Here is a 144,179-nt window from a genome sequence, read left to right as displayed (position 1 = left end):
CTCTTTATCAGGGAAGTTACTTATCTCCATTCCATTAAGGTTTTTTCCTGAGGTTTTATTTTGTTCTTTTGTTTGAAATATATTCCTTTGTTTCTTCATTTTTCTTGACTCTCTGTGTTGGTTTCTATGCATTAGATAAAACAGCCACATCTCCCAATCTTGAGAGGTTGGCCTTGTGTAGGAGACGAAACTTATCTTTCAACTCTGCCCTAGCTCTTGGCTGCCTTTCAAACCTTTGTGATTGTCCAAGCAGCGATTTTATTTTTAATAATGCCCAGTAGTTAAGGGTGTGCCAAGACCAATCAGTATCCCAAAGGGGAGAATCTCAGTCAGCACCTAGATTCAGGCAGATTGGTAGCCAAAGTCTCAGGCATCAGCTTTTAAAGAATGCAAATATATACAGTCCTGTGGAACCACACCCATAAGCTCTGTTGGCTACCAGAGCCAGGTGACCTGGAGGTGTTCCCTGAGCAGCAGTCACAAAAATCGGGGCTCCAGACAAATGTATAGGACCCTCTCTGGGAGATACTGGTGAGCTGTAGCAAGGCAGAGGGAGAATGCAAAGATGGCATCTTCCAGCCTCCATTCTCTGAGAGCACGTTTGTAACCTAGATGCGTGCCTAACCTGATGCCTACCTCTAAGGCCAAAGCTCCAAGACAAGCAAGTAGATCTGTTTCACAGAAAGATTGGAGGAGGTTTCAGTCTACTGTCTGTGCAATGACCTCGGTGTGGTAGCCTCCAAGAACTGTCTCTTTGATTGTTACAGTTCTGTGGGACCCAGGAATGCAAGCGCCCTGGTCACCAGAGCCAGGTGATCAAAGGATATTCCCTAGAGTAGCAGCCACAAAAACTGGGGCACCAGATGTAAAAACTAGAGCATCAGACATGTATAAGAGTTCCCCTCTGAGAGATACTGGTGCTCTGGAGCATGGCAAAGGGAGAGCACAAGGGCAGTGCCTGAGCTCTGAGGTCTCAGGAAAGTTTCACCATCAGCTCTTTTTGTTGTTAGTGCCATCAAGTCGATTCTGACTCCTAGCGACCCTGTGGTCAGCAGAGCAGAACCCTGCCTGCTGCCACCTTCTGGAACTCCATCAGACAATGCTCCACTGCTATTCATAGAGTTTTCATGACAAATTTTTTGAGAAGTGAATGGCCAGGTCCTTCTTCCTAGTCTATCATATTCTGGAAACTCCACTGAAATTTATTCACCATAGGTGACCCTCCTGGTATTTGAAATACTAGTGGCATAGCTTTCACATCACAGCAACATGCAGCTACCACAGAATGACAATCACTAGATAAGTGGTGTGGTTCCCTAACTTGGAAACAAACCCAGGCTGTGGGAATGAGAGCCCTGAATCCTAACCACTAGACCACCAGGGCTGGCTGTCAGTCCTTACATGTGTGTTTAATTAGAAGCTTGCCCCTCAGGCTGCAGTTATGATGATAAGCTGATAGGCCTCTTTCACAGAAAGACTGAGCTTCTGGTTCTGTTACCTCTTGCTGTGCCTTGAGGAGGGTAACTATTCAAGAACTCTTTCTCCGTTAGTTATAGTCCTGAGGGACCTGTGAGATTAAGCCCCACTAGCCAACAGAGCCAGGTGATGTAGATGTGTCTCCTGGCAGCAGCTGCTAAAATCAGAGCACCAGACAAAGGTGTAAGCTCCTTTCTGGAAGATACCAGCAAGATGGAATGAGGCAGAGAGAAGGAGTGCAAGAGGATTTCATCCACCAGCCTCCGTTCCCTGAGAGCACATCCGTAGGCCCCTGTGAGTGTGCCAAACCAGAAGTTTGCCCTTCAGGCCAAAGCTACCGGATGAACAAGTAGGTTTCTTCCTCAGAAAGATTGAGGATGTGTTTCAGTCTGCTGTCTGTGCAGTGTCCTGGGGGTGGTTGTCTGCTAAGGACTGTCTCTCCAATTGTTATAGAACCATGGGACCCAGAAACACAAGCTCCCCTCGCTTCCAGAGCCAGGAGATCAAGGGGTGCCCTCTGTGTGGCAGCCACAAAAACTGGTTTTTACCCCATAAAAACAAGGGTACCAGATGCGGGTAGAAGCTCCTCTCTAGGAGATACTGACAGTCCAGACTGTGGCAGAGGGAGAGTGAGAAGATGGCACCCACTGGCTAGAGCAAGGCGTATAGGGAGTGCAAACATGGCACCCACAGAAAAAAAAAGAAAAGAAAAAGGAAAAAGAAAAGAAATACAAAGAAGAAGAAGAAAATAATACGGTACCTGTCAGCTTTAACAAGGCAAAGAAAGAGCAGGAAGATGGCGCCCACCAGCCGCCATCCCAGGAGAGTGTCCAAAAAGGCCGCTGCCCTTCAGACCAGCGCTTGAAAATTAGCAAATAAGTCTCTTTCACATAAAGTCTGGGCCTTTTCAAAGGGATGCTTCTGTGCTGGGCCCTGGGGCAGGTGAGTCTGAGAGTGCGAGCCCTTTGAGAGCCGTTTCTCAGTTCCATGCATCTCTGCAGGCCTTGTGGGAATGAGCCGCTTTGGTCTTCAAAGCCAGATGTTCTGGGGGCTCATCTCTCAGATACTAGTCTTAAAAAGTTAGGGTGCCTGATGTGCCATAGAAACCCTTTTCTCTTCAGGGAGAAGCTCTGGGTTTTGAGTTCCCTCCCAATTGTGTGTCTCTGTGCCAGGGGTGGGGTTTATGATCAGATTATGTCTCAGCCTTTCCTCCCCACTTTGATGTGTTTTTGCTCTTGTTCGCCCTATGTGAAGGGGTTGCTTTGCCTATTTTTAGGTTTTTTCCCAGAGAAAATTGTTCTATATGTAGCTGTAGGTTCAGTGTGCCTGTGGGAGGAGGTGAGTTCAGGATCCTCCTACTTCACCATCCTGAACTGGAACCTCTTTCTTTCTCCTTTACTTTCTCTCTCTTTCTCTTTCTATCTTTCTTCCTTCCTTCCTTCCTTCCTTCTTTCCTTCTGTCCTTCCTTCCTTCCTTCCTTTCTTTTTCCTTCCTCCCTTCCTTCCTCCCTCTCTCTCTTTCTTTCTTTCTTTCTTTCTTTCTTTCTTTCTTTCTTTCTTTCTTTCTTTCTTTCTTTCTTTCTTTCTTTCTTTCTTTCTTTCTTTCTTTCTTTCTTTCTTTCTTTTCTTAACACAGTTAGAAATACCTTTCCTAGTGAAGTTCCCCACTTCATTTTGTTTCTCTGAATTGGGTCCATTATATAAATGGAGAGGATGCACAGGGAAGGAGGCAAGGAGGGAAACATAGGGGAGAGTAGGAGCATATTTGAATAGGCATTAGATGGAACCCGTATGACTTCTGAAAGTTGAGCCCTTTCATATGCTTTTAACCACAGAAATTTTCTTTACACAAATCTCAAAGCAAAGTGTTAAAAATTTAAAATAAAGTGGAAAGAATGCCTTCCTTGCTGGCTGGTGAACATTATCTGGTTCCTGTGTGTGACCTGGTTGGAAGGGAGTAATTTGGGGAACGTCTCCTTGCTGAGATGAGAGAGTGTGGGATGCATCTATTCTATCTGCAGAGAGGTCTAGAATAAACTGGGTGTTCCTAATGAAAGCCCAGGCTCAGAGCAGGCACTGAAAGACAGGTATCAGACAAAGCAGCCAGATGAGGCTAATGGGACACGGAGCAGCAAATTCTTGAAAGAACTACAAATGGATGCAGCCCTAGAATGTCACCCAGGAGCGCCCCAGTTAACTTGTTCTGTCTCCCAGTCAGTGTACTTTCTATCATGCCACGTTGCATATATGGAAGAGTAAAGGTATAGAGTGAGAAACTCAGTCTCAGGGAGGTGTGTGAATAAACAACGACTATGCAGATGAGAACAAACAGAGGCCCCTTATTCAGAGCTTGCCATAGCAAGGGAGTCAGCCAACATCTTGAGTTTGGAAGAGACTCAAAGGGAGACAGGAGAATGGGAGGCTTTACAGTGAAAAAAGGGCAGGGGAGGCTTCAGGAATGTGCTGATTGCAGGTTGTTGGCAGGGGGAAGCTGGAGGGGGGCTCACTGAAAGTGAAGCACCTTATGTCATTGAGTTGGGGAGCGTATTGGGTTTCTCTGGTTTCTCAGGCTGCCCTGAGTTTGAAGCAAGGGCAAAGAATAGGGAATTTGGGAGTCATTGGTGAAGTCCTGACTGTTCCAGGCAACTGCTGCAGAGGCTGTGGTTTGGCTTCCTGGACTGGTTGCTGCAGAGGTTATGGATTAGAGATCTATTGTCATATATGGCCTGGCTGTTGTCTATTTGTATATTCAGTCTCTCAGAGAAAAAGGGAAATATTTTCATAGAAGTTATTTGAATAAATACATAGGAGAAAAATGAAGAGGTTCAAGAGGGGGGTGAAGAAAAAAGGATGATAAAGGATAAAGAAATGATTCTTACATCTGTGGTTAGATAATTGATATTATTTAGACAGAGAAGAGAGTAGAATAAAAATATAAAATATCTAAATCACCAGTTTATGTCCTTCATGTTCCTGTAATAAAGAACTGAAGGTTTGTGTTTGGTTAGTTTGTTTGTTTTTTACTTCCACAAACTGAAATGAGACTTTTACTAAGTTATTCCTGCTTCTTCAGGCTGGCATTTTGATTAAAACACCAAGTGTCTTCCCACACACTGTAAAATATTCAGGAGGCTGAGGGACCCCGTAAGTGAATACAAAAGCACAATGAGATAGATTGATAAGAACTATCTCCTAGCAATGTGTTATATCACCTCCTGGAGCACTCCACTTCTTGAAGGTTTGTTGACATTTCATTATCCGCCCTGCAAGGTAAGGTTATAACTCAGCTATTCTAATTCCCGCTAACTGAAACTTTAGTACACAAAATATTTTAACTTAAGTGCACCACCCCTCCACTTTAGAAGAGGGAATATAAATTGCTTTCTATGTCTGATTTTTAGATAGAATAGATATTGCTTGGTCTGTACCATTTTTCCTTGCAGCTCAACTGTCAATAATAAATAATGTAAGATATAATGATAGAAATTTACACAAAGTCAGGGTTTAAAGTGGACTAATTTTTATGGTTTCCTACTCATAAAATGGTCTAATTTTTAGCCATTTTCTGCTCATGAAAAACCCTTTTTAAAAATCAACCTGTCTTTGAAGAAGAACATGCACAATGGCTTTTTTTCACCTACAGCAGCACTGAGCTTCTAAATGTTGATTGGTATTTCATGAGAAATCTGGCCTTTTTTTTCCCCTCACCTGCTGAATAAAAGCAAATCTATTGCAAATCACACAAATGAAATTCCTTATTATCCTTTGTTATCAAAGTGCTAGGAATAAAGACAAAGCCCTTTATAGCACATGTGAAAATCATGGCTGTTTGTTGAGTGGTTATAGCCTATAAGGGTTTGAATATTTATAAATATCCGTCAGGATTCAGCCCTTCATTTGCTTATGATTTTTGAACTACTATTGTTCTAGGTGTCTAACTGGCATCGGCTCTTCCTTAACTTATCTCCATAGGCAATAAATCACAATAATATCATTTCCTTATTTGCTGGCACAGGGCAAATGTAGCCCTGGCCTCAGAGTCAGGAGGCCAGTGTTTTGGATTTGTCCCTGCCACTAATAGACATAAGGTTGTAGGTGATCCCTGACCTTTCTGGGCTATAATTTGTTCACCTGCTAAATGAGGGATCTGCATTAGATAACCTCAGAGGAACTTTTAAGGTCAACCCTCCACAACTGTAAAAAATATGATTAATTGGCTAGCAACTGACCTTCCCCAAATGTTATGTTGTTTAAGGAGCTGAGGTACCAAGCTAGTGGTCTCTGTGGCCTCTGAAGAAAGCAGTTAAGTATTGTTTTAATTGTATAGTTTTATCAAGATGTCTTCACACAATTGTTAAAAAAGCATCCATATTCTCTGCAAAATAAATAAATGGACCAGTAAAATAAGTAAATGCTTGCAAGACAACATGCAAAAGGAAGAGAAAACGAATAGAAAAAGGAGTGATGGTTAACATTTATGTGTAGGATATTCCCATCTATGCAACTGATAGAAAATGTCATAATCACATGTCAGGATGAGAATCAGATCAAAGGAATTATCAGCTTCTTTCCCAAGAAATCATTCATTTCTTCATCCACTCATTCACTTATCTATTCAACAATTATTTTGCATGCTATATCACAGGAACTCGTCTTGACATTAGGAACCAATAATGCAGTCAAGGCCTCTGCATGCACAGAACTTACATTCTAGTGGGGGACTGATAATGAACAGGTGAACAAAAGACTAAATAATAGATAATAAAATTTTCAGGGAGTGATATGTTATGAAGAAAATAAAACATGGAATATGATGAAGAAGAGTGAGGGGCAGGGAGCAAGAGGCACGAAGGGCTGCAGATCAGATGGTTAGGGAAGGTAACAACCATGTAAAGGCCAGGAGGGAGAGAGTTCCAGGCAAAGATACCTACAAGAAACTCTAAGAAAAGAGAGTGCTTGGGGTTTCCAAGGAGAAGCAAAGAGGCCACAGTCGCCAGAGTCTAGTGGGGAGAAAGAATTCTTTGAGGTGAGATAAGGGAAAGAGCCAGGCCGGATTACATGGGGCCTTGTAGGCAAGGGCAAAACATTCAGATTTTTTGAAGTTTCTAAAGTTTATTCTATTCTTTAAGACTCAAATATACTGCTTATACATTTGTGGCATCCAAGAGAGTAAAGAAGATCACAGATATAATTACAAATTGTCTCAGCAGATATCTGTAATAATAACAATAATAACTAACTTTTATTGAGTACTTACAATATGCCAGGCCTTGTGCAGAGAGCTTTCATGAATTAATTGGGCTACTTCTTACAGAAACCAGGAGCAATTATCACCAGACCCCTTTACAGGTAAGGATACTGAAGCTTAGAATTTTTTCTATATGACATGTCAAAACCCACATAACTAGAAAGTGGAAGATCAAGATTCCCCCAAGTATCTGATTCCAAAGCCCAATTTAGATTAATTTTTTTTTTTGTGAGGAAGATCAGCCCTGAGCTAACATCTATGCTAATCCTCCTCTTTTTGCTGAGGAAGACCGGCTCTGAGCTAACATCTATTGCCAATCCTCCTCCTTTTTTCCCCCAAAGCCCCAGTAGATAGTTGTATGTCATAGTTGCACATCCCCCTAGTTGCTGTATGTGGGACGCGGCCTCAGCATGGCCGGAGAAGCCGTGCGTTGGTGCCCGCCCGGGGTTCCAAACCCAGGCCGCCAGTTGCAGAGCGCGCGCACTTAGCCGCTAAGCCACCAGGCCGGCCCCAATATAGATTAATTTTAAATGTGGTGGGAGCAATTGAGGTCAGGAAGGAAGCATTTGGCTAGAATGAAAGCTCTATGAAGGAAGAGGTCGGGGCGGCCCTGTGGCATAGCGGTTAAGTGCATATGCTCTGCTGCTGGCTGCCTGGTTTCGGATCCCAGGTGCACACCAATGCACCACTTGTCAGGCCACGCTGTGGCGGCGTCCCATATAAAGTGGAGGAAGATGGGCACAGATGTTAGCCCAAGGCCAGTCTTCCTCAGCAAAATGAGGGGGATTGGTATGGATATTAGCTCAAGGCTGATCTTCCTCACAAAAAAAAAAAAAATAGGAAGAGATCTTTGTTGTGATAAAACCAGCAGGACGTAGAGAAGTACCTTTCATATAGCTGGCTCTTAGAAAGATATTGATTCCATAAATCTAAAGTTCACCATTTTGCATGTTTCAGTGCACCTGGAAAGGAGAGCAGAAGAATGGATATCGTTTTGCATTCTTTTTCTAAATGTTCACATTTATTTTTCTCTCTAGAAATTGCTCCACTTTCCTCTAAACATCTGTTTCCTACCACTCCCATAATGAACATCTCTACCCCAGTTCCTCCATTTTCCTGTCCTACTGCCAACTTTGTCTGGTCCCTTCTCAATGCCTCCTTCCTCTAGGCACCTGTTAATTTACTCTCTTCCTGATTAAGGTAACTGCATGTATACTTTCAATGGAGTCCAGGTCCTGCTTCATTGCATCAGGGTCCAATTTTGAGAAGTGTACCCACTTTGCCTGGCGTTAACCATGTCCCCCCACCGTGATGGGCCTTGTCACAAGCATCTACAGTGCTCGTGTTCTTGCCCGTTATGCCAGAGGGATGAGCAAAAGCAGGATCAGGTTACTGAGAGAGGAATAGGAAGCATAGAAGTTAAGAAGACACTGAGGATGTAAAGGGTAAAGGTTTAAGGGGATTATCAGAGGCCGGGTAACCAATAGACATACAGACTATTACAACAAGAATAGACTTAGAGAAAAGCACAATCAAGACAAAATTCCAAGAACAGGAGTGTACCCACTCCTGTTGAAAGTTGGGTACTCATCCTCCTAGAAGCCATGGAGCAGGGTACAGGGTAGGTGGTCAAAGGGGTAGCTGACCCAAGGAAACAGGAATGTACCAGAAACTGAGAGTGTGAGTAGACAATCCTGACGTCAAGGGAACTACACCTGTAAAAACAAGGTCAGCAGATAATTGACCGGCATGTTGTGTCAACATTAGTTGCCAACATTTGCTTCTTGCTTGCTGAGAGCCAGTCTTGAGGAAGTGTGGCAGGTAGAGGTGATACCTGGTAAGATCAGGGCATCAGGAAAGAATGGACATAGTTCCTCTGTCAGAAGAAGTTCCCTGATTATTCTGGGCATCACATGATCCTATCTGCAAGGACTTTGGCAGAATAGCTGGAGCGGGACCTGGGGAAAAGGCAAAATGGCTTCATAGAAATCTTTATTCGTATCTTTTTCTATACTCACTACCTCATTAATTTCATCCTGTCTAGAATGTTAATTTGAGAGATCAGGTCAAGCAGATATATCTGTTAATACCAAAATTTTTCTTCATCTAGGGCTGATCGATTGATGACAGATTTGCAGTGCTATTAATAGCAAACCTAAATTTAATTTCCTTTTCATTTACTGTTAATGCAATGTTCAAGACTCTCCTTGACTAGGTCCCAAACAACCCCTCCAGCTTCATTAGGCACTATCCTCAGTCATCTGTGTTTTCTGGGCTTTGTGTTTGGTTTCCTCATACTCTTCTAAGGGTCCTTGGCCTGGGGTCCGTGGATATAGGTATCCAAGAATAGGTTTCATGGAGCCCATGAATTCTTGGTACCTTTAATGTAAATTATATGTAAGTTTCCATGTGCATTTAGTTAACTTCTTAAAGGGGCCAGTGACTCCCAAAAAAGTAAAAATCATTATGCCACTATGCTATTCCTTTAGCCTCAAATTGTTATTTTCCTATCACCATCTTTAGGTGACTCATGGTTTGGCTGAACCTCTAATGAGAATATATTTCAATTTGCCTGTGGTAAAGTCAATAGTTAAATGCCTGTCTAGACTGATGGATTGATAGCTCCTTGGAAGAGGAAGACCCATACTACATTTATCTTTGTGTACACTAGGTTGTAGTAGCACTTTACAAATTGTAAATACACAAAATAAAAGTTTCTATGTTGAACTGAACAGGACACTGTCCATTTTTATTAAATTTAACAGATTCTGGAAGGTGTCTCCCTGGGTCTATGGTACTCACTGTACTTTTCATTCCTTTTTCATCTTGATCTCTTTTTAACTTAAATTCCATTGGCTTACTGTGTAATAGCTTCTGCCATGCCTGAGCAGCCCTATTCCATACTCACACTCACAACCCTCATTCTGGCAGGCACCAGCCCTTCTTCTAGCCCTAAGCACAGTTCTCTGCCCGCCAGTTCCCTGTAGTTCTATGTGAACTTCAGTTTCAAGCCAGCCTCTCGACATTCATTCCACAAAGAGCTTTGGAAGGGGCCGTTATGTACCAGAGCCTGGACTCAGTGTTGGGGTCAAATGGTCAGTAAGAATAGACACTGACCTTGCAACCACCACCTATAGTTGGCAGAACTTTTGAGTGTTGATTTTGGTCCCTGACGTGATATCAGGCTCATGTCACATTTTAATTCCTCAATGATTTTGTTCACCTGACTGTTTGCTGGACACAAGAAGACAGCTGTGAACGCTGACTCTTATTGGCCTCTAAAAGGCCCTGGGATGCTGTGTTGCTGCTTTAAGAATTTGATATTACATACATAACCAAAGTTTGATAGACATACCTTTGTTTTTTTTTCTTTTTTGCTAGTTTGGCTATTTTTGTTTTGCTGCCATCCATAAACTATCTTGTCTTACAGCAGAAGGTTTGCATGTTAGGGTGAGATGTTTCCTCTAAATATGGAATAGTTGCAAAGCAATCACTATAATGAAATGGATTGTGGGCATAATGTGCCTGTGTTTTCTCATTATGACATATTTTGCTATGGCGTTCCTGTAATGAATGTACCACTTGTATGTATTAAAAATGATGTAAGTGACCATTATAGAAATATTATCTTTCTCCCATAACAATATCAGGGACTGCTTTTTTATTGAAAAGGGTACTATCACTTTTATGTTAAATTCTTAAGTGAATTCTTTTATTTCAATGTATAAGTAATAGAGGGAAATTTAACAGAGTACTTCTTTTCTTTTCTTTTTCTGTTTTTTTCTCATTTGCTCTGATGTCTTTGAGACTCTCAATTATACAAAGATAATTTCCACATTTAGATGGATCTGATTAGCCAATGCTATAAAGAGCCTCTAAAAAGCTCAGATCCACTAGAGGAAAAGAAAACTAGATTTTGTCTTACATAAAGAATAAAAGAAAAATAGGTAGCAACTCCCTCAATGTGAAATGGATCAGTATCAGAGTATAGTCAGGTCCCCTTTATCTCTATCCTTCCTTCTTAATCTCTGCCCACTGAGCTGTATAGGAAATCAGTTACCATTTGTATATTTGTTATGACCATTGAGGTTTCTAGCTCTTTAATTACCTGGGGGGTCTATACCTCCAAGTGGTTTTGGGTATCCTCTTATCTGGAATGGTTCTGAATGTTATTTGTATTGATGACACGATATTCATCCCATCCATTCATGCTGGACTTACTCTGCTTATAGCGTAAGCTGGACTTATACTGTTTATACCATCTTTTTTTCCACCTAGGCTTCAATGCCAGCTTAACTTTTCTTTCCTTCTCAATGCATCCCACATTAGTTTTTCTTCTCTGAATTCTCTACTTCTAGTCAATTTCAAGCAGTTTGGATTTTAGGTGCTTTATAATTGTCTCATGTGTATCTCATAGATTATAAGATAAGTTCCTGTGGGCAAGTCACATAATTGGTCTCAGCTTCTGTTTCCTGCTGTGGAAACTGGGAGGAATACTATTGACTTTGAAGGGTTCTGTAAGGAGACATCTCTGTGCGTCACATTTTTACCTTGGTCTCCAGAGAAATAAAATTCAGGCTTTTTTCCTCTCTCTCAAAGTGTTCAGGAAGTGTCTTCTATTTAGCTCTCCATCTACTTGCTGTCGTCACCAAGACAGGATCTGCTTCTACAGCTGAAAAATTCACCTTCACTGAGTTGCACTTCACACTTGGGTAGAGTTACTGTGTTAGAAGTGGCTGCTCCCTCATGTTGTCTTCTTCCGGACCAGGATTGCTCAGGTGAAGTGGGTACTTCACCTTCACTTCCTACTGCCCAGCCACAAGCACATCTGGGCAAGGTTATTGCATGAAGAAGGCTGCTATTTGGGCTGTGCACTTCCATGAAAGTTTGCAGGACATGCCTGCCCCACTTGCAACTGGGTGGGAAAGTCAGAGTCTACTCTGTAATCCCAGCACTAGCTGCAGGTGGCCCCCAACATTAGGTTAAAGAGCAACAGGAAGAGATCTTCACTTTGTCCTCAGTTCCCGATCTTGCCCTCCCAGCCAGCCGTAGCAGAGTTCTTGTTCTTTATGGATAGTTTGGCTCAACAATAAACTAATCCTTGGGTTTCACTTGATCTCCTAGTGTCTATTTTCCGATTGTTTAAAACCCCAAAGAGTGGAAATTGGTGTGTTAATGCAGTGTACACTCATGCTGCCCCATACCCAGCCTAATTTCAACAAATTGGTGTGACAATTAAGTGAGATATATGTAAAAGCATTTAGCATTCCTTATACTTTTGTGTATTCTTTCATTTTGGACAGGATTTCCACTTGTTTTCCTTTTATGGTATATTTTCTGCATGTAAAGTATGTAGCGACATATTGGGCATGTAGAGTGCTCAATGAAATGTGTTTGTTTTTACTGAATGATTTAAAAATGGCTTTTAGGTGTGCATAAGACTCAAGATTCTTGTCTTCCATGGCAATATAAGGAGATGCTCTTTGTCCTACTCATCATTTTTTTTGGCTTTGACTTTTACTTCATCTAATGGCATAATTTTACATTTATAAATCCTCTAATTAAAACCATTTATAAACATGTTCCTTAAATTAATTTACTTCTGCCATCCAATATGATAGGTTTCAATCCTGATCAATATTTCCTGTGATATTAAATACAAATTTTTATACATAGTATATGAATAAATGTATATCATTCCTTTTCCTTTATCTAGCATTAAAAAAAAATTATCAACATGTGAGTAGATAAGGTCCCTTTACACTAACTCTGCTTTTAAAATCGTGAACACATTTCATCAGTCACTCATATCTTTTTCAACTTTCCTAAGTCTTCTTCGAGTGTACTTTTTATTTATATTTCAGTTTTGTTTGTTCCTGTTGCTTCCTTGGGAACATCTGAATTTTCAGATTGTATTTTCATTCTCTGCTATCATCCATTGCTATCATATTTTTGGTCTTATTGTATCCATCTCTTCATTCTTTCCTCTAAATAACTTTGGCCTCAAAATAAACAAAACAGATTTCACAGATAAAAGAAACTGAAGCTCAGAGTCTCACTGGTAGTCAGTGGCAGGACAGCATTTGCACTCAAATTTTTGTTTTAGATTTGAACTTCAGTATTCTTTCTACCAGACTAAGTCATTTTATTAATACAATTACTTGATTTTCATGAGGCCCACCTAGATTTATGATGTTTGGGATACGTTATAATAGACAAGCCCAGCACTATTATTTTTTAAAAAAAAATATGTTAAATTTAGTTTGCTGGCTAGTTTATACAGCTAGTGAATCCCAGTTATATATTTTGGATGAAAGATATCTTTCTCCATGGAGATATTTAGATACAGAGATAGATATGCCTTTATTGTTCAGAAAATGTCTGAAAACATTTGAATTTAACCTTGCCCTGTGTGCTTCTTTATGACAAATTTACATTGCAAAGATAGTGTCTTTTGTTCCCTGCATCCAACCTTCTACTGGTATTAATTACTAGTATTTAGATAGAACATTAAGTTTAATAAGTGTTTCTTCATATATCTCATGGAATTCTCCCCACCTGTTTCTCCAGATGATGAAATCAAGGCTCAGAAAAATTGATACTTGTCCGTAATCAGAAAGTTAGTGGCTTAGCAGAAGCTTGAATCCAGATATTCTGTCTCCAAATTTTCTTTACCTTTTTTTTTAAACTTAATTTTGGTTTTGGCCTAATCAGAATAAATTTTAAATTTATACATAAGAGGCTTACTTTTTTTCTTTCCGAAGAGTTTTAGTTTTCTTTTTAAATCACAGTAAATATTAGTTTCTAATCTTAGACACACACACATGTATGTTATATATATGTATACATATGTATGTGTTTGTTATATACATATATATTTTTCTGCATCTCAATAATATCTGTCTCTTCAAAGAGGTTATTTGTGTGTGTGTCTCTCTCTCTTTCAAAATTCAATCTCTAAATGCCCAATCAACTAACAAGAACATCATGCACAGTGCGTTGCTTCGTGATTCTGACCACCATGCAGAACACTAAGAACTTAAGAATGAGACTGCAGGAACACCACAGGGCCAGAGAGCCTATTCTAATTAGCTTCTCCCCTAGTCCAGATATTTAGAACTGATCCTAGCATGGATGGTTGTATACACATGTGCTACGGGTATCACTACATTTCTTTAGCCCTCCTAGGAAGATTAAAGTGAACTTTCAGGCGGGTGAATGAAATAGCCCAAGGCTTATTTTGTCCAGTATGTTGTAGAAGCTGAGTTCATATTTTTAAGTGAACCACAGATTTTATGTACTTAGTTTTGTCCAGTAGAGGGACTAGGGAGGTAATTAAGGTTTTGTGGTCTAGACACCTGTAATTATATGGATGACTTACTAGAAAACCTTCAAGTCTTGTTAAATGAAAATGGACTTAAGAGCTGGATCCATTTGAAATGATTGTCTATACAAACACCTTAATGAAAGTGTTGCTAAAAGTACAGAATGCTGTGAATTACTTTTCCTGGTCTCTCTGTTTTTAGGTCAAACTCATTGATGTCCAGTGGAGGCCAAATGCTAATTAGTAAAGAGAAACATAATCTTGATTTTTCCGTAGATTCCTACTGAATAATATGTTCACTTTCATGAGGGCACTGTTGAAGAGTTGTGTTTTAGTATCACATCTTTAGCAGTCAATTTACATTTAGTTTTTCAGTCTGCATATTTGTTTAGAAATTTACAGTTCCGTAAGGTGTCTATTGATTTATTACTTCTCCCCAAATCAAGAATTCCATAGGGTGGTTATAAGAATTCATTGGTCTTGACCTCAATTCCTCATTTTCCTCCTCTCTTATCTCCTGGGACTCATTAGGAGAATATATCTTGAAAAGCAAAATGTGTGTTGCCAAATTCATATAGACTTTTCTCACTGGGGTCATTCATTTATTTATTCAATGAAGAGTATTTGAGCCCTTCCTATGTGCCAGGTATTGTGAAAAGTCTTGGTGATTCAGTGGTGAAAGACCAAGATATGGTCAATTCACCACATAGGGAGCTTCCAGTTTAGCAAAATAGACCAACCAAAAATAGTAAAGGTCAGCAAAATGAGAAGGAAAAATGTAAATTATAGAGTACCATGGGGTTATGTAATATATTAATAAGCTGAGGACCGCAGGCTGCAGGTGACACAATTTCCACACTCTTTGAGAGGGGAAGAGGTGGAGGAGAAGTATAGATGATGGAAAGTTATGAGCTGAGAGGCAGAGAGAGAGATAATCAGAGAAGCAGGAGAAAAAATAAAATGATATAGACAAAGAAAAAATAATAGGTAGATTGAAAGCAAAAAATAGGTAGACTGAAAAAGAAGCTGAGTGACATAGAACTAATTGAGGCATAAGAAAGATAAGGATGAAGTGACAGGGAGTAGGAGATGATGGCTGGGAGAGGGCATAGTTGAATCCTTGTTTTTGTCCTTCTCTGTGTGTGTAGTACTCTGATTTGTCTTCAGGAAGCCAGTGTTCTCCTCGTCTTAGTCCAGATGGTTTCAGGAGAGTTGATCTCACACTTTGGCACTGGAAGGCTGGGGTTGAAGACATGTTCCCAGACTGTCAGACTTATGGCTCAGATGTGAGCATGCAATCCCAAACTTGGCCAGTGAGAGTCATCCCAGGGATTTTTGTTGGAACTACTAGATAACAGTTAAACCTTTCACTGGGGTGTTAGGCTGATAGAATGTATGCTTAGAGTTGTTGCTGGCTACTCTTGATCTTACTTGTGGGAGCTGACTGAAGAATAAATCCAGCCTAGAGGAAAATAAACTTAATTTCAAAAAGGGATTACTGGAGATATTGTTTGAGCACCTGGATCCAGCCATACTTGATCTCTTCTAGGATATCTCCTTTTGGCTAGCTGTGAGTTGGTATTTTCTGACATCTACCACCAAGGATCCTACCTATATATGGTTAGGGCAGTTGCAGATTGAGGGTATTAGGGAAGGGTGTTGAGGAAGAAAGGCCTGTGCAATTAGCATTGTTTTGTCTGTCAAACTAGCAATATTTTGGAGGTAAATGCACTCACTGGGCACTTTCCAAGGCTGGGTCAGGTCTGGCTCATCTTCAGGCTTGTAGTCTGGGTAAGAGGACCTGTGGAAGGGAGTGCCTTGACCCTAGGTCCAAAATTAGAAGATCTGGCCTAAAACTAAGGCCTTTTAGCAACAATTGACTTAGTGAAGCAGGATTCTGCCTCAGTTTATGACCATTCTCTCTGTGGGTATGAGAAGTAGAAACGAGAAGCAGTGAATATTGAATGACACCAGGTGTTGGCAAATAAGGCAGGGTATGGGACTGAGGGTTTCAAAGGGCTTTACCAATGATTCATTTGGTGTCTACTGTGTCCCAATTTCTATGTCAGGCTTTGTCAATGGTTTTATTATTGTTATTATTATTAAATTAAAAAACAATCTGGGGCAGGCCCCATGACCTAGTGGTTAAGTTTGGCACACTTCACTTCAGCGGCCTGGGTTTGGATCCTGGGTGCGGACCTACATCACTCATCAGCGGCCATGCTATAGTGGCAACCCACATACAAAATAGAGGAAGACTGGCACAGATGTTGGCACAGGGCGAATCTTTCTCAGCAAAAAAAGAAATCTGAAAACTTAAATATAGCAACTAACTTGTATAACATAAGACTTAACAAATAAGCAGGCTGTGTTTTTTTATCTTTTCCTACTCTTTTGAGAATACTGCTACTCAATCCTTTAAAAAAAGGAAAAGCCACTTGTATAGGCACATTATTTCATATACAAAATAAGAGTTATTCTATTTGTCATTCACAAATAAAAAACAACCATAAGATGAAAGATAGAGACCTAGAATTATTCTCACATGTCCATTTTATCCAGGTATTTCTTGATAACTCTGTAAAACTACGTTGTTTACTTGACGTTAGGATTTCCATTTAATGTTGACTTCAATAACACTGCAATTCCCCCCAACTTCTTAAGGGTTTTGAAGGAATTAGAAACACAGAGTCTGCCACTGAAGCTTTTGCAGAGAAACTCTGTCTACAAATGCAAGCATAACAGTTAGAGACCAGTGCAGGGCAATGTGTCTTCAAATCTCTTTTGGTTGCAAGGAAAAGAAATCTACAAGTTACCACAAGTAAAAGAGAAATTCATTGAAGAGATGTGGATAAAAATCACAACAAAAATATCAGTATTTGCAGCTACTATTTTTGAATGCTTAATATGAGTCATGCATATTACTGTATTACATGCAAAACACTTTATTTATATTCTCATTTAATCCTAATAGGCAAATTGTAAGGTATGTTCTATTAATATCCCCATTCTGTAAATGAGAAAACTAAGCTCTATAATTACTAATTAGCTTGTCTAAGTTTGCAGAGACAGGGAAAGGTGGAGCTGGGATGCAAACCCAGTTTTTCTGATGTCAAAGCTTCATCAAAGGGCAGGGTCTGTAGCCAGAGCCTACAGAGATTGCACTGGGCACTGGACAACCAGGAACTGAGTGTTTTTCCATCTCTCTCACATCAACTTCTCTTCTCAGGTTCCTTCTCTCTTATGGAGTATCTTTGATTGTCTGCTCAAAATGTTACCTCTCTCTCTTTCATCCCCCAATTTCTTTATCTTGCTCTTAGCCAAGTATGGCTGAGCCAATATTGAGTCTATAAGCATTTCATCTGAAACCCCTACCACTGACTGGCCTCGATGCTAGCCTCCTGGTCCCTTCCTAGGAAAGAAATCTGATTGGCACCCTGTGACTACTTAGACCTGCCCCTTCACCATGGACCGTGGGCAGGGACGGTTCTCCAAGTGGTGATTGCACAGGTGTCCCAAACAAGCTACAATAATTTCCAAACTGTGTGATCCAAATCATACACTCAATAGGAAATCAGAGAAGGGAAAGAGCAGTGGAAGTTTCCTGAAGGATATTTAACCTGGATAGTCCTTGGAAGCTGGGCAATCTGGCCTGGCAGAATCACCGTTGGAAGATTCCAGGCAGGGACATAACATGAAGGATGCCAGGGTGGAAGGCATATGTAGAGCAGGCTCTGAAGTGAGAGAGGAAGATGTTTTGCCTGTATCCAAAGGTTTGTGGGGTGGAGCACCAGAAAGTAAAATAGCATAAGATTTTCTTCCGTCCTCCAAAGTCTTCTCTCTAATATACACCTTCTTTTTAACTGGCAAGAATGTGCTGTTTGATACTCTGGGCTTCACAGAATTTCTTCCCTTCGAGGCATCATGATGTGGCAGAAAGGGCAAGCAGCAGGGGAACTGATTTCTGGTCACGGACTCTCGGAGCAGTGAAACGACCTTAAGCCAGTCACTTCACACCCTATGGATCATTTTTGCATCTCTCAAATCCTTGCCAAACTCACTGGGTCATTATAAGCTTTAGGTTGAGTTTCTCGATCACTGAAGCAAAGCCATCTTATTAAACTATTCAAAGCTTGAATCTCACAAATATCTTTTCCTTGCAGTCTCATCTTCAAAGATTTCATGAAGGCAAACAAGCCTAATCACAAGTCTGGCTTTGAATCAAAAACAAGACTTTCAGATTATTCCATGTTCCACATTTTCTTTTCTTTTTTTTTTTTTTTTGTGAGGAAGATCAGCCCTGAGCTAACATCTGCCAATCCTCCTCTTTTTACTGAGGAAGACTGGCCCTGGGCTAACATCCGTGCCCATCTTCCTGTACTTTATATGGGGCACCGCCACAGCGTGGCTTGACAAGCAGTGCATCGGTGTGCGCCCGGGATCCGAACCGGTGAACCCTGGGCCGCTGCAGCGTAGCACGCGCACTTAACAGCTTGTGCCACAGGGCCAGCCCCCACATTTTCTTTTCAATAGGATGGAATGTGGATATAAAATCTCAGTTTAACCACACTCAGATGTTGATGATCGGATCATATCATTTTGGTGCAGTTAATTTTGTTAATTAAATGATATATTTTGAAATGTAGAATGGCAATTTTTCTGAGGGAATTAATTTTATACCCCCATCTTCCATCTGATAATGTATTTCTCAAATTTATATTTACAGTTGCTGAAAGACTTAATGATACTAATTAGAATTTTAAAAGACATTCCTACTTATCCTTTCAGACTTAGAAGTTTGAAGTGTTCTCTACATACATAGTTTTTCAGGTCTAGCATTGGCTATACGTATGTGCATATGGTATATATTATGTACGTATACTAAGAAGTTACAAAGAGTAAAAAAAGTACACTAAAATCTGGAATGACTAATAGCTAGAATACACAAATACTTGAAAATTTTTTATATATTTCATTCTCAGTTAATAAAAAAAGGCAAATAATAAATTAAAAAATATATATATTAGAAAGCTTCTGAAGAAGAACTAAAAACATTCCAACTTTGTGTCCTCTGGTCAGTACAAATTCCACTCCATTTCCTTCATTTTTTCTTTTCTTCTAGGATACTACAGCCAGCCCAAGGTTAAGAATGATGACCTTGGGCTGGTCAAGATTATTTCATCAGTTTCCTATTGCCAACGTAACATATCAACACAAATTATTGGCTTAAAACAACACAAATTTATTTATTAAATTGCTCTTCTAGAGGTCAGATGCCAGAAACAAACTAAAATAAAGAGCAGAGCTATATTCATTCTGGAAGCTCTAGAGGGAAATTCATTTCCTTGCCTTTTCTAGCTTCTAGAGGCTGCTTGCATTCCTTGATTGTGACCCCCTTCCATCTTGAAACTCAGCATCTTCAAATCTCTCCTCTCTGACCTCTATATCCATCATGGCATCATCTCTCTGACCCTGACCTTCCTGTCTTCCTCTTATTGGGATCCTTGTGATTAAATTGATCCTAATCAGATAATTGAGGTTGATCTCCCAATCTTGATGTCCTTAACTTAATCACACCAGTATAGCCCCTTTTGCCATGTAAGGTAATATATTCACAGGTTCTGAGGATTAGGATGTGTACATCATTGGGGACCACTCTTCTGCCTACCACAATTATCAATGAGGAATAATTCAAATATTATTATTTGACTTGGCTAAGAGACTTGGCATGTGACTCAAGTTAATAAACACATATTAAGGCTGGATATGCCCAAACAAATGAGGTTGAGAGGTATTGCTGAGTTACTAACGGTGGGGTACTTCCCAACATCAATGAGCTTACAAGATAGGCTAATAACAGACCAGGTGAAACACAAAGCAGAATGAGTGAGAGTGCACTGACTGTTCAGATAGGAGTGAGGTAGGCCCTTGGCAACAATGTGTCAAGGGAATTCAAGGTTCTAATGGGGGTTAGATTAGGTGACCTCTCAAGCCCATTCCAATCCTTATATTTCCACAATTTCTGCTGTTGAATAGATTCTTAGCAACAAACTGAAATTAAGATTTCTACTCTGTTTATTTCTTAAAGGACTTGTGACTGTGTATAGGTTAGAACACAGTGCAAGATATAAGACATTTAGGAATGAAATAGAACAGAGTCCATTTGGCAGAAGTGGATGTTTTAAGCTTCAGAACTGGGTGTATTGAAACCTGGACTGTAATTGTACCTGTAATCTTTTGTTTATTATGTCCAAAAAAACATATAGTTAAGCAATCCTTTTAGGGGTGAGGAAGAAAGGAGAGGGCAAATTTAAGCAGGAACTTATTATGTAAATCCTTGAATAAGGGCTATCCAATGGCGTAATGGCTAATAACTTCAGCTGTATTTTTATGAAGGACACAGAAATTTTCAACAACGATTGAAATCCAAACAGTGCTTTGGTGAAAACTCACCAACTCAATTTATCCTTCAGATTCCTCTTTCTCAAAGAACTTCCTTTCATAGAGTTTTTACTACACTTTAAAATGTTCCAGGAATTATTCCTTTTTAAAAGATTTCTTTGGGCTATGATTCATCCCTTTTGCACCAATGCTTTAGGATCTTTCAGGGCAAATTCAAATTATTAAGACCTTGGGGGAGAAATCCAAGTTTTCAGTCATTTTCAAGACTCTGATTTAATACTATGATTTCCAAGTAACTGGAAGCATTGGCATATGTGGATATGATTAGTCACATCTGCTCAGGAGGAAACTTGGATAGCCGTTAGGAAATGGGATGCCAAGAAAGCGGTCCTCGGCGCCCTTTGCTTCCACTCCTGAGAGACATCAATAAGCAAACAGCTCCACCAGAATTGACTGGCTTCCTTTGCTGTGAGTGTCGTCAGCACTAGGGAGAAGCTGCAAGGCCTGACTGGAAGGGAGAACAGTTTGCCCTCCTAGAAGAGTCAAGAGATGCGATGACTTTTGTGCTGTGTACCTTTTAGTGTTATCGTATATTACACTCTTTGACGTTAAGATGATCATTGCAGAGAAAGTCTCCTATCAGGCCATAAATTAGGGGGCAGGCTTCCTCTGTCTGGGCTTTTCGTGCTTTATTCACATCAAAAGGCAATTACTTTTTGTACACACTTAATCCCACCAGTTTAATGGGGCATGTAAAATATGCCTTGCAATTTGCCCTTTATTAATCTTAAGCTTGCTGAAAACGAGAGCTGGCTAACCACTTGGATTCTTCAAAACAATAGCCTGCCCTTCAACAACTTAACCTTTGTTTAACTTGGCTAAACTCAAGAGGTTCTGAGAATTATATTCTTAGCAGTACCAGGTTATTCTTGGAGGAAATTTCTCTAAGCCCCAGTAGGAGCCCAGGAAGAGCTGAATGGCACAGTACTGCTCGAACCATCTTCACTGGTCAGTGGGGTGAGTTTGTCTCATCTGCTGGCTGGGAGCATAGACAGGAGGTAAAGTGAAACATAGGCTCAAGAGTCAGCCCAGCCCTGGTTTGGACACCCTGCCCTTACTGAACGACTGAAGGTGTGACCTTGGCTAAGTTAACCTCTCACTCTCAGTGTTGTCATCTATAAAGCAGAACAATGCATACCCCAGGCAGCAATGAGGCTGGTAACTAAAATAGGTAAACTGGCCACCACGTGATGTGTTCTTATATGGAAAGAGTGGCTGTGTCAGGTAGTGGTTGTAGGAATAGTATTCTTATTATAATTTAATGTTAATATAACTATCCTAGGATCTGCATAGCACCACTCTGAGTCAGAAAGACTTATGGGGCGTGAGCTAAAGTTTTCTGAGAGGGATGAGGATCGAAAGCAGAAAAATAAAGTCTGAACATCTCAGGTAAAGGGGAGTAGCAAGTTCCAAAAAAGAAAACAGAAGCACCAGTCAGAAAGGAGTGGTGAAGGGCTCGTGTAGAGTGGCGTAACACAGAGAACAAAGCAAAGAAGGTCCCGGGTGAATAAGGAAAGTGCAGAGGAAATATTCGAAGCTTGTTTGTGTAGTTGTCTCAGTTAGACAGTCTTAGTCTACTTGAGCTTCCATAACAAGGTACCACAGACTGGGCGGCTTAAACAACAAAAATTTATTTTCTCACAGTTCTGGACGCTGGAAGTCCAAGAGGAAAGCGCCATCAGGGTGGGTTTCTCCCGAGGCCTTTCTTCCTGCCTTGTAGACAGCTGCCTTCTTGCTGTGTCCTCACATGATTTCTTCTGTGCGCAGGGGCAGAGGGAGAATGAGAGAGAGAGTGAGAGAGACATCTGGTATCTCTTCCTCTTCCTATAAGGACATCAGTCCTGTTGGATTTGGCCCCACCCTAATGACCTCATTCAACCTTGATTACCTTCCTAAAGGCCTGTCTCCAAATACAGGAACATTGGAGATTGGGGCTTCAACATATGAATTTGGGGGGGAACATAAATCAGTCCGTAACAGACAGATTAATTCCTAAAGTGGTCTCGTGTATTCCAGGACCGTCTCCACTTCTAAGGACCTCTAAAAAACAGAAAAGATCTGGAAACCCAAATAAATGATTCACAAGTGGTGGAATTTTATGCATTATGGCAGGATTATTAGGAAAATATTTGGGGTATGGCTGCTTTTCTGCTTCTCCCTCAGTCACACAGTGTAGGTGTCTCTGGAAAAGACTACAAGGAAAGCCCTTCTTTCCATGGCTTCCCGTCTTTTTGGTTGGCTCCTGGGTCCTGCTTGATTTTTTGTTTATTTAACAGATTATATATTATTTCCCTGGCCCTGTGGGTTGGCTTAACATATTACAGCTCTGTATTGACAAAACTGAAGTTACAGATGTCCTCAGGCCTTGATGTTAAGGACACTTAGATTTTCTCTGTTCTCCAGCTTCCAGCTGAAATCCCAACGGTGCCTTTGATTTTAAAAAGGGATGTCACATAAGAATTTCGTCACCACTTCAAAGGAGGGACTGCTGATTTAGGATCAGAAATGTCATCTTGTGTTCAAAGGAATCAGCAGGGTAGTGAGAACACTTACCCAGGTATCCAGTGACCTGGATTCCAATCGAGCTGTACTAGGAAATTGCTCTCAGACATCGATCAATTACTTCTTACTCTCTACACCTCAGTTCACACACATATAATAAGAGGAATACAGTATAAGTTGACTATTTTAGAATTTATGACAGTAGGCCCTCATTATTTGAGGTTTTAAGCTACTTGCAAATTGCATGGAAGACAGATACCCAGATACTTTCTCAGGATGCTCTGCCTCCATCTAATACCCCATCTTCATGCATATAGAAAGACAATTTGGAAGAGCTGATATGGTATTTGAGAGAATGGGGTGAATAGAGGGGTTGAAGAGGGACCAGATGGTGGCGTGAGCAATTGCCTGTTTGAGTTTCAGGTGATTTTGTGCCAAAGACATGACTACTAAATGGTGATTTCATCTGACATAGGATGATTTGGTCATCAGAGGTGGGATTAGACTTGGAACAAAATTTTGAAAGAGAGCACTGTTTATGTTTGCAAATAACAATATTGTTTATCTGCCTTCCCAACAGCCCTTAGGATCTCTAACTCCCTTTCTCAAGACATCTCAGTTGATCTGAATAGGAGAAGGGTTTTTATAGCAATCTTATCCTTGCTCCAAGCAAGTAGGAAGGAAAATTAGGAAGAACAGAATGAAAAGGAAGCCTCAAGAAGGATAGAGGCATTAGATACCAAAGGTAAAACCAGGAGTTTAGACATTGTAGAGCTTAAGTTGAAGAGAGTAAGCAGGAGATGTCTTTGTCAATGGGAAGGAATGTGTTAGGGTGGGGACTCCCTACAGACATGGTGTGTAACATAATAGGTCAGATTTCTTCAAGTAGCAAGCAAAAGTAAACTAGACTCAAGCTTATTTAAGCCAAAAGGCAATGTATCAGCTCAAGGAAATGAAGACTCCGAGAGACTATCTTCAGTCATTGTATGTAGCATGAAGCTCCAAGAAGTTAACAATGCACAGTTTCTATTTGAGCTTTTAACTTCCTCCACCCAAGAACACTTAGTAACATCTCATAGACCACTGTCAGGAGTTCAGAAATGGGGCTCTGTTATAGGCTGAGTTGGGTCCCCTCAAAATTTGTATGTTGAAGCTCTAATCCTCAGTACCTCGGAATGTGACTGCATTTGGAAATAGGATCTTTAAAGAGGGAATTAAATCAAAATGAGATCATCAGGATGGGCCCTGATACAATATGACTGGTGTCCTTATGAGAAGAGCAAATGCAGATATAGACAGGTACAGAAGGAAGACCATGTGAAGACATGGGGAGGAGACAGCCATCTACAAGCCAAGAGAGAGAGGCCTCAGAAGAAACTAACCCTGCCAACGCCCTGATCTCAAACTCAAACTTGTAAGAAAATAAATTTCCACTGTTAAAGCCACACAAGCTATAGTACTTGTTTTGGCAGCCCTAGCAGAATAAGACAGGTTCTAATATGCAAGAATTCTCAGCTTTTGGATGGTGACTACTATTGGAAGACTTTCTACCTGGGCATCTAAAATCAAAGTTATGGGGAGAAATGTTCACAGTGAGCCAGATGTCCTGACATAGAGGTGAATCACAGTAATTCAGCTTCCTGTTCCTGAAGAGAAACTGAATTATACTTTACCTCTGTAGGAAGTAATTCAATTTAGAGAGTCTGGAGCCTTGGGACTTAAACTGAATATTTGCAAAAATGATATTCTTGTACAAGGCTACTTAGTAGTTTTATTCCTAATTAAAGATGACTGTCTGTCTGATGTTTTCCCTCTGGTTATGGCTATTGTATTTGCACATAGGGCATTTTATTTCCCTCGTTTATTAACTAATTTTTCTTTATCAGCCTCAGAAGAAATAGCAGTGCTTGTCTCGAAAAATTGGTGGGGAAAAATTTCTGTAATTATAAAACAAGCCCCTAGTCCTCCCAGGGTATTACAGAGTACAATGTCTTTAGAAGGCAAGAATGCCAGGTAGGGACACATTGATCCATTCTTTGAAAATGGTCAACTTTTCCCACACCCCACTCCCTACAACAGGCTAAGACAGAATCAGAGAGAGCCTCAGATTTGTTGGCTTTCTGGGTTCTGGAACATTTCCACTGAGAGTCAACCTCCGGAAGATCACATAGCAGTCTTGGGCCCACCATGCTTGAGAATGTCCTTTTGGAAGCCAGTTGACAGAAGCTTTCTATATCCTCATTCTCTGCCTCTGGCATTTCACCTGCTGCTGAGTGTGGTTTACAGTAATAATTCTGTTCCCAGCAACAGAACTTGATCCTCATAATTCACCATTGAGAACTAAGCTTCCAACAGGGAAAATCATGTTTGCAGACTAATACTGCTTTATTTTTTCCTTTTTTTTTCTTTTTTATTCATAAAGATAGTATTATGTGTTTACCAATCCATTTATTTTTATTCCTGGGAAAATAGGAAAGTTACATGCCTCACCCTCTTTGCGTCTAGATGTGGACCACGTGTCCATTTCTGGCCACTGGAATGTGGGAAAAGTGATACACTCCTTTCCCAGGCTGATGGTCCTCTCCCAGGTGTGACCCTCCCTCTTTACTGGCCACATGTGAGGATGATAGTGTCCCGGGGTAGAAGTCTGGATTCCTGAGATCCTGAAGGAATTCCTCCCAGGACAGTCACCCAACCAGGGATCGCTGCATTGGAGTTAGTGTAAATGAGAAAGTTTTATTGTACACTTGACATTTTTAGCATTGTTGGATATAAGAGCTAACTTTTTTTTTATTTACCCTAAGTAATATAAATTATTTTGATTTGTATGGGAATGGTGGCAGCCCTTAAAGGTCGAGTACCTGTGAAGGAGAGAATACGTTACAAGGATGATTTCAATTACACAGAGGCTTAAGAAATACTAAGTTGAATCAATCTGTAATCCCTCTAACTGTAATCCTTTTCTTACCCTGCCTATTTCTGGTTAGTCTTATGTACTTGCCAGAACTGTGACTGAGAATGGTGGAGCGCTGCAGGAGGACCATTGGTCTGAGAGCTGGGAGACTGGGTTGAAGTCCTACTTGTGCCACTGACCAGCTGTGAGACCATAAATAAGTTATTTCCCTCTTTATGTTATATTGTAAGCACAAAGAGATGCTTGCCATATCAAGGATTTTAACTGAACTTTATCTGAGCCCCCCTACTCCAGGTAATATTTTGAGATTTAAATTCTCAATTCAGAGCTCAAAACCTGGCAGCCTATGAGCGTGCAGATGTGTTTTGTTTGGACTGCATCATTTCTTAAAAATAAGGAAATTGCATATATAAACCCAAGTTTCAGCTTCATTGACAACACTTGCTTTCTTATACAGCAACAAAAAAGTGGAGCTGAGTAGCAGCTGCCTCGTTTAGTTGGTATATGTGCTTTCCGTTTGCCACAGTCCCCATCACTCCCTAATGTTATACACTGCCCTAATTCCATCCACATAGTCACTGTAGATATTGGAAATTGCATCAAAGTTAGAATGAATTTAACCTTGCTGAAACCTGCCCATATCAGGGATGTAGGAGGAACATGGATACTGAGACAGAGCTGAGGTACAAACTTGGCAGAGCCAAGAGATGCTAGAAGCTGAGGGTGGAAGCCAAGCTGGAGAGCAAGCATCAGGATCTGCAGCCAGGTCAGCCTAAAGCAAGAAGATAAATTGAAATAAGATCATCATGGTAATTGCTAGGCAGTTCTGCAGAGTGCCTTTGCTACTTCCTTGATAGGTCAATTATCCCAAACGCTTTCTTTCTCAAATTCTTCATCTCTAAAAAATGGAGGATTGTATACCTCTCTTAGTGCCCTTTTGAAAATTAATGAAATGGTTTGTGTAAAGCACAGGCCTAGCACATAATAAATGCTTGGTAAACGGTGGCACCACTATCCTTACTACAATTGGTGAAACTGATTTTTAGATGTGTAGCAATGGGATTTCATTTGGGGGAGTTATGAGATAAAAATGGGAATCTGGCCTCCACTACTGGTAGCTGGAGAGGATTCAGGGAAACTTCTAGTAAGGGAAAAGAAGGTACTTTTGTCAGCTTATACTTAAGCTTGTTCATAATACTCATGTACAGCAATCACCTGTATCCCTCCCTCTCTCAACAACAAGTCAAGTGGGTACAATCACTCTTTCCTTTGCTCAATGTCTTTCAGACTATACACTATTCATCTGAGACCTTCTCTCTTAAATTTTCTTTCAGATTACTTTCACCCATCTTATAAAATAGGGAGAAGAAGGAAAACTATAGCAGTGAGAATGTGTAAAGGAACTACCAATACTGATTAAGTGCCCACTGTGTGCCAAGCACTGTGGTTGCTACTCTCCTCACAAGAATCCTGCAGATTTGATATTGTAAATTCCATTTGACTGATAGTGAAACTGAGATTGAAAGAAGTTAAGTGACATTTTTCTGCTTTATTTTCATCAGAGCACTTATTAAAATATGAAATACATTTTTTTATCTCTTTATTAGTTTGCTTTGCTGCCTATTTGCCGTATTCTAAGGTAAGTTTCACATGAGACAAGATCCTGCTGTTTTCTTCAAAGTTTCATACCCAGTGCCGGAAACAGTACCTAGCACATAACCTGGCGACATAAATATTTGTGGACTGCCTGAATAAATTGATTAATTAATAAGTGAGTGAAGGAAAATTGCACAGAGCTAACTTTGATCCTGGCATTTCTGTGCCTAAGTCCACACTCCTCTGCTTTGCGCATGAAGGTGACTGTTCAGAGGCTGCCTGGGCAGCATAACTACACTGGAGTGGCACACACATGATGAGCCTTCTGGTCTCCCCATCTCCTTCCACTGGATATAAAAAAAGATGCCCTATCTTTCCCATTCTTACAAAAATGTTCCCTTTTGCAGGTTTTAAACACTAATGATGTTGGGTGTGTCTATATTTTTTGCTGAAATTCTTGTCTGTGTGCCATTTATGAAGTGTCAGGAAGAAGAAGCCTCTAAAGCGTTGGCCAAGATGCCTCTTGTGCACTTCGTCTTGGAGCAGGACACACTCGCAGGCCTGGTTGGCCTGTCCTGGGCATAGTCAGATTTGGAATATTGACAACCCAGGTTCTATCAACATCTAGTCGTGCCTGGTGACCTTTTTCCAGTAGTCTTCACTGCCTTCATTGGACTAGAGACGTTATAAAAGTTGCTTTCACACCCATGCTCCCATTTTATCCTCAAAGAACTCCACACACTAGAGCAGGTGGTGGTAGTTCCAAAAAAGGGCTCAAGAGTCAAAGTGACTTGTCTGAGGCCACAAAAAATTGTCAGCATAGATGGAGATCGGGGACTCGAATTAGGCTGGTATCTTTGTAATAGGCCACACAACACCCTGGCCTCTGTTTATTCCACACAGACGTAATGAAGGCTTAGTATGTTCTGAGTTCTCAAGTAAGTATAAGCGTGCAGAGACACACAGCTTCATGTGCTGGAGACAGCACAGATGTTAGTTTCATGGAGACCTCACACTTAAATCCTAGGCTGAAATTAAACTCAAGCAGCCCAACCCAACCTCTTACTACTACCCTGTAGGCCTCCTGCCTGAAGGACTGGCAGATATGAACCATGTTATCATGTCTCCTTTGGTTTCTTGAACACAGTTACTTTTGGCAGCTGTAGTTTCTGTCTGAATTCAATGTACTTATTCAGAATTAGGCCCAACTTCATAATGGGTGACAACGACTCATTGGAAGAAAAATGACTTCCACAGTCTAGCAGGTCTCCCATTTAGTATCCCCAGGACTCAGTGTCAGCGTTTCCTGAGTTAAATTGCACCACGGACTTTTCCCCATTCCTTGGCAGCAGGACAGATAGCCCCAATGTGAGCTTAATTACTTCAGCAGTTATGCGAACGCAATTTTGCTGAAAGTCATCTTGGGCCGATAAACCAAGGTCTGTCTTCACATCAAAGGATAATAAAATCTTCCGGAAGAGGAGTAGATTCCTCCTTATAAATAGAATCAGTCTTTCATTGGTTGCAACAAGCCATTTACTTTAGAAGGAAAAAGGTACAGTGAAGAATTATCAACAATTTTTGGAACAGGTACGGTTTAGGCAGCACGTTTATCTTAAAAAGACATTGGAAGCAAACGTTTTCATCTGGAGTGTGAAGTGACAGATAGCAGAAACGTATGAGGAGCCAGTTGAAAACTTATGGCTCTATCCTGGGTTAGTAAGAAAATGGTGAATGAAGAGAAAAGTTTGTAGAGGAGTCATACCTCAAAAAACAATTCTGTGAGTTGTACCTTTAGAGAGGGAAAAGGGCTTTTAAGGAGAGCCATATTTTGACATTCCAGAAGCACTTGATGGCTCATAATCGCCTCTCTTCAGTAGCTCACCTCTGTGAAGATGAAAGACAGAAAATCACAGAGAAGGAATTACAGTGCAATCCCTATTTCAGGACCAGGGGCAGAGTATTTATGGAATCAGATGAGGGACGGCGTGAGCACTGAACTCTCTTTTCTTCATGGACTTGAAGAAAAAGGAGTGGTTATCAGGGACGTTTTCCTGGATATTATACCTTTTTAGGTCATTATTTTACTTTTCTATCATCTAAAATTGATTTATCTTAGCATATTTGTCATCTGGGAATGTGGTAAAGTATTGGAGAGTGAAAAGAGATTTTATGGTGTAGACGGAATGTCATAAATCACATAATCTTACTTTTTTAATTTAAAAATAATTCTTCAATCCTCATTTGTTAATAGTGAGCCACAGGACGCAGAATTGAAAGAGACTTCGGAAGTCGTCTAACCCAGCCGGGGCATGGTCTGTCTCACAGCTTCTTTCACTAGAGATTCTCTAGCTTGACATGGGCCCTTGTGGGGTCAGAGAGTGCTCTCTAGTCTTACTCAAAGATTTTCTTTAAATTGGACCTTGTCACATCTGTCTCTTGATCCTAGCTGTCCTTTCCAGGCTAACAGCTGAAAATAAGTTAAAGATGTTCATATACTCTTCATGTTTACTTCCCTGAGGGACATCTTAGCTTCTTACCATCCTGATTATTTCCTCTGGATACTTTCTGGTTTCTCAGCCTTCATTTTAAGTTATCACATCAAGAACCTGACATAGACTTAAATCTGTCAACACATGTACAGTGGTCAAAACAATGCCTGGCACGTAGCAAGTGCTGTAAAGGTGAGGTCCTGCTTCCTCTCCAGGTGTGTTCTAACCACATCTGGAGAACACAGAGGGAGTAGCTCCTTCCTTTGTCTGGAGAATGTTTTCCTATTAGTGTCTCAAATACATGAGCTATCCTTACCTAATATTAGACTTTAGGTCCCTGGAAAGCAAGAATTGGTGCCGAGCCATACCTCTCACATCTTTCAATCTAAATGTAGCATTTTACATTTAACCCCTAAAACCATCTTGGTATTGCCCTAACATTGCAGATAATGAAAATCTTTGAGCTGTTTTCATTTATCTGTTTCATTTATCTGTTATCATTTATCTGACAACTTTCACCTTTGGGTGAAAGATAAAGACAATTACCTTTGTCTTTTATATTTTTCACACAGGTTATAGGCAAGGATTTTGAACAAGATGAGACTAAGAACAGAATTCTGTATCTTACATGTAAAGATTCTCCTGCAGCTTGATGGCAATTTATTAATCAACAAGCTTTGGGGAAAGCTATTCCATCTCCACATCTCTTTGTAATGGGCTTTCATACTTTCCTCTTATTCCCCCGACATGTCTATACAATCATCGTGAACAGTGTCAATTCACGCCTGGCTGAATGTAGACAGACACTCACTGTAGAATTCCACTGATCTGCCATCTTGTGTATATCAAATAGGTAATGAGTTTAGTCCTGCTTGACTAAGAACGTGGCTTCTCAGGAATCCATGTGGCTGCCTAGTAATCAAGGTGTTCTTTTGTAAACACTCAAGTGCAGCCTATTTATTAGTCTACTCAAGAATATTGAAGAAGAACCATGTCAAAAAAAATATTTGTCAACATTTCTTGAGCGTTCACCCTCTGGTGGGTGCTAGTCCACATGTTTGGCAATGTTCATTAACTTAGCGCACACATCAACCAACAAAAGGTAACTATTATTGTGTCCATGTTATAGCTCAGGGAAGGAGGAGGCACAGAGGTAAGTCACTTGCCTAAGGCCACACGGCTAGAAAATGGTAGAATCAGGATGCACATCTGGACAAACCAGTGGCAAAGTGTATCATCCTAGTCACTACCCACTACCTTTCCCAGCTCTTGGTGTGCTGCTACCTCTAATAGCCACTTCACATTTCTGCTCTCTGCCAGCCCCTCCCTTCTTCTCCTATCTCTCTCATAGTTCGTGATTTCTCAGCAGAAACTTAAAATACATGTGCAATCCTTTGTCCTCTCCACCCTGTGATTTCACTGATATTAATCTGGAATCTTCATTATTTAATGTAGTGGGGTGCCCTCTTACCTTCTATCCGAAGGGTATATTGGGTGGCTGCTCTCTCTTTAGCAGTTTAAAGTCCAGGCTCTTAAATACAGAAGATAGGAAGAAAATAAGAATTGGACATATCTGCTTTTTGTCATTCTTAACATGACATCGTACTACCTAAGCAAGAGGCCAGTTCTTTCCTGGACCATATTCTTTCTCTGAACAAAGCTTAAGCAAAGCCCTTTTGGCCAACTTGATCATTTTGCCTGAGCTTTGGTGTTCTGGTTCTTATTATCAGGAGATAATTTAGTTACACTCTGCAGAAGTTACGAATGTATTAGAAGACACAGATCTGATGAAAATTTGAGATTCTGTTTATAGGATAATCTAAAAGAAGTCTGTAAAGAATACTAGAAAATTAAAGGTTCTATCAAATAGACTATGCAAGGGAAAGAAAGAACTGGAATCCTTGTGGTGCACTTACTTATGCTTTGAAGGAGCAAATTTTGAGTCATGATGAGCAAGAGAAGTGAAAACCAGCTAGTGGAAAACAAACAATCAAGATGCCTTTCCTGATGAAGGCAATACCTGGCCAGGGGGAGTAATGAATGGAATGATAAATGTGAGAGAGGAGAGTGGTACAAGGAAGGCTTAGAAAGGTGTGCTATCATCACCCTGGCCATTTATGATCATCCAATGTCACCCTTCGTTTTAGAGATGCAGAGAGAATATGTGACTTGCAGAAGATCACAGAGCTACATAGGGACACATTGCTAGGACTAGAATTCTGGTCTCCTACTTCCCAATCTAGTGAAAAATGGTCTGAAATTGAAATCAAAGATAACTTGTTTAGACCTGCCTCAGAGCTAGATTTAGAAACCTAAAAGCCTCAAACACAGAAAATATATTGTAAAAAAAAGAAGCAAAAATAACACAAAACCATAAAATAAGGGCAAAGAAGTCCAAGAAAATCCTGGAGGGTTTTGTTTGCCCATGTTGACTACACTGATGTTTCTTTTGCAATATCAAAACCAATTTTTCACAAGTTGTTTTTCATGACCTCTGTTTCTTTTCACACATTCATAACAATACTAGATTGTGTTTCTGGAGTCTGGTCTTGCCCAGCTTGACAGACCTGGGAGCACCACAGAGCAGAGCCGGTGCTGCAGCAGAAGCTACCAAAGCAAATTTTCTGGTTGGAAAATACCACATTCAAGAAGAACACAAGATGGAATTTTCTCAGGAAATAACTCATGTGGTGCAGCTGATAATATAACAGATTTCTGAGGGTTGTGTAATAAATGGATGCTGATGAAGCCAAGGAAAGTTTATTGGAGAAAATGGGATTTAAGTAGAGTTAGGAGGAAGTAGAAAGCAGGTATTCCAGGCAGAATTGTAAGGGAGGAACTGAACTGTAAATTTTATGGAATTGAGAGGTTGAATTAGGGAGCTATGGGGAATGTAGCAAACTGGGGAGGGTGGGCCATATTGTGCAAAAATTTGAATACTATTTCTTCAAAAATGTTTATTGAATATCTAATACATGCGAGGCACTGTGGTGGGTGCTGAGGAATCATTGGAGAGCAAAATCCATGGACTTTACAGTTCAGAAAAGGAGATGTTCTGTTACAAAGGAATAACAAAGTAGAATAAAGGTGATGATAAAGCAAGCATTAGGGACTGTGTGAGTATATCTTAGGAGCATCTAGCCCAGTCTGAGATGGTGGCCAGGCAAGTCCTTTTGGAAGATGTGATGTTTACAGTGAACCTAAAGGAAAATTAAGAGTTAGATGAGGAGGAAACGTGTTCAGGATGGAAGACGTAATAGCAAGTGTAAATATACAGAGGCAAAAGTGAGCTACCTGGGAGAGATTTAGTGTAACCTGTCATAGAGGGAGAGGTGAGAAGTGATGCAAAATGATGCTGGAGAGTGGCAGCAGGTCAGGATAAAAATGTGCACACATGCCGAGTCCTTACAAAGGAGAGGCACCCGGGGCACGAATACCTTACAGTTCCTGCCCTGAAGGCCTTTACAGCATAGCAGGGTGATAGGTATGTCATTAAATATTTACAAAGCCATATGCTAAGTGCCATGATAGAGATAGGCACAGACAGAAGACCAACTAAGCAAATAAATTCCTGGAATTTTGCCCACAATTTATCCTCATTCATTCAAAAATATTTATTGAGCGCCTTCTATTATGTCAGATACTGAGGACATAAAAGCACATGAAAATCATTTCCTATTCTTAAGTAATACATGATCTCCTGTGTGTGACATACAAGAAAGTTGACATTTATACCCAAGCATGATAAGAGTCCTGGCAAAGATACAGGGCACAATGGGAGGACAGAGAAACATAATATATCCAGCCTGGGGACCAGAAAAGCTGTAGGAAGACAAGAGGTTGTTTATTAAAGCTTGGGTAGGAGAGAGCTCTATGGGCAGGAACAACCTCTGTAGGTGGATGGGTTGGTACATGCAAATCTGCCACCATGATCCCTCTTGCATACAGTGTTGCAATGCATATGGAAATGCTCTGTGTCACGGCTTATGGCACAACTGCCCTACGTTACGGCCTGGCATGATTTCATTTTAATAGATCCCAAATCAATCCTCTCTTGAGAGTAGACCATATATTCAGATGGTCTCCCTGGCCATGATTTCACTACTTACCTTCATGTTTAAATCACACACTCTAATAAAACAGAGTCTTTTAAAGGCAGCCAGTCATTCAAGAATCCAAGTTACCTGGGAGGATTTGGTCCCCTGTCAAATTAAAGCTTGGCCCTGTATTGCTAGGAAAAGAAAGATTGCCCATAAGATAAATATTTGGAGTTCAGGAGACATGGCCAGACTGCAATATTTTTAAGTTATGGAAGATCACATTTGGAGCTTCAACTCTCAGATTTATCTATCCTCTTAATTTATTTAGTTAAATTAAAAAATACATGGGAAAACAACAAGGCTTAAAACCACAATATTAATAGGAAAATCTCAGGATAAACTTGTGCTGAACAAATATTAAGTCAGTAAAAAGAAAAATGGAAATTTACAGTCAGAAGTTTTGTTCTAACTTTCAGTGTCCTAGTAAAGACATTCGGCTTACAGAGGGAAAAAAGAAAGTGGTTTTGGCATATTTTTTCCTTGCTTTTAATCTTGGATCAAGAGAAAAGGTAAACTCCACCTTTGTCAGAAATTTCCTATGAGAGTAGAAAGACCACTGGCTTAGGATTCAGGAATCCTGGAATTTCAGCCAAGTGTCTCAAGTCTATCTGATCTTGAATTCCTCATCTTTTAAAAGGAGACTCATAACACAAGAACTAACAGGAAGATCAACGTTCTGAGCTTCAGTTTCCCCATCTACAATGTGAGATAGTTGTAGTAATCCAGGGTTGGCTGGTAGGAAGGCCAAAACAGAAATAATCGCTAGTGGCTCCTAACAGTGTGGCCTGAGAAGGATGCTGTAGTGATTTCCAAGCACAGACGGAGAGTGCAATGATTAATTGACGAAGGCAGGCCCTGGGCCAGGCTAGATCTCTTCTCACTGTCGTAGTCATGACTTCAAAGAGGTACAAACTATCAAGGGAGAGAGAAAGATAAGCACGGGAGTAGAACATTTAGGATGTTACATCTGAAGTCTATTCAGATCCAAAGAGCATATCCATACAAAATACACTGCTCGAATGTCCTGGAGCTCGAAGGATTTTTGTGAGTCAGGTGGAGCCATCAGAGAAGAGTTGATACACCTTTTAGTTTTACATACTGACCTCTCAGAGATGGTCAATATTTTACACAAAGGAACAAAGACTCTATAAAATATGATGGTACGTGTCAAAGTATCTTACAAGCTCTGAAATAAAGAATTAAAGGTAAGATAATATTCCTGCTCCCACATCTCAATAGACAAATTGTTCCTATTGCTACAAGCAATTGTTAAAAGAGCCATTTGATCCAATTTCTCAAATATGTTGGAATTCATCATTGACACATGACAATACCTGGTATGGTGCTCAACACAGTGAGTAGTACAATATTTATTGTTACTGAATATATCTTAGTTTAATTTTATATCTGGGAAATTTTAACTGGAGATGGGTGAACTTAAGCATTGCTCAAATGTTGCGTATTCTCATACTTTTGGCCTAATCAATAGTTATTTAAAACTGCATTACTCAAAAGTCACCTAAACTATTGCTTCACACGCATTAAGATGGTTATTATTTAAAAAATAAGGATGTGGAGAAATTGGAACTTTTTGCATTACTGGTGGGAATGTAAACTAGCGCAATAGCTGTGGAAAACAGTTGGTAGTTCCTCAAAAATTAAACATAGAATCACCATATACTCCAGAAATTCTACTTCTGGGTATATACCCAAAAGATTTGAAAGCAGGAACTCAAACAGATATTTGTATACCAATGTTAATAGCAGAGTTATTCAAAATAGCCAAAAGGTGGAAACAACCCAGATGTTCACTGACAGATGAATGGATAAACAAAATGTGGTATATACATATAATTTAGTATTATTCAGTCTTAAAAAGGAATGGAATTCTGATACATGCTATAATATGGATGAAACTTGAAAACATTATGCTAAGTGAAATAAAAATTTTTTCCTCGCTTATATGAGGTACCTAGAGTAGTCAAACTCATAGACACAGAAAATAGAATAGCGATTACCAGGAATTAGGAGGAGGGAGTAGTGGTGAGTTACTGTTTAATCGATACAAATTTTCAGTTTGGGATGATTGAAAACTTATGGAGAAGGGTAGAGATGATGGTTACACAACAGTGTGAATGTACTCGAAGCCACTGAATTGTACAATCAAAAATGATTAAAATGGTAAGTTTTATGTTGTGTATATTTTATCACATTAAAAAAAAAGACAAAAGCTCACCAATCTCTACAAGAAAAACAACACCAGAAAGTCATTCTAAGCTCATACTACTGTATTATTAATATCACACTTCTGGCTTCTTCAACAATCTGGTAAATAAGTAGTGAGTTGGAATTTTTAAAAAAAATCTTTTTGGCACTTTCTTACTTAATTCTCCACTTTCTTTCTCCATAGTAAACATACTAATTTTTAACTATGACCAAAATATGGATCAACTGACAACATATGGATAGAATTGCTGACAGTAGAGTAAGGAACAACAAATCTAGTAAAGGAAATACAAATGCTCAACAATTTGGGATGACTTGGCATAAGGGCAAGCAGATCTGCACATATCTCATTAGTTCCTACTATACCTCAATAGTCACTGCATTGTACTGCTGTGGAGTACCAAGGTGAGCATTCCTCAAGGTTGACCTTGAGTTAGCCTCAAGTATTTCAATGTTTATGTATTTTCAGTACTTCGAGAGTGCTAAAGTGCTATGTAGTTACAAAGTGTCCCATCCTAGAAAAAGAATGGTCATTAAAAATAAAGGTTTAGGATATAAAGATGCGAGCTGACTTTATTTAGGAACACAGCTTATTGGGGACGAAGCCCCACTATCTGATGATATTGAATAAATGAGATTGTATTGCCCTAAGTAATGAACAAATAGAGGTTGGCAAGTTTTCAGAGAAATTTGAGGCAAAGAACAAAAGTAATTTTAATTGACATCATTCTGTACACTGTCCAATATTTTATTCATAGATCTAAGGATATGTGGCAGCTGACTTTGATTTAAATCGAGTTGATTTAAACCACTAGTCAGGAAAAACCACAGTAAACAAATTTCTTCCTCAGAAAAGTACATTTTTGTTGTTTGACGTAACCTTAATACATATGCTTCACAACTCAGATGGGATATAGAAGCCGTTACTGGATGTTCAGAGTACACATTTAAAAGTGGTGATTTATTTGATATTGTTTTGAAACATCCTGAAAAAAACTGAATGAATGACTTTGTTGTTTCATTTATTAAATATACCTGAAGCAGATATTGGCAAAGCCGTTAGAAATAGAACCTCCAATTCAACTAATTAATAATTGTTGCTAATATTACCAAAAAAAACAGATTTTTACTTGTATTGACCAAGTAAAGGAGGAAGCACATGCAGACTGGCTCTCATTCTTAAGTAACAAAAACATAATATAATGACAATGTTTACATTTATATAGCATTTTCCCATAAATACATTCATGTTTGTTAGTATATACATTCTTATATGCAAAAATATCATAATATGCTATTCTGTAAAATAATATCTATTGGTTATCATTATAATGACAAATGGGAAAAACTTTTTAATTGCATTGGCTACTTCAATGAGGGCAATATAGGATATTTGAAATGTTTATTATGCTTCTAACTCAGCCTTCTCCTTGTTAATTCATAGACTGGAAAAGAAGGTAGGGCTTCCTTTGCATTTTTATTCTTCAGTTTTTCAACTTAAAGTATATTGTGCCAAGGAGGAAAAGTTCCAGTCCATACCCAGAGAAAAAAAGCAATGCTGTGAAAGATAGATCACCTTCATAAATCCGGTAAGCAATGAAATTTGGCTGGTTGTCATGCACCAGAAACGTCCTGTCCACGGCTCAGTTAACCCCAAGGCAGGGCAATGAGATGGGTACTACCATCTCAGCTGTATAGATAAGTAAACTGAGAGTCCAAAGGGCTGAATAGATATTCTTGACCTCACAGCTAGCAAATTGCAGAGCCTCTTCCTCTCCTGCACTTTTGGTTCACATCCTGAAAGCATTAAGGAGGTAAGACAGGGCTATGCTAGATTTATGAATGATTTTTGATAAGATCAATATGTACTTGGTAGCAAATAATATCTATGTTAGAAGTTATGTCTATATTATAATGCTATTTTGGAGTTTTAATTTGAATAAAGTTTAAACGTGCTAATTTAATTTAAATATGCTAAATCCAACCTATTAATTGAGCACCTTTTACGAACAAGTATCTGGATACATGCAAAAATATATGTACACATAATCCCTCAAAGGGTTGACAATTTAGTGTGGAAGATAGACAGAAAATGAACTGTAATGTAGGCACATTGTGCTAAGTACTATGATAGAGATACACTAAACAGAGTTATTAGTATATAAGAAAAAAAAGCCTGTCGTGTAGATTTGTTATTTGGCAAAGCACTTAGTTAAAAATAATTGAAAAAACTTTAAATGAAAATTATGATTTTATATATTGAATGGCTTTGATGGGTGTGGATTGAGCATATAAGTTGGCCTGCAAAAAAATTCTGAGGAGTAATTAGTCTACAGATAAATGGAAATCAGTAGGAAGTTTATCTTCACTGAAGATGGGGTAAGTACAAACTTATTTCAAGTGCAGTGAGGAGTTAATAGGAGTTTAATAGGGAGGAGAAAGGGCTTTCTGATATATACATATAACTTTGGAACATGAGAAGTAATTATTACTGGAATAATAATAACCCAATGTTTTTCATTTGGTAAAGTACTTTCATGTATCTTATTTCCTTACTAGTTTTACTGTCAGGTAGCTATGACAGGTATTTTATCTTTTTTTTAATAGACAAATTAATCAAGAATAAGAGAAGATAAGCTACTCATCAAGGTACATGCAGATGGTAAATGATGAACTCAAGGCTCAAATCTAGGATTCCTTAGTCTAAAGTTTGTAGAATTTTTATTACAGAGTCCAAATTCAATTTAAATGTAGTTCTGCTCAGAGGGAGGGACACAAGTGAGAAACACAGAATTTTAGTGCTGAAAACTTTAGAAATTGTCTTCAGGAGTTGCAAACTTAATGCCTTGGAGGGCCAGGCAGGTAGTGTAAATAGTGAAGGAGCTGCTTGCAGACCACAGTTCATGAGGGGGTGCATGTTCTAGGAAGCACAATTCTCACTCTTGCGTTGTTGATTTACTTGTGTGCACCTCAAGTACAGCAGACTTCAACAAGCCATTCTTGTTGTTTCTTCTCTGAGTCGTTTTGTCCAATTGAGGGATTTACTGTGTATCGTTACATTATTCTGAGACATTTTAGTTTGTTCATACCCTTGATTTGATCCTTGTAATAAGGCTGAGTTCTAATTAATCTTTGTTTTTCAAAAGCTTTTTTAGGTTTTATGTTTTAGTTGTTGGGGAACAAGAGGCGGCTGCCACTTCCAAACCTAAGACTCCCTGAATTGCATAATTCTTTCTATACCCTTCTATTTCCTTTTGCAAACTGATCTATTGTCTTCAGCACTCATTTCTTTCATCTGGTAGCTCAATACTAACATTTGTTTTCTGACTTCTTTCTCCAGTTACTGTAGATAACATTTTTACCAAATGTTTGCCACTGAATAAGATGGAAAACCATCCCTCCAGTTTTTGATATCAGTTTTCTTACCACCTGCCAAATGACCACTAGGGAAATGCAACATACATTCAGTTATGGTTGTTATTGTTGTTTTCGGTAGTGGTGTTATGTAGAACTCACTACTAGAGACTAATTTCTATAGCAGTCAGAATAGGCTAGGATATGCTGTTGTAATAAACAACCTCCACAATTTAGAAACTTGTAATAATGTAAGACTATTTTACGCTAATGCTACATGCTTGATGTGGGTTGGCTGTGGGATCTGTTCCACATTCCTCACTCCTGGACCCAGACTGATAAAGCAGCCACTATCTCAAATATTGTCACTTACCATGACAGAGGGAAAACAGAATGTGTCAAATTATGCACTGGCTCTGAAACCTTTGTTGTGTGTTTAATTGGCCAAAGCAACTCACACAAACGCAAATAAATCCAAGGGAGTGAAGATGTGCAATCTAATTATGTGCCAGAAGAGAATAAGTAGAATATTTGGTCAATACTAGTTTTGACTACCACATCATCCCTAAGTACATACATAACCTGGGTATTCCAAATAAAATTAGTCTTTTGTTCGGATGCGCTCTGAGAGTTTTCAATTTCTAATCCTTTGTCTAGACACATATTTGCATTTTTACAGATAGGATAACTGAAACTCCTTGAAGATTTATGCAAAGAAATTTAACAAGCAAGCTTTAAGACCTAATCCTGACTAAATGGCACAGAGCAGTATGTTGTAGTAGAAGGAGTCCAGGCTTTGGTTTCATTATGAACTGGGTTCAAGTCTCAACCATACGACGTTTCTGGGCCTATGTGGTTAAATAAGTTTATGCTTCTGAACTTCATGTTCTTCATTTGCCAAATAGAAATGCATTAAAGCAGCTTTCCTACATGAGCTGTTGTAAAGATAAAGTTTAAAAACTTATTGAAATGCTTCAACAATTCTATTGTTAGATTGTCATTTATTGCTGGAGTGTATAAGAAATTATTCAAGAATTCTATTGTTAGATTGAAGTTTATTGCTAGAGTGTCTCATTTTGGTGAAGACAAGTCATGTCTTGCTGGTTGAATTTACACTTCCAAGGACTGTTAAGGAAAGGATGATTGCTCTTTGTGTGTGTGTGTTTCAGAAGTCTCACTCTTTAGAAAGTAGCAGATTGTCTGATGAGAAGAGAGACTCAATCAGGCAGCCAACTAACAAAGCAGAGGATTTTTGTGATCAACAGTAAAGGCTCAGGGTGTAGTCAAATGTTTGCTTAAGGAAAGAAATCAGAGAACAAGAAGCCAATTGGAGCCCGAGTCCTTTGTTGTGGCAAAGCTTAAGGATCTCTGAAGACTGACTCTCTAAGAATCTCTCTTCAGTTTGACTGAAGAGTGTGCTATGTTAATTCCCAAAGAAGCTTATTGAACTCACGGAATTTGATGAGTGGGAGTCAAATGAAATGATGCTGGGCTTCATTCTGATCCCTCTTGAAAAATCCATGTAAACTCTTTAAGGATTAAAAATGAAGTACTTTCTTCTGAATTAACTGGATGTTTTAGTCTGATGGCAGTGGTTCTCATACCACTCCATAATTCTCCATAAGAATCAGTTGAGGATCATATAAGAACACTACAATTCCAAGATATAGTCACCAAATTCCAAGATTTTGATTTGATGCTTTTGGGGTCAGGCCTAAAAAGCTGTATGCAGGTAGACTGCGATTTGAAAAATTCTGAACCAGTGTCTCCCTATTTTGGCTACAAATTTGAATCACCTGCCAAGTTCTTAAAATAGAACTATGCCTGGCCTCCACCCCAGACCAAGTATTTGAGAATCTCTGAGGGTGGGGGCACAGGCATGGGTAATTTGTAAAGTGCCCGAGTGATTGTAACTTGTAGCCAGGGTTGCAAACCTCTGTATTTAGTCTAAAGAGATCTCTGTCAGATTATAGGATGCCATATCAGTGTCCTGAAAGATATCTGACAGCATAGGTTTCTCTTTTTTTAGTATCACAGGACTTTAGAGTAGATAGTACCTAATAGGATTAAGGTTTTTCAACTTAGAATGTCTGCATTGTTCTAACAGGATAAGCAAGTCAAGAAAGGAAATTTCCAGCCTCGACTGGGGGAAAGAAGGGTGCAAAGCTAACAGCCTCCTCCCAGTCAGATCCGTGCAGATCCTTCCACTGTCTCAGCACTAACACATCCCCTAACTCTCCTTCCACTCTTCACCGCTGTCCTCTTGGTTGTCCAAACTTATCCTTCTGTGTGCAACCTCCTGCCGCCACTAGGGCTCTGAGAGCCCATCCTTACCTGCTTTCCACAGGCCATTTTTCTCTCAACCAACTCTCACACCAGCTCTCTGCAAAGGCTTTTTAATTGTTGAGCTCCTGAGAGCCCGTGCCTTTTTTTTTTCTTTTTTTTTTTTTTGTAAGGAAGATCAGGCTTGAGCTAACATCCTTGCTAATCCTCCTCCTTTTGCTGAGGAAGACCGGCTCTGAGCTAACATCTATTGCCAATCCTCCTCCTTTTTTTTTTTTTTCTTCTTCTTTCCCAAAGCCCCAGTAGATAGTTGTATGTCACAGTTGCACATCCTTCTAGTTGCTGTATGTGGGACGCGGCCTCAGCATGGCCGGAGAAGCGGTGCGTCAGTGCACGCCCGGGATACGAACCCGGGCCACCAGTAGCCGAGCGCGCGCACTTAACCGCTAAGCCATGGGGCCGGCCCAGCCCATGTCTTTCTATAAACATTCTGCTGCCATCTCACCCCAACTGCAATTTGAATTTTCCCTAAAAGTCATCTCCAAAGGAGACCACTACTCCTATCCCCCTTGAGTTACAATTCCCATACTTACTGCTCTTCGCTGAAGCTTGCAGATAATTATTAGAGGGCTTTCATCTCTTAGTGAACTTTTCTGCTTTAAATTGCACACCAGATGATTTTATAACTGTTCCTATCATCTCAACATTGTATTCTACTGATCTTCTCTTCCCCAAAACTTTATTTTTAAGTTAACATATATTGAGCATCTTTAAAGAGCTAGGTAGCTAGATAGGCACTCTAAATAGGCACAATAGGATTCTTATTTTTAATGATAGATAAGGAGACTGAGGCTTAGTGAGGTATGATTTCTCAAGTAAATGAGACGGAGAGGTGGAATCTGAACTTAGATCTATTTGACTGCAAAGCACAAGCTCTTGATATCAATTTATTTTAAAATTATTTATCATTAAATATTTTAGAAACACACAAAGGTATAACATATAATGAACATCTGCGTACTGGCCACTTTGCTTAAGAAATATAATATAAAAATACAGTTGAAAGCCCTATGGATACCATTCTGATTCCCTTCACTCATCTTCTTCCAGGCCCGGAGCTGACCACAGATAGAGCTCGGGCTGGGATGGCCCTTCAGAGTTGTCTCCCATTGAAGTAATGGGCTGGCCTTTGTACCCCAGCATTGACCAATCATTGGATGTGAGATGACTCCAGAGAGAGGTTACACAACCTTGGATGAAGCACCTCACTTTGTTGAAGGGATTCAGCTACGAGTTGTCAAAAGCTAACACTCCTGAACACTGGGAAAATAGTGCCTTAGTCTTGAATAGGAGATCTAGGAGACAAATCACAGCATCTAATACCTATATTAATAGAAATATTTGCTATGTGGTTGCCTTGAATTTGCATCTAGGTTCATAAAATAATTTGAGCTTGGTGTAAATTGAATTGTTGGTCCAATTTCTTGTAGTTCTAAATCTGTCATTTTCTAGATCTGCTATCAAGGTTGTAAAACCTTATCAAATAAACTGTGATGCTCTCCTTTTTTTTTTTCTATTCTCTGATACTATTTCTTCCTTGCATGTTTGGAAGCACTCACTAGTAAAACCGTCTGAATTAGAATTTATAAGGTTTTTTAGCTTAGTAGATATATATATATATATATATATATATTTTTTTTTTTTTTTGCTGAGGAAGATTTGCCCTGAGCTAACACTTTGCCAGTCTTCTTCTATTTTGTATGTGGGTCGCCACCACAGCATGGCCACCAAAAAGTGGTGTATGTCCCTGCCCAGGAACCGAACCCAGGCCACTGAAGCAGAGTGTGCTGAATTTAACCACTAGGCCACAGGGCCAGCCCCAAGCTTGGTAGATATTTAACACTGCATTTAATATGGAATTTTTTTTTAAGAAATGTAATTTCATTTTTCTCCTTGAGTCAGCTTTGGTGATATTTTTTTCTAGGAAATTGTCCAGTTTGTGTAGGTATTCTCGTTTATTGGTATAAGTTGTTCATGATATTCTCCAATCTCTTTGAATCAGTACTCTACCTATAATGTCCCCTTTTCATTACTATTATTATAAACATATGGCTTTTCTAAAATTGCAATTTTTTATAAAGCTGGTCATAGAGATGCTTATTTTATCAGTGAGTTAGAGGAATTAACTTTTGACATTTTGATGTTAAGTTTTCTTTGTTTTCTAACTTGTTAATATTTGCTTATTTTTGTATTACATCTTTTTTCTACATTATTTGTATTACTTTATTCTTTTACTAACTTCTTTGTTATGAAGCTTTTCCAATTAAATTTCAGTCTTTGTTTCTAAGCAATAGCAGTGTTATTTAATTAAGGATATAAGTATATATTTCCCTTCCAAAACTGCATCTATGCACATCTTATCAGTTTTGTAATATATTATTTTTGTTCTGTTTCATTTTCTAGTTTATGTTATGAATTCTTCTTTGAGCCATGAATTATTTAGATGCGTGTGCTTTTACATTTTTAGATTTACTTTTAAGTTATAATTTAGTTTTTGATATCTGATTTAATTTTATTTTAGTTAGCAAATACAGTCTGCAGAAAGCCAGTAATTTCCTCTTTTTTGAGAGCCACTTAACACCTCATATGAAGTAAATTGCATACATATTTCACAAGAACTTGAGAAAAAGGAGTATTCTCTAATTGTTTTATACAAGTTTTTCCACGTATACATAATATCAAGTTTGTTAATTGGGTGATTCAAACCTTTTATGTCATTTTGTATTGCTTTGTTCATCTGATCTAACCTTTACTGGGAGAGATGTATTAAAAGCTACTGACGTGATTATCAATTTTTCATATTTTCATAATTTCATCATATTTTGTAGTAGTTGCTTTTATTGTTATGTTATTAAATATCTACAAGTTTAGAATTTTATATCTTCTTGATGAATTGAAACTCTTATCATTATATAGTGGCCATTTTATCTTTAGTAATTCTTTTTACCTTAAATTTTATTTTTTCTAATATTAACATAACTACTCCAAACTTATTTTTGTTTATTATGATATGACATTCTTTATATTTTAATTTCAATTTTTCTACCTCTTTATATTTTGGATAAGTGTCATGTAAACAGCAGATAGCTAGATTTTTTAAACTCCAATTTGATAACCTCTGTCTCATAAGTGGACCGCTTTACCATTAAAATATGTTTTCATTTCTATATGTACATAAATACTTGAATTTACCATATTTTCAAGCTTATAAATTTTACTCTGACTTCTTTGCAGTTTTCATCCCTCCTTTCCATTTTCATTTCAAAATTTCCACCTATATTCTTTTGAAGTTGTATCATATATCTAGAATCTTTTAGTGATTATACTTAAACATTCAACCCACATTCATCAGGATAAAGTAAGCAATGCTACAATATAAACAACCTTCAATCTCAGTGAGTTAACCTATCAAAAATTTATTTCTTGCTAATGCAGAGACTGCTGCAGGTATCTATTCTCAACAACCAAGGCTGCAATGCCTCTTCACGAGGCACAGAAGAATGCAAATGGCTTTTCAGTGCCTTAGCCCTGAAGTGACTGATACACGTCGCTTTCACTCACATTTCCTTGCCCAGAAATAATCATATGTCCCTTCCAAACTGCAAAGGAACTGGGAAGTAGGGTGTTTGGAAGAAGAGTTGAAAGAGATATTGCTGAGCACTTTAAATGTATACCACATATGATTAACAGGACAAAGTCTAAATTAATCAAAATCTCCAATCTTCTTCCAATTTAGGGATAATACAATACTTCAAATCCAATCATCTCATTTGCTTCATACCTGTAATAGTTGCCTAGTCATTTACTTTGTTGCATTGTGGTTTTTTAATTCTTTAACTAAATATTATTGTCTTGTTTTTATCATTGCTGTTAATAGTCAATGCCTATTTAGATTTACCACATCTTATCAATTTCCTTGTTCACCATTTCTTTCATCTGTCATTCCTCTTGGATTCAATTTCCTTCAGTAGATCCTTTTTTTCTTTTCTTTTTTTTTTTTTTTTGAGGAAGTTTGGCCCTGAGCTAACATCTGTTGGCAATCTTCCTCTTTTTTTCTTTTTTCTCCCCAAAGCCCTCAGTACATAGTTGTATATCCTACTTGTAGGTCCTTCTAGCTCTTCTATGTGGGACACTGTCTCTGCATGGCTTGATAAGCGGTGAGTAGGTCCACTCCCAGGATCTGAACCAGTGAACCCCAGGCCACCAAAGGGGAAAGTGTGAACTCAACCACTATGCCACCAGGCTGGCCCCTCAGTAGATCCTTTGAAAGTTTCATTACCAAAGATCTATTCAAAGAAAACTCCCACTGTTTTTCCTGAAAATATTTCTATTTTTCACTTGTTTTGAAACACTTTATTTAGGCACAACACGCTATATTGGCAATTAATTCTCCTCAATAACTTTAAAATATTATTCCATTGTTCTGCCTACTATTGTTAGTTTGCAAATTTTGCTATAATTTTAGTTATTCTTCTGTTGTAGATAATCAGTCTTTACCTCTTTTTTGTCTTTGGTGTTCTGTAGTTTACTACAATAAATCTACAATAAACAAACTGGAGATTTCTAATTTTCTGAATGTGGTGATTCATGTCTTCTATCAATTCTGAAAATTTTCAGCCACTTACTCCAATTAAATGTATGTTTGTTCTCATTTTATTCTCCATATCTCTTAATTCGTTTTCATATTTCCTCTCATTTGACTCTCTGTACTACATTCTTGATAACTTCAGATCTTTTAGTTTGTTACTTTTTTCTTTAGTTTTATTAATCCAATCCATTGAGTCGTTTAATGTCAATGATTGTAATTTCCATTTGTACACATTCTGTGTCATTCTTCTTCAAATTTGCTCACAGTGTTTTTAGAATACTTGTTTCTTTCCCATTTTTTCTATTTCATTCTTTACTTCTAAAACATGCTCATTGAATGTATTATGTGATAATTCTATTACCTTAACTTCTCCTGGATCTCATCCTATTTGTTGTTTTATGAGTTGACTCACTCACTTTGGCTGTTTCATCGTGTGTTTTAATATATTGTGTTGTGGCTCATTTAATCATGCACTGCAAAATACTGAATTGTGCATTTCACGGGAGGTTTATTTTTCTGTAGGAACCTGAGGTGGCATACTTTGAGAGTATGTTCATTTCTTTGTTTAGGATTTTCTAGAACATGATAAGAGTGTAAATTTTAGCTCTAAACTTGTGTGGGGCTAAATCTTGGAATTGTAGTCTTCTTACATGCTCCTCAACTGATTCATACGGAGAATATTGGAGTGGTTTAAGAACTGCTACCATAGGACTGCAACATCCAGTTAATTCAGAAGAAAGTACTTCATTCCTAACCCTTAAAAAAATTGATGAATTTCTCAGGAGGAATAAAAATGAAACCCAGCATCATTTCAGTTGACTCCCGCTCTTCAAATTCCATGAGTTCAATAAGCTTTCTTGAGAATTAGCACAGTCAGCACACTCTTCAGTCAAATCAAGGGGTAGTTTTTGGAGAATCTGTTTTCAACCCTGAGGCTGAGTTAGATGGGCTGAGATAGATGTCCTTCTATATCCCTTCATTGTCATGGATCAAGTCCTGTTGAGAAGAATCTATCCTACTGTGTGAGTAAAGATATATACCAATGTTGGAATAAGGGTTCTTGAAGAAGGACAGACCAAAAACAAGATAATGAGACTGCTGATGAAAATCATTTTGAGACTCCAAGTTTGACAGAGTGGCCTGGACTGTGTAGCAAGAATAGAATATGAAGCATCTGGGAGGTCTAGGTGTGGTGTGAGCTGGGCCTGGCTATCTGGCTCTCTGTTGATGGAGTCCCCTCTCCTCCTTCCTGCCCCAGAGTGCCTGTGTGTCATGAGAAGCAGAAATCAGTGGCTGGAAAGAACCATGTCCAGAAGCTTTGCTGTGGTTTACCCTTCTGAAACAGCTGGCAGTAAAAACAGAAGCACAGTGAAGAGGGAGGAGAGCCTGGGGGTGAGTGGTATGGATGAGGCAGCAATGGAGCCATCAGCCTGCTGTTCTAATTCGTGTGAGAGTGTACCCTCCTCCCCCTCAGCTGCCCTCATCACAGACTTGCATGACCTCTCCCAGGCATTTTTGGAAGAAGTAAGTGGTGTGGATATTACAGAAAAAGACTGAGCTCCATGATGCTGGAAGAGTTGGGAGCTTGTGGCAATCAGATTTTGTGGAACACTTTACTCACTAATGGATTCAACTTAGGATATACTGGTTAACATTTTAGATCTTGTCCAGGATTATTCTGAAATTTTTTTTGCAGTCCACATATATATCAAATCTGAAATCACTATGCCTAGGAAATATTAAGGCCAGTCAAAATAAATACCATGTATTGTGCTCCTCCCCAACTCACAGACCCTCTGTATCTTCATACATTGTCATCTTCTATTCTTCTATTAGAAGAGAGGTGTGTTTCTTCTCCTTTTCAGGAGGAACTTCTTCCTTGTCATGCCTTCCTATCTGCCTCTTCTGGGACATCTTCCTATTAATAATTCCCTTTCTCTTGCTCACTAAATGTTTCCCTTCTTTGCTAGCAATTTTCCTCTGCTGATAAACATGGTTGAGCCTTTAGATCCTAAAAGCAAACAAAAGACCAAAATTAAATGCTTCATCCACTCACACAGACTCCTTAGTTCCTTGTATACTGGTAGCCACTTAGTTATTCATTCTCCCTATGTTTTCCCTTCTTAAAAGGACTAGGGTGGGACCCCATCCCAGTTGTATGCCACAGGGAATAGAGAGGAATCTAGAGCGTTCATGCCTTTTATCCACAGTAGTGGCATAAGGCAGAGTCACCAAAGCCATGGGTTGGTCCAGAAATTGAGTCAAGTGCACACCAGGAAGAAACCCAATAACCAGGTTCCAAAATCTGAAAGAGGCTATTTTAAGTAGGCACAAGTTCAAATGGGTACCCATCAGAAAGCCCAAGTGTCCCTGGGGAGTGAATCTCGGGGGAAGAACACTGGTAATTCTGGAGCTTGTGAGGAGCTACTGCTGCATATGATCGGTGCCCGGTTTCTGGGGTTTCAGGTGCCTATTCAAGACAATTATAGATAAAATAAGAAACAGATAAGTAGGGGAATATTGGAACTTGAATTTGGGGCTTTTGTTGCTGTTTTTATTTTTCTGCTAGGGCAGACTCAAATCTAAGGTCCTAGTGACCCCAAATTTGCATGTGTATGTATCAGCTGATGCACCTGAGAGGCATGTGGGTGGCAGGCAAGAGGGACAGCTAAAGGTTAATTCTGAAGGTCAATGACTCCTACATTTGATTTTTTCTTAATCTTTTTATTTAAATCTTCTCTCCAGAATCAAGGCAGATTTCTCTCTAACCTTCTCAGTGGCCTAATGGTTACATTTTGTAAAGTTTCTTCCTTTCTTGCCCGTGAAAAAACATGAATGAAAAGGATTCATGAGTGTTAATGTTGCTGATGAAAATGAAATCTAAGAGGAGGGATACCAGAGGCCTAATCCAGGCACTGAAAACTAACGTCTTATTCAGATCCCTAAAAATAAATACATTTTTAATTTTTCTGATTAAAACAAACACATCCATAGCAATAGCATCCAAATTCTACTCTGGGTAAGTTCCTATAAAGGTATAATTTTAGTTCTCAAGGCTGGTTCAGTCTAAGAAAAACAACTGAATCTACATATCTTTCTTTCTTTTTGACTTCAAGAGATCATCTCTATTTTTTCCCCAGTCAAAATTTTCAACAAGCTACTTTCTTCTAAACATACTTATCTGTCAGCAGTGAGCTTTGATTCCTGTGGTGTTGATCTTCAGCTCAGACATGGGCTTATTCTTGAAAAACAAAAGGACATGCTAGTGCATCTTAGCTGCCAGAGTTTCTGCTCATTTTCTCTGAAAGTACAAATTCACTCACCTCCCTGGACTCGGCGTCGGTCTCACTCTCAGCAGGCCTCATTATTCAAAAATGCATAATCTCTTCTTACGTTATCAGAAAACTGTTTGGAGAAAAACAGACATCTTTAACTTACTAGTTCCCTGGCAGCCCCACACGACTTTCTCCAGTGGTGGCAACTGAGACTCCCTGGGGCTCCTGAGGCCCGAGTCTCTTGGTGTCTGTGACAGAGGGCCTCCTTTGGGCACCTGCTGCCTGCTGTGCTCACTGCGCCTTTGTGAGGCAGCCTGATAACAACTGGGTTTCAAAACTTATTCTTCTTTTAGTGAGGGGCCAAGAGTACCTCAGGGATTAGGGATTCATGTTGTCTCACAAAAGTTAGCAACATGAGATCAGGTGGGCTGAAAAGCAGAGTCTTCCAGAAGGGTAATTGTAGGCGTGTGGAGAGGTATGGAAAAGAACTGCAAAAAAAGCTAGAAATCTCTCTCTCTTTCTCTTTTGTCTTTCACCTCCCCCCTACACCCTACGTTATTCCTTTTTCTAAAATCTATTGTATGGAGATGCCAAGAATGGGTCAGAACCCCAATTAAAATTTTTTGAGCTCCCCCTCACAGTAAGAGATAAACTGGTTAAAAAGTCTTTCCATAGATCCACCCGCAGTCCCTTCTGGACCTCTGTACCCAGCAATTTGTATAAGTTCCCCTCCCTCTTTTACTCATTCTATCTAACTAATCTTTCTGATTCTTATCACTGAGCAAATTTCTTCTCCCACGACCAAATCAAATGAAAACCTCTGCTGACCCCAACTTTATGTAGAGCTCTGAGTGTATGAGTGTTGTGGATCCTGAGGATATAAAAATGTATAGGAAAATCTCTATTCCCAGATTTTTTCTGAATTTATTGAGAAGCGATTACATGAACTAATCCTTATAAGAGAAATACCGTTATCCTGAGGAAATTGAGGCTCGAGCATTTTAAGAGACTTGCAGCTATTTATGCTTAGTCATAATTTGAATTTGTTTGCTGATGACAAAACATTGGCTCTTTCCAATTCACCATACTGTTCTTAAGAGATATGCACACAAAGTAAAATGATATGGCAAATTGAAAATTACACTTCAAGGAAAGAGTGGTTGTCACAAGGCTTGTTATACACACTTAAATGGCAAAGAATTGGCACAGGCAACAGTCCATACACTTCACATTGACATCAGCTGACATCAGGTGATTGACATCACCTTTTATGAAGGTGATAATGAGGGAAGAAATGTTCAGACCAAGTCAAAGAGAGTCATCCAAGACTAAAGAATGCCTTGAAAGTTCTTCTCAAACAAAAGTTGACCAAGAAGTTAGTTGTTTTCTGTATCATGTTCAGAAGGTTAAGTAGCACAGAGAATGAGAGAGTAGGTCTGTCTCTTCCACTAGAGATCTCTAGTAGCCGCTCAAAATACGAAATAGCTAAAGCTATAGAAATACACTTTATGAAATCCCTGCTTCAACAATTGCAAACACAAGAAACTGAGAACATTTTCCAATTGGTCTAGTTTTTCTTATAAACAGAATAGAACCATCCACTGGTCGGACCCCAAGAGTACACCGGGGGATGATGCAACATCAGACATAAGTACAGGAAGGAAATGGGAGCGGTTTTATGGTGTCTGGGATTAGACCAGTTGGCTTTCTTAAAATAATTTTAAAGTAAATTGCATCAAATCAGTTATTACTTAATTATTTAATGCCTACATGAGCTAGATCTGGGTAATGCAAGAGTCAACAAGACAGATAGGTGGTAGACTAAATAATGACCCCCCCCAAAGATGTCCATGATCTAATCCCTTGTGAATATGTTACATTACATGAAAAAGGGACTTTACAGATGTGATTAAGGTTAAGGGCCTGGAAATGGGAATAGTATATTTGGGCTGCATCAACAAGATTCCACAGACATGCTGACTTGAACAACAGAAATCTATTTTCTCACAGTTCTAGAGGCTGGAAGTCCAAGATCAAGGCGTCATCAGGGTTGGTTTCTGATGAGACCTCTCTTCCTGGTTTGTAAATGGTTCCCTTCTCACTGTGTCCTCACATAGCCTGTTCTCTGTGCATGTACCAGGAAAGGTCTCTGGTGTCTCTTCTTCTTCTTATAAGGACGCCAGTCCTGTTAAATTAGGTCCCCATTGTTATGGCCTGATTTGACTTCCTTAAAGCTTCTATCTCCAAATACAGTCACAGTGGGAGTTAGGGATTCAACACATGAATTTGGGGGGCCACAAATCAGTCCATAACAAATAGTATCCTAACTATCCTAGTGGTGTCAATCTAATCTCATGAGCCCTTAAAAGCAGAGACTCTTCCCTGGCTGAAGTCAGACAAATGGGGTGGAAAAAGAGGCAGGAGAGATCCAAAAGCATCAGAGGGACTCAACCTGCTATTGCTGGCTTTGAAGACAGAAGGGTCCATAAGCCAGAGAATACAAGTAGCTTTTAGAAGATAAGAATGACCCTTGGCTGACAATCGTCAAGTAAACAGGAACTTATTCCTACAACCACATGGAACTGTCTTCCCCCAACAAACTGAATGAGCCTGGAAGCAGATTCTCTCCCAGTCTCCAGAAAGGGGTACAGCTCTCCTGATACCTTGATTTCAGCTTTTGAGATTCAGAACAGGAAACCAGCCAAACCCACTGGAATTATGACAAACAGAACTGTGAAATAATGAATTTACATTGTTATAAGCTGCAAAGCTTATTACAACTTTTTATAGCAACAGTGGAAACTAATATAGATATGATTCCTTCTGTCCTAGAGCTTATATTCTAGTGGTCCGGATAACAATAGAATAAGCTGACAAAATAATTGCAAATTGTGGAATAATTGCTATGCAAGAGGTAAGCAAACAGATAAAACAGAGAATGTCATAGGGGACCTATGTATTAAGAGCTGTGGGTGAAAGTGATAGTGTAAGCTGACCAAAAGCAAGAAAAGGAGCTGGCTGTCCAAGAACCAGAACAAGAGCATCCCATGCAGAGGGAACAGATATGCAAAGGCCTCAAGGGGTGACACAGTTCAGGGTATTCAAGAAACTGAAAGATAGCACAGGACAGAATTTATAAAAATGAAATTGTAACGATAGGCTGAGCAGAGAGCATGCAGTCCTTTATAAAACATGACTATAAATTTGGATTTTATTCTAAATATAGTAAGAAACTCTTGTACGCTTTTAAGTAGAAGAGTGCTGTATGAGATTCTGAAAGAGAAAAAGGACATTAGTAGAAAAACTGGAGAAATTTTTTAAAGTCCTTAGTTTAGTTAATTATATTGTCCCAGTGTTAATTTCTTAGTTTTGATCATTGTACTGTGGTTACATAAAGTGTTAACATTAGAGGAAGCCGGGTGAAGTGTTTACGAGAACCCTCTGTACTACCTTTGTAACTCTTCTGAAAGTCTAAAATTATTTTGAGATAAAAAGTTAGAAAGAAAAAGAATGCCATGACCCACTTTTTAATTTAGGAAGACCATTCTTACTTCTCAGTTGGAGTACAGACTGTAGAGGCACAAGAATAAGAGTATGAATACCAGTTAGGAAACTACATCATAAAACCAAGTGAGAGACAGTGAAGCAGAGGACTTGCTAAGGGGCAAGTTCAAAATTTGTTTTTGAAGTAGAATCCCCAGGACTTGATGAATGAGGTATGTGTGTGTGCATGCATGTATTCACTGTTGGGGTGAGCAGTGAAAGAATGGGAGAAATCAAGGTCTAGGTTTCTGGCCTGAGAAATTAGATAGTGGTCTCATTTACTAATGGGAAGACTGTAGAGTATGAAGAGAAAGGAATATGAGTTTTTAGGTCAATAAAGATAAGTGAGCTGAAACTCAAAGGTGAGATCTGAGCTGGAGATATGTGCTAGGTAGCTGCAAGCAGAAACATGATATTTAAATGCTGCTCTCTTGTGGTAGGAAGTAACAGGCATCTACTTCTTACAAACAACCAGGAGAAGCAACATCTAGTAAAGAACCTCACAAGGTCAGGCCAGCAGATTCGTGCTGGAGAGAAGAAGCCTGTCTACTGGAAAGAGGATGCTTTTAATTTTTTCTGGGGCTTTATTCTTTCTCAGTAAAGTTCTTATCATAAATACCATGATACCACAGTTCTGCTCAGCAGAACTAGTAAGGAAAATATTTGTTTATGCTTGAGCCAGAGTAAAATGGGGAGAGTAATAGCCAGTGAGTCAAGATTATGGACCATCTATGGACAGGACTCTGGGGACAGAAACTTTGAACCAAGGGCTTCTCTTTTCAGTGACGACTTCTAACATACATATATAAATATATACATATATAAATATATACATATATATACTATATATACATACATATGCATATTTATATCTATATCTTCATAAAACAAACCAGCCATCTTTTCATACCAGACATTCTAGCACAAAAGTTGTAGCATCTGAAAATTATTGCTGAGTTTCTTATTAGAAAATCCACAAATGAACTTCCGGACAGCATATTTGAATTTAAAGTGCAAGAAATTTTATATTATTCCCTCAAATCAATGTTTTAAGATTGGATGCTTCTTCAAGAAGCACTGATGATGTCTCAGTTAGGATGACAGCCACAAGAGAAGACAGGAAAACGTCCACATTTAACAGACCTATAATGTATCTAAGCCAAGGGTGAAGGGAATTCCCCTCATTACCCTCTTTTCTTAGAATTATTGTGCAGAACATTTATTTCATTGATCTCTAGTCCAGACTTACAGAGTTCAATTCCTGTCTCTCTCCTTCCATACAGTGTGTGAACTGAAGTTTTAGTAAGAGCCTCGACCAGAGGCCAGAGACAAAACCTAGACCACCGTCTCCAAGTAGTTTGGATTATGATGCAAAATGGATGGTCTGACCTTCTTAGTTTGCGCAATTGATATAGCAGAAATACACATTCTTTTTAATTAATTTAAAAAACTGTTTGGATCTTAGATATGTTGTGTAATACAATATGCCTCAACATCTAGTTCAATATAACAAATATATACACGTATATTATTCTACAAAGAATAATTTGATTTCACTGAGATGAATTCAACTTTGTTTACCAAATGGAAATTTTTTCCAAATAAATTTATACTTATTCAGTTTGGTTTAGAAACTTGAAGACAGGATGACCTTTACAACCACAAGTTCCTTAGTTTTCATTTGAATCTATTGAAAAATAAATAGAGTCAAGGAATGTGAGAGTACAATCCCTAATCCACAACGCTAAGAGTTTCCATCTGACTTTTCCAGTACTTCCTTGCTGTGGAGCATATACTTCCTTGCGGGAAAGCTAGAGATGCTTGCATTTTCCAGTTTTCTCAATTGCTACTGCTACTGCTTTCCCCTATAGACCAGTCATCATTTCCCCTGAGTGTGTTCTAGCTCCCCACTGTTGGACATTGTGCCCAACCCCAGCTCTGTCACTGCAGGTATCAATTCCTCTGCCATTGACCTTGGATGCATGGGCAGATAATACTTCCCGGGTTTAGACTGCCTTTCACAAGGCAGTTACTTCAGTATCACAGTCCAAATAGGGGTAAAAAAAGAAATAGGAAAAGCTCTTTATTAGCTAGGGAGTTGTTGGTACTACACGCTGAGTCTATTGAGAGGAGCTCCCAGACCAAGTTGACCCTTCAAGGAAAGAGTGAAGATATCCCATGAAGCAATTGTACAAACTTCTTAGTGGAACTCCATTCTTTAAGCGGATCACCCAGTGGTCGACATCACTTCCTTGCTTAAAAGTATTACCGTTTTCTGTGTTTTAACTCGGTTATCTTTTTGCAAGCTGAACCCCCTGCTGAACTCTTCAGACATACACTACTCACCTCAGCGTACCCTCTCTGGCAGTGGGTAAATGGCAAATAAAAAGATTCTCTCCATGAAGTCGATTGACGAGGGCAGGTGGCAGGGTACCCAATGATGCTTTTGCTCTCCGTGCTGCTTAATGTCTCCGAGATCAAACACAAAGATCATGGGAGGAACTGGTGATCAGCGGGCGACAATAGATGACTGTACTAGGTTCTGGATGAGTTGTGCAACTCAGACAAAATGGACGGCCCCATTTAAAATGACTTCAGAAGTATCAAAGGAGGTCTCTGTAGTTACCGTATGTGCCTTCAGACTCGAACATTATTTTCCAGTCCTGCTGGCGCTACTATTGCAGAGTGAGAAGAAAATGTAAAAAAGGATTTCTCATCATTCAGACTTCTTCCATATACACTTTTTCCAAAGAGAAATACAAACTTTATATGTGGGTTTTGGAATGAGCCTGGGACAGTATACCCCCATTCACAGAAATGTTTGTGGGGTACAAGTAAATAGGCATGCTGTGGCCAGCAAGTTTTCACCAAGAAAAAATATCAGATAATTTTTCCATTACTCATTATGAACATTGCGTCCTGCCCCCACTAAAGAAAGGGTAATCATGAGATAAGTTACATATTTTTTTGGTTTTTATGTTTATCGACCAAGTTTAGTTTTCCATACAGGGATTGTCTGTCAACTCCTTTTATTATGTAATAGAAATACAAACAGCTCTCTATGTATACATCAAACTTTTATAATGGTCAAAATAAAACCAAAATTTCTCCCAAAATTTTATATGGTAAATATGTTTCATTTTAATTTTTTTTTAAATATTGATGTATTTAATTAATATAAAAACTCAAAAATGGGCATCCCATGAAAAGTCTGTTTCCTTCCCTTTCTAAATTCCCAGTTCCCTCACTGTCTCTCTCAGAAATAATCACTATTCCTGATTTCAGTGCATCCTTCCAGAGATAGTCTACACATTTACAAAGATATATATGTATATATTTTATATATTCTTTTTTATTTTTTACACAACTGAAGACCTACTATCCTTGCTAGTCTATACCTTGCTTTTTTCCATAAACTATTTCTTAGAAATATTTAGGTAAAAGGACATATATGTCTACATCATTTTTTTTGTGTGTGTGTGAGGAGATCAGCCCTATGCTAACATCTGCCAATCCTCCTCTTTTTTTGCTGAGGAAGCTGGCCCTGGGCCAACATCCGCACCCATCTTCCTCCACTTTATATGGGACGCCGCCACAGCATGGCCCGCCAAGCAGTGCGTCAATGCGCGCCCAGGATCCAAACCAGCGAACCCTGGCCACTGCAGCAGAGCACGCACACCCAACCGCTTGCACCACTGGGCCGGCCCCTGTCTACATCATTTTTAATGGCTACATATCATTTCATATATAAACATTGCAAAATTTACTTATCCTTTTCCCTATTGATTATTTAGATTGTTTTCTATTTTTTGGTATTATAAACAGTGAAATAATTCATATTCTTATGCAGATTTTTTGCACATATGTTCAAAGTTTGCTGTAGAATAAATTTCTCAAATGGAAATTTTAAGGAAAAAAGCTGTACATTTTTTGACAGCTATTACTGATTGCCTTCCTGACAGTTGGTACCAATCTAAATAATCACAATAATGTATGATATTGCCTATTTCCTCATACAGTTGGCAACACAATGTATATTTAAACTTACTTTACTTTGTCCGTTTGAGAGATTAAAAGAATGCTATCTTTAACCACAACTTTCATTAATTATAAATGACGCTAAATTGGTTTCCATGCATTTAACTGTCTTCTTTGTGAATTGTCATCTTTTTCCTATTGATCTGAAATGCCACCTACATAATATGTTGAGCCATATGAAATTGCCATTTTCCTATGTCAAAAGGGTTGAAAATCAGCAATTTCATATAGTGTAACCAGGTAGACAGACAGACAGGTTGGATGGATGGGTAATAGATAGATGGATGATACATACTTGTATCAAAATTTAATTAGTATGGCTTAAAGGTACATAACAAGACATCTCTGTCTTCTCCTTTTTCAGAAATGTCTTTGCTCTTCTATCTTATTTTTTATATGAACATATAAAGATGTGATCTTTTTCCTAACAAATTAATACTGCTATTTTTAGATGTCTATTAAATTACATTTATAATTCAATTTAGAGGTAATATCTTTACACTATTAAATTTTCCTATCCTCCTCTTCTCAGATACAAAAATTCAATCTTGTAAAAATATCAAACCCTTGCTGTTTCTCAGCAGACATTTAAAGTTTTCCTTTCACATAGGGTCTAATATATTTTTATTAGTTTTCGTCTTAGGTATTTTATAAATATCATGACCATTAAAATTAGATTTTTTTTTCTTCTATTTTCCAATTTGGGGTCTTTAGAGAAAAATATTACTTTTGAATATTAATTTTGTAGTCTAATAGATAATTAAATTCTTTCTGATAATAATTTTTGTTAACTTCATCGAGTTCTCAAATATATAATCATACCATCTGCATATAATCATAATGTTGTCTCTATCTCTTACACTTTTATACCTCTTTTTCTTTCTTATATCTCATTGCATCAGCTAGTATTTATAAAACTAATATTTTATTGTTAAGAAAGATTCAGATTTCTGGTTTGAAATATATATACAAATTGAGGAAGTATCCATTTATTTCTATGAACATTTGAGTAAGAATTTTTATGCAACATGCCTGTTAAATTTTATCAAGTACTATTTTAGAATATCTTTCACAAACAGTGAAAGGATTATATGACTTTTATCCTTTGCTTTCTATTAACAGCAAATTTTAATAGATTTACTAAAATTGAACCATCCTTGCATTCCTGACGTGATTGAACTTAATTGTGGTATAGTCGTCTTTCATGTATTGCTGAATTCCATTTGCTAATATAACATTTTATTTCAAATTTTTATATCAATCTTCATAAGACAGATTGTTTTGTAGCTTTATGGTACAATATTATCAGTGCAATAATGGCCTCAGAAAAAGGAAATTGAAAATTTTCCACCTATCTCAATTCTCTGGCATAATTTAGGTGACATTTGAATGGTTTGATCTCTGAATATTAGCAATATTTCCCTGTGAAGTTGTCTGGGTGAGTGTTTGGGGGAAAGTAGCTCTTTTGCATAATTTTTGGTTTCTTCTAAGATACTTAATATGTTTTATTTCATCTCAAATATTTCACTTTAATTATTCCTTCTATATAATGTTAATGTAGTTTATATTTTTTCCCAGTTTTTCAATGAACTAGACCATTGAGAATATAGTAGAAGGATACTGTGAACATATTTTGATGGGCTCAAGTCTCATCAAAGGAAGGATTCAAGTTAATGATTAATTATCCACAAAACCTTTGTATTTTTTGTGTGACTTCTCTAGTTCCTAAGTATCAGCAATGGACAGAATCAGGAGAGAGAGAAAGTAGTTTTATGTGTGTATATTTTGTACATGTAATATGTGTCTAAGGGGGCTTCTGATAATATTTTTATCAATAATGAATTTCAATGCAAATTTTATATTTAATATAAATTATAATATTTTAATAAATTATAATATATTTAACAAATTATAAATTATAATATATAGATTTCATGCAAATATTATATATTATATATTTGCATGAAATCTTAATGTTAATAAGTACATGCAAAATATTAATTACAACTTTGTTACTTGATAGGTAAAGAAATTCTGAAAAGTAGGTAACTTGCCCAAATTTTCAAAGTTCATAAAAGGTTGAGCTATAAATGGAGACCATGCCTCAGAATTCTAAGATTATTTCCACTCTCCTATATACCTTCTTTTTCTCAAAAAGCATGAAGAACTGTGGAATGACTAATTTTAGTTCTATAATTTGTAGTTTAAATGTATATAAGTATTTAAAACAGTTAGTAATGATTCTCTAAATGAGAAAATGCTATCAGTAAGCCAGAATATTTTTTAAAATTTCTCTTCAACTTATCTCTCAGCATAGGTAACTACATTTAAAAAATAATTTGTGTAAACTATTGTTAAGATAGAATTTTTCATGCATGATTCTGGTCTCTACAATATGCAAAAGAAATGCTTACTTAACAACCAAAGGAATAATGTGTGAAATTACAAGAATATAATAGAAGATATTGTCATTTTGAATTCTGCTGTTCATTCAAGGGAACTATTAATGAGGATTGGGAGTGGTTCTGGAAAATTCATGGAGAAGGTAGGAGCCTTCCTTAGACATAATAGATATTGGTGAAATTTTGGGAATTTGGAGACAATTTTTCAGTTTTCTAATCAGCATAGGTGTGTGCATAGATGCCAAAATGACATTTAAATAATGTAATGGTATAAAGAGTAATTTTTCTCTTAAATCATTTAGAATTTTAAGCAAAGGAAAGTCTACAATGGAGAGTACCATTTATATGATTATGTTCAACTAAATGGGATATGAGACTCTGTACTTTGAGCAGAACTAGAATCTTTGTATGCATTTTAACAACTACGGCCATTTTCTCTTTTAGCTGTTATGGCCAATATGCGTGGTTGGGATTGGGTTATGTAAATTGAGGTACCATATACCTGGGGTTTTGGAAGTACAGTGAGCCCAGAATTCCATGAGAATTCAGCAATGAGTCACCCAAGCCTGACATAATTTGAGATATTCATAAAAAATATTTTATAAGCCAACCTTCACCAACATCCTCCCTGGTAACTACTGACATCTTATGATGGCTAGCAAGTGTGAGGGGAGGGGAGAAGAGATGGGGAAAATTAACTCAAGAAGATTCTAATCCTATATTTCCAGATCTTCAATCTTTTTAATATTCTAAGTATGTCATAGCAAGACATCTCTGTACCTCATACCAAACATCAGAAATCAGAATGATCAGCATAAGCATCATAGGAGAAGTAAACAATCTTCACTTTCTTCCTTTCACCTCTATTCATCTGGGACTGTACATGATACTAAAGTAGGAGAACATTACCAGGGATATTCTCACATTGTTAGCTGTGAATGAAAAATACAAGGACTGGCAATCAGAGATATTTTGTTTTAAGAAACTTCAGTCAACAAAAGAAGACATACTTGAATTTTTTTTTGCCTGTTTGTGCTATTAACCTCTTTTTCATTAATATAAATTCTTGTCTGAATATTACTATTCCTCAAGACTATGAACTTACTTGACTATGTCAAGCTTGGTTATTTTGGGGGGGGGGTTTTGTTTTTTGGGTTTTTTTGTGTGTGTGTGAGGAAGATTAGCCCTGAGCTAACACCTGTTGCCAATCCTCCTCTTTTTTGCTGAGGAAGATTGGCCCAGGGCTAACATCCCTGCCCATCTTCCTCTAGTTTATGTGGGACGCTGCCACAGCATGGCTTGACAAGCAGTGCATAGGTCCATGCCCAGAATCCGAACCTGAGAACCCTGGGCCACCAGAAGCAGAGTGGGTGAACTTAACCACTACACCGCTGGGCCAGCCTCAACCTTGGTTATTATATAGCAAACAATGCAGTTAATCTTACCATAATTTTGCACTAAATCTTGGTAGAGGAGAAAGGTCCTAAAACACGAGTGACTGCAAAAGTCACTGCATCCTTCCAGACCTCAGTGTCCTCACCTGTGAGAAGAAAGAGGTGGCCAAATGAATGAAAATCCGTAACTTTCTGTTGCTTAACTGCCCTTGAAACTCAGGAGGTTGCTCTTTTATTTATATCTCTTCTAGCACTGGGAATTTTTCTAAGAAATGTAGGTTTCAGTTAGGAAGAAGGAGAGGAAGAATAGTCTTTAAGATAAATAAATCATTCTCAAATTATCAGTGGATAGAGAGGCATCCAACATTGCATAATGAAGCAAGAATATCCGTTATTTTGAGCACAGTCTCAAATATTTACCAATAGTTTCACAGTCTTATTCCCTGAGAATAGAGAGCAATGTCCTCCCATTGTATTTACCCCTTTTATTATGGGACAGAGACCGAGACTACATTCCATTCAGACCACAGTGAGTTTAGAGATTTCTCCTTACTTTCTTTCTAGATGTCCACATGTAAGTGTGTGTCATGGGAAAAGAACTATGTATTTTTACCTTGATAGCTTCTATTTCTAAATAGTACACATCCTCCCTTGTTATAAAATTGAAAATCAAACACTATAGATCCATTCTAATGACAGGAGATTAACTAGAAAAGTCGACCTACAGAGCAAGAGAATGTATTTCTGTATTATAATATTTAAATTATGAATGCACTCAGCATTTGTTCTGTAGTATTTACTGTTACCCATTAACCAGTTAGACAGTGAATTCTCATGTTATGGAAATAAAAAAAAGATGTCAATATTCATGATGCTGCAGGAAATACAAATATAAAATGTGATTTCTGTTACTCTCCCCTGGGAGCTGTAAGTAAAGCTGAGTACATGGGAAGGACAGCTTGTTCGCAAACATGAGCACAGCAGCAAGTTGTGTAGGAAGGCAAAGCTCCCAGGATTTTATGGTTCTTAACTGTTCCAGCCCTCAAGTGTCACTATCTCTGACTTACCCATGAGTGATGAGAGCCTGCCTTGTCTTTGTCAAAATTTTATTGGGAGCACTGAAAGGCACATTGCCTACCATCTACTACCATGATGCATTGGAAATCTCTAGGACACCACGGCAGGCAGGCAAATGCTGCTGGTGGTCTCAGAATTATTGCCAATTGCTGAGCTAAAATTGTTGTTTGAATCACATATCCATATCCTTATTCAACAAGGTGGAAAATAGCTCATTGTTTATACATCTGACAGTTATGAGGAAATTCTGAAGGAAAGTTTGCTACAGAAACTCCCAGTAAAATGTGGCTAAGTGGCATCAAATTGCAGAAAACACTTTATAATAATTAGATGTGTTTATGAACTAGGTACATGATGAGGGCCATGCACAAATAAAACAAGGGGTAAAAATATTCTCAAATTAAATACCCAAGGTAGGGAGACAAGGGGCTAAGGCAGAGACCATGTTTTGGAAGAAGAGGTCCGGGATCATACTACAAATGCTCTTTGGGGGCCCACCTGGTGGCGCTGTGGTTAAGTGTGCAGGCTCCACTTTGGCCACCCGGGGTTCACAAGTTCAGATCCCGGGCAGGCACTGACGCACTGCTTGTCAAGCCATGCTGCGGCGGCGTCCCATATAAAGTGAGGGAAGATGGGAACAGATGTTAGCTAGGGCCAATCTTCCTCGGCAAAAGAGAGGAGGATTGGCATCAGATGTTAGCTCAGGGCTGATCTTCCTTCCAAAAAAAAAAAAAAAAAAAAAAAGCAAAGCTCTTTGGTACTGTAAAATTTATATGATTTTTTTTTTCCTCCCCAAAGCCCCAGCACATGGTTGTATACTCTAGTTGTAAGTCTTTCTAGTTCTTCTATGTGAGCCACCAACACAGCACGGCAACTGACAGACAGGTGGTGTGGTTCCATGACTGAGACACGAACCCAGGCCGCCAAAGCAGTGAGAGTGTGGAACTTTATCCACTAGGCCATCAGGGCAGCTCAAATTTATATGATGTTTTAAAAATAGTAAGACTACTTCCACTTTTTGTTTTTCTAATGGGAGTTATCATATTTTGTCTAAAAAACTAAATATTTAAAAGCCATAAAGTAGCAGATAGTGTGTTTTTAATGAAAGCAGCATTCTAGAACATTTGGCCCATAAGGTGACCTGGAGCTGCTCATTAAAATACAGTCCTTATGTATGCCTCGCTCAGAGTGGCAAATGTGTTAACTGAGCTAAGACTCTGGAGACAGGCATCCAGATTTGCCACTGTGAGCTGGATGATCTTGGGCGGTTTATTACATCTTGAGACATAGTTCACATTACCTAAAGAATGGGCACAGTAATCTATGCACCACTTACCTCATAAGTTGGTGGGTAAAATAATGGAAGATAATAGCTAGCAAAGCATTTTGATTAAAATATAACAGAATAAGTAGAATGCTAATAGTTTGTTCATTTATTCAACAAAGCTTTTACTGAATGTCTAAGGTGTGATGGGCACTACTTTAGGGGCAAGGAATTCAATGTTTAATCAGTTCTTGCCCCTATGAACTTATATTTTAGTGAAGGAGAAAAATTTGAATAAATTAACAAAAAAATATGTAATATCAGGTAATGACAAATACTAAGGAAAACAATATAGCGGGGAGAATATACAGAGCGATTGTGTTTGAATGCGGGAACTCTTCTGGATAAGTTGTCAGTGAAGATTTTCTGAAGAGGGGATATTTGAGGAGAGATTATAATTACTTAAGTGATGAGCCCTGTGAAGATCTGGGGCAGGAGAATTAGTGATTGACGGAGCAGCAAGTACAAAGAACTGAGGCATGAACATATTTGGTGTGTTTGAGCAACAGCAAGAAGGCCAGTGGGGCTGGAGCAGAGAGAGAAGAGTAGTAATAAATGACACTGGAAAACAACCAGCGCAAGTCATGTGTGGGGCCATCATAACAATCTAGGATGTTATTTCAATTGTCATGGGAAACTATCGGAAGATTGTGAGCAACAGAGGCCCATGCTCTGATTTCTTCTATCAAAGGATTATTTTGGCTGCCAGAGAAGAGTAGAAATTGAGTCTTCTGCAATAGTCCAGCTCACAGATGATGGTGGCTTGGACTATGGTAGGTGCAGTGGAGAGGAGAGATTTAGAATGTATTTTGAAGGTAGAGCCTAATGAGTTGATAGAGAAATTCCTTATATGTTAGTGGAGTAGACCCTTGAGTGTTGCTGTGGCTGCTCCCTGGCTAAAAGTAGAAAGACCAGTGAGCCTTTATATATATGGGCTCCTCTGACCCGGTAGATGCCTCAATCCATGCAGGTTGTTTTGAACTAAACTTAGGGTTCCGCTGGGAGGAACTAGGGGGGTAATGGGCAGCTGCACGTACTCACTTGTGATCTTGACCTTATCTACCTTTCACATGATTTGTTTGCTGGCTGGTAATAAACCAAAGTGAAAGGAACCTCTAATTCAATAGGAAATATAATCTACTTTCTTGGTGAAAAAAAAGAAGCAAGGAAATTTGTTGACAGCTGGAAAACCCATTTTGAACATGTAAAGTGAGAGGATGTGTAAAATAGTTGTATATTGGAGAACGGGAAGTAAATTGACTAGGGAAATGCAGTGAGACTAATAAGCATGATAATGACCAACTAGAAATTAGTGGTGATTATTTAACGATGGACCAGTAAGCAGGGATGTCTATTTTTCTTATCCAGGCACAGCTGCTTGCAATCAGGAGCACAGTAGTTAGAGAGCTGGATTTAACCATCTTGAGGTTTTTCCGGGAAGTACAACGCAGGAGAAAGGGAGTCAAAGAGCCATGGGATGTAAGTTGGGTAAGGAGGCATGAGAGAGCAATGACAGACACCGAAAAAGTGGTTGTGTCAATAGATGGAAGGACTATTGGAGTAGACAGACCAGAAGAAATGTTCTAGAAAGATAGAAAGTGTTCAGAGATAGAAACTTTGAAATTGGTGGTGCTAGCACTGGTAATTGACAAGGTTTTGGGTATGGCCCTGGGCATGGGTGGCTACATAGACTCTACAGCTTAAATAGGTAAGGCATTCAGCAAATATTTTTGGCTGATGATTGATTCGCATAGAGGCTTCCATATCAACTTTGAGACTCTGACTTCTTTGTAGAGCATTTTTGTTTGTGTGTTTGGTCCCTTTATTAACCATGTGTTAAGCCTGAAATGTCTGAGATATTTTCTCTGAGACGATGAAATAATGAGGCAAATTATTTTTCCATAAAACTCATAGATAATATAGATTGTTTTGGATCTTTCTGAAACTTCAACCCTCAAGTGTGAAAGCATTGTTTATTAGAGATCAAAATTCCAGGCTCTAATATGAAGTGGTCCTTACAGACTTTAATTCATTTATTTCCTCTTCCTCCTCCCTCCCTCCACCTTCTCTTTCTCATGCCCTCTTTCTTCCTTTGTTTCCAGATAGACAAAGAGATAGATACAGATAAATATAAGTAAACAAATTGAGAGGTAAATAGATAAATGAAATATCTTTGTAATAGACCTTAGTTGTCCTTTTGCACTCAAATTTAACTGACGTACACACTGTGAATCAAATTACATCACTGCTACAAGGCAGCAGCTTTTTAGCATCAAAAGGGACTATATAGCCATGAAACAAATATATTCCTAAGACTTATGAGACATCAGGCTGTAGATCCATAACTCCCAGAAGTTTAAGAAATACACATAGAGGAGAGGAAGTCAAGATGGCGGCATAGGCAGACTCTGAACTCACCTCCTCCCGCGGACACAGCCAATTTACAACTACTCGTGGAAAAATTACCCCTGAGACAGAACTGAAAACTGGATAAGAGGAACTCCTACAACAACGGACAATCCTAACTGAAGTAGAAGAGGCAGAAACTCCTTTCTGGAGAGGAAAAACACCGCCTTCACAAGCCGCCAGCTTCACGGCCGCAGGGAGCAGCCCACAGATACACAGCCTCCCTGGAGGCGCAGGGCCCTGAGTCGGGAGCGCCCTCACTGTGGGCATTTTGTGGACCCAGCACAATCGAGACGAGTGGCAGAATATCTGACTTTGCCTGCTACTAAACCATTGGGGAGTACCCCCAGAAAAGCTGGTTCACAAAGACATTAAAACCGGCTCTTAAAGGTCCCACGCACAAACTCACCCATTTCAGAAAGCAACCTAAAATCACCAGAAAGAAAGGTGCACAGTGCTTTGGTGAAAAGAGACTCACCTGATAGGCCCTGAGTGCATCTCGGTGAGAGGTGAGACCTCTCCAGGGACTGGGACATTGGCGGCAGCCATTGTTGTGGCTTCGTGTGGGCGTGCTGACACAGACACCGTTGGAGTTCTCCCTGGGGCCTGCTAGCCCAGGGTCTGCCCCACCTGCTAGAGCACCAATTTAATCCAGCTCAGCCAGGGCAGGGAGCCCACCCTAGAGACTGGCTCCACCAAACAACAAGCCCTTAGGCAACTTGTGGGCCTGCATAGATTGGTGACTGGACTCTCGGCAGCCTGGTGACTGAGCTGAATCAGTGGGGCAAGGCGTGCACAAGGAGCGGGTGGAGAGTGTGGGGTGGTGGTGGAGTGTGTGAGGCTCCCGCCGTGGAGAGACTGGGTCTGCTTCGGAAGGTTGGGGTGTGCACACGGGGCAGGACTGTGTTGACTGTGTGTGTGGACCTGTGGGCGGCAGGGCTTGTCAGCTGCAGAAGACTTGTGCTTCTCAAAGACCCACATAGGGGGTTTGTCCCACCTTCCAAAGCCTGAAACAATTGGGTGCTCTCATGCCTGAGGCCAGCCCCACCCAGCTGCAATCCTCAGAGAACTGACAAGAGACCTAAAGGTTAGAGGCTTATAGCAATTGTAAGGCTCTGAGCCTAACAACCTGACACGCTGGGGGCCTACTCACATAAAAGAAATACTGTAACACAAATGTGGTATTAGAACTTGCAGCCAGCTGTGCTGGGGCTCCCCACACCTGATAAAGAGACTAAAGGGCCCACAACAACTACAAGCAGCTGCGCATTACAACAACTGGCCAAGAGCATAACTTGGCCTCCCTGGGCGCCTACAGGGAGAGCTAACAGGCCACAACAGAAGGACACACGTAGCCCACATAGGGGTCACCCCTGGAACATTGAGAACTGAGGGAAGCACACTGCAGGCCTCCTAAGACATCACTTACATAAGGTCACCTATCCAAGAGCAGGAGACATAGCTGACCTACCTAATACGTAGACACAAGCACAGGGAAAGAGGCAAAATGAGGAGGCAAAGGAATACATTCCAAGTAAGGGCACAGGACAAAACCCCAGAAAAGGAACTAAGTGAAACAGAAATGAACAACCTACCTGACAGAGAGTTCAAACAAAGAGTGTTAAGGATGCTCACTGATCTGGGGAGAAGAATAGATGAACTCAGTGAGAATGTCAACAAAGAAATGGAAGATATAAAAAAGAATCAATCAGAAATGAAGAATACAATACTGGAAATGAAAAATTCACTAGAGGGACTCAAAAGCAGAGTAGAGGATACAGAAGAACGGATCTGTGAGCTGGACGAAAGACTAGAAGAAATTACCGAAGGTGAACAGGTAAAAGAGAAAAGAATTAAAAAGAGTGAGGACAGTCTAAGGGACCTCTGGGACAACATCAAGCACACTAACATCCGTGTTATAGGTGTCCCGGAAGGAGAAGAGCGAGACAAAGGGGCAGAGAGTCTATTTCAAGAGATAATAGATGAAAACTTCCCTAACCTAAGGAAGGAAACAGACATCCAGGTACAGGAAGCACAGAGAGCCCCAAACAAGATAAACCCAAAGAGGCCCACACAAAGACACATCATAATCAAAATGTCCATAATTGAAGATAAAGAGAGAATCCTAAAAGCCGCAAGAAAAAGTCAAGTTACATACAAAGGAAACCCCATAAGGCTATCAGCTGACTTCTCAGCAGAAACCTTACAGGCTAGAAGAGAATGGCATGATATATTTAAAGTGCTAAAAGGAAAAAACTTACAGCCAAGAATACTCTACACAGCAAGGTTATCATTCAAAATGGAAGGAGAGATCAAAAATTTCCCAGACAAGCAAAAATTAAAGGAGTTTGTCACCAAGAAACCAGTGCTACAAGGAATGTTAAAGGGACTGATTTAAAGGGAAAAGAGAAGACCACAAATAGGAAAAATTATCTATTTCCATGATAAGAGGGCAATGGAAGAAATGCACAAAAAAGAGGTTAGATATGATATCAATAACATAAAAGGAGGGAGGAGGTGATTTAAAGAGTAGAGCTTTCAGACAGAGGTCAAACTAAAGAGACCATCAGTTCTGTATAGAAGAAGAAAGGAACAGAGAAGGACTACTAAAACACTGAGGAAAAAAAAGTTAAAAAATGGCAGTAAGTATATACTTAACAATAGCTACTTTAAACATCAATGGACTAAATGCTCCAAGTAAAAGGCATAGGGTGGCTGACTGGATAAAAAAACAAGACCCGTATATATGCTGCATACAAGAGACACACTGCAGACCTAAAGACACTCGCAAACTGAAAGTGAAGGGATGGAAAAAGATACTCCACACAAATGGCAATGAAAAGAAAGCTGGGGTAGCAGTACTCATATCAGAAAAAATAGACTTTAAAACAAAAACTGTAAAAAGAGACGAAGAAGGGCATTACATAATGATCAAGGGAACAATCCAACAAGAGGATATAACACTTGTAAATATCTATGCACCCAATGTAGGTGCACCTAAATGTATAAAGCAATTATTAACAGACATAAAAAGAGAAATAGACAGTAACACAATAATAGTGGGGGACTTTAACACTCCACTTACACCAATGGATAGATCATCCAAACAGAAGATCAATAAGGAAACATTGGCCTTGAAAGATACACTAGAACAGATGGACCTAGTAGATATATACAGAGCATTCCATCCAAAAACCGAAGAATACATGTTCTTTTCAAATGCACATGTAACATTCTCCAGGATTGACCACATATTAGGCCACAAAACAAGTCTCCATAAATTTAAGAAGATTGAAATAATACCAAGCATCTTTTTTGACCACGACAGTATGAAACTAGAAATCAACTATAGAAAGAAAATCAGAAAAGCCATAAATACATGAAGATTAAACAAAATGTTACTGAACAACGACTGGGTCAACGAAGAAATCAAAGAAGAAATCAAAAAATACCTGGAGACAAATGAAAATGAAAATACGACATGCCAGAATTTATGGGATACAGCAAAAGCGGTTCTAAGAGGGAAGTTTATAGCAATACAGGCCTATCTCAACAAACAAGAATAATCTCAAATAAACAATCTAACAGTGCACCTAAAGGAACTGGAAAAAGGAGAACAAACCAAGCCCAAAATCAGTGGAAGAAGGGAAATAATAAAAATCAGAGCAGAAATAAATGAAATAGAGACAAAAAAAATAGAAAAAATTAATAAAACCCAGAGCTGGTTCTTTGAAAAGATCAAAAAAATTGACAAACCTTTAGCTAGACTCACCAAGAAAAAACGAGAGAAGGCACAAATAAGTAAAATCAGAAATGAAAGAGGAGAGGTTACACAGACACCTCAGAAATACAAAAGATTATAAGAGAATACTATGAAAAGCTATATGCCAACGAATTCGACAATCTGGAAGAAATGGGTAAATTCTTGGAATCATACAACCTTCCAAAACTGGATCAAGAAGAAGTAGAGAATTTGAATAGACCAATCACCAGTAAGGAGATCGAAACAGTAATCAAAAACCTCCCCAAAAATAAAAGTCCAGGACCAGACGGCTTCCCTGGTGAATTCTACCAAACATTCAAAGAAGACTTAATACCTATCCTTCTCAAACTCTTCCAAAAAATTGAGGAGGGTGAGAAGCTCCCTAACTCATTCTACGAAGCCGACATTACCCTGATACCAAAACCAGACAAGGACAACACAAAAAAAGAAAATTACAGGCCAATATCACTGATGAACATCGATGCAAAAATCCTCAACAAAATACTAGCAAATCTCATACAACAATACATTAAAAAGATTATACACCATGATCAAGTGGGATTTATTCCAGGTATGCAGGAATGGTTCAACATTCGCAAATCAATCAACGTAATACACCACATTAATAAAATGAATAATAAAAATCACATGATCATCTCAATAGATGCAGAGAAAGCATTTGAGAAGATACAGCTTCCATTTATGATAAAAACTCTGAATAAAATGGGGATAGAGGGCCGGCCCCATGGCTTAGCGGTAAAGTGCACGAGCTCCGTTGCTGGCGGCCCGGGTTCAGATCCCGGGCGCGCACTGACGCACCGCTTCTCCCGCCATGCTGAGGCCACGTCCCACATACAGCAACTAGAAGGATGTGCAGCTATGACATACAACTATCTACTGGGGCTTTGGGGGGAAAATAAATAAATAAATAAAATCTTAAAAAAAAAATGGGAATAGAAGGAAAGTACCTCAACGTAATAAAGACCATATATGACAAACCCACAGCTAATATCATCCTCAATGGTGAAAAACTGAAACCTATCCCTCTAAGAACAGGAACCAGACAAGGATGCCCACTGTCACCACTCCTATATAACATAGTATTGGAAGTCCTAGCCAGAGCAATCAGGCAAGAGAAAGAAATAAAAGGGATCCAAATTGGAAAGGAAGAAGTGAAACTGTCACTATTTGTAGATGACATGATTTTATATATAGAAAACCCTAAAGAATCCACCAAAAAACTTTTAGAAGTAATAAACGAATATGGTAAAGTTGCAGGATACAAAAATCAACATACAAAAATCAGTTGCATTTCTATACACCAACAACGAAGTAGCAGAGAGAGAAAGTAAGAATACCATCCCATTTACAATTGCAACAAAAAGAATAAAATACCTAGGAATAAACTTAACCAAAGAGGTGAAAGAGCTGTACACCAAAAACTATAAAACATTGCTGAAAGAAATTGAAGAAGACACAAAGAAATGGAAAGATATTCAGTGCTCTTGGATTGGAAGAATCAACATAGTTAAGATGTCCATACTTCCTAAAGCAATCTATAGATTCAATGCAATCTCTATCAAAGTTCCAACAACATTTTTCACAGAAATAGAACAAAGAATCCTAAAATTTATATGGAACAACCAAAGACCCCGAATAGCTAAAGGAATCCTGAGAAAAAAGAACAAAGCTGGAGGTATCACACTCCCTGATTTCAAAATCTGCTACAAAGCTATAGTAACCAAAACAGCATGGTACTGGCACAAAAACAGACACACAGATCAATGGAATAGAATCGAATGCCCAGAAATAAACCCACACATCTATGGACAGCTAATCTTTGACAAAGGAGTCAAGAACATACAATGGAGAAAAGAAAGTCTCTTCAACAAATGGTGTTGGGAAAACTGGATAGCCACGTGCAAAAAAATGAAAGTAGACCCTTATCTTATACCATACACAAAAATTAACTCGAAATGGATTAAAGACTTGAATGTAAGACCTGAAACTATGAAACTTCTAGAAGAAAACATAGGCAATGCGCTCTTCGACATCGGTCTTAGCAACATCTTTTCAAGCACCATGTCTGACTGGGCAAGAGAAACAATAGAAAAAATAAACAAATGGGACTACATCAAACTAAAAAGCTTCTGCACAGCAAAGGAAACCATCAACAAAACAAAAAGACAACCTAACAATTGGGAGAAGATATTTGCAAACCATACATCTGATAAGGGCTTAATCTCCAAAATATATAAAGAATTCATGCATCTCAACAACAAAAAAACTAACAACCCAATTTAAAAATGGGCAAAAGACCTGAACAGACATTTCTACAAAGAAGATATACAGACGGCCAACAGACACATGAAAAGATGTTCAAAATCATTAACTATCAGGGAAATGCAAATCAAAACTACAATGAGATATCACCTCACGCCCGTCAGAATGGCTATAATTAACAAGACAGGAAACAACATGTGTTGGAGAGGATGTGGAGAGAAGGGAACTCTCATACACTGCTGGTGGGAGTGCAAACTGGTGCAGCCACTATGGAAAATAGTATGGACACTCCTCAAAAAATCAAGGATAGAACTACCATATGATCTAGCTGTTCCACTGCTGGGTATTTATCCAAAGAACTTGAAAATACCCATGCATAAAGATACATGCACCCCTGTGTTCATTGCAGCGTTATTCACAATAGCCAAGACTTGGAAGCAACCTAAGTGCCCATCAAGGGACGAATGGATAAAGAAGATGTGGTATATATACACAATGCAATACTACTCAGCCATAAGAAACGATGAAATCCAGCCATTTGTGACAACACGGATGGACATTGAGGGTATTACGCAAAGTGAAATAAGTCAGAGGGAGAAGGTCAAATACCGTATGATTTCCTTCACTAAGTAGTAGATAATAACAACAATAAACAAACACATAGGGACAGAGATTGGATTGGTGGTTACCAGAGGGGAAGGGGGGAGGGAGGAGGGTGAAAGGGATAATTCAGCACATGTGTGTGGTGATGGGTTGTAATTAGTATTTGGGTAGTGAACATGATGTAATCTATGCAGAAATAGAAGTATAGTGATGTACACTTGAAATTTATACAATGTTATAAACCAATGTTACTGCAATAAACAAAAAATTATAAAAAAAAAGAAATACACATAGAAAATAGATATAAAACAATTTTCCTTGTGTTATAGACAAAGACAAATTAGCACAAAAGGCCTAACTATATACTAATATAATTTAATATTTTTTATGCAAACACATCACAAATGGCACATCAACACTGAGAGTTTCCTCTTCAAAGTAGCCATCTTGGTAGGTTATATATTATATGTTTATTCTAGTGATATTGATATTGCTCTAGACATTTTGTGAGCTACTCTTCTGGGCTTACTTTTAAAGAGTTTTCTTTTGAGTATTTTTAAATGGTGCTGAATCATACTTTTTAAGTAAGATTTGACTACTGGAGCCAACTTAAGGCAATTTGGATCTGGAGTTGACAGGTGTGGTTTTAAGAGATTTGAATCATAGATAAGGAATGACTTCAGTAAAGACATAAACTAGTCTACATGTGAGTGTTATAAACCAACTCTAAAGGGAGATCACAAAGACAGAAGACGAATGTTTTGAGCTATGGCCCCACAATTTGACTAAATACCTGAGCTACTAACGTGACCATTTTCAGCGGAAAGCTCTCCTTTGGAGCCTTTGCTTCCTAACCCAAAGGAGAGCGAAGAGTAAGCGTGTTTGATATTAAACTTTCAGTTTCCCTATTTCACAGTCCACAGTCCACAGAGTTACAGTTAAAAAGCATTTTATTCTTCAACGAAATTAAAATAGTTGACACCAGAATGAGGCCATGGTTGAATTCCTGGCGAATCATCTGTGGCCTGCCTTGTGAAATTCTAAAGGAGCAGAGAAAGACCAGTGTATTAGGGGCATCAGCACAGGTCCTTCCTCCCACAGAAGAAATGCGTTTCAAGAACATCTCCCTCGGAGCATGGCTGGTTCATTCCACAGCTGTCTCTTCTTGAACACACAGAGGCTAAAAGGACGGCCACCTTAGTCCCTTGCATAGCAGGAACACTGGATTCATTAGTGATCAAAGCTTGCGCTGTGCCAGTCCTGATGTTATTTTTAACATCCCAAACTCCTTTGCCTGTGATTCTCAGTAAAGCCATTATCCAGAATGTTGTTAGAAGTTGATTTGATCAAAGTTTGGCCTCCAGAACATCAGGTGTTCTTGCTCTTTGCTCCCCTGTGGGTCGGGAACAAATCCTTCCTCACAAGTCCTCTCCTGTCCAATTTCTATTAGGTGGGTGAGGCTGTGTTCCTTTTCAGTTTCTCTGTCCCAGTCCTGCTGCTCTTTGAAAGAAATAAAAGTATTTCAAAAGTATTATGCCTACCTAAGTGTGACAATCCGGTTGTTAATATAAAAATGATACACGCTTTGGTCAAGAGACTTTTTTCTCAAAGTTCTTTCTACTCTATTATATTATTTCCATCTCCCTAAAAACATAAGCATCAAATTTTATATAATTGGGAATTTCTTGCAGAAATTTTTTTTTCCTAGTTATAATGTCTGTTCTTTTTTATTTAGGGAATTGAGGGATGGTGATGACACTGGCATTGGTGACAACCTTGTCGAGGTTAAGAAGGAAGGCCCTGGAGAGGAAGAAACTAGATCAATAGAAAATGTTTCCAATCACTAGGGCTCCTTTGTATCCCTGATAGGGCAGTAGTAGTAATAATAATAACAAGGACAGCAATGAAAATTGACACCTATTAAGAATTTACTGTTTGCTCGTTTACACTTTTTGCATCTGTTTTCTCATTTGATCATCAAATCACTATGTGGCATGACTTGTAATATTTTAGACATGAGGAAAGAAGAGCCCAGAGAGATTAAGGGACTCCCCAATGTAACATCTAGAACATGGCGGAGCTGGAATTTGAACCTAAGCAGTGTGACTCCACCGTCCCCACATTTTCCTGTAACGCTACTGTCTCCCTAATTTGCCTAACTAGAGCATGTGTTTCTGAGAGCCCAGAACTGTCCTCCTGAAATTGGTGATAAGGGTGAGGGGCAGAAATAGAGTGTTATGGGGCAAGTATGTTCAAAATTCTACCCCTGACCGAATTCTTGACCCTACAAAGGCTAGACTAGTTGTCTAATTGTCCCATAGCACTTCCTACTTACCCCATCACAACCGTCATTCTGTATTTTAATTTCCTGGGTACCTGAATGTCTCCTCCAGTAGACTCTAAGTTCTTTGAAAGTAAGGACTACATTTTGTTCAAAATCGGATCTATAATATCTAAAAAAGTAACTCAAATGTAGTAGACACTTGGTAAATATTTGTTGAATTCTTCAATGATAACTAATGGAATGGGGACAAGTAATACATAGAAAAATGATTTAAATCCTGATTCTAGGATGCTGGAAAGCACATTGAGTTGCCAATTTCCTTTTTCTATGCAACTAATATAGTTCTTATCTTTCTGTCCTTCTCTATAGACCAACACGCTGTAGTTGAATGGGTACATATATATGCATAATTTTTATATTTTTTAAATATATATATAAATATATTTTACATGTGCAGAAGCCTGTGGACTCAACACTTTAAAAATTGATGTCTTTTGGTTCTTCAATTATCTATGCTATACCAATCCCAGTATGAAAATAGTGAAATTTAGGATCGTTGATATTGGCTAAAAGAATTGGCTCTGAGTTAAAATAATCAGAACACAGGGATTTTAATTTTCCAGCTTTTCTCATGAAACTGCTAAGTGAATATGATGATGGCACTGGGTGCTAGGACTCACTGCCAGGTGGGTTGGATTGCAACAGGTAAACCACACACCTGAGGAATCCAGGGAAGCCAAGCTTAGTCTTAGCTTCTACTACTTTAGGAGATAACTTAGTTCCTGAGATCCAACAGACAAATTGCTTTCTTCTGCCTTCTGGGTCTTGCACCCGCTGCTTGGATTTCTGATAGAACACTTTTCACCCTGCCCTTGCCTGAGTTCCTGAGCCTTCTTGCTGAGCCCATACCATGGTTCCTTGTCTGCATCTCTTGCCCCTTGCTATGCTTCTCCCATTCCTGGCAATCTTCTGGTTTGGGGCCAACTGCCAAGTCCTTTGCTCTTTCACTTTGCCTTGACCTGAACACTTTGGATATGTTGGCCTGCCTTATGTCTGACTCACCTCTTATCCTGACCCCATCTATATTTTAGTGGGCATGAATTTCCTGTCACTGTAGATACCTGTACCTACCTTGGTCACTTTCAACCAATTCAGTCTCACCAAGCCCACCAGCACTGAGCTCGGCTAGTAGCTGGCTGGTCTCTGTCCTCACATTAGTGTTGATCCTGTTGTGCTTTTTTCTGCTAAATCTCTGTATGGAAACTCCATGCTCCCTGTTGGGAAACTTCTTCCTTCTTGCTTCTTCTAATTTGCTATTCTGTTTTAGAAACTGGCTTTTTCCCACTTGGAATTCCCCTTCTCTTTACTCCCACCCCTTCTGCATAGGCAGGCTCAGCCTAAAACCAAGCTTGTGGTCTCTGAACTTAGGAAACATTCTGCTTCCCAAAATAATTGGCTTCTCATCAGTGGCCTTATTCCAACTATAAAAATCCTACAGCAGTGTTCTTAAAGTGTGGTCCCAGGACCAGCAGCAGATTCATTTCCTGGGAACTTGTTAGAAATGCGGTTTCTCAGAAGAGTGACATCAGCAAGATGGCTGAATAAGATACCCTTTGCTCATATCCTTCCCTCAACAAAGACAATTTGGCATCCATCCAGGGACAAAAGTGCCTTTGTGAGAACTTTGGGATTCAGGTAGGAGATTGTGAAACCCCAGACCAGTCCAAGAATGAGGAGAGCCTTTTTGAGAAGACATACCTGCACCCAAGCAGCAGATTCACCCACTGCGGTCACGACTATAGACCTGGAAAGGGCTATAGTTCCATGTGGCTTTGGTTCTGTCAGCAGCATCACACACCAAGGGCCCTGGGAGAAGTCTCACCCACTCTTGCATTGATAATACAGACCTCAGTCCTGGCTGTGGACTCTGAAGTGGCCCACAAACTGGCTGCAGTCCCTCTCAGCCATGGTCTGGGACCCCTGGGAGAACAGTGAATTACACAATTACTCACAGATGAGAGAGCTTTTGTGGAAGTCCAGAAGTCCAGCAGAGAAGTTCCAGCACATGGTTAGAGCAGAAAAATTCAAGATTGGGCACACTGGAGAAGGTAAGAGGAGCAGGTTGACTTTACCTGTATCACTGCTCCCCCAAGGTGGCATAGCTCAGTGTCAAGAGAACTTTTCAGTTCTCAATGCCAAAGCTCAGTGCCAAGAGCCTATGATTTCTCCGGAAAAGTAAGAGCATGTCAGTGAGCGTCTGGCTTCCCCAGTTGTGAAGGATGCTGCCAAATAGGCCCATTTCTCTCTCAACTCATCCAGAGTACTGACTTGTGAACTGCATGACTGGGGATGGTGAGCAGCTGGGAAAACAGCAGCCAGGGTTCAGAATGGAATGTATCAAGGGGATGTGGATACTATTAACTGCATTAGGGACTCCATCCAGAAGCACACCCATGAGCCACTGGGGACACCTCACCTGCAGGTCCCCCAGCTGGTCCATGGGCATCCCCAGTGCTCTGCACACCTCACCCACACATCCCCCTACCCCATGGCTGACTCCCTATGTGCACTCCCAATGGCAGCACGTGAGAGATTTTGTAAATGGCTAGTGAGCACATCCAGAAAGCCAGCCTGATTCTGTAGGTCTGGGAGAGGCTGCCCTTGAAAATGCAAATGGGAGGTTGTCAGCACATGGCTTGGCTCTGCATGATTAGAAATCATAAAAGCTTAAGAATTTGTCCACAAGAGGGAGCAAGAAGTGTGGAGCACATATATCCACAGAAGGTCTGAAAAACCTCAGAATCCCTAGCAGGGCTGATGGAAGATAGTTCTCTCCTGAAGTCAGTTAGTAAAGACTAGAGTAGGTAACTACTACTTCAAATGTGAAGATAGCAATGCAAGACTTCAAAGAATATAAAAAATTAAGGAAACATGACACCACCAAAGGGACACAATAATTTTCCAGTAACTCATCCCAAAACTTGGAGATCTGTGATTTACTCGATAAAGAATTCAAAATAGCTGTTTTAAGGATGCTCAATGAGCTACAAGAAAACACAGAAAGGCAATTCAAGGAAATCAGGAAAACAATACACAAACAAAATGAGAAGTTTAGCAAAGAGACAGAAATCATAAAAAGAACCACACAGAAATTCTAGTGCTGAAGAATACAATGAATGAAATGAAAAATGTAATAGAGAGCATCAATATCAGAATAGAACAAGCAGAAGAAAGAATGTGTAGATTAGGAGATAGGGCATTTGAAATTAATTGGAGAACAAAGAAGAATGAAAAATAGTGAAGAAAGCCTACATTATCTGTAGGACACCATCAAAAGAAATAACCTGTGCATAATTAGGGTCCCAGAAGGAGAAGGGAATAAGAAGGGGGCAGAAAGTTTGTTTAAAGAAATAATGTCTGAGAACTTCCCAAATCCATGGAGAGATTTGGACATGCACGTTTCGTGAAGCTCATACTTCCCCAAACAAACTCGACTTAAAGAGAGCTTCTTCAAGACACATTAAAATAAAACTGTCAAAAATCAAAGACAAAGTCTTAAAAGCAGCAAGAGAAGAGAAGCTTGTAACTTACAAGGAAATCCCTGTGAGGCTATCAGTAGATTTCTCAGGAGAAACCTTACGGGTCAGGAGAGGGTGGGATGATATATTCAAAGTGATGAAAGAAAAAACTGCCAAAAATGAATACTGTATCAAGTGAAGTTGTCCTTCAGAAAGGAAGGACAGATAAAGACTTTCACAGACAAATAAAGTTGAGGAAGTTAATCACCACTAGACCTGCCTTACAAGAAATGTGCGAAAGGAGTTCTTTAAGCTGAAATGAAAGGACACTAATTAGTAACATGAAAGCATAGAAACTAACACAACACACTGCTAAAGGTGAGTATATAATGAAATTCACGATATTCTAATACCGTAGTATGGCAGTGTTTAAGCCACTTAACTCTAGTATAAAAGTTAAGGGACAAAAGTATTAAAAATAAGTACAGCTACCATAATCTGTTAATGAATACACAATATAAAAAGAGGTAAATTGTCACACCAAAAACACAAAAGGGGGGAGTAAAAAGATAGAGGTTTTTTTGTATGCAATCAAAGCTGCTATCAGTGTAAAATAAACAGTTATATCTATAAAAATATTGATATTTTATGTAAGTCTCATGGTAACCACAAAATAAAAATCTATCGTAGATATACTATTATCAAAAAGACAAGAGATAAGGGTTGGCAAGGCTATGGAGAAAAGGGAACTCTTGTGCACTATTGGTGAGAATGGAAATTGGTACAGCCACTGTGAAAAACAGTATGGAGGTTCCTCAAAAATTTTAAAATAGAAATACCTATGATCCAGCAACCCACTTCTGGGTACATATCCAAAGGAAATGAAATCACAATCTTGAAGAGATGTCTGCACCCCTACATTCATTGCAGCATTATTCACAATAGCCAAGATATATAAAACAACCTATGTGTCCTTCTATGGATGAATGGATAAAGAAGATGTGAAATATATACAATGGAATATTATTCAGCCATGAGAAAGAAGGAAATCTTGCCATTTGTGACAACATGGATAGCTTATGAGGGCATTTTGTTAAGTGAAATAAGTCAAACAGTTCAAGACAAATACTGTATGATCTCACTTATATGTGGATTCTAAAAAAGCTGAACTCATGGAAACAGGGAGCAGAATGGTGGTTGCCAGGGCTAGAGGGTGGGGGAAATAAGAAGATATTGATTGAAAGGTACAAACTTCCAGTTATAAGATGAATAAGTTCTGAGAATCCAGTGTATAGCATGGTAACTATAATTAATAATACTGCTATATACTTGAAAGTTGCTAAGAGTACTCTCTTAGCAATTTAATATTAGATTAGATTTTAATGTTCTCACTACAAAAAAAATGGTAATTATGTGAGATGATAAAAGTATTGACTAACTTTATTATGGTAATTATTTCACAATAAATACATGTATCAAATCATTACGTTGTACACCTTAAACTTAAACAATGTTATTTGTCAATTATGATCTCAATAAAACTGAGAAGAAGTAAAAAGAAATGCAAATTCTCATGTCTCACTTCATGTCTATTGAATCAGAAACTCTGGAGGTGGGGTTCGGAAATAAGTGTTTTATTAAGCCCACAAGGTGATTCTAAAGACACTCAAGTACAAAGAACATTGCCCTAGAGAAATGTTCCCTATGTCCTGACCTAATCTGCCTCCTCCTCCTGTCACCTCTTGAGTTTAGAGCAGACAGACCTAACTTCTATTTACTTCCTGGTTCTGAATCCCTGCTTCTCTGTTCTTTTCTAATTACCTGAATTCCAGATTGCTAACCTGTCCATTGATAAAAATTTCTGCTTGGTCAAACCTGACTTGCCTGCCACTGTATGTCTAAGCCCTATTGAAACTGTGTGATGCCAGTGTTAACAGTACATGAGTCACATTCTACTAGCAACAACACTGTCACACACTTCCTGCTATATCATAACTAATATCCGGGCAAAGACATCCTGCAATGCAAAGCTGACCTAATACAGCAATTTGTTTCTTGTCATGCTTCAAGCAATGGAATCCAAGGGGAGAGATATTTAAGAAGTACTGTGGTAGGTGAAGACCTTTGCTTATTGCAACTTTAGTCATCCCTATTTTTCCCCCAAAGAATCCTAAGCAATTGAGGACTGACTTCAAAAATAAATCAAAGCATTTCCTGGTAAAATCAATACTAAGAGAGTTTTGAAAGCTAGTGTCCTGTTGAATATAAACTACCTCATCGTACTAGTGGTAGGTGCTTAGTTGAAATCAGTGAGAGGTATATAAAACCTAATGGCACCCTTGATATAAACAGATAATACAACTCCAGTCATTTTGCATTTATGATCCTGCATTTGAAAGCCAAGGGGAATTATGTTTTAGGGCCTGAAGGAAGTGTTTGCAGATAACATGGAGCAAGTGCAAACCTCTCTGGATCATATACGAGGTTAACTCCGGACACTGGAGAAATTTTTATTATAAAGCCAAAGTTAACTGTTAGTTTTGGTAGAAAAATACATCAGAGATCAATGTGTATCTTTATGTGTTTGTTTTTCTCCATGTTTCTTCCAAGTAGCCTCATTTCCTTTTGTGCATCCCCATTAGCCAAGCAGAATTTATTAGTCTGGAGTTTGATAAAACATGAGTTTGAGAAATGATTGAGATGATATTGTCAATGACTGGCTGCCTCTTAGTCCTGCCAATGCTCTGTGGATGAGGCTGACTAGGGAGTGTGTTTGGAGGCACTAGCCTGTGGTGCCATTGGATGCAGGCACTTTCACAGTATTGCATAACTGGGACAAAGAAGGCCTTCTGTTTGCAAAATGCCCGGGTACAGCAACAGAGAGAATGAGATTGTGTTTCTGACTAGATGGAGCCTGGTGAGAAGCAACTCATCCAAGGGTCCCTAAACGTAAACACAGCATCTTCAGTCCTGTACTGTTATCCATCAGAATATGCCTAATCTTGATGGCGTGTTCTGCAAATACCTGTATCTGAGCCCATTTGATGGACTAGTGGGCAAGGTGCCAGAAGCCAACTTGCACAAGGTTTTTATGGGGGTTTTTTTGTTTGTTTTTTTGCCCAGAGGATTCTGGAAAATGACTGGAATTAGAAGGCCAAATAGTGTTTAACTGAGATATTGGATCCCAGCCTGGTCTAGTCACGTATCTGAGCCCGAAGGAAAGAAGCTGAAAGTCCTGTTTTAATAAGGCACTCAGTAAGGAGATAGAATTCAGGTGAGAAGAAGGTTTAGTGGGTGGAGGAGGTGGCCTCATGCCCACTTCTATGAGTCTTTTGATATGGCAAAGACAACAGTGCCAGCATAGCTCAACACAGCACTGGGGACAATGCCTACTTCAGAGGCATCAGCGTTGTTATGCTGGCCCTGTTAGCAATGGAAGTAGTGAGGTGCTGCCCATTCATAGCCCCTGATCATCAAAGAGAAAAGCAGAGCAAATCATCATGAGTCCAGGAGACTCAGAAAGATTACAGAGGGATGAGGTTCTGGGGAAGAGTACCAGCAGATTTGGGGTATTAGTCTTACATGACTCTATACTTATTCAAATATGGTAAAGCTTGAGTTACACAAGAAAACTCAGGTCTATGAAGTCCATTATCAAGTGAGTCTTGCTACTCTTTTCTCACGTCATCTCTTTGCTCCAAACTTTCTGAAAACTCTACTCCTACAGGATAAACTCCAAACACCTCATCTTGGAATTCCAGATGACTAAGTTTGTCCCCACCTAACTTAATGATCTTCTCCGTCCACTCTAAACAGCATTTTTGTCATGTATTGATCTCTGTTATATCCTCTGGTGTGTGCCTTCTCTCTGTCTCTCGGTGTATTCCTTGCTTGTCAAGGCCCAGGTCAAGCTCTGCCATTTCTTTGAAGCTTTTTGTAATCACCTCAGCCCACGGTAATCTTTCATGTTCAAATTCTTTCTACCTTAGTCTCATATTTCCTTCCTATATTATTCATTTAGCTTTTAGCACACATCACCTTATTTGTTAGTCTCCTTTCATGTAACATTTTGTTCATCTCCCCAGTTGCTTTGCAAGCCCATTTACTTCTCTTCAGCCTCCTGCTAGGCCTGGCCCACTGTTGGGCATATGATGTTGTAAGGATTGTTGCATGATTGAGTTACTGATGATCTGACATTGGTATCTTGGTGTGATTGTCTCATGCTTCACTTTTGTTGAGATATGGGAACAGAGCAGAAGGTCCAAGGAAATGGCTTCTCAGAACATGAGCATATTCTTCAGTACTTTGGCTCTGAGTCTTGCCCCTCTGGTGTCCACCCCTGCTGACTGGGTTTTCAGGTCACCCCAGGAAGTGTGTGGTTTGAACCATTTGCCGACTTTCTGAGTGGGAGTGTGGTGCCCTGGGGCAAGGATGAAATCATTGGGCTCATTTTCATTTTTGAACATAAATTCCCTGAAGCTTAGATTTGTTTTCTTGGAATAAAGTCATATAATCATAGAGTCAAAAGAAGAAGAAACTTATGTGTTGCATTATTATCATTGTCATCTTTATCAATGAGCCAGATGAATTTTGGTTTGAATCATGGTCTTACATTCATGATAATTGTGTGACTATGGACAGTCGGTAACTTTCCTAAGACTCTGTTCCCTCACCTGCAAACTGATGTTAATATTTCTTAGAAAGTTGCTAGTAAGTAAGTTAATGTATCAGGAATCACAACTGACATATAGCAGGTGCTTAATAAATGATAACTATAATATCAATTATTCCTATATTATTCATTTATCTTTTGGCACACATCATCTTATTCAGCTAGAGAAATTGAGCATAAATGTAAAAATTTGATCAAAATTTACTGAATCCCTCTTTTGTGCAAGGAACTAGGACAGATCCAAGCTATACAAAAATGACACGCTGCGCACTCTCAAGGAGGTGTCAATGCAACCAGGGAAGCATACGTGATTTGCAGTGACAAAATAGGGGATTTAGGGGTGTACATGTTACGTGGATATCAGAGTCCTTTTGTCTGCAAGTAACAACCTTGAAAAAGTTCAAACTGCCTTAAGCATTAAAGGTGATATACTGTTTTTAACATCAATAGATTCAGACTACAGACTTCAAGGCCACCAATCACATCTTGGTCCATGTAAATGCCTAAACCACATGGCTCTATGCAGTGGATCTGCACAGGGTAGGACTCAGGGCTGGTGGATTAGTAGTTCAGTGTCACCAAGGACCTAGATTTTTTTCTGTGTTTTCTTTTTGCCATTCACAGTATTGGCTTCAAACTTGGGATTACAGTTTGGTTCATGATGGTCCTTGAAGCTTCATGTTTCCTGTCTAGAAAGCTAGATAGATGATAGATACATGGGTATAGATGCATAGAGAAAGTGGGTGAGAGAGACAGAGAATCAAAAGCCTTTTAGTCTGATTGGGCCAACATATTCATTTAGACAAATATAATATCATGCAATTGGCTTAGGATTGGGTTCCTAAACCATTGATGATCATGGTTGCCTTAGACTAATCATGGTACACCTTTGGAGATAGGGTCAGTACCCTAAACCACATGGCTGCTACACAGATGAGAGAGAACGGAAAATATATAGGAAGTCAAGCACAGTGTCCAAAACTGGGCCTAAGTACAATATGAGACAAGTTGACCTTATGGCTTTATTTACACATTGTTTCTTTTTATCAACAATCTCCATAATATTCCAGTTTCATGATTTTTTTAATGGGCAAGTTATTTCATAATTCTAAAATGTATTATCTTCTATCACAATTACAAGCCCTAAATTATATAAGCCAGCCCTGGTGGTCTAGTGGTTAAGATTGAGTGCTCTCACCACCATGGCCCAGGTTCGTTTCCCATACCACCCATCTGTCCATTGTCATACTGTGGAGGCTGAGTGTTGCTATGATACCAGAAGTTATGCCACTGGTATTTCAAATACCACCAGGGTTACCCTTGGTGGACAGGTTTCAGCAGAGCTTCTGACTAAGACAGATTAGGAAGAAGGACCTGGCCACCCACTTCTGAAAAAATTGGCCATGAAAACTCTCTGAATAGCAGTGAAGCATTGTCTGATACAGCGCTGGAAAGTGAGAGGATGGCACAGAAAGACCAGGCAGGGTTCAGCTCTGCTATAAACAGGGTCTCTAGGAGTCAGAATCAACTGGATGGAACCAACAACAAAATTACATAAATCCCCAGGAGGAAAGCAGGCAGTGTCAGTTACAGAAATGATGGATGGGGGTTGGTCCTACCAGCCTACTAGCTAAAGGAAATTTTACTTTTATTAATTGTTTTTCTAAACATCTCAGTATTTTATTTCATTATTCTTGGTCAGAATACAAGTAGGCCACCCATTAGATATCTAAACATCAATAATGAGAAATTAATTCTGGCAAGAATTACTTGGTCTTAAAGGATAAATAGAATTTTACCAGGCAAAATAGGTTTCCCAGGCAGAGGGAACATCATAAGCACAGATAAAGAAGCATGAAATCATGTGATGCATTTGTGAAACGGTGAACGCTCCAGGACTGTTAAAACATTAGGTTTGTGGGAAGGAGAGTGATGAGAACTGAATCTGGAAATAGAGTGTGAGGCCTGTACCAGTCTGTTTCTTAGTTGTAAGCAAAGGATACTGTGATTGGCTGATTTATGCCTAAAAAGGAGATATAAATTTAAACAGACTAAGAATCGCTCACAAAATCTATTAAAAACCTGGAAAATCAGACACACAAGACAGGGAAGAAAAAGAGAAGAAAGGCAGCCAGAGCCACTGCCAAAATCATCCCCAAAATTAGTCCTGGAATGACACCATTGTCCCCACAGCTTCTCCCCCAGACACCATGAACAGTGGACACCGGACACCATTAGAAGCTCTATCATTGCTGCTCCTGAAAACTGCTGCTGCTGTTGCTGTCCCACAGCCAGCATGAACCCTTCACTGCTGCTTTGAGTCATTCACTCCCATTTCAGAGTCAGACACAGGATTATCTGAGATGTCAGTTTTGTGCTTGATACAAGGGAGGCTGGTAAATTGGGGATCATCTTCCATGAAGACTCATAGGTAGATAATTTCACAAACTCATAAAACATTTATAATTAATTCTTTAGGCAATGGAAGATGCTACTGCTGATGGCAAAAATGTTGGGGAGAGGAATGATAATAGTAACCGTCACCATTTAATTAATGCTTACTTTATGCTCACCCTCACAACAAATTGATGAAGGGTATTCTTATTCCTCTTTTACAGATAAGATGACTGTCTTACAGAAGTTAACCATTTATGGGCAGGCCCCGTGGCTTAGTGGTTAAGTGCACGCTCTCCACTGCTGGCGGCCCGGGTTTGGATCCCGGGAGCGCACCGACACACTGCTTCTCCAGCCATGCTGAGGCCACGTCCCACATACAGCAACTAGAAGGATGTGCAGCTATGACATACAACTATCTGCTGGGGCTTTGGGGGAAAAATAAATAAATAAATAAATTATTAAAAAAAAAAAAAGTTAACCATTTAAGATACTTAAAGGAAGAGTGCCATGTTAAATGTGCTCTAGGAAGATCCCTTTCACTGCTGTGTGGAGGGGGATTAGAAATGTAGAGATTGTAGCCAGAGACACCCAAAGGAGGATGAAAGCCTAAACAGAGGAGGAGAGGAAGAATTAGAGCAGTTTTCTGGAACTTCAAAGCTCATCAGAATCACCTGGAGGACTTGTGAAGGCACAGGTGACTGGGCTCTAATCTCAGAGTTTCTGATTCAGCAGGTCTGGCTGGGGCTCAAGAACTTGTAACTCTAACAAATTCCAAGTTGATGCTGCTGCTACTGGTTTGCGGACCATATTTTAAACCAAACGGATTTAAATTAAATGGATTAAAGAACTGTTTCTTAAACCTCACTAATATACGGACCCCTTTTAATGAAATGCATTATTGACACTACCAATATCTCTCCTCTATTTTTATTATAATATCCCTTAAAAATATACAGATATAAAATTAGGTATAAACTCCTTATGCTTATAGCTCATATACAATGATAAAACCTAAACCATATTTAAATTAAATACAGACAAAAAGATAAAATTAATAAAATTCAAATTAACATTAACTTCAATGTGACATATTTTGTTATTCTGCTGAAATGAAAAGACCATTATGCATTTAAGAGAAAAAAACATATAACCTCAAAACCAATTTTATTTTTAATCTGTTTTTGTAATACTTGTGTAAAGAATGACTATTTACATAAGTATATTCTACAAAATGATATTAATAACTACCAGGCTCTGTTTCTAACCTTATACTTAATCAAAACCTTGCCAGTGAGCACTACTGTAATGGCAGTGTTACTAAGATGTTTCCTGGTATCTCTGTGAAGCTAGTTTCTTGTACATTCTAAGAACATTGTGACATTATTGATATCTGGATTAAATAGTTACTTAATGCAGTTATTGCTAAACTTAGGAAATAAAAATTTATTACATCTTTACTATCATACTTTTGTTGCTAGTGATCTGTTAGAAGTGATATGTGCCATGACTTGAGCCATATGAATATTTAATTCACACACAGATATGGACTGAATGGAAAGACACACATGTCATTATGCATTTTAGTTCAACATTTCCTACTACCATATCCTATGTGATGATTTGATTCTACTTTTGCAATTCTTTTCTCAAACTAATACAAAACTTCTGTTATATGTTATATAGCATCTGACTTCATTTGGCTTCTCCAGAGGCGATCCCTAAGACAAGGACTCTAATGAATGGAATTTATCAGGAAGAGTTCTCAGGAAAAACTAGTAGGAGAATAAAGAAATGAGATAGACAACAGAAGCAAGCCAAATGAGGGCCTAATGCTAAGGGAAGTCCCACAGGTGTGAACTGACTTAATCCTGCAGGGGAGCTCTAGAGACAGACTCCAGCTCTAGGTCACACTCCCAAGTTCCTCTGATGAGGGACAGGGGAGCCTAAATACTTATGTTCATGCACCCATCAAACCCAGAAGTCATTGGAGAAAGGATGTCCCTAGACAGACGTAAATTTCAGAAAGCATTTCAGAAAAGCAGGCTCTAGAAACTTGAGGGCAACCCTCTGACATAGAAATACAGGTGCTGACTGTCGGGTGTAAAAGCAGGCCATGAATCAGTGTATGAAAATGGTGAAGGGATTGGAGAGGATATGAATGGATCACTGATATTGTCAACTATGCCATCTCATGACACAATTTGGCCTTTACTTTGAATATGATAATCAGTTTATTGCCTCTCAGTTCCAAACGCACCCTTCTTTTCCCTGCTTTGTGACACTGGAGATGGACTATGTAAATATTTTCCAGTTCCAGCTTGATCCATGTTAGGTTTTGTCAATAGAGGATACTGGAGGAATACTGCAAACATAACCAGGGGCCTTTTACCCCTGGTTCCGATGTGCTGTTTGGGGAGCAGCTGCCAGTATATGAGAAATGAGAAGCCCAGTAGAACTCACTTCAACAGCCCTCATGCACCAGCTGTAGCCTACACTATAAGTTTCTCAAACCACCCACAGACTGTTCCTACGGACTAACTCAGGCCCGCTCACACCTTTCAGCAAGTTTCTCAGCCACCCAGTGTCCATTCCTAGGAACCGGCTCTAGTTCATGCCCTCTGCCAAGTTTTCTATCAGCAGGCTGTCTGGTAGAAGTCTGCAATGAGGTCTGAATCTCAGCCTTGGGTGTGTTCCTCTGAGTACATAATCCCTTTCTTGTTCACTTTCTCTCAGTTCTACAGTTTGTAGCTTCCTTTTGCGTTTGCTGTTTCTGCATCCTTTGGAGTTCTTCTTTTACTCCTTGTGGTAGTTAACCACCTTTTAGTAGTTAACAATTCTTTATACTTTTTTTCCTTCTTCAAATTACTGATGTCATTTTTTCTCCTGATTGGATCTTGACTGATAAAAATGGACGTTGAAATTGTGTGATGCTTAGTTATAAACTTGCATCAAGCTACAATATGTAAATTTTTAAAATACAGAGAATTTGTGGATTTCCAAGAATATGGCAAATATCACTTTGAGAATCACAAAATTAAAAAGACATTTTTTTCTTAGAAAATTGACAGAACTGGATAACCAATTGAATTTTAGCACATAAGGAAAAAGCAAAATGAAAGAATAAAATGTTTTACTTTGGAAGACTTGGTGGTTGGTGATTGTGTTAGGTAGTTCCTCCAAGTAGATGCTGATCTCAGAGTCACAAGTAAAAACGATTTATTGAGTAAGATGGAACAGGAGGAAGCAAGGAAGGTCTTCAGACCTTGATGTAGGTCCAGCATCTGTGAAAGGAAGGAGGACAGAATGAGGAGAGCCTCAGACTTCAGTACAGCTCTGAGAAAGCTTTGACTTACCCAACAGGGAGCTCTGGTGCAAAGACTGCCTATAGGCATGCCCCTGCTTAAAAACCATCCATATCTTCTCATCCAATGCACAATAAAATATAGTCTTTACTACGGTTTACAAGGCCCTACACAAATGGACCCCTGCTATCTTTCTTGTGTCATCTCCTACTGCTCCTCCTTCTAACTTACTCCTCTGAGCCAGACTAGCTTTCTCACTGTTCCTTGGACACCCAAGCACACTCTTGCTTCAGATTCTTTGCACTTCAAGTTCCCTAAGCCTGTTTCTTCCCTCAGGTATTGGCATGGCTTGCCTACTCATTTTCTTCAAGTCACTGCTCAATTTCACCTTCCCAGTGAGACCTTCCCTGTCAACTTTATTAAAATAACACCTCCCTCATAATTCCCTGTCCCGTTACACTGATATGTTTTTCATCTTTTCACTTATCAGTAAATGATATACTGTTTATATGTTTTGTGTACGTATCCTCCTACTAGAATATAAGCTCCATAAAAACAAGAACTTTGTTTTGTTTACTGCTATAAGCCCAGCAATAAGAACAGTTCCTAACACATAGTAGAAACTCAATAAATATTTGTTGAATGAGTGCATTAATGAATTAATTGATTAAGTTGGAGAGTTGGCAAGGACCAGATCAGACAAGGCCTTGTGGTCCAAGATAAGGATTTCTCTAAAGTCAAATTTTTTTTAAGCAAGCAGGCTGACATGATCAGACTGGTCTGTTAAAGAGCTCATTCTGATTGTAGAAGGAAATATAGGATTCAGGGAAAATAACCTAAAAGGTTATTCTGATAATCATGATGAAAGATGCTACAGGCTCAGACTAGGATAGTGACAGTGCAGATAAAGCAATATGAACATACTTGAGAGGTATTTAGAAGGTGAAATCAATTGTGAAATATTGTATATTGAAGGATAGATAGATAGGCAAAGCTAGAAATAATCAGATTTTGCAGGGATGATCATGAGATCATTCCTGACTGTGTAGTTAAAATTGAGATATCAAGGAGGCAGATGGACATAAATTCCTAGAGCTCAGAGGAGAAATCTGAGCTAGTTAGTTTGGGATATTTTTGCCTCTTATATATCCCAGCTTCAGTGCTAAAGTAGCCCAAAACACAGAACAGTCAACAAGTATGAACAATAAAATCCCCAGGAAATGTTTACGGTCTCTAGCCGGAGGACTGGGAAGACGGGTCTCGCATGAGACTTCACCTTCCCTACTCCAAGTGAGAAGTACTGAAGAAGTGATTTAATTCTCCCCCTCTCCCAGCAAGGCAGATGTGGACCCTGAGGATCAGAGTCCTCAAAATCTCCCCACCCTGCACTAAGTGTATGCCAGCAAAGAGATGGCATCCCTTCCCTTCCCTACCTTACCACTGTGGCAAAAAAGAATTCTGTAGGGTGGAGCCCTCTTGATTCTCCTCACCCTATATCAAGCAAATGGCAGCAAAAGACAGCATCCGTGAAACATCCCACAGGAGAAATGGCAGTGAACTCTGCAAGGGAGATTCATATCAATTCTCTCCACTGCACACCAAGCAAGCACTAACAAAGAATGAGTACCTCCCCGCTTTCCCACTGGCAATTGAGGCAGTGTCAGTGCAACCAAGTAAGTGCAAACAAAGAGGCAGAACCCCTCTTCTTCCCACGGGCATGATGAGGCCTGCGGGGTGGAACCTAGTGACAGTGTAAGATGGCCAAAGGCCCAGACATTATAGCCAGAACACCAGGAAGAGGGAACCAGGGGAATCAGAGCATGGGGGGGAAATAATGGAAAGTACGTAACTAGAGAAAAAGAACATTTAAATTTGCGCATAAAGTCAAAGACTTACCCTAGAACTACATACGCACGAAACTGACTGGAATCACTACTACAAGGACTTTTAAAAATAAATCCACATTTGTACAGGAGCCCACATTAAAAAAGTGGACCAGGGTGTACGAACTCAATCTAACCAGATTAACTGACTGCTAAAACAAAGAAGAAATAATCAACATTGTGTAGATGATTTAAACAGAAATCAGAGTCTCATATCATAATATTCAAAATATACAGTATACCCAAAATTTCTTAATACACAATAAATTAGGAAAACCTAAACAACTCTCAAGGAGAAAGGCAATGAATAGATACCACTCCTGAGATTAACCAAATGTTAGAATGATCATGCAACAACTTTAAAGCTGCTATTCTAACTATGCTCTAAGAAGTGAGGATAGATACTCTTAAGAACAAATGGAAAAATAAAAGTTCTCAGCAAAGAAATAGAAACTAAAATAGAACCAAGAACCAAATGAGAGTTTTAATGCCAAAATATAATATCAGAAATAAAAAATTCACTGGAGGGGCTCAAGAATAGAACTGAGAAGACAGAGGAAAGAGTCAATAAACTTGAAGGCAGAGCAATAGAAATTATCTAATCTGAACAACAGAGAGAAAAAAAGACTATGAGAAAATTTAACAAGGCTCAGGAATCTGTGGGACAATACTCAAAGGCCTAATATTTGTGTCATAGGAGTCCCAGAATAAAAGAAGAAAGAGATTGATGCAGAGACAATATCTGAAGAAATAATGGCTGAAAATTGCCCATATTTGGTGAAAGACATAAATTTACAGATCCAAGAATCATTGAAAACTCCAAACAAGATAAACTTAAAGAAAATCATGCCCAGGCACATTATAATCAAATTGCTGCTGAAAAACAAAGATTTATAAAAATCTTAAAAGCAGTCAAAGAAAAATGACACACTACATATTAGAGGACAAAGATTCAAATGACACCAGATTTGTTATCAGAGGTCAGGGAGTCCAGAAGACAATATAACCATATTTTTCAAGTGCTGAAAGAAAAGAACTGTCCTCTCAGGATCCACAGTAACAAGTGAAATTATCTTACAGGAATAAAAGCAAAATGCAAAAATTCTCAGATGAAAGAAAACAGTCCTGCCTTAAAAGAGATGCAAAAAGGCAGTTCTTCAGGTGAAAGGTAAATGATAGCAAAAGAAATTCTGGAATGCCAGGAATGCAGTTAGAGCAACAGAAATGGTAAGCATGTGAGTAAAGAGAATAGACTCTATTTTATTTCTTAAATTTATTAAAATTATGTATGACTATTGAAAACAAAAATCATCACATTGTCTAAGGGATTTTCAATGTATGTAGATGTAATACATATGACAGAAACCTCAAAATGGGAGGATGGTAAAGTGACCTATATGGTAAAATTTCTATATGTTCCCTGAAATGATAAAATATTATTTATAAGTAGAATGTATAAAGTTCAGTAATTCTTAGATTATAAGATTCAGATTAACCACTAAAAAAACTACACAAAGATACATAGTCAAAAAACTAAAGAACAATTAAATTGGAATCTTGAAAATATTCAAATAATTCAACAAAAGAAGGAGAAGGAAAATCGAGGAATGAAAAATAGAAGGGACAAACAGAATATATGTAGTAAAATGACTGCCTAAATACAACCATAATAACAATTATATTAAATGTAAATAGTTAAAACACGCCAATCAAAAGACAGAGACTGTTGGATTGTATAAAACAAAAAGACCCAGCTATATGCTGTCTACAGAAAACCCACTTGAAACATAATGATATAGTTAAAAAATAATAGAATGGCCAAAGATCTATCATGCAAACATTAATTTAAAAAAACTGGAGTGGCTATTTATAACACACCAAGCTGACTTTTGAACAAGGAAAATTACTAGGGATAAAGAAAGACATAACATAATGATAAAAGTTAATTTTGGTTAATTAACCAAAATACATTGCAATCCTAAATGTGTATACATTGAACACAGGGCTTCAAAATGCATCAAACAAAAACTTAAAGAATTGAAAAAGAAATAGACAAATCCAAATTATAGTAGGAAAATTCAATATTTCTCTCTCAGTAATAAATAGAATAAACACATAAAAAATCAACAAAGATATAGAAGAACTGAATAACACCATCAACCAACCTAGTCTAATTATTTATAGAACAACCCAGCAGCAGACTATACCTTTTTCTCAAGTGTATTTAGAAGCTTCACCATGAAGACCATATTCTGGGCCACCAAACAAAGCTGATTAAATTTTAAAAAGTTAAAATTATTCAAAGTTCTTTAACTATACAAAATAAATCTAAAAATTAATAATAGACTATTTGGAAAATCCCTAATAATTTGGTAATTAAATAACACACTACTGAATAATCCATGAATTTAAGAGGAGCTCTCAAGAGAAATTAGAAAATATGTTGAACTGAAAGAATACGAAAATGCAATAATGTTGCAACTAAGGCAGTGCTTAGAGAGAAACCAGTAGCATTAAATGCTAACATTAAAAACAAGGAAGGTCTCAAGCCAATAACTTAAGATTCTGCCTCAAGAAATTAAAAAAATAAAAATAAAGTAAGTACAAAGGAAGCAGAAAGGAAAAAATAACAAAGATCAGAACAGAAATAATGAAATTGAAAACAAACAAAAAAATTAAACCAAAATCTAATTCTTTCAAAAAATAGATAAACCTCTAGCCAGACTGACCATTTTCTTGGTCAAAACTAGAGAAGATGCAAATTATGAACATCAGGAATGAAAGAGGGTAGATTACTAGTGACCTCACAGATGTTAAAAGGGTAATAATAATATACTATAAACAACTCTATGCACATAAATTTGACAATTTAGAAGAAATGGACCAATTCCTAGTAAGACATAAATAATTAAAACTCACTTAAGAAGAAATAAAGAATAATCCAATATCTTTTAAGAAAATTGAATTTGTAGTTTTATAACTTTCTAAAATCATAAAAGAAAAAATGCCAGGCCCAAATGGGAAATCTTGACATTCAAAGTTAGCTACCAAACATTCAAGGAAGAAATAACACTGATTGTTCCTTACCTCTCCAGTAAATAGAAGGAGAGAGAACACTTCAGAACTCATGTCATGAAGCTAGGAGTATTATCCTCCTATCAAAACCAGATAAAGACAGTATGAGAAAAGAAGACTACAGACCAATATCTTTCATGATCATAGATGCGAAGTCCTCAACAATACATTAGCAAAATGAATATAGCAATATGTAAAAAGAATAATATATTATGACCAAGTGGAGTTTATTCTGGGAATGCAAGATTGATTCAACACCCAATAAACCACACTAACAAACTTAACAAGAAAAACCACATGATCACATTAATAGATGCAGAAACATATTTGAAAAGAATCAAACATCCACTCATGATAAAAACTCTCAGTAAACTAGGAATAGAAGGGAACTTCCTCAATGTAGTAAAGAACATCTGCAAAATTAATAAATTAATTAATTAAGACTATGGCTAACACCACTCTTAATGGTAAAAAACTAAATACTCCCCCGCTGAAATCAGGAACTAGGCAAGGATGTTCACTCTTACCACTTCTATTCAATTTCATACTGAAAGCCCTAACAGGTACAATTAAGACAAGAAAAAATAATACAAGCCATGCAGATTAGAAAGAAGGAAGTAACACTCTCTCTATTCACAGATAATTGTTGACGTAGAAAATCCTGAGGAATCTATAAAAAAGTTCCTAGGATTGATAGTGAGTTTCACGAGGCCACGGGACACAAATTCAACATGCAAATGATTTCTATGCACTAGTAATAATAATAAATCACAATTTTTTTATATTATAATAGCTTCAAAAATATGAAATATTTAGGAATAACTCTAGGAAAATTTATACAGAATCTGTATGCTAAAAACCATAAAATGCTGATGAAAGAGATAAAGACGACCTGATAAATGGAAAGACACGTATAAATGGATTGGAAGTCTCAATATATTAAGACATCAATTCTAGCCAAATTGATCTTCAGATTTAATGTAATCCCAACCAAAATCCCAGCAGGGTTCCTTGTATGTATAGAAAAGCTGATTCTAGCTTTGTTCTTTTTTCTCAGGATTCCTTTGGCTATTCAGAGTCTTTTGTCTTCTATATAAATTTTAGGATTCTTTGTTCTATTTCTGTGAAAAATGTTGCTGGATCTTTGACAGGGATTGCATCGAATCTATAGATTGCTTTAGGGAGTATGGACATCCTAACTACATTAATTCTTCCAATCCAAGAGCACAGAATATATTTCCATTTCTTTGTTTCTTCTTCAATTTCTTTCAGCAATGTTTCATAGTTTTCAGTGTACAGATCGTACACCTCTTTGGTTAAGTTTATTCCTAAGTATTTTATTCTTTTTGTTTCAGCTGTAAATTGGATTGTATTCTTAATTTCTCTTTCTGCTGCTTTGTTGTTAGGGTACAGAAACGCAACTGATTTTTGTATGTTGATTTTGTATCCTACAACTTTACCGTATTCATTTATTATTTCTAAAAGTTTTTTGGTGGATTCTTTAGGGTTTCCTATATATAATATCATGTCATCTGCAAATAGTGACAGTTTCACTTCTTCCTTTCCAATTTGGATCCCTTTTATTTCTTTCTCTTGCCTGATTGCTCTGGCTAGGACTTCCAGTACTTAGTTAAATAAGAGTGGTGAGAGTGGGCATCCTTGTCTGGTTCCTGTTCTTAGAGGGATAGCTTTCAGTTTTTCACCATTGAGGATGATATTAGCTGTGGGTTTGTCATATATGGCCTTTATTATGTTGAGCTACTTTCCTTCTATACCCGTTTTATTCAGAGTTTTTATCATAAATGGATGCTGTATCTTGTCAAATGCTTTCTCTGCATGTATTGAGATGACCATGTGATTTTTATACTTCATTTTGCTAATGTGGTGTATCATGTTGATTGATTTGTGGGTGTTGAACCATCCCTGCATCCCTGGAATAAATCCCACTTGATCATGGTATATGATCTTTTTAATGTATTGTTGTATGTGATTTGCTAGTATTTTGTTGAGGATTTTTGCATTGATGTTCATCAGTGATATTGGCCTGTAATTTTCTTTTTTTTGTGTTGTCCTTGTCTGGTTTTGGTACCAGGGTAATGTTGGCTTCTTAGAATGAGTTAGGGAGCTTCCCCTCCTCTTTAATTTTTTGGAAGGGTTTGAGAAGGATTGGTCTTAAGTTTTCTTTTAATTTTTGGTAGGATTCACCAGGGAAGCCATCTGGTCCTGAACTTTTATTTTGGGGGAGGTTTTTGATTACTGTTTCGATCTCCTAACTGGTCATTGGTCTATTCAAATTCCAAATTTCTTCTTGATTCAGTTTTGGAAGATTATATGCTTCTAAGAATTTACCCATTTCTTCTGGATTATCCAATTTGTTGGTGTATAGCTTTTCGTAGTATTCTCTTATAATCATTTGTATTTCTGAGGTGTCTGTTGTAATTTCTCCTCTTTCATTTCTGATTTTAATTATTTGAACTTCTCTCTTTTTTTCTTGCTGAGTCTAGCTAAAAGTTTGTCAATTTTGTTTATCTTTTCAAAGAACCCCTGACTTCAACCTATACTACAAAGCTATAGTATACAAAAGAGCATGGTACTGGCACAAAAACAGACACACAGATCGATGGAATGGAATCGAGAGCCCAGAAATAAACACACACATCTATGGACAGCTAATTTTCAACAAAGGAGCTAAGAATATACAAGGGAGAAAGGAAAGTCTCTTCAACAAATGGTGTTGGGAAAACTGGACAGCCAGATGTAAGAAAATGAAAGTAGACCATTATCTTACACCATACACAAAAATTAACTCAAAATGGATTAAAGACTTGAACGTAAGACCTGAAACAATGAAAATTCTAGAAGAAAATATAGGAAGTATGCTCTTCAACATCGGTCTTAGCAATATATTCTCAAGTACCACGTCTGACCGGGCAAGAGAAACAGCAGAAAAAATAAACAAATGGGACTACATCAAACTAAAAACTTCTGCACATCAAAGGAAACCATCAACAAAATAAAAATACAACCTAACAAGTGGGAGAAGATATTTGCAAACCATACATCTGATAAGGGGTTAATCTCCAAAATATATAAAGAACTCATACATCTCAACAACTAAAAAACTAACAACCCAATTAAAAAATGGGCAAAAGACCTGAACCGACATTTCTCCAAAGAAGATACACAGATGGCCAATGGGCACATGAAAAGATGTTCCACATCATTAACTATCAGGGAAACTCAAATCAAAACTACAATGAGACATAACCTCACGCCTGTCAGAATGGTTATAATTAACAAGATAGGGAACAACAAGTGTTGGAGAGGATATGGAGAGAAGGGAACTCTCATACACTGCTGGTAGGAGTGCAAACTGGTGCAGCCATTATGGAAAACAGTATGGAGATTCCTCAAAAATTAAGGATAGAACTACCATATGATCCAACTGTTCCACTGCTGGGTATTTATCCAAAGAACATGAAAACATGAATGCGTAAAGATATATGAACCCCTGTGTTCATTGTAGCATTATTCACAATAGCCAAGACTTAGCAGCAACCTAAGTGCCCATCAAGGGACAAATGGATAAAGAAGATGTGGTATATATACACAATGGAATAACAGCCATAAGAAAGGATGAAATCCAGCCATTTGTGACAACATGGATGGAAATTGAGGGTATTACGCTAAGTGAAATAAGTCAGAGGGAGAAGATCAAATATCATATAATCTCACTCAAAGTAGAAGATAAAAACAACAACGAACAAACACATAGAGACAGAGATTGTATTGGTAGTTACCAAAGGGGAAGGGGGGAGGGAGGATGGCAAAAGGGATGATTAGGCACAGGTATGTGGTGATGGATTGTAATTAGTATTTGAGTGGTGAACATGATGTAATCTATGCAGAAATAGAAGTACAATGATGTACACCTGAAATTTATACAATGTTATAAACCAATGTCACCATAATTTAAAAAAAAAATGTTAATTCTAAAGTTAAACTGAGAGGTAAATAATCTAGAATAGACAAAACAATTTTGAAAAAGAAAAACAAAGTGCAAGACTCACATTACCCAATTTTAAGTTGTACTTAAAGCTACAGTAGTTAAAACAGTGTTGTGGAGTTGAAAGGATAGATATATAGACCAATGGGGGCAGTTTAGAAAATTCAGAAATAGATCTACACAAATATGGTCAACTTATTTTTTACAGAAGTGCAAAAGCAATTCAATGGAGAAAGCATAGTCTTTTCAGTAAATGAGAGTGTAGAAACTGGAAATCCATATTCAGTAAAATGATTCTTGGCCTACACTTCACATGGCAGACAAAAATTAACCTAAATGGATTATAGACACAAATGAAAAAGTGTAAAACTGTAAAATTCTTAGAAGAAACCATGGGAGAAAGATTTCATGATTTGATTTAGGCACAAATTTCTTAGATACGACACCAAAAATACAATCAATAAAAGAAATAATTGATAAATTGGACCTCATCAAAATTAGTAGGTTTTGATCTATTAAGGACACTGGTAAGAAAGTTAAAAGACAAGCCATATTCCACTTCTGCAGTCCGGGGTTCGCCAGTTCAGATCCTGGGCACAGATCTACTCACCGCTTATAAAGCCACGCTGAGGTGGCATCCCACATAGAAGAACTAGAAGGACTTACATCTAGGATATACAACTATGTACTGGGGCTTTGGGGAGGAAAAAAAATAAACAAAGAAAAAGAGGAAGATTGGCAATAGATGTTAGGTCAGGGCTAACCTTCCTCAAAAAGAAAAAAAAAGACAAGCCACAGAATAGGAGAAAAATACTTGCCAATCACATATCAGTCAAAAGATTTGTATCCGGAAGATTTAAAGAAACTCTCAAAACTCAACAATAAAACAAACAAACAAACAATTCAATTTTTTTTTCAAATAGGCAAAAGATTTGAAGAGATGCTTTACCAAAAAACGTACAGATGGCAAATAAGTGCATTAAAAGATGCTTAACATCATTAGTCACTTGGGAATTTCAAATTTGATCCACAATGAAATACCATTACATATCTATTAGAAGGCTAAGATTAAAAAATACTAACAATATCAAAATTTTAAAATACCAACAATATCAAGTGATGACAAGGATGCAGACCCACAGGAATTCTCACACATTGCTGGTGGGAATGCAAAATCTTTCAATCACTCTAGAAAACAATTTGGCTATTTCTTATAAAGTTAAACATACACTTTATATGACCTAGTAATCCCACTTATAGGTATTTATTCTAGAGACATAAAACTTATGTTCACTCGAAAACCTAAACACAAATATATGTAGCAGTATTATTCAGAATTGCCAAAAACTGGAAACAATCCAAGTTTTAATTGGTGAACGGATAAACAAACATCCACACAATAGAATATCGTTCAGCTACTTCCACATTGGTTAAAACAGTGGCTCTGATTAGTTCCTGGTTAGCAGGGACTCTAAGCACCTGCCAAAATGCAGTTGTTCTGATGCTCTCCAATTATCCATAAAAATAGCCTCCCACCATCCCTCAGAGGAAGAAATGCCTTTAAAGTTTTTCAAGTCTTTTGTTTGTTTTTTGTTCTTTTCCATTTGAGTCAAGGAAAATCATGTGACTATAAACAGCCCAATTATTTCAAAATACTTTTTTTTTTTCAGTGTTAAACCACATTTTATTGCAGATTTTCACAAGTAGAATCAAAAACTGTAAGTGAAAATTCTAATTATCAGTTAGGAATAAGTTAAACAATATATCAATTATTCTTTTTGTAACTGAAAAATTGGGGCCAATGAATCCATTTAAGTGTTGAAATAGACCAAAGTAAGTTTAATCAGAATATAAAACAAGGTTGGTGTGTGTAGCACTAGTGTATACAACTAGGGAAACCAGTCCAACTAACTGACCAGTAACCCCAATGCAAGGCATGTGGCCAGCTCCCAGGGCCCACGTCTAGGCACATCCATTGGTCTCTTTTTACACCGCAATTCCTCCTTGTTCTGTTCTTCTCATGTCATACTCTGTCATTTTTATTTCCTCTCTTGGATCTGTTGCATGATCCTGCTACATATATGCTCAGTTTGCCCTGGCCTCTCAGACTACACTTGCTTCTATAAACTCTGCAACTGCCAGTCCTGTTCTAGCCCCACCCTGGACACAGCACTGGCCCAGGTCTTTGTAACTTGGCAAATGCTGCCTGTTGGCCCTGAACTCCATAAATAGGAATCAGACCAGATCCACTTGGAGAAAGTGGCCTTGGCATAGGGATTTAGAAAGAAAGACTGGGTCTGCTGGACACAAGAATAAAGTCATTCTAAGAAATTAAGATAACATGTGCAAAGACTCTATGATAAAAGAGAGAGGTGAGGGGAAAATCCTTGTAATCCAAATGCTAAAGCATAGCATCAATATTTGGGGGCTTGCTTACTGAAAAGATAAGTGAATGTTCAGACTCATGTGCTACAGCCTCTGTCTGCTTCAGTCAGCATATCTAATAAGATTTCAAAGTTCAGCCTTCTCATGCAGAGACATCAGTTAAATAATGAACTTTCAATAACAGCACAAAGTGTCATCAGGTTAACAGACACCTCTGCCATTTTCTCCTGCACCTGCTAAATAAATCCATTTGGTATTGATCTCCACAGGTAAGTTTCAGCCTTAATGTAATTCTTACCATCAAAGCAGAGTAAACAGATAGTTCCTGCAAGAACCTAAACATGTTATTTTCCACTCATCAAATGAGTCCTCTATAGATTACTAGGCAACCTGGTCCATTGGGTGTTTCATTACAAAGGATGTCAGCTTGGAGGCTTACCATGTCCAGGTGGAGCTGAGCTACAGGGACTGAATAACAATGCAATGTAAGAAACTCTAAGGGAAAGAAAAAAGGGTGCATAGGATACAGTCTAGATTCTGGCAGATTTCTGATCCATGATCACTGCCGCTACACAAAGAGAACAAGAAAGGAAGATTTCTCATACCAGGGTTCTGGCGTTTGACCCTGATGGTCTGACCAGGTGTTATTTTATGTAGCAATATCCTCATATGGACACATTGTAGCCAGCCACTGGGCAGACTGGCCGGTACCAGGGTAACTTCCCAATGGCTGGAGATGGGGACATATGAGGGATCAGTTACACGTACATACCATTGGCTTCACTTGTCTACAGGTCATTTCACGTGCTGTCCCCTACCAGGAGCACTCCTGGATTCGGTATACCTCACTCCCTTAGACCTAGCAATAAGGGGCCTTTTCTGGCATCACGCTTAAAGCAATGATTCTCAAATAGTTCCCAGACCAGCAGCATCAACGTCACCTAGGGACTTGTTAGAAATGCAAATTCTTGAACCACAACCCAGACCTACTGAGTCAGAAACTCAGTAGAGTGGAGCCCAGATATCTATGTTTTAATAAACCCTCCAGATGATTCTAATTAATCTTAAAATTTGAGAACCACTGCTTTCAGTGCCCTAGTCTGGTCCTCTTCTAGCAATGTCTCTCTCCACAAAACAGGAATCGTAGAGGTCGTGCCTCATCCTTCCAGACCTCACTCTGGGTACCTGGAACCCAGAAAAAGTTAAGGGAGGCTGTCTGCTCTACCTATTTGATTATCTTCTGCTTAACTTTGAGGCCTCATCTTGGAAATAGTCTCTTTGCGGTAGCCCTCCCTGATCCCCTAATTTATGTTCTTAGTAGAGGCCTCTGATTAGTGCTTTCATATGTCTCTGTAATTCCTCGACCTATAACTCATAAATTGCACCATCAATTCTCATTTAATTATATGCCTATTTCCCCTAATAAACTATAAGGTCCAAGAAGGTATGTGTTCTATATCCAGCGTATAGCATAGCATAATGTCTGGCATACAGTATACCCAGTAAATAAATAATGAAGAAGTGAATTATAATAGTACCAAGAACAGCAAACTTATATATCCCTCATCATGTGACAGGCAGTAGTCTAAGAATTTTTTATGTATTAATTCATTTAATCATACTATAACCATATGAGACAGATATTATCATTATTGCAGTTCTAAAAATGAAGAAATTAAGTCCAGAGAGACTAAGCAGCTTCCCACAGTCACACAAGTAGCAGGATCAAGATTCAAATCTGAGTAGATTGGATTTTCTAGACTCTAAATGAGTGAATGAATCAATGAGTGAATGAATAAATGGAAGAGGGGCCAAGAAATAGTACAAGCCATATTCTAAGAAATGTTGAGTTTAAAAAACAGACAAGTTGGGGCCAGCCTGGTGGCATAGCGGTTAAGTTAGCTCACTCCGTTTCAGCAGCCCAGGGTTTGCATGTTCGGATCCCGGGCGCAGACCTATACACCACTTGTCAAGCCATGCTGTGGCGGTGTCCCATATAAAGTAGAGGAAGATGGGCATAGATGTTAGCCCAGGGCCAATCTTCCTCAGCAAAAAGAGGAGGATTGGCAATGGATGTTAGCTCAGGGCTAATGTTCCTCAGGAAAAAAAAAAAAAAACAGATAAGCCAAATTATCATCAAAAACAGGAGACAGATCCAAAATGTTATAGAGTTGGAAACAAAGCCATCCAGGGAAGAGCTGAGAGAGGGGCTCAAGGCCATACCTAAAACAGGGCCTTGAAGCCTGATGGTTGTTTCCACCGACTTCTAGTCACATGGCAACAGGTCAGCCCAGTTTAGAAACAGACAATCTGGGCAAGTTACTTAAATATTCCAGGTTGCCTAAGGCCCCACATTTAAATTTTTAAATGAAGTTCTAGGACCTTCTGATACAAAGGAGTGTCAACCTTAATTTCATATTTATGCTTTAGGGATAGAGGCTATTTAGTAACAAAATGATCTCCAATTAATGTAATGTCATGACCCAAGCACCAGTAGAAACCAGCGTAACATAGGAGTGGGAAAGTGCACAACACGGCAGACAGCAGAGCACAGCTCATCCCTCACATACAGTGGTACAGTCCCATCTAACTTTTCACTCTAAGCTAAGCCATTCTGACACTCTCAGAAGGCACAGACTTTTCCTAGAAACCTAAAGCTTCTGGGAGACCATATTTCATAGTGATTGAGTGGCAGACACTGGAACCAGACTGCTTAGATTAGAATCCTGACTCAAACTGTTAGCAGCTACCAGGTGGCCTTGGGCCCATTACTTTAATGATTCTAAGCTTCAGTTTCCACATTTTATTACAGTGTGAACACCACCTACTCTCTTGGGTGGGTTTGGTGTGAACAAGAAGTTAGAAAATTCATGCATTCAGCAAATATTTAATAAGTGTCAACTATGTTCCAAGTACTCTTTTAATCTCTGGATAGTGATGCACAAAGAAGATATGGCCTATTTCCAGGGATCTGGTACAGAGTAAGCCCCCACTAATTCTGAAACCAAAAGAAACCTCCTCAAGAGATTTACCCCTTTCTTTCCTGACTATTCCACATCACTTTGTAAGGTACCTCTGGGAAGCAGAGTGGAACAGAGGGTTAAGGAGGATCCATATATGTCTGGGTAAGAGCAAGAAGGTGTCCTCAAAGCAGCCCAAGGCAGCATCTCCTTGAAGAAGAGCCAAAATTACTGTAACGGGCCAACCAAAGCCTCAGTCATGCAAAGGGCCTGCATCCGGCCCAGAGATGGTATGAGTGGAAATGAGAGTGACTAGGTTGGTAACTGGTAAGGCAAAGCAAGGCCAATGATTTGGGACCAAGGCTACTGACACTTTTTAGATTATGCCCAGTGATAATGATGGTAGATTAAAGGAAAACTCATAGAATAGTTTATTTTAAACACCTTGCAATCAGGCACCTTGTCTTACTTAGTTTTGTAACACTACCAAGTACAAAAAGCATCACTGAAGTAGTAACCACAATAATGATAATCACAACGGCAACTGCCTTTTGTTGAGCATTTGTAGTGTCCTAAGCCATGTAATAAATGTTTCACACATCTCCTTGGGCCTTCACCACAACCTATCGGTGAGTATTTACTTCCACATTTTTTTATTTCATTACAAAAGTAGTAACTGAGCTTTAGCCATTTGAAGTAATTCACACAAAGTCATTTAGCTAATTAATAGCGAAGGTGAGGTTAAAACTGAGGCCCAAGGTCCCACACAATACTGCCTCTCTAAGGAGTGTAGGTGAGCCAGGGTTGGTTTATAACCAGCAGAACCTATCCATCTTAGTTTACTCATGTGTAAAATGGATCTAAATTGAATCTATCTCACGAATATTCAATGAGCTAAATTCACATATAGCACTTATTACAGTGATGCATCATAAGTACTACAAATAATACCTATTACTATCATTAGGCATATCATCCTGGCTTCCAAGTGTTTGCTGTTTAAATGAATAAATACATATTTTGTCATAAAATGTTGATACTAGCTTGATTCAGATGATAAAAACACAATAAAAGGTAATTACAATTCTATCACAATGGTAGAAACTCATACCTTGTTTTTACCTTGAAGAGAATTAATTAAACTAAATTTAGTCATGTAAGAAACCACTGCTCAGGACTACCAACATATTTTTTTTTAAAATAGTTTTCTAGTAGTTCCTGTTGCTCCACATTCTTCCAACACTTGGGATTGTTAGGTTTTTTTAACATTTGAGATGTTCTGGTAGACATTTCGTAGTATCTGATTTTGGCTTTATTTTATTTTATTTCTTAAAGATTTTATTTATTTATTTTTTCCCCCCAAAGCCGCAGTAGATAGCTGTATGTCACAGTTGCACATCCTTCTAGTTGCTGTATGTGGGACGCGGCCTCAGCATGGCCAGAGAAGCGGCGCGTCGGTGCGCGCCCGGGATCCGAACCCGGGCCGCCAGCAGTGGAGTGCGTGCACTCAACCGCTAAGCCACGGGGCCGGCCCTACCAACATATTTAAATGAATCAATTGTATACCTCTATGTATGAATTAGCTTACTGGTAAATATAAAAGCCAACCCACACTTATCTAGTACTTTATACTTTGAGAAAGTAGTTCATAGGCATCATCTTATTTGATTCTGATACAACCCTTGGAGTAAGTACGCACTATCCCATTTTTCACAACGGAACCTGAGCCTGCAAAAGGAGAAGAAGCTTGCTGACGATGGTATGTCAAACTAATAGATGATCCAAGATTAACTCCAGATGTCTCAGCTCCTCATCTACTCTTCAGACTGCAGCTCTGAAATCGAAAAGGACATTGCTGTCCTGACTGCATCCAACGAAGACAAGGAAATGGGATGACTAAACTCCTAAGAGGAAAATTAAAAGTGATTAAAATTATCCAGGGTAACTCAGGTACAAAGGTTTAAATATGCTAAGGATACCCTGACTTGCGGCTTGTACTTCTCATGGAGGAAGTTGTCCAGACTGCCCATGGCAGAGCCAAGAAGAGTAGAATGGAAAGCAGGAGACACGAGGATTCTGGACCCAATACTGCATGTCACAGCCAGGGAGAGCTTCCTTTCCTGTGAAAGACAAATTAACTCTTGCCTTTTGAAATAAGAGTGACATCCCCCCCCAGTTTCCATTTATTTTTATGTAACACTTATCTGTTGTAAACATACAGGCACTCACTTTGGTTAGACTAAAATTAAACTTTGCATTGATGAAAGCTCTCTCAAGGCACTCAGTAGGAGGAGGTGATGAAATCATGAGAAAGCAGATAATTAATAAGAGTTCATGCTTTCCACATTTGCAGAAAAGTCCTACTTATATTCAGAATAACAATAATTTGCTAAGGGATGTGTCAACCTCAACTATTATAATCATATGATAATTGTGTCAGCGTGCTATTCATTATGAGTACATTGACCAAAACAGAGAAAAGTCCAATTGAAAAATTATTCTTTTTAAGAATTTAATTCAACCAAAATAATTTCTTCAGATTGTTATCACAAATTATATTTTATTAGCAGTGACAAAAAGGAAAAGTTCCACAATCCTAAAACCAATCCCGTTTTTGCATATTCTCTTCTACTCCTGTCCCTTAGTGCACATAATTTATGTACTGAAAAATTCAACTTCTTCCTTTTTAACTTATCACTAGATTACAGCGGCTTTCACATTTCTTTTCTTTTGCATATGCTGCTCTCTCTATAGAACATTCCGTCCTTTGTTCGTCTGTCATGGTCCTCTTGCTCCTTCAAGAAAATGTAACTGTCTTTGTCACACTTTTCTTGATTCTCCTTAAAAGGTTTTTAATCCTTTTTTAGGATTCCCATGATTTTGCATATATATTCAAGATGTCTCAGTTATCTAGGGCTGCATTTTCCAACCCATGTTGTGTCTTGGCCGGTCATCTGCTGACTTCATTGCCCTCCAGACTATTGGAAGGGTTTATCCATTTCCTTCTTCCTGTATTGTCAGATTCCAATACTCAACTTCCTTCAGATGCTGCTTTTTGATCACCCTTATTTTTATTATGTCATTCACATTTGTGTTTGTTGTTCCAAATGTCTTGTGCTTATCCACAAGTGCAAGGTAGTGAATGTATGCATGTATGGCCAGAATTTAAGTCAGAGAGGGAAGAGTGTCTGGATCCCCCTACTAGAACTAAATGACTACCTTTGAGAGGGCCACTCACACTATATGTGCTCAGTAAAAGCTTATTGAATGCATGAATGAATGAACTTTTAAGTATTTATTCTTTTAAATATTAGAATCAGATGTGACCTTGGTAGTGAAGATTGAGAAATTGCCAGTAATTTAACTGTACCCACACTAAGATCCATCTTCGTTTGTTCCGGTAACAGACAGTTTGCTAAATATGTGTACTAGTTCATAATCTCTCCTGGAAAATGATTCTTTTTACTCAAAATATTACTGATACAGAAAATGCCCATTCCTTCCAGCTTGCCCAAAACAGTCCTGGTGTGCACCTGCTGTGTCACTTGTCCTACCCCATCTGGATTTTCCATTTCTTTATGTGATATCATCATTAATGATTGTGTTAAATAAGGTAGGATGGGTTTGGTAGACCTCCACTCTGTAATTCCATCTTCTCCTATGGTCTCATCTTGTAGAATGTGAACAGATTTCTGACTTGGTAAAATGTGACACATGGTAAAATCGGACACATGGTGACATCCAGGCAATGACTAGCCATAACCTACGTTTCTTTTCTTGGACCTTTCCAGACACATTATTCAGAGTGCTCAGAGATTAAAACAAACTGGACTGAGACACTAGCAACTGGGAACAGCAAGCTCCTCCCAGACTTAAGTGTTAGTGAGAGAAGGATTCACAGCTGCCGTCCCTGCCATCCAGTTGGTGCACCAGCCAGTTACGTCATGGCTGGGCCGTGGCCTACAAAATGCCTCTAGTCAGCTGGGTCACTGAGAAACGTGGGAAATTCTACGTTGTAAAATTATGAGTTATAAGGTGTAAACTATGTACAGTAAATGGAAGCTGGGCCTTCCTGCTATAACAGCAGAGCACATAGAGAGTAGTTGGTACACTTTTGTTACAGTGGTTTTCCCATTTGTTATATGGTGTCATTCTACAACGTTTACTTATTTTATATTTCTTTCTTTTTCTTTTGCAATAAATACTGTTGGCAGCAATAAACTAAAAACATACATTTTTAATTTCTAAACTGAATTTCAGGAATTCAGCCTATTTTACAACTTGTGTCATAAGTTGATGATGAATATATAACTTTCACATAACATTTTGACATATATTACAGTAGGGGGAGGGGCCTGTAGTGATATCACCAATCACAAGGAAACCGGAAACAAAAGTCTGTAAGAAGCAGCAGCATCTATCTCAGAATCTTATAGTTATTTTAAGAAGACTGTACCAAAGACAGCTATTTAACATATGCATTTACATATTGTTTTGTGAAGCATGATTTTTCATTTGGATTAAATAATTACTCTTCTAAATTAATTATACTTATTTTCAATTTCAAATCTTCCTGTGTATACATGAAGAGATGGCTGCATTTGCAGAAAAATAATATTCAAACAGTTCAATGATACCTGTGTTATATCCATGTCATCAGATGCTATGATTAGACAATCAGTTAATTCCAGTAAGGGTCTAATTTTTTATTCAGTTTTTGAGAACAGAGTAGAGTTTTTGGAAGTTTATTCTATTGGAGGAGTTATGTCGGACATTATCAAAAATGCTAGTGTAACATGAGTTAAAATGTTCCACCTTGAAGATAAAATTGTGGGTTTTGTGGTACAATAATAAGAACACAAATTTTGGTGGAACACATTGTGGTAAAAGGACTTTCTTACCAATTTAAGGAATTTATGGAACAAAAAATGTACTTGCAATTAGTTACAGTGCACAAATAATTCATAATCTCATCCAAACTCCAATATTCTACTAATGTTTGCGTATACCCTGTTACAGTAACTGAACTAGAAAATGTGGTGGAATTAAAAGTTGAATATCCAAAAATATTTCTGTACATACTTTCTCTCTTTGCCAGTCAACATCAATCAGATTTGAGAAATGTTTGAGCCGTTGAAGAACTACTTGTAAGTGAGCCTAAGTGCCCTACAACAGGATTTTTGTTAACAAGTTCTCTAAATTTTAGCTGCATTTTGTTAAAAATCAATTGGAAACCTTTAATCAAATTATTCAGGGCCGGCCCAGTGGCTTAGGAGTTAGGTGCCCGCGCTCCGCTACTGGCAGCCCGGTTTGGATCCTGGGCGCACACTGACGCACCGCCTGCCTGGCCATGCTGAGGCCGCGTCCCACGTACAGCAACTAGAAGGATGTGCAACTATGACATACAACTATCTACTGGGGTTTTGGGGAGAAAAAGAGAAAAAAAAAAAGGAGGAGGAGGATTGGCAATAGATGTTAGCTCAGGGCCAATCTTCCTCAGCAAAAAGAGGAGGATTGGCATGGATGTTAGCTCAGGGCTGATCTTCCTCACAAAAAAAAAAAAGTATTCAACAAATGGGGCACTAAAAACCTTCAACTTTCAAAGCTTCTCGTGAATTGAAGTTACTAAAAACAACAAAAAGATTTACAGACAGACAGTCTGTGGCATAGTGGTTGGGTTCAGCGAGCTCCACTTTGGCAGCCCAGGTTCGCGGGTTCGAATCCCAGATGTGGACCTATACCACTCGTCAGCCATGCTGAGGTGGTGACCCACATACAAAAATAGAGGAAGATTGGCACAGATGTTAGCTCAGAGAGAATCTTCCTCAACAACAACAACAACAAAGACTTGCAACAGGAAGACATTGAAATTTACCCCCTGCTGACATAAGAGAGGGACGCAGCAATTTAAATGATGAAAGCTCAAATGGCAAGCAATATTTAATCTTGAAATTATATAATTGACCTCAGGAAAATCTCTATGTATAAGAAAAGTCATTTGATATAGCTCCTATTTTTAGGTGAAAGGAATGAAATTTTGCAACATTAAAACAATTGTGATAAATTAATTGATGGGTTTGCTTTATAAAAATATTTGCCAAAGAAAGTATGAATTGAAAAAAGGTGGTATCTGTGAATACATTTGAGCTAAAATATTTACACATTTAAAATCCAAAAAAATAGAATGAAGAATAGCCCTGATTTAGCAGAATTTGTACTGAGCTTACTTAATTACATCAGCACCTTACAAAAAGTATTTTCTCAATAAAAATGTTATGGTTTGCAAAGAAAAGTCAATTGAAGGTGTCACCAGTTTCAAGTTTACTAACCATGAAATGTAACTTCGAATAACTGCAGGAAATTTTATTTAGAAAATTAAAAATAATAAAAATATATTTTAAACATTTTCTTTAGAAAAGTGCCACTGACACAGATTAGAAAAAAATATGGCTAAGAAACTGATTGAAGCTTGAGAATATGCTCCAAGAATAATTATTAGAGTACACCAAGACTTTCCAATATCTCACCTCCAGATCCCTTCTAAGACTCCAGCAAAGTTACTTCCCTTAAGAAGTATTCTTGTTATCCCTGGAAGATTTGCCTAAATGACCAATACATATAGTTCAGAATCATGTATAAACTCTGCTCAGATTTTCTTTTTAGTCAGTTGATGGCACACTACTGTCTTTAGGTCATGCAAAACACTTTTTCATTTTACTTTCAAATAACTTCTTTCCTTTATTTCTGATTCCCAGTGCCAACCCCTCTGTATGTTCCAACTCAACCTATAGGCATACATGACGTTGGAAAGGAATGTTTCTTTAAGAAACACAAAATGCTGTTTTATGTGCTTTGGATCACTTTTGGTTTCTTACTTTTGTTGCTCAATACTGCTTTTAAATGTATTCATGCTGTTGTATATGCATCTGGTTCACAAAATACTCCTGCAAAATAATCTATCATTTGTATTCATCATATTTCACCAGTCCATTCCCCTGGTAATGGAAACCTGGGTTGCCTCCAACTCCCTGCTTCCACAAAGAGTGCTGTAATGAACGCCTTCAAACACATCCCTCCAGGGACCTGTGAGAGTTTCTCTGAAGTGGGATTGCTGGGTCATAGGCACTTTACTTATGTCTGCTTATGCTGTCATTGTGCACTCCACAGTTACTGTATCATTATACCCTCTCACCAGCTCTGTGTAAGGGATCCCGCTGCTTCCCCACATTCTCACAGCATTTGGAATTATCCACATTTCTGATTTTTAGCAATCTAATGAAGGTGAAGTGGTATTTTAATTTTTTATGTTGATTTACATTTCTTTGATTACCAATGTGATTGAGCACCCATTTGTTTTCTTATCATTCCAGATTTCTCCCCTGGTAACTCACTGACTCATATCCATATATTTACTTTTTCTAGTGGGTTTCCCATCTTTTTCTTGTTAATATTCAGGTATTCTTTGTATTTTCTAGGTTTAATTTTACATTGTTTTCAGATCATGCAAACGTCTTTTCCTAGTCTGCTATCCTTCTGTTAAGAGTCTATGGTACCATTTGTTAAACAGAAATCTTTATTATTGATATAGACAAATCCGTAAATCTTTCACTTTATGGTTTGTGTGTGTGTAATGACACTTTAAGGGTCTTTCCAATATCACGGGGAAAATGTCCCACACTTTTTTCTCCTAATTTTATGGTTTTGCCTTTCACATTTGAGCTTTAATCTCTATGTAGCACATCTTGGTATGTGGCGTGAGTATGGATCCAACTTTATTTTTCTATGTTGTGCGAGCCCGTTTTCTGAACCCAACCATCTCCTAACTTTTGGTGTCATCTTTATCATATATGAAGTTTCCAGGTACATATGAGTCTATTGCTATCACCTCTAATTTTTCCCACTGATGTATTTGTCCACCTCCACACTAGTATCAAGCTGATTTTATCATCATAACTTATAGTATGCCCTTATATCTGGTATAGCAAGCCTTATACTTTGCTCTTCTCTTTCAGAATTGACCTAGCTATGTGTGAAATTTTATTCTCATATAGAAGTTTAGAATGTTTGCTGTTACTCAAAATTCCTCCTGGAATTTTTACTGGGATTGTATTGAATTTATAATTTAATTCCGAGAAACAATATCTTTACAAAGTTAGGTCATTCCATCATAAATTCACTATAAATCTCTATTTATTCAGGCCTTCTTAAACATTTCTTAATTTTTTTCTGCAAAGAGAATGATGACTCCTCATCAGAATTATTGTTGCTTTTGTTCTCTATTGAGAATGTGATTTTGTGGAGATGATATTTGCTGGGGTGGAGGGATGCTATTGACTATTTTAATAAATCTTGGGTCTAGCAACCCTTCAGAATTCTCTGCTTTGTTTTAATAATGTCTGTAGAATCTATTGGGTTATCAATGTAGATAAATATATTATCTTTAAGGAATAAATATTGTTTCTTCCCTTTTAATATTTTATCTTTTACTTTTTTCATCTCTTATTCATTTATCCAGGACTTTTAATGCATGTTAAATAATCATGGTGATAACAGGCATTCTTGTCTTATTTTTGATCTGGTCTTAAAAGCAATATATCATGTTTCTCCACTGTGTAAGATGTTTGTGTATAGACTGTAAAGTTAAGGAAATTGCCTTCTGGTCATAGTTTTCTAAAAGTGTTTTCATCACAAATAAGTGTTGAACTTTATCAAATGCTGTTTTGCTTTGCATCTCTTGAGATAATCACATTTTTTCCCTTTAGTCCATTAATGTAATGAATTATATTGATAGATTCTCCTAAGATTAAGGCTTTCTTGTATTCTGGAAATTAACAAGATATATTTTTTAATATGATGTTGAATTTAGATAGCTAATATTTTATCTCAGCTCAGATAGTTTATAAAGTGTTTTCTGATGTACTGAAGGCAAAAGTAAATACAAAATTCATGTGGGCATGTATGATTTAGAAGCTGACCAGTCAGTAGTCATGAGAGAGAAGCCTAAGAACACAACTAGTTTTCTTTCTTCCATATTCCCTTTCTTCCACGTAGTAGGTTCTGCCACATACTCTGCACCCAGGGAAACTTGCTCTTAAATATTTAAGTAGAGATTGTTGAAAAGAGAATCACATTAGCACCTGCTAGGGAAAAAAATACATGATTCTAAACATTGATTCACCACTCCAGAAGTTAGAAAAAAAATCTCAAGCTACAAGCACATTTCAACTAATGCTGTGATGTTTGCAGGCAAACCTATCAGAAACCTAGTAGTTGGACTGCTTCCATTCCTAACGACCTATTAGCTGTGGGATTGGGGTGTTGGGGGACACAGTATGCAAAAGAATTAGATAAGGAGTTTGTTAGGAACCCTTTTAGCCCTGCCCCTACCACCACCCTCTTCTATAGGAGGTTTGAATTGTTTCTGCTGGAGTCTGCCTTTGCAAATAAAAGCAGTGTCATCAGTCACTAGAAAACAAAACTAAACATATGTACATTGAGTGACTGCTATGTGCAGGATACCAGCACACAGGGGATGTTTATCTTATGAAAATGCAGCTAGTGAGGATGTTCAGTATGGGCTGCTGTTGAAATTACAGGGCGTGTTTGAACAGAAAGCAGGGATCCAAGGCCTCAGCCCTGAATCCTCACTTCCTTTGAGCAAGCCTTCTGTAATATATCGAGATGAAGATCAGCGTGAAAGGAAAACTCCAAGCAAGAATTAATTAATGGTTTAATAAACTCACCCATCTTTATTGAGCTCCTCCTAAGTGCTGGTTGCTGAGACTACAAAGATGATGACACACAGTTTCTAAGTCCCTGCTCTTAAGAATATACAAGAGAATGAGAGCGACCCACAGTGAACCATTAATAATAATAATGAAGATGATAATGCAATGACATAATGCTAAGAATACACAGAGTGCTATTGGGCAGAGAGGTTTGTGGCCTAAACAAAAAGAAGGCCAACTAAGCTGCCCACAGGAAAAGACGTGAGCTGATTCCTAAAGGAGGATTGAAAATTAGCTAGATGAAGAGAGTGCATGTGCGTGTGTGCGTGTGTATGCACACATATGAATGTTGGTGTAGAATTAGTGATAGAGAGGCAGAAAGTTCCAGATAGAAGGAAAAACATGGGTAAAGTCCCAGGGCAAAGAGAGGTTACATGTGTTTGGGCAACTGCAAATAAATTATGAGACTTAAGAATTAAAGAAATCCCTGTATATCAGGCCAAGGTAATTGGTCTTTTACTGAAGGCTAAGGGAAACCACTCGAGAAGATTAAGCCTAAGAGTGACATTAGCAGCGAGAAATTGCTTGCCATGACAGCCAGCTTCTCATATGGACCATTACCCTAAAAAGTCTCCTCACCGAATCCCTCTTGTTCTAGGAAATAGCAGGTCATAGAAAACCCTCCACCCACAGCATTGAACAGTCCTTCATCTTTTGAAATGTCCCCAAACTGCTTGGTTGTCGCCTTGCAGCCAAAGACTGCCAAAGGTACTGAAGACCAATTAGAAAGTCCTCCCCACTTCCAAAACACCCAACTTAACAAAAGACTTGCCGATCAGATAGTCTCAGTGTTTCCTCTTTTTACTCTAGAAAACTGACTCTCCTTTCGACACCTTTAAACTCTGCTGAAACAAAAGTGACAGCAAATGGGCCCCTCTCTGCAAGTTTATGAATAAACAGCCTGTGTTAATTTTGTCTCAGACTCAATTTTGTCTTTGACATCAGAGATGCTATAAGATAGAAAGTAGACTGAGGATGAGGGAGCAGTTAAACTAAGGCAGGAAGACGGATGAGGATGCTAATGCTCTAATCCAGGGGAGGAAGGGAGGCAGGGAGAGGGCCTTAACCAAGGCACAGCAGTAGGGATTAAAAGACACAAGTGGATTCAACAGGAGCTAAAGAGGAAGAACGAAACCGAGTTTCTGATTTCCAGATGGGATGGTTAACATTCTCTGAATGAATATTGTAACCAGAACACAACCTGTCCCTAAATAACCAAACTAAGCTTTCTAAAACAATAATTAGAGGAAAGATTACAAATCCTTTTCAAAAATAAAAATAACGTGAACTAAAGGTATACAAAATAAACCCACAAGATTTTTACAGTGGGCCCTCCAATGTTAGAGCAAAATTTAAGAAAGTGCTTGTTTCGTGCTTTTAGGTCATCACGTGCAGAGAGAGCGGTCAGGTCAGGGCGCCCTGGAATCGTCCACAGCCACAGACATGATATCAATGGAGAAGAGGGTTCTGCAAGGAATTGTAAGACTCCTCAGCCAGCACTTCCAGCTTCCAGGGCAGAATTCATTGACCAGGTCGCATGTCATTAACTCCTCCAGATGAGTCAGAGTGATGACACTTAGGAGTTAGATTTTCTCTCTCCTCCATGTCAGGGGCTCCCCTTGCAACTGTGCTCACATTACAGTTCTGTTTGTCTTTGGTGGTTTTTTCACTCTTAGATTGTGAGCCCCCTAGAAGTAGGGACTGAGTCTGTATTTTCTCACTCTCTGCCTCCCTTTCCACTTCTCTGTCTCAGTTTCTCTCGGTCACTGTCTCTCTCTTTGCCTCTTGTTTTCTGCCTTCATTTCTGTCTTTCTACAAGAGCATCCAAAATCTTCCCTTGGTCCCTCCTACAGCATCTTTACCAGCTCTCTTTGAAGACACGTAATGAGACCAAAACTGAAAACGACTTCCCTGTGTTCTTCTCCCTCCCCTGAGGACAAGCACATTTGTGCAACTCGGGGTGGGCTCTCTTTTGGCACTTCAGGTACACGAGTGCACACACACACACCCATTTGTGACCTTCTATTTATTTATTTACCTCTTTAAAGAGAACCTTAAAGACAAGAATTATGTGATTATATTTGTATCCTTAGCACCCAGCACAGTGTCTGATACCTAGGAGGTACTTAGCCAATATTTGTTGGATGAAGGTTTAATAAATGTTTAATAAATGCAGAAAACGCTAAGCTAATGAAGAATATGAGTCAGGCATCCCTGAAGAAAGTAGAATAACTAAATACCAAATTGTGAAAATGATTATAGGAAGTGTAAATTACAAGTCAATGCACCAAAAATTGCACATCACAATGAACATGTGCAATCAAGGAAGCTCATTGTTTGAGTGGGAGAGCGCTAACATAGATAGTCTCCTCCTTGTATATGAAGCATAGTTCCCACATAAAAATATGTCAGCTCATTCAAAAAATATTTAGCAAACTACAGTGCACTCAGAGATCAAGATAGATGAAGTCAGCATTCACTACCATTTATCCTTGACATTTACTCCCTGAGTAGGGGAGGAAGGGGCTACCATCTGTAAGTGCAGAGATGCAAGAGGCCACTGCGGGTATGGGTCTCTCTGCAAGATTTGGGCTCCTTACATAAGCAGAAATTAACTGCCTCCTCTGTCCAAAAATTTATTCAAGCTTTGCCCAGCCATGCCAGTCTAGGGAAAATTCAGCAGACATATTGTAGAGACTCCCTCCCCATTCAAGCTCCGAAAGCATGAGTTCTTTGAACAATTTGAGAACATGGTACAAACTGGAAAGCTGGCTGATGGATGGAAATGTAAATACGAAATTTTAATGAGGTCTCTTCCTTCTCACCTAACGGGAGATAGTAAATATTTCATGCCCTGCTCAGTGGGGTTTCAAGCATCTGGTACCATTAGTGAGACGTTCCTCATCTTCTCCAAAAGCTAACACTGGTTTGTGATATTTCACAATACCAAACTGAGCCCAATTCTCTCACTCCACACAGTGAACACCCAAATTTCCAGGGTAAAAAACATCACTTAATTGTCTCAAGAATGCTGCATCTTGTTCCTTTCTTTGGTCCAGTATTTTTGGTATATTAGAGCAAAGCTCCAATTGATTGGAATATGCAGAGACTAGAAAGCACCCTTTGATAAAACAGATGGCAAATTAATTGGAAATTTTATTTCATCCAATGTTCTTGGACATCTATTTTCCTTGTAATGAGCTACTTTGATCATAGTGACTCTTCCAAGCCCAGGACAGGGCTGGCGTGATTGTAAGGAAGAAGGCAAGACAGAGGCACAGAGACAGAAAGAAAACTTTAGGAATTTACAAGAGAGTCAATAGAGACTGGGTAAACCTTTCCCAACGTCAAAACTAGGGTCTAGACTGACAGAGTCTCAAAACAGCCGTGTCAAGAGGGTGGCTCTGGAGAAGCAAAGCAAGAACAGCGGGAGTTTAAATACCAAGTCAGGTCATCCAAAGAATTCCTTTCTTCAAGACAAGAACAAAGAGCAGCTGGGCTCAGGTTGGGAAAATTCAGAGTGAATGGGAATAAAATGGGAACAAGATTCTTTCAGCTGACTGGTTTAAGGCAAGATTCAGTCCTTCACACCAATAGCCTGGAAGGGAACCAAGACTCCCCTGATACTTAAGAAATTCAAGAAGTGTCCTGTGGTGTCCATGAGCGTGCTGCAGAGGACCTAGGCATCACGTGATTGATTCTAGAGACAGTTAGCAAAGTAGATAACCCCACAGTTTCTGGTCACTAGCTGTGCGATCTTGCAAAAATTATTTAACTGCTCTAAGTCTCAGTGATGGGATTTAATAGTACCTGACTCGTGGTTCCTCAGTCTGACTACCTCCCTAAAGGCATTCAAGATGTTTGCTCCCAAATCATTTGTAATGTTGGCAGTCCATGTATAGCCGCCTCACAAAAAAACAAGCAAACAAAACATGATAACTATTTCTGAAACTACTCTTTCCGAAATTATATCTACTTACACTACCATCTGATTGATTCTGGCAAGAAGAATGAAAGTCAACAGACACCTGGATATTGAAACAGAAAGCTGAGAGCAAATTGGAAGGTGAAACAGGGCTGAGCCTCTCTCCTTTCTGCAACCTCCTCCAGTCTCCCTCTAGGTGGCGCCCATTCACCTCCAGGTATGTTAAGCCATCTACCTCACTTCCTTCCCCATTCTTGAAACTTGGAAAAGTGACTTCATAAAGGTCCTTTACAGCAGAGTGTACAAATCTAGGGTTACTTCTTTTGTATCGGATTTGTGTTCTAAGCTTTATCTCAGATGAGGAATAAAAGGCTCTCTGTTCAGTTAAGAGACACTGAACATGGAAAAAATGAAAAAGAGGTACATTACTAGCACCATAGAAGTCACAGCCAATTGCCAAAGACTACTGTGCCCACCACTAAAACTGGTTCCAACTCAACCTATGGAAAATAATTCAGTCTTCCTTCAATTAATCAGAGTCATCCACAATCTCTAAATTATCACTCAGAGCATTAGAAATTATTATAAAAGGAAACGGAGACTGTGTGCTAATTCTAGGTCATAGCCTGAAAGTTCCTCTTTGGAGAAAAACCACAATATTGAACTGTAACAGTCTCATTTGACCTTTTCTCCTAAAACCGAAAACAAAACAACTTAGTCAACTGAGGAATCCAGTTAAATGGTATTTTCCTTAGTTTGGGCCTTTCCTGTGACCCAAAGCAAAAGGTGTCTCCATCTATCTCTTATTTACAAAACTCATTACCCAACAAACCAAAAATGGCCTCCCATGCCAGCTGACCTGAAAACACTCCTGACTTCAACTTGATAAGAAACATTGAATTAATTAAATCCAAGCACTGCATCCTGAATTGAGACAAAGTCTCCCTCAGTGAGAACTGCAAACACAAACCCCAGAAGCCTTTTATGGCTGGTAGCATGAACATCCCGTCCCTCCAGCTGCTTTTCAATTAGTTGGGAAGGTGGAGGCTGCCTGTTAACTTGGGTTTGGGATGTGCTGAGGCTTCTCTGGTGGATGTGGTGTGTAATTAGCCGGCACATTGCCAAGCAGTTGGTTCTGTAGCACGCAGCTGTGGGAATCAAATACCACAGAGCTCCCACCTCCAACCACGTGTCCTCTCTTCTTCAGTTTGCTCCACTGAACCAATTCTAGGCAGCACACAAAAAAATACATAATAAAAGATGGGGAGTGCGTGCCTGCCTGCCTTTATTCTGGGGTTTTGAACATGGGCTCTCCTAATAGGAAGCCAAGACATCAGAGAGCCACAAGGAGGTCAAGCAAGTGAAGGTCAGAGTCCTGGGGCCAGAAAGGTCTCCTCTATCAGTGATTCAGTCTTTGCAGATGACAACTCTTCTCATTTCATGCCCCAGGAGCAGCTGGTGATGGATCGAAAGGGTAGTAAGTGACAAGTTGCTGTAAAGAACAACAGTTCAAAGTTGGAGCAGTCGAGCCAGGCTGCAGGTCATGAGAGAGTTGGAGAGAGAGGCCTGAATCTCAATGTATTCAGCATCTAGCCCACAACTAGAAACTATAGAGATCCTCAACCCTACTGTAGTAAAGGTAATAATATTAGCACCAAGTATATTAAGAATCTATTAGGTGCCAGATCTTTAAACATACGTCATTTAGTTGTGACTTAAGTATTTTATTGGATGAGGAAAGGAGGGCTCAAAGAGCATGCTCAAAGTCATATGGGGAGAAAGAGCTGAAGGTAGCCCTCAAACTCAGGCCTGCCTGCCTTTGTATCAGAGCCAACCATCATCATCCTCAGCAAACACAAACTCTTGGGCATTCTGAGGCCCAGTGGGCCCAGTGTTCTTGCCAACTCAACCTCCTAGAAGGTTCACTTTAAGGAAATGTGCTTTTCAAAAGGAAAACCAAAAGTAAATAAATAGATGATGGCATTCCAAGAAAATATACTCTCTTCTGGTCCTAATTGCGATTAGCACATAAACTCAGCCTCAAATTATGATGTATTTAGCACTGGAACTTAAATTCATTAATTATTGTGCAGCCACCACCAAAATCTTGCAGCAAGTCCAGCCTCTGAATAAAGCATTTTAAAATTAATGACATACTTATTCCTGCTTATTAACAATTTAACAGTTGTGTTAAGCATTTTTAATTAAGTGAAAAAGAAAAAGGGTGGCAGGAGAATTTGAAGACAATCAAATCAGCAGCACTCTCAACTGGGAAGCAATAGAATCAAGACCTCAAGAGAGAAGTGTCTTCTGTCTTCCTGGGAGGCCAGCATGGGAGAGAGAATTGAGCCAATCTGTAGTCCAGTACACATGATAAAGAATGTGAGGAGCTAAGGAGGTGTGCACAGGATGCTATGGGAGTTCGCAGGAGGATTTGGAGGAAGTGTACTGGGGGAGACAAGGAAGACTTCCTGGAGGAGGTGGTTGAACCAGTTATTTAAAGATCATAAAAGTTAACCAGTCCAAGGAGGAGGGGGGAGGAAAGAAGAGATCATTCCAGAGAGGCAGCCAAGCATGAAAACACACACCTAGGCTATAAATAGGATATTGTGCAACATGTTGTTCCTACAACCAGTTTGGTAAACCAGGGGTAGACTAATTAGATTGGGGAGAGAATGAAGCAGAGAATACACCATGGAGGGTCTTGCATTAATGAATGATAATAAATCTAGACTTTGTCTCATCAAGCAACATTTTCCCATCATTGTGCTTGCCAGCCAGGAAACAAATTGGTATTTCACAACCAGGAGTGAGATAGTTCAAAAGTGAGATATTACCAATAAAAGTTTAAATAACTAAGGTTTTTACGTATTAACTATTTTTATAAACTACAGATTCAAAGTTAGTCCTATAATGATATCCATGACTCTTAGTTACTCACTTTTTGATATGCTTTCTTGAGTTGGAGTGAAAGAGAGGACAATATACCAAGCATGCCAAGAAGCAGTCACAACAACCAAGGCGTCAATGGGAAAATCTCCCCTGTGAACAGCATTTGTCATGTGACTTTCCGTGAAGAAAAGGCTGATAATGTCCACAGTAGTGGTGGAGTGTCCCTGAGGAACTGTTAGCTCAGTTTTATTACCATGCTTTTCTCAGCAAAGTTGTTTTTGTCTGGGTTTTCCACTTCCCTCTGCATAGCACTTCCTCTCCTCCCCCATGACAACTCTCATCGTCAAAGGTCAATCTCAGCATCTAGAATAATACTTAAGACTAGAAGGTGCTCAATATATGTTGACTATTGGATTAATCAACTAGGGCTAAATTTTCTAGCACGAATCATCAGTCATATGGTGCCTTGCTTTTATGCAGCACTATATAATGGCAATAAATAATTGATACAAAAGTTGACACTAAAAGTGAGTTCTGATATAACAATAACCTAAAGTATACAGAATTTGGTGTGGGAACAGACAGCAGGCAGCAAGGAAATTGTTATAGATGGTTTTACGGACTGAATATTTGTGTCCTCCCAAAATTCATAGGTTGAAATCTTCACCCCCAACATGATGGCATTAGTAGGTGTGGCCTTTGAGGTAATCAGGTCATGAGGGTGAAGTTCTCATGAAAGGAATTAGTGCCCTTATAAAAGAGAACCCAGAAACTCCTTCACTTCTCCGATCATATAAGGACACACAGTGAAGACATCCCTCTATGAAGTAGAAAGTCCTTACCAGACACCAAATCTTGATCTTGGACTTCCAGCCTTCAGAACCATGAGAAATTTCTGTTGTTTATGAGGTACTCAGTCTATGATACATTGTTATAGGAGCCCAGACTAAGACAGGAATCTAGAAAATACTGAGGAAACTGTTTTAGAATGCTGGAAAAATCATGAGAAATTGTTAGACAATGCTGGAAAAATGACAAGAAATCTGCTATAAGAAACTAGAAAAATGTTGATCCATGTTATGGTGTGGTGAAACATTCGGTAACCTCATTTCCTTTGACTAAACCATTACATTTATAAATAAGTCCAATTACAAAGACAGCTTGCATAAGTAGCATCAATTCTAGAACCAGATATCTGCACAAAACTGACATCTGTCATGGATGGCTGACTAGTTTAACAAGAAGATCAAAGTCCTTATGCATTTTCTGACACAGAATGTTTTGAAGCACAAACTCTGGGATGAGATGCCATTAGGAAAATAGTCATCAAGTCCTCACTCTGTCACTGACTCTGTAAACTAAGACTTCCACCTGAGTTCTTCGTGCCTCAGTTACTTCATCCGCAACGTGGGGACTAGGGAAATGGGTGGACGAGAAGAGAGGTGTGCATAATGCACTTGAATCTTTTCTCCAACTGAGTATAAGGAGCCCTCTGCAACCAAGAAAGAAAAGTCAACCAAATTTGCCAGGACTCACAGAAGAAAGATTGAGTGCAATCGAGAAATAATTGTCTTGAATGGGATAAAACACCAGCAAACAAAAGTTCCACTGGACAGAAAAAAATTACCTGCAGACAAAGAAAAACATTTTTTTAAAAGCCAACATTGAATCTAGGAAAAATTATGAGACAGATACAGGAAAGAAACAACAAGAAAAGGCAAACAAAAAACTTTCTCTGAAGATGGAGAATCTTAGGCAAGAGATTGCTTTGAACTTTCAAAGAAATTAAAGAGAATTGAGACTTCCTTTTTAAAAAATATATATCAAATAGAAGAGACAACAGAATGGGTGAAAAGGAATGCGAGGAGCTAAGGAGGAAAACTGAAAAGAAAAATAATATCATTGCAAAAATTTTAACTGAAGTAGAAGCAAAAGTGTACCGTACAAAATGTTAAGGAAAGTGGCAAGGAGAGTATCGAAGATACATAAGAAAAAACAAAAAAAGAGATACAAAATACAGAAATTGATATTTCCTGAAAATATAATGGAATAAGATGGAGCAAAATAAACAATGAAAGATACATTTTAGTCATAACTATTTATCCATGTTTAGAATAAAAATATAAAAAAATTAAAAAGTTAATTTTTATCATCGGATAGTGGAATTTCATGTGATTTTTATTAGTTTTCTCCTTTTTTATATTTCATAATTTTTCTACCGAAAAAAGCTTCTCTTCATGGTTATAAAGAGCAATGAGTGCTCTTACCTGTAGCTTCGGCATATTGCTCCAAGGTGTTCTGAGGGCTCTATCTAAAGCAATCCAGGCCATCGTAAAATGACAATGACTTCAAGGAAAGCAGTCTTTGTTCACTTCTGAGATAGCATTCGTGGCTCAGCTATGCTGTTTCCTTTTCAAAATCAGACGGCATTTGAAAGATTATTATCAAGGTCAGTTTTTCTTCCAAGCCAGATACACCCTATGGCCCTTTATTACACCTTTACCAAAGAAAGTGCTCCAAAATTTCCAGAACCCAGATAATGTTAGCATTTAGCACACACAATTTCTTAATTTTATCTGTTTCTTCTGTTTGGAACCAGACATGAAAGTTTCAGAGTCCAGAGACAATGTTGTAAACCTCCCTTGCGTTTCTCACAGTGCCTAGCATAATTTAAGAGACAGAGATGGTTCTCTAAATCATTCTGAAATAGATGCTGAGTCAATCTGGGAAGCAAATGCCAGTATCAAGCCAGTTACAAGTGTCTACACTTCAAATCTGGACCAAGACACTAAATGCAAGACAACATAGTTCTTTTTCTTCCTAGATGAAAATAAAATATTTTGCCTTATTTAAATCTCCAACTGCATGGCTTTTTCTCCAATTTGAAAGAGAGCAATAATATAGGACACATGAACATTCCATGGTCCAATTCTGTTCCTTTGTGAACTACAACTAGTAAAGATCAATGACAACAGAATAGCCTTGCTCTGTAAACCATTGATGGGATATACTGAAGCTAGTAGGTATGGTCATCAGGATTCACACACAGAGAAGGTCCATCTCTGCAATCCCCAAAAGGAGTTCAGAGGTAATCTGATGCCCGTTCTTTTTCAGTTTCAGATAGGTGGGAGTTGGTGGGGTGCATTTGCCATAGAAAGCATTATACTTCGGTTCAGAGGAAAAAGCAAGCTACTGTTTCAAGAGATAGCTGCACATGAGATTTATCCAGTTGTCCAAGGTCAAGATGGAGGTTCTCATCCATACCAAACAGCAGACATGACCATGAAATGAGGCGACACAAAGAAAAACTACAGGTTGGCTGCAAGTCTTAAGCATGGGACCCCAAACAAAGGATTAAAAATATAATTAATAAAAATAATTTATAGGATGGCTTCCTCTCTTGCACCATCCTCAACCCAAAGTACTTTGTCAAGGAGATTGATAAATGCCCTACATATATCCAAGAAGGTGAATGCATTTCCTCGAGTGGGAAAAATGGCTCTTCATGGTCTCAGAATTTACTGAAGAACTATTTTGTGTAGTTTGTTTCACCTAAGCTGTGGATCTAGTGGACCTCCATGCCTAGCACCATAAGGAAGTCTATAATATTTCTTGAATGACTATAACCTCAGTTCTGTATTTCTTTCTAACCTAACATGTCCCTAGCTCAAAAAAACCACATCATTAGCCTCCTTTAAAACTTAATGCAAGTAGAGATTCCTCAGGAAGTATCCCACTTTATTCCCTTCTGATCCCTCTGTAGCCCTTCCAATTCCTCAGACACTTATAAAAATGAGAAATAAATTGTTATGACATTTTACATTACCTATATTGATTAAAAGCAAGAACAACAGGAAATTTAGAATCCTAAATTCTATTTAAACGTATTATTTTGAGCCAAGACTTGGAAGCAACATAAGTGCCCATCAAGGAACGAATGGATGAAGAAGATGTGGTATATATACACAATGGAATACTACTCAGCCATAAGAAATGATGAAATCCAGCCATTTGTGACAACATGGATAGACATTGAGTGTATTATGCTAAGCAAAATAAGTCAGAGGGAGAAGGTCAAATACCGTATGATCTCACTCATAAGTAGAAGATAAAACAACAACAAACAAACACATAGAGACAGAGATTGGATTGGTGGTTACCAGAGGGGAGGAGAGGGATGGGGGGAGGGCGAAAAGGGATGATTAGGCACATGTGTGTGGTGATGGATTGTAATTAGTATTTGGGTGGTGAACATGATGTAATCAATGTAGAAATAGAAGTATAATGATGTACACTTGAAATTTATACAATGTTACAAACCAATGTTACTGCAATAAAAAAATTAATTAAAACTTAAAAAAAAGAAACATATATTTTGGACAATAATCATTTGTGGAACAAAGTACAAGAGTAAGCACATGAAAGAGTGGCTCAATATGAGTCTTCACCAGGAAATGCAGGATGAGATGCTCATATATACTTGTGGGAATCCAGACTTTGTTTTCACTTACTTATAGGCACTAATACCTTTAATAAAAGCTTAAGGACTTAAAATAATTATTCAACATCCAAAGGCATATTTATTTAACATTGACCTAGTTCATTTATTTATGTTTTTCAATACCTATCTTATTTAGGACTCTATGCTAAGTGCTGAAAGACTACAAAGATAAATAAGACCCAGTCTAGGGACTCACAATATAAATGGTTACAATACAACATAGAAATAACTCATTCAGTAAATATGGCTTGAGCATCCATGATTGCCAGGCAGTATGCCAAGTACTAGGATGATGTGATAAGCATGTGAAACACTCCCTGAACTCAGGGAGTTTTCTGACTAGTCTAGGAACCCCTAATACACGCATAGAGAGATACTAAGTACAGCTGGGCTGAGTTGGGGCTGCCGGGAGATTACTTCTTGGGGGAAGTCAGAGAAGTCTTCATTAAAGAGGTTATAATAATATTATAACAATGAAAGCGTAAAACAACCTCCAGCACAAATTGGGCGCTTGCTCCTCCTTGCTGCAAGCATAAGCCAGTTGTCAGTCTTCAGCAGTGATGACTGTATCTTTGTTGGCTACAGATTCTTAAGTCTGCCAGGTCTATTTCCCGCATCAGTCTCTAAGCTCCCATGGTCATATCCCTTGAAATATTTATCAAAGTCTTTTTATAAGCAGAGATCCTACTGGGAGATTTTCAATATCAGTAGAGTGAGCAGATTATCAATTAAAATCAGGGTTTGCAAATCCATTTTGGCAGAGTTGCAGAGTACATAATCCAAAGAACTATTATACTAAAACAACTACATCCCAAATAAAATACTCTTTTTAGTACATTGCTAGGCGTCCAAAAAGAAATAGAAATCTCCACAGTCCTTACCCTTCCACCAACGCTGAAAGCGGATCTAGAAGTAGTCAGCAAATTTAAAGGTGAGGTTGTTCTGAGAGCAAATGTGAATGGCAACATCAAATCTAGAGACTGTATCTTGGAACAGCAGCAAAGTGGAGGTACTGAGCCTGAAACACTCACCATAAAGCCAGAGACCATCCAAGGAAGCCAATATAACTCCAAATTGTGAGAATCCCCCAACTGAAGCCAACACAAATTTCCTCTGAAGGATATCATCTGTAGGATCCCCAGAAATTAAAATCAAACAAATCCAATGCAACTAAAGATCACAAAGCAGACAAGAAAACAATCCATCCTGAGTGGGACTCAACCAAAATAACAAACAATGGGCTGAGATCTCTAAAGACTGAATTCTGAAATGATGAAACATAGGCCATCATACACTTATGAATGTAACACATAAAAAAATACAAATTGGAATCATAAAAATGAGGAAGAATTAAGAAAATATTAAAACTGACCAGATGTGTTAGTAATTGCTCCTAGAAATGAAAAAAGAGTTGTTTTAAAAACATCAAAGTTTGGGTTAAATATCAGATTATATGTAATGAAGACTAAAATAGTACAGTAAAAGCACTGGCCAAGAACACAACGTAGACAAAGAGATGGGAAATGGGAACGAGGGGTTAAGCTATGTGGAAAACAGAATGAGATGGTTTTACTGCCAGCTAATCAATCCCCAAAAAGGAAATAATAGAGAAAATGGGTAAGAGATAATATTTGAAGAGGTAATAACTGCTGATTAACAAGAACCATAATACATCCCAAGTAGGATAAACAATCTATACCTAGACACCTTGTAGTGAAAACACAGACTATCAAGCCAAAGAGAAGGCATTTTAGTAGCCAGGAGAAAAAGAAGGATCATACAAAGCTGGCAGCAAACTTCTCAACAATAGAAGCCAGAAAAGAGTGGAATAGTGTCTTCAAAGGGCTGAGAGAAAATCTCTAAACCTAGAATTGCATACCCAGTCTTCCAATAAAAAACTCCTAAATAAAGAAAATATCAGAAAGATAAGAAAAAAAATGAGGAGGAAATAAAATGGTTAACATGCATACAAATCTAATCAAACATTATTTTATAAAATATTAAAAATGACAGTAATATCAAATTTGTGGGCTTAAAAGAACAGATATGAAATACTGGACAAAAATAACAAGCTGGAAGTGGGTGTGCGATCAAAGTTAAAATATTCTGAAGTTCTTGTGTTAACAGAATTAAAAAAAAGAGACGGGTTGAGAAAACAAAGAATTAATATTGGTTATGTTATAGGGTTTAAGTTGGATGGTGAGATATTGCTATGCTTATAACTTACATATGTTACATACCTTCTCTAGAAGCCAATCAGAAATTAATTTCATGGGGCCGGCCCCATGGCCTAGTGGTTAAGTTTGGCGCACTCTGCTTCGGTAGCCCAGGTTTGGTTCCCGAGTGTGGACCTGCACCACTCATCAGTGGCCAAGCTGTGGCAGCAACCCAGCAACCCACATACAAAATAGAGGAAGACTGGCACAGATGTTAGCTCAGGGCCAATCTTCCTCAAAAAAAAAAAAAAAAAGAACAAACTAATTTTATTAGAAAAAGCTTTGCTAAAGAAGTATTTTGCTTCCTGGTGGACAACACAGAGAATGAACAAACACTTTGGTGTCCCCATTCTCCTTCAAGACACTTCTAAACTTCTCCACTTAATCTATCTACCTAGAAACATGGACTAACCTCACAAATGGAAAATAGAGGATACTCATTTAGTTATACATTTTTCTTCTTATCTGATAACAGCATCCTCTAGATTAGCAGGGATCAAGTGAGATTTGTGCTTGCAAAATAGAAAATTAGCTACATGGAATGCATTAACAAGCATCAGCAGCTTCTGGGCAGGGGACGATTTCACAGACACAGGAATTACAAATCGTGTGTGTATCCGTGTATGGGAGAGGGAGACAGGAGCAGCATTTCATCTGCTTGTGTTAGCCATTGAATATGCTGTGAGCAATGGTGGTTGTGATACGTGTGTGGGAATTGGGGTCCATATCTCAAGGATTGCAATCCAACACTAACAGGTGGAAGTGAGTGATCATTAAAGGTTAAAATATGGGTGTGTTGTGAAGGTGTGTACATCTATGTGTCTGTGTCTAGGTATGTCTGTTTATACCTGAGAGAGTATTATATTGGAGATATATTTTTTTGGCGGGATTGTGTGTATTCTTAAGAATGATGTATGAGAGTTTATTTGGGAAGGTGTTAGAGTGTGTGTATGTATGTGTGTGCATTTGCGTGTGTGATGTGTTTAAGTATTGTAATATTTTGTTTCTTCACCTAGTCTATCTTTTTAAATGACCAAATTATGTTTTATCAGGAATTTTGCTGAAGGCAGCCAGGCATTAATGTCTTTATTCCTCCAAATATGAAGGGAATAAAGGCCCTTTTTGGACCAATAAATATGTTGAACCTGTCCCCAAATGTTAATGAGAACTTGATTCACTTAATATGCTGGGTAACTGCCCTGTCTCAGATAAATAATTTCCACAAGCAGCCAAATCCTCTTGTTTTTTCCCAGCGCATAGGCAAGAGGAAATACCCAAAAGCCAATTGCTTGCCCAAGACAGCCTGACACGTTAGTGACTTTTCTATCACCAAGCTGACTTGAACTCGTATGTAATAACAGAGCAAATATTCTGTTACTTGGCAGAGTAGAGAATGGATAATTGAATATTTTGGTTTAATACTTACTATCTATATAATCATATCAAAGCAATTTCAAAAATATTACACTTAATGTTAAAATTACACCCAATTAATCTCTGTAATATTTCAAAAGAAACTACGTAATAAAAAAGCAGTTGAAATTTAAAAGGTGAATTGTAATTCCCACCCCTCTACTTACTGGCAATGTGACTTAGCACCGTCATTTGAAGTTGATGATGCAGATTGTTCTAAAACTAAGAAGTTAATCCCACCTAACTCACAAGGTTTTCTGAGGATCAAATAAAATACAACACATAATAGCATTTGAAAACTCCAAAGGTCAATTATTTTTATTATCTTAGTTACTATATTTAGTCTGTAGATGTGCAAAGATGCTAACAATCCTGGTAAATAGTACTCCAATGAACCAAACTTTAGTAGGCATAGATATTTCCCTTTTGGGAATCCCATAGTTTTGATTAATGTCTAGTATAGTGGCAAGGTTGCTGAACCAAAAAAGCTGTATATTCCAAAGGGCTATCTCAATACCTATTGTGCCAAGCAGAGAGACTCCATCCCTTGACATAACCCCATCCCATATGTGGACAAATTTTAAAAAGTATGTTTCATGACTATTGTGTAAAAAACATTGCAACATGGTTTTATAAAGTCTTTAGTAGGAAAATCTCAAAAAAAAAAAAAACCCAGAATATTATCTGAAAATAGAAAACCCATTTGCTGTGAAACTAAATATCACACTCTTCATATCACAAAGCAGTAAGTTGAGATTTTTCTCTGTTGGTAATGAGAAAAATAGAAGAGTCTGTGATTAACTGTGCTTTTAAAATCTGAGTAAGATATGTAACACTGAGACAAAGTCTAACAAAAGTAACCTTTTGATCTAGGTGGTTGTAAAAGAGCCATATCTTTGTTTTCCAAGCTGTCTTGAGCGTGATCTTGTGTAATAAATGCATAAAATCAATCCCTGATTTCCTTCTTCTCAGTCATTCTGACCTTTTGTCACTATGTCTGTCTCCCTTGACCCATGTGTCTTCTTTCTGTGACTGTTCTATACATTTAGACCATAGCTGCAAGAATAGATACAATCCAAGGACTTGTGCGCTACATCCTCCAGCCATCACAACCAGTAACCACCCTTCTTAAAGAGACTATTGAGACCATGTGTACAAGGCCATTTACTACTCCTTTCATCAGTCAGTGGCCAAAATGTAAGCCCACTTGGCCATCTTTCTACTTTACTGTCATCCCCAGTAATGTTCTGTACCTCTCAACTTCATCCAGCTCTCCACTCCTCTCTTACTTTCTATACCCTCTCACTGTGCCCTTGGGAACTGCCACCAACGAAGTTACATGAAGTGCCCAAGGTCATACATGTACCAAATAACAGAATAGATATTTTAATCAAGTAATTGGATCCAGAACTCCTAGACTCTTAAACACAACTCATTGTGATCTCCATGTACAGCAAATTCTCCAGCTCCTCAAACAACTTCCCAGAGAAATCTCTCTACCTACTCATTTTCACTGTAACCTGGCTTTTACTGAAGGTAGGACTTTATCTTGTCTGGGTAGCTATTGCTGCTCTCACATCCCAGGCATATAACAGTTCTCTTTTCTCCCCATTGCCTTTCCAAACAATTACTTCTCTTCATTTAAAATGTAAGACATTCGCTTATATGCTCCACTCCCACTCCTTACCACTGTCATCTACTGGCTTGCTGAGGCCTGATGAGATACAGAAAGCAGAAGAATATAACTATGGGAACAAGATTTATTTAAATTGTGCTGAGATGCCAATATAAAAGGTAGAGCAGTCTGAATTCTGGCCAGGCAGATCCTCACTCTGTGCAGGCTGTGGAGGATGCCATGCTGCTCCCATGCCTCCATGAAGAATTAGGAAGACAAAATCCCCAGCTTCTCATTTATACCCTCAATTTAACATATATCCTTTGCTGGTTCAGGAGAAACCAAAGTAAAAACAATCCTAGTGATACCCAAAGCATCATTCTAGCCAACTTCAAAGCCAGAGCATCCAGTATGATCTAGCCTAACTAGTCTACCAGCTCAGTGTCTCTCTCCATACAAGTTCTGACATGACTCTAGATGAGTTCTCTATGCATATGGTGAGATGATGTCTCAACTTCTTGACATCCTCATCTCCAATGATCATCTCTGCCACCACTCTCCTGTATCCATTTTCTGTACACCATTACCATAACAATTGAGTGATGCCATAAATAACAAAATAGGTTAGTGTTTTTATAAATTCATGATCATTAACTTTAAATAGGCTCTCACCCTGTCTGACAATGCAGTTACTCTGCCCCGGTAAACTTATGTTCCTATTCTCCACGATGACTATTATGAACCTTCTCCAATCTCCTCAAATCCCTACACTTATCGCTTCACTCCACCTATCCTCTCACCCTCAGAAGATGACACAACCACCTACTCCATAAAGAAGACAGAAGCCTTGAGACAAGCACTTCCAATCCTAACCTATGTCTATACCTCTTCTCCTCTCAAAGACCAAACTCTCCACATGTACTTAGACAGCATGCCCATTCTTCTTCTCAGGAATATCCCATTATTGTTTCTTTGTCTCTTTCAGATATAATCAACATCTTACTCTAAACTGAATCTTCTCCATCAACATTTAAACATCCCCAAGTCTAATCTATCATAAAAAGTAAGCTACCTTTGGCTTCACATTCCACTCTAAAATCACCCTGTCTCTTTTTCCTTCAAAGCCAAACTTCTTGAAAGAGTGTTCTAGTCTTACTTTCTGTCTTTCTCATCAAGCACTCACTCCTGACTTACTGCAACAGAAATAGCTCTTACTAAGGACGCCAGTGACATCCATGCAGTTAAATCTAATGGTTGTTTTTCTTTTTTTTTAATAGTTTTATTTATTTATTTATGTATTTATATATTTATTTATTTATTTTTGTGAGGAAGATCAGCCCTGAGCTAACATCCATGCTAATCCTACTCTTTTTGCTGGGGAAGACCGGCTCTGAGTTGTATGTCACAGCTGCACATCCTTCTAGTTGCTGTATGTGGGACGCGGCCTCAGCGTGGCTGGAGAAGTGGTGCATTGGTGCGTGCCCAGGATCCGAACCTGGGTCGCCAGTAGCTGAGCGTGCGAACTTAACCACTGAGCCACGCGACCGGCCCTAATGGTTGTTTTTCATAAATCAAATTACTTGTCCTCTTGTAGAATTTCATTCAATTATTCAAGTAATAGTTAATGATACCTTACTAGATGCCCTCCACTATTCTAGGCCCTGGGATGCATCAGTGAACAAAATAGACAAAATCTCTAACCTCCAGTATTTCAACTGTATGGAGGGGTGGGGGGAGATATTCCATAAACAAATAAAACAAAGAAATATATACTATGTCAGGTGTAATGAGCATAAAATATAAGAAAGTAGGATAAAGGGGATAGAGAGTGCCCAGATCAGAAGGATGTAATGCTATGTTACATAAAACATGTGAACAGAGACCCAAAGGAATTGAGAGAACCAGCCTCTCAGATGTTTAGTAAAGAATGTTCTTGGTAGAGGAATTATCAAGTACAAAGATCCTGAGGCTGGGACATTTATAACATGTTCTAAGAAGAGCAGAGAACAGGGACAAGAGTGGCTGCAGTGTGGTGAGCATCTGGGGTCGGAGAGTTAGTGGGGGCCAGATTATATAAGGTCTTCTGGGACATGGTAAGGAGTGTGGATTACACTCTATGGGGGAAGGGATGGAGCGATTTGAAGAGAAGAATGACATAACTTGACTTATGTTTAAAAAGGATTGTTCTCTCTGCTGTTGGGGAGCCCATATGAAAGCAAATATTCCAAGGAGGAGAGGATAACTGTTTGGGCGAGAGTAAAAGAAATATAGTGAGAAGTGCTCAGATTATGTGTTTATTGCAAAGGAAGAGTTAATAAAATTTGCTGGTAGAGTGGTGTGAGATATGGGAGAAAGAGAAGAAAAAGTAAAACATTCCTTAACTTTTTTGGTCTAAAAATGGAAAGAAGAGAAGTGCCATTTATTGAGATGAGGAAGATTGCAGGTGAGGAAAATTTGCTGATGGGTGGTAAAGTCAATTTTGGACAAGTAGTTTTATTTAGTAGGCAAATAATTTATCAAATAGATTTAAAACCTGGAGTTTACAAAAGCTGGGACCAGATCTAAAATCACACGAGTTATCAGCGTTTAGGTGGTAGTTAGAGCCATGGGACTAAATGAGATGATTTTAGGAGTGAATGCACCTAAAGAAAAGAGGAGTTTCAAGGACTGAGCCTTTGGGCGGTCCAACATTTAGAGGTCAGGAAGATGAGAGATATTGAAAAGAAGCTGCGTGTCCCGTTGGGAGGAGAACCCAGAGAGAGGTGAGTCCCAGAACTAAGCGAAGAAAGTGTTTCAGAAGGACGAGTCAAATAAGATGAGAACTGAGAATTTATTGGAATTTGCCAATGTGGAGGTCATGTGTAACCCGGATGAGAGCAGTTTCAGTGGAGTAATAGAGATGAAGCCTCACTGGAGTGGGTTCAAAGAGGAGTAAAGCAGGTGAAGTAAAGGAAGTGAAGAACACACACCAAGAACTCTAACTGTCAAATATTTATTTTTCCATAAAGGGAAAAGAAATGGAAGGATGGAGGTAGCTGGAAAGGAATGTGCATCAAGAAAGGGCTTTGCTTTTAATAATGGGAAGTATTGCGTCATATTTGTACACACGGAAATGACATTGTGGCAAAAGAAAAACAATGATGGGACGAATGGCAACTTTAGGAGCAAGAGCAGACAAGAGGGAATGGGACACAAGGCACAAAGGGAGGAGCTGGTCTCAGCTAGGAGAAGGGAGAGTTAATCTATAATAACAGGACAAAAGGCAGACTATTTGGGAATAGATTCAAGTGAGTAGGTAAATTGGATGGTGGGAATATGTGGGAATTTGGCCTGTTTGGTGGCATCCCTTCCCCTTGGTTCCATAGTCCATCCCCTCTTGGCTCTCCTCCAATGTCTCTGGCAGCTTCTTCTCTGTTTCATATATATCCTCCTCTATCTAGAGGATAGAGGCTCTGTACACGGTCTTCTCTTCTCCCTTCAAAATTTCTTCATTGGCTATATTACCTTAGCAGTGCTGTCAATGCTGTCTAAATATTTTTGACCCTCAAATTTATGTCTCTAGCACTAATGCCTCCTCTAAGCTTCAGACCCATACATTCATGTGCTTTCTTGATATCTCTGCTTGAGTAGCTCACAAGCATCTCAGACTCAACATTTCCAAAATCAAGTCAGTGATCTCCCCAGAAACCCGGTTCTTTACCACAGCTCCCCATTTCAAGAAACCGTTCGTTGAGTTCCAAAAACCAGAAACCTAAGAGTCATTCTTGACGTTTCCTTTATACTCTATGCTTAACCATCTCTAGTTCCTGTCAGTTTTAACTTCTAAATATCTCTTGAGAGAAACCACCCACTTATCTCCATCTCCACAACCATCTAAGTCCAGATCACTAGCACCCCTGCCTGCATGGCCAGCGTGCACTCTCAGCTTGCTCTCATCAATCCTCCACACTGAGAGCAGAGAAATGTTTTCAAAATTCAAATATCATCATGTACCAAGACTCATTTCTCCTCTGTCAAAACAGTTCTGAAATTTAAAAGGATCAAAATTTCTTAAATGACCTACAAGACCTGGCATGGTCTTGCCCTTCCTGCCCCTGCAGACATTCACCCCTCCCTCTCCACTTTCTTGCCCCTCTGGCTGTCTCTCCACTTCTCCCCACTGCTCTGCCTTCCTCCTCACCTCTTCATCTAGCAGATCTCAGCTCAGGTATCACTTCCTGAAGGAAGCCTTTCCTGGGCCCCTATTGGTTCAATCCCCTTCATGCACCTGCTCCCAGTAACCCATACCTCTCTTTCCCAGCATTTATCACAGTTCTAATTTTACATGTATTAAACTCTAAGAGGGTAGAAATGTTGTGTTTTTTTTCTTTTTTATTGTAATATTCTTACTATCTAGCACCATCATTGCATATAATAGGTGTACAATATTTGTATAACTATATGAATGATGGGTAGTTGTCACAGGGATTACAGGAACTGATGAAATAAAGAAAAACACGAACACAAAAGTACAGTACATTATGCACATAAAAGGTAAAATAATTTAACATCGCCAAGACAGCCACACAGAGCCGAGCACACAGGATGTGGCTCTAACGAGCCTGTATCATTCAAAAACTTCAGCAGTTTTAGTATTGCTCAGAATGGCCTAATGAGGGAAAACTTCCTGGGAGATGGAAACTCTACATGGTACTCCTTATTCTGCCACTATCAAGCGGCACAATTTTTAACACAGTATTTCACCTATCTGGCTCTTGGTTCTCACCTCTGTAAAAGAAGAGGCTGACCCCAAATGGTTTCCACATCCCCTTTCAGGTCAGAATCCAACACCACCTGTCATCACTGACAAATAGCTCTATATGCAGAAGAGCAATAAAGGAGAGACCTCTGTGTCCTGGGAGGAGGTGGACTTTGAGCTGGACCATGAAGAAAGAATCAGACAAGCTCAGGGCAGAAAAACTCATTCTAAGAGAAGCACAAGATTGAGAACACACATGGTATTTGGGTGATAATTAATAACACATCAAGCTTGAGAAAGAATGCCCCCCTTCCCAGCCCCAGCCCCTACAGAAGCTGTTCTGCGGCTGCTGTGATGCTCTGAAGCCAGTCATTCCCTCCAGCTGGAAGTACTCAGCAACTCTCTCCTCGGGCTGCCCTGCTTGCAACAGCCTCGTGTCCATGCCCTGCCGTGCACCCCTAGAAACGTGGGAAGGCCTGGGCTGTACATGAATCATATACGTGTCAATAACGCTGACGCCATGGCCATGACGGACAAGAGTACAAACAGATAACGGAGCAAGCTTGGTCTCCAGGGTCCAGTGGAAAATGCCAGGGATTTTATTTCCACCCCCCACCAGGGAAATCAGCCTGCACCTGGAGGCTCCACAGAGGCTGTTTAATGAGACATTTGTTTGCTTCCTTCCTGCTACCTCTGACAATATAATCTTTTCTGATTCTTTCCATGATTTGACTCTAAATGAAAAAGTATGATCTCGCAGTTGGGGGGTGACAAGCCTGCGACACCACTGATAAGCCGTCAGCGCTCCAGCATTTGATCTGCTGGGATGGAATAAAGGCAAAAAATATGTTCCTGGCAAAAAGAACTATGCGTCCTGTCTAGGGCAGATTGCAGCCTTCTGGAGATAGTCGGGGGGTGGGGGGAAGAGAGCAGGGGGAGCGGAGTCACTCTTGCTCATTTTTCCATAAAGAAAAAAAGAAAAAAAAAACTAAAAGCCTACTTTAATAAATTACAGTCTTCTTTGGGCTTAAGATAATTTTAAAGTATCTTTTTTGTTTTTTTTTTACTTTTACAATTAACTGATGACGCTACATGACACCGAACTGGGGGAATTAAGTATAATTATGAACTTGGAGGACAAGGGCAAGGTCAAGGGCGGGTGAGGACCATGTGCGGAAAGCCCGGGGATGGAAGAGTAAACTGAGCAAGAAGAAATACCGTTTTCTTAAAATGCTGCTCGCTCTGTCCCTACGTCCCTGGCTTCCTCTGCATCTCTCAGAGAGTTGGAAAATAAAGGGATTTTGCAGAGCTGGGAGCCACACACCCCTCCCCTGCCCTTCCCACTTTGGAATTTTGCAGGACCAGGCTTTTTCAACTGCAATTACTTCATTCCACCTCCCAGCCCACCCAGCCCCAGTGCCTGGGTAGAGTTGGAGGGAGGGAAGAGAGGAGGTCAGAAGCTACCTGTCAGTTTTATTGACTATGTGGTTTCACTATACTAATTATGAGAAACACAGCAATCAAGAAAACAAAGATCCCTGCCCACAGGGACCTTCTATTCTAGGAGGAGGGTCAGACAGTCAACACAGACACTAAGTAAATAAATTATATGGTGTGTTAGAAGGTGGTAAGGAGTCTGGATTATACTCTACGGGAGAAGAGATGGAGCACTTTGAGAAGAGGAATGACATAATTTGACCTGTGTTAAAAAAGATTGTCTCCTGTTGGGAAGGCAATATGGAAGCAAAAATTCCAGGGTGGAGAGGATAATTGTTTGGAGCTATGGATAGGGTCACCACATAATTCATCCTCCAAACTGGGATATCTGAGAGTGAAAGCAGGCATTATTAATAATCATACTGAAATAGGCAGTATAATTATAATTATAATAATTATAGTTACAAACCAGAACTATCCTGGGCAAATGGGGTACGTGGTCACACTAGCCTTGGAAAAAGGAAAAGTAGCATAGAGTGAAGAGAGTCTGAAATATAGGTGGGAAGGAAAATTCTTAGCTATTTTTAATAGAGTGGTCAGGGTAGACATCAAGAAGGAGGTGATGCCTCAGCTTTCTGAACCCCCATTTCTTCATCTGTAAAAGAAGGAGCTTAGCCTAAGACAATAACTAAGCTTGCACACAGTTCCAGCATTCCACAATCAATAGTCCAGGACTGATGGGCTACGCTTCTCTGGTCTACTGTAAGAACAGAAGGAGGAGAGTGCCTGGGTTTGTTGAGGGTGTTCCTCAGAGAGGCTCACAATCCTGTTTTCAGATTGCACACTGCAATCTTCTACTCTGTTTCAACAGCTGAATGTGCGCTCTTAAAGTCGCACAGGCAAAAATTGTCCTCTGGTACAGGCAGCCTGTGTTCTGACTCACCATGTCGTGTGATGGCCACCATTCCTGAAGGGGCAGGTGGTGCCCACCCCCATAGTTATCATTGTTCCTCAAATTGACCTGTTTGTCCTTGTCATGATGGCCTGTAAAGCCATCTTCTTGGGAAAATAACAGATTGATTGACAGAAAAGTTTCAGAAGTTTAGAGGCAGTTCTAGTTTTGAGGACTGAGGTAGTTCTGAGAATAGAATACTTGGTTTTGAACAAATAAGCTAGAAATGACAGAAAGCCATCCAGGTGAAAATATCCAGTGACAGTTGACATGTGGGTGCTCAGGGGAACGAGGAAAGAGTCATTTTAACCCAAGGATTAGGAGCACTGACTTCAAAGTCAGGCCACACTAGGTTCTGATTAGCCACAGTTATTTAACTTCTGTGAGCCTCAGTTTGCTTCCTTGTTAAATGATGATAATAACAACAACCTCACAGGGACTTATTAAGTGGGTATAAAGTACTTAGCCTAGTATCAAGGACACACTCACACTCAGGATGTGGGACGCACGGCAGTTGCTTTTGTCATGGTTATTGAGCTGTTCACTTAGAAGTGATAATTGAAACCGTACGTGTGGACGGATTGGGGGATGGAAAAGGTACAAAGGAAAGCAGATGTCTGTTAATAACCTCAGAAAACTCTTGCATTCGGGAAGAAAAGAAAGAAGCAGCACGAGAGATAGACAAGCACAAGACGAGAGACTGCAGTTGGCAGCAATGTAAAAAGATGATTTGGAATGGTGCTGCTTCAGTGAAGGTGGCTGGCAACCTCGAACGCAGCAGAGAGAAGGAACACCAAGGAAGATCTCCATTGCCATGGGAAATACGTAGGTAATGGAAAAGCTCGATGTTGGTGTTGGACTAAAGGCAGCTAAGGAAAGTGATTTTGAAGAGTGAATTAAATCAGTAAATAAATGCATTTGTTCAAGATCAATGCCAGCAAAAGAAAAAAGATACTAGCTATGGTTATGATATCTGTGTTTAAAGGCAGTGGAGAAGAAAAGATTAAATGGGCCAGAGGAGGAAAAGTTAATTTTGAGAGCAAGAATCTGGAAGACACTGGAAACAGTGCCCTCTCAGGCTTAAGTGGAGAAGTTACGACAGCCTCCGACCTTTCCTTGCCTGCTGTGCTCATGTCTAGAAATAGAGTGGTAGCACCCATGATTCCAGAGCAGGCCCTGGTAATGTTATAATCCTCAGGAATGTTTGTTAAATGAATGAATGGATTAACAGAATGCATATTCCTTCTTCAGGAGACTTGGCCCTTTCCCCCTCCTATATAGACCCAGCTTTCAATGTCCTTCTTTGGAATCCTCTCAGGTAGATTAATCCTCCAAACCCGCCCTTGGTTTCTCCCCAGATTTGGGCCCTTCACTCTGGCCAGGTTGGTCTTTCAGACCACAGGCTCACGGTAAGCCTGCGCACCCCATGCCTTTGCCCAGATAAGTTTCTTGACTGGGATTCCCTGTTGATCCCATGCCAAGCAAAATCCTCAGGACTTAGCTGGAATCTCAACTGTTCTGGCCTAAAGTGTCCCAGCCTAAAGCCATCTCGCCTCCTCTGTCCTGCCCTTGGAATGCGCTCTTGTGTTGACAGTGATATTTTCATGTGTGCAGGCTTAAAACCACACACTACTAGATACTTTTGAGGATCATATGAAGATAGCCATTCCTGAAGGCTCCTCAGAAGAATATCAAAGATTGTGTGGGCTCCTTGGCTCATTTAACACTTTGTGCCTGAGCCTGCATAAAAGGAAGCCAGATAGATATTCAGATCTCATAGACTTAGGTTCTGAAATATCTGCTGCACCAATTATTTAAGCAATTATTATGACTATATAATAAATTACCCCAAAATCTAATGGCTTAAACAATGACAGCATTTACTTTGCTCCCAAATATGAAAATTAGGCAGGACTCAGTAGGGACAATTTGTCCCATTCTACTCTGTAACGGATGGGGAAGTTTCAAGGCAGGAGCTAGAATCATCTTCTGAAAGCTCACTTATATGCCTGGTGTCTGGGCTGGGGAGATTCAAATAGCTGGGTGCTGGCACAGCTGGAGCTCTTCAAGAATGTCTGTCTCTACATGCTCTCTCTATGAGATCTCTCCAGCAAGGCGGCTTCAGGGTGGTCAGAATTCTTACCTGTTGGCTCAGGGCTCCCATTATGCATGTTCTGAGAATGAGCCAGCCAGGGCTCAAGGGGAAGGAAATAGACCCTACTTCTTGATGGTCAAGTTCAATGTTACACCATTGTGGGAAGAGCAAGTGGTATGGAATAGATATAGTGTGGCCATCTTTAGAAAATACAATCTCCCACACCTACTTTTTTGCTTTGGTCAACTTTTTGACCAACTTTTTTGACCCCTTATCTTCTGGTCACATCTCAACAGCATTCTGGTTGTTCCTAGGTCTTGATCTTTGCCTCAGTGTCCTGCCAATAATAGCTTTAAGATGTAACAGCTTGAATTTGGGGTCAGACTGAAACAAAGTGCTATCCCTTTCTTGCTACTTATATAACCTTAGGCAAATAATTTCATCTTTCTGATCTTTAGATCTCACTTGGACCAAAATGAAGATAAAACTACCTCCCCATGTCATTGTTCTCAATAAGTGATATTTACTGTCCTCCCAATCCTTGTTGCTCCTCAACCTGTTCCTGTACAGACCTGAGACCTCCCTCCGGTGCCTGCCCTTGTCGGCAGCCCCTCACCCAGCCTCTCCAGGCCTTGTGAGAAAAATAGAACAAAATCAGCCCTCAAATAAATACAAATAAGTGCATTCACTCCCCGAGCACTGCCTTCAGATGATAAACTACTTAATCATGTGCTAATGATGAACAGTCGACTTCCCTCATGCCAGACGTTGGAGGCTGAGGTTGCCCTCTGTGCCCCGGTGTTAATTACTTCCTTGACTAACTCCAAAAGACACTTATTAAATTTTGAAACTCTCTGCTTGTAAAAGGGCCCACACAAGTACAGCTGATGTCTCCTTTACTTTCTGAATTAAGGACCAAAATTGCCAGCCAAGGAAGAAAGGAAGAGTCTTGCTGAGGTGGAGGAAAGCAGAGGGAAATACGTTAAGCTAGGGCCCGTCATCCAGGGAGCAGTGGAAGATGTGGAATACAGAGGCAGCTCCGCATGACACCAAGAGCCAAGCAGACCTGAAGTCTAAGGAATCCCCACTCTGGAACCTGTGAACACGGTGATCTTAGGCTACTTGCTTAGCTTTCCTGAGCCTCTATCACTATCCCATTTTACAGATGAAACAGTGATACTTATCTTGTAGAGCTGTTGTCAGTAATAGTGATAATCTTCCAGTATAGTGCCTGATCCATAAAGGGCAAGCAATAAATGGTAAACACCTTACTAGCACTACTAGTCACTAGTTACCATTACTAGTTACTACTGCTACTACTATTAACATCACTTAGGCTAAAATGTCAACCTGATTTGACAATACTCCATTATTATTTAGAACTCAAGATAGCCAACATCAGACCAAGGCAAAGGTAAATAATGTGATAGCAGAAAGAGGTGATCCTCAGCAGTTTGCTTAGGGATCCTAGTGGTGATGTCAAGGTTTTCCTGTCAACATTCTCTCATTACTCAGGTATCTTTCTTAAGCTTTGTCACTTGAAAAGTTCTCCAAATCAGAAACCATGAACTAAATTTGAATCCCAGCTCTATCACCTCCACCTGTCTGACTTCAGACAAAAGAAAACTGTTTCAGCTTCCTGTTCTACACGATGGAGATAAAAATATAGACACCACATGCTTGTTTGAGAAATTACATGTAGTGTGTGTAAGATGCTTGCAGTAGGGGCACCAGAAATTTTAAGATACATTGTCTCCTTGAACTCAGGAAATATTCAAATCTCTTCAACCTAGGGCAGAAGAATGGCCTGCAATCTGCACCTTCCACACATTGCTGTTGCCCACGCCCCCATACACACACTCACACATACACATACGCACACTAACACACACATACACATTCACACACTCTTATATACACATACACACTGACACACATGCATATACTCACACACACATGCATGCACTCACCCACACACATACATTCACATTCACACACTCACGCATACATGTATGCACTCACGCACACACACTCACACACAGACACATGCACATGCATACTCACACACACATTCAAATGCATGGCCTTCTCCTAGAATGGGTGCCCATTCTGCCCTGCTGTTCCTTAGATATTCCCCCTAAATAATCTTGGAGGAGAAAGCAATTTGCACCTAGTATAGTACATAATGCAGAGGAGATTGTTCTGACTGCCCTTTGGTCATAAGGTATTTCACACCAAGCTGTGTGAATTACGGACCATGTTCTCAAGCTATTGAAGGATTAACAAATCCAAGCTGATCATCACAACTTCCTGGGGACTTTTACAAGGACACATACTTGGGTCCTACTACGGAGCTGCTGAATCAGAATATGCAGGGCTGGAGTCCTGGGATCTGTATTTTTTTGAAGATCCCTATATAATTCCAATGATCAATCAGATTCAAGAACCACTCATTTGATTCTTGCAATCACTCTGCATGCTGGCTTCAGATGGAATAGCTAATCCATTTTATAGACGAAGAAAGTAAGAATGGGTGAGATTTGACCAATTGACAAACCAGTGATGGTAGAGACAGGTCCAAAATGGTTTTTGATTCTGGGTCCATCCCTGCTGGTAACCAGTTGTGTGACTGAGAAAAAGTCACTTCAGTTTTCTAGGCTTTCACTTTCCATATATAAAATGGAGATGGAACTCCAGTCTCCTTACCATACAGAGTATGGTAAGAATCATAGGAGGTGATGTGTGGGAAAATAATTGCACACGTCAAGTATAAACAGGAGATGTTGTTACGAATTAAATTTAGGACCTAGAATCTCTCCAGAAGTTAGGGTCTCAGTTCTCTATACATATTACTGGGCAGAGCGTTTCTATCTATTTCCATCTATTGGACCCAAACGGACACTTGATCCAGAGTCTCTTCCAGAGGAAACTGGAATTGGGATAAAGAGCAATTTGCAATTCCTTTGGGTGACTAGAATTTGTAATATGATTGCTAGGGTGGTCACTTTCCACCCTCCTCGTGAACTAAGGAGCTGAGAAAGCCAGTCTACTAGGAAAGAAGAAACAGCCATGCAGTGAGAGAAGCAAAGATGACAGGGGTCAAATAAAAGGACTCCCCACAGCTCTCCATTTTCTGATTCTGGTCATTCCTGAGGCCTTTGACATTCCCTGATACCTTCCATTATCCTTACAATAAATTCCCATTTTGTGTCACAGCTAGTTCAAATGGGTTTCTATTACTGTAATCCAAAAATAGCTCTAAAACATACAGGTACCCAATTACTTTAATAAATGCTTTTGCTGACAATGGAGACAACGTACCAGACAGAGGCCATGTCTCTTTGCTCTGTGGCAGTTCCACAGAGGCCAGGAACCTCTTCCTCCATCCAGTTACTTCCCTTGGGTTTTCCAGCCCCTCAGAGGTAGAGAAAGTGGAATATTCTGCTGTCTTTATTCACAATAATGACCACCTTGCCATCTGCAGTGATGAGGACCATCATGTTCCAGAATCTTCTTTCAAAGAGATCCAGGATGGCTTCTTGACATCCTGCAGCTGTTTGGCCAACCCAATGGCAGGGAAAGGAAATAGAAGATAACATCGGAGTTTATGTGATGACTTCTATTCCGACTTCTGTTTGAGGTTTAAAAGTCATTGTTTTCCAAATTCCTGATAAGAAAGCTAAGAGCTGAGTTTTTGGTTGCTCGGTAGTGAGTGTACTGTACCATGTAGTAGGTTTTTTCTATTGGTCTCACTCCTGGATCCATTTTATGTCCCTAATCTTGCTTTGCCTTTTTTTTCTTTTTTATGTCTAATATATGTTATTTTGCTGCATTTTAAGCCTCCTTAAATCCTTTCCGGAGCAAGAAGCAATAAAACAAAATAAAAACAGATTTCCCCTTTCTTACTAGAAGAATTCTTCCACTTTTATGTTACACATAGGCACGTAAAATGATGGATAGTCAGAAATAAAATATTTAGGCTCAATGTTCCGTCAGTCACCACAAGGCATTTATTGTGCACTTCTTATGTACAAGGAACTGTAAGGACTACAAATAAGTGTGTAACAAACAGCAAGAAGCTTCCAGTATAGCCCAGAGACAGAGGACATTCTCACAATAAAGAAAAAACATCCAGGAATGCAAGGCCATCAGTAGAGGTAATCCTTGTGGGCTGGGGGACAGAGACAGCTACATAAAGGTGGAAGGACTTAAATCAGGCTTTGAGGAATAGACAAAATTTTAGTATGTGGGGGAAAGGTATGAGAGAAAAGATAATAACTTAGAGAACAGGAAGGTGAGAATTACAGTCTCAGGAGAATGGCGTAAGGTTGGAGTTCCCAAATTTGAGCCCTAGAATCCCCCAGAGGGCTTGTTAAGGCACAGAAGATGAGCTCTACCCCTAGTTTCTGAGTCAGCAGATCTGAGGTGGGGCCCAAGAAGCCGCATTCCTGACAAATTCCCAGGTGAGTCCATTGCTACTGGTTAGAGACTCACACACTGAAATACACTGATCTAAACAAAGAGAGCCCTCCACACAGCATTCCAGACAAGAGTTGAGATGTTGAGACAGAGGTTCCTGCTTTAAAGCAGTGGGAGGGGAAGAGGAAAGGCCTGCTGGGGTCCACTTTGTCAGATGCCCCCCTCTGCACTGAGAATCCAGTGTGTGTCCCTGTCACCTTCCTGCAAGGTGCCTCTCAGAGCCTCTCCCTCGTGTGCATCTCTCACTGTCCTTAACTAAAATGTTCACAGTTTGAAGGGGTGTGAAAGAATCAAAGTACATTCGTCTTTTCTTTCCTGGACTTTGCCACTTGGGAGAAATTTCCCCCCAAGCCCAAACCAAACTATGTCCCCACATGGTTTTCTTCAGCCCTGCACTGCCTGCTCTCCTGCTGTGTAAGTCTACCATCTTCATCCAATCCACACTCAACTCTCAAGTCCTGTTGGGTGCCCCTTTGATTACGAGCACAGCTCTGCCCCTGGCGGTCCAAGCAGTTGGGCACCATCGACACAATATTGTGGGCAATGCAACAGTGGGCTGCAGAGTAAGGCTTTCTGTGTTCCTCAGGTACTTTCTCTCCCGGTTAGACTAAGGGGCCTGCGGTAGACTTGGGAGTCACACAGACCTGGGATTAAGTCCACTCAGCCTCTCACCACTTGCCACTTGAATGATTTTAGAAAATCACTTAGCTTCTCAGCCTCAGTTTTCCCATCTTGTAAAGAAGATAAAATGATACCATCCTTATTGTGACAATTTGAGATGAATTATGGGGTCTGATCTAACATACGCCCAATAAGTGAAAGCAAGTTCTGTGATAATTCCACTGTTCAAGGCCATATATTCATTATATAATAAATATTTATCCCCTTCTGTGCCAGGTGCTAAATAGATATT

General features: G+C 39.0%; 1 long non-coding RNA gene across 2 annotated transcripts; it reads right to left on the bottom strand.

Annotated features, from left to right (window-relative positions):
* Nucleotides 1-47,386: 47,386 nt before the first annotated feature.
* LOC131410663 (uncharacterized) lies at nucleotides 47,387-121,462 on the bottom strand. 2 transcript variants are annotated; one of them, XR_009221375.1, is made up of 4 exons: nucleotides 120,663-121,462; nucleotides 88,739-88,885; nucleotides 49,949-50,030; nucleotides 47,387-48,636 (listed from the first exon to the last, which is right to left on the bottom strand). It is a non-coding gene; the product is annotated as an uncharacterized LOC131410663 (long non-coding RNA). The 2 variants fall into 2 exon arrangements; XR_009221374.1 differs by lacking the exons at nucleotides 47,387-48,636; nucleotides 49,949-50,030 and adding an exon at nucleotides 75,878-76,997.
* Nucleotides 121,463-144,179: the final 22,717 nt, after the last annotated feature.

The sequence above is a fragment of the Diceros bicornis genome, chromosome 10 (genome assembly GCF_020826845.1).
Source record: "Diceros bicornis minor isolate mBicDic1 chromosome 10, mDicBic1.mat.cur, whole genome shotgun sequence".
NCBI classification, from domain to species: Eukaryota; Metazoa; Chordata; class Mammalia; order Perissodactyla; family Rhinocerotidae; genus Diceros; species Diceros bicornis.
The sequence above is the reverse complement of the archived record's forward strand: the minus strand, read 5'-3'. Positions and strand labels throughout refer to the sequence as shown.